Here is a 127,436-nt window from a genome sequence, read left to right on the forward strand (position 1 = left end):
TCGAAGAGAGCTCACAAATCCCAGACACAACAATGTGAGGTCATATTTTACACTAAAACCACAAAATGAGTTCGGATTTCAGAGTCATATACTAAGGGTGATCCCTCAGAACCTAGTAAATTCTCTCATTCTGAAAAAGAAGAACACAAAAACAAAAACTATACAGGATACTGGTGAGGCTGCACATGGAGTACTGTGTTTAGTTCTGGTCTCCATACTTGAGGAAGGATATACTGGCTTTGGAGGCAGTGCGGAGGAGGTTCACCAGGTTGATTCCAGGGATGAAGGGGTTAACCTATGAGGAGCAATTGAGTCACCTGGGACTATGCTCTCGGGAGTTCAGAAGAATGAGAGGGGATCTTGTAGAAACATACAAAATTTTGAAAGGGATAGATAAGATAGAAGTAGGAAAGTTGTTTCCATTGGTAGGTGAGACTAGAACTAGGGGACATAGCCTCGAGATTCAGGGGAGAAGATTTAGGATGGAGATGAGGAGGAACTGTTTTTCCCAGAGAGTGGTGAATCTGTGGAATTCCCTGCCCAGGAAAGCAGTTGAGGCTTCTTCACTAAATGTATTTAAGAAACCGTTAGATAGTTTTTTACATAGTAAGGGAATTAAGGGTTATGGGAAAAGGCAGGTAGATGGAGTTGAGTTTACGAACAGATCAGCCATGATTGAATGGCGGAGCAGGCTCCATGGGCCGGATGGCCTACTCCTGCTCCTATTTCTTACATTCTTATGTTCTTATTAATGGGTGCACAACTCAGAGCAAATAAGTACTACTAATAATAATCATAACATTATTAATATCAATTACCACTATGAATATTGGCATTCATATTGATACCCTGTTCTGGTTTAGCTCCCTGTCTCACCTGGCCTCGTACCTGGTAAGATAGGGACATGCGATCGTAGCATGCAATATCAGCTCCAGCAGGCTTGTTGGATGAGATCAATAGCAAGATCCACTGGCCAGGAATGGGTTCTAGAACACGTCATGTACAGCAAAGGGCATGACAAGGCACAGAAGGTCACTCACTGTAACCAAGGAAGGCTCCGGTTGTGTTGACTACTCATACCACTGAACTCAGACTTCTGAGGTCGACAGAGTAGAACAACTTCCCCATTTTAAAAACACTCCTACAGAGGTTTCACTATTATTGTCAGATATGATGGACATTATAAATAGAGGCATAGAGTACTCTGGAGCTCCTCCCCCTGAGGACCAGGCACTCTGTCTGGCCACAGCTGATGTGAGGACCCCCCTAGCCAGGGTCAAGCCATGTAAAGCTGCAGGGCCTGATAACATACCTGGTTGTGTGCTGAGATACTGTGCAGCCCCAGTTAAAAGAGGTTCTAACAGACATCTTCAACGTCTCTCTGGAACAGTCACTGTAGGCTTAAAGGGAGCTATCATTATGCTGGTGCCCAAGAGTGTGATGGTAACCTGCCTTAACTACTTCTATGCAATGGCACTGACTAATAATGAAGCGCTTTGAGCAGCTAGTTATGGACCACATCAAATCCCATCTTCCTGCTATGTTGGACCCTTTCCAGTTTGCTTATTTTTCCAATGGTTCCATTGACGACACCATAGCCTCTGCCCTCTACTCCAACCCACCTGGAAAATGGTGCCTTATATGTCAGGATACTGCTTTACGATTTCAGCTCGGCATTTAATACGAACATCCCTCAGAGTCTGGCGGGGAAACTGTCCTCACTGGATCTCAACATCTCTCTCTGTAACTGGATCTTGGACTTCTTGACAGAAAGACCACAGTCAGTCCAAGTTAGCCTGACTACTGAACTCCCTGCCACCCCCAGGTCTCATCATGTTTAAAGTGGCAGTACAGTTTTTAACTTGCGTCTCAAATGCAACTTATGCTAAATGTCAATCTTCTGAAATATATTTTATTATTAATTTAATTGTGGTAATATTACTTTAAGTGTTGTATGTGAGTTACATAAAGGTGTATGAAGGTATCAGGGAGGGGTAGCACTTCACATCATGCTCCCTTGGGAGTAGCTCACCCAGCCCTGATCCCCAGCTCTCACCTGTGGCTGCAAGCAGCTGTTCGCTAGCAACAGCAACCACACTGTTTCAATGAGCGGGCTAACCCAGGTGCAAGTAACAGATGGGTTTTAAACACTCGATGAGTTTGGGTTGCCTCCCCAAGTAGTAGACTGGTCTTGGCAGATGGCATGGAGGTAACCACTAGTTTGGCTCAACAGGTGGGAAGGTGCCTTGGAGTGCTTACAGCATGACAGGGCACTGAACGCATCATGGTCATCCACTGCATCTGACCTCATCTCCAGCTACCTTCATTCTGTCTTGCCACTGGATACAGATGGACTCAGACGAGTGAATGAGTTTAACGCCACACAGCTCATCCTCACTTTAAAATAAGTCTTTGTGCAAGTCACCCTTGTCATCCATCCTTTCTAACCTAAGTCCTGTGGTGACAGGCTAGCGATGAAGCAACAGGTGCAGGTACATTGGCAGCCGTAGCCACAAACCTGCACACAGCATGACAGTGTCAATGCTGACAGACCTCAGAGGTGAGATAGAGAGAGAATTATCCTGATATAACATCGATATCACAGCTCTGACTGAGACCAAACATGCAGCAGAGGGCAAACTTTGTGAAAGGGGTACGGATACACATTCTTTTGGAGTGGAAGAGGAAATCAAGGCCGATAAGAGGCCGGGGTTGAGGTTGAGTGAAGACAGAGATTTCTGGCAAACTTGCTCCAAGTCAGGACCAGCTCCTGACTCCCCCTGTCACATGGTAGGAAGCATGTCTTCATCATCAACACTTACACCTCAACCACGACCAACCCAGATAATATCAAGGACAAGTTCCATGGAAGAACTGCACTCAGTTATTGCCATTGTTCCCAAGGCAGACAAGCTGATCATCCTTGGGCTCTGTCAAGACCTTCTGGCATGTGGTCATACAGCATTGGCGGCTTCAACAGCAATGGTCATCTACTACTCCAGACACTGTCTTCCACCTTCCCACTCATAACAGAACTTCATGGATGCATCCCCGCTTCAAGCATTGGCATCTAATTGACTACGTCATCTTCAGGAAGAGAGATGGACAGGATGCAAGAGCAAGAAAATCTATGTGTGGTGCTGAATGCTGGATAGACCACCGTCTCATCGTTTCTAAACTGAACACCCACATCCAGCCCAAGAGGTGCTTTCCTCAGTGACCCTAAGTCCACCACAAAGACGGATGCCTTCAATAACATACGAAGGACCGTACAACACAAACCGCACAAGATGCAGGATTCCTGGCTGAGCAATAAAGCTGATGAGATCCAGGCATTGCAGATAGGTATGATTTAAAGAACTTCTATGCTGCACTAAAAGAAGTCTATGGCCCACATCATCAGGATCCTTAGTGGCCCATTCCTTAGAGCTGATGGGAACATGCTGAACATAGACAAAGAGCAAACTCTTCATTGGTGGGCCAAGCATTTTAACAGTGTTCTGAATTGTCCCAGAACATCGTCACTGACTGAAGCAAACACCAGGATCGCCAAAGCAAGTGTAGCCTTCAGCAGACTTTATGCCAACATCTGGAACAGAAGAAGCATAAGTCTACAGATGAAGCTGAAGGTGTACAGGGCCGGGGTTTACTCCTGTGAAACATGGACAGGGTACCAACAGCATGAACCATTTCCACACAGTCTGCCTCAGACAGCTCCTCAACATTAGGTGGCAAGACAGAATCCTAGATACTGAGCTACTTACCAAGGCAGGCCTGCCCAGTACCTACACCATTCTGATGCAGTCCCAACTATGTAGGCACTAAAATCCTTTGGCATCAACCCAGAAATTTCTCCCAATTTGGTTTCAAATAGCTTACTCTGTATCCTGAGATTATAACCCTGGGTTATAGACCCCCCCCCCCCCAATCATCAAATACACCCTCTCTGTAGCTAGCCTGTCCCATCCTGGTAAAATTGTTTTGATTTCCATAAGATATCCCCTTCTAAACCACTGAATATAGACTTCAAAGGACTGAGGTACCTTTTTGCCTATTATATGATGGCATTTCAGGTCACAGTCCTACTGCAAGGACTGTATGCCATGGTGAAAACAAGTAAGTCCATCTGCACTAATCCACAAACCCGATTTTGTCCCTCATGTGATTCAAACTGCTTGGCCAACAATACAAAATTGGAGCCCAGGGATTCAGTCACTGAAGCATCTGAGTTTGCAAGTGCCTGTCATTTTCATTCACCATTCAACCTCCTACTTTGGCTTCCCTGTCTCAAGACTCAGCATCGCTTTACCGATTTGAGTTAACTCATTCTTTCTACCTATATCAGAACCAGCTATTTCAGATATCATCATTTGATTCGGATTTTCTTGTTCTTTGGATTAAATGGCATGTTGTACAGCCCTACCATTAGCAATAAATTATACAGGAAAAACTTCAGCTGATTTTAACATACATCAACTTTATCTGGTCTTACTTTACCAGAGTATTCCCTTTGTTCCACCCCTCTACCACCAGCCCGACACCTTCTCTCATCACCTCAACTAAATTATTTTCTCCTCCTCATTATGAGAGGTCCCAAGCCTGAACTGTTCACTGTTTCTCTACAGGTGCTGCCTGACTTACTAAGGGCTTCCAGTATTTTATCTTGGGTGGCCTACAAGTTATTTTTCTTTGCAGACATTCTTGAGTCATATTAAGAGCCATCTTTGGCCTCCCTACAGTTGATAATGAAACCAGTGCTTAATTATTTACAATAACTCACCCATCGGCCAAGTGCCTGCTGATGTATTCACCCCAATGGTCTGTGACTCAAACAAAAAGAACTCATACCAAGAATGAAAACAAACACAGGAGACAGATCCAATCTTACTGACAGGATTTGAAAATGAGTTTTCTGAAAAGCAAAAGGGCTGTTGAGTGGTGTTGGCTGTTTATACAGTTATCTTGCCTGATGAGACAATCCCTTTAAACAACTTCAGTAATACCCTTTCAACATTCCATTCCCAATGTTTTAACTTTACTGTCATATTTTTCCTTAATTGCCCTGTTGACTGGTACTGACAAATGCTGTCGAGTAAATCTTTGAGAACTTTCTACCCCGGAGGTGTGTGGGATCTCAGTTATTGTATTAATTCAAAACACAGATTGGCAGATTTTAGGACAGCACGGATTCTTTGAGGAAGTAACAAGCAGGATAGATAAAGCAGAGCCAGTGGATGTTTACTTTTATTTTCAGAAGACCTTTGAAAGGTGCCTCGCACGGAAGAACTACAAAGATACGACAGGGAAATGGCTCTGAGGATGGATGGAGACTCAGATCTCCACAGTGATGAGGGTTCAAATCTCATTACTGCCATGCTATGTATACCTGTTAGACCCTAAGACCATAAGAGCAGAATTAGGCCACTCAGTCTATTGAGTCTGCTCTGCCATTCCATCATGGACCCTCCTGACGAAGGGTCTTGGCCCGAAATGTTGGCTGCTCGTTTCAACGGATGCTGCCCGACCAGCTGAGTTCATCCTACCACCTCTCTGTGACCTTTGACACCCTGACTAACCAACATCTATCAACCTCTGATTTAAATATGCTGAATGACTTTGCCTCCACAGCTCTCCATGGCAAAGAATTCCGCAGATTCATCACCCTCTGACTAAAGAAATTTCTCCTCATCTCTGTTCTAAATGGACATCCCTCGGTTCTGAAGCTGTGCCCTCTGATCCTAGGCTTGCCCATGATAGGAAACATCCTCTCCACATCCACTCTGTCAGCCTTTCAATACTTGATAGGTTTCAATGAGATCCCCCATTCCTCTAAACGCCCGCAAGTACAAGCCCAGAGCCATCAAATGTTCCTTATGAGTTAACCCCTTCATTCCTGGAATAATTCTCATGAATCTTCTCTGGACCCCCTCCATCTTTTCTTGGATAAGGGGCCCAACAATGCCCACAATACTCCATGTGGTCAGACCAATGCCTTATAAAGACTCAGCATGACATCCTTGCTGTTATATTCAAGTCCTCTCGAAATGAATATTAACATTGCATTTGGCTTCCTTGCCACTGGCTCAATCTGCAAGTTATCCCTTAGGGAATCCTGCACAAGGACTCCCAGGTCCTTTTGCACCTCTGGTTTTTGAATCTTCTCCCCATTCAGAAAATAATCTATAGCTTTGTGCCTTCTACCAAAGTGCATGACTATACAGTTCCTTACACTACATATATTGCATCTGCCAGTTTTTTGCCCATTCTTATAACCTGTCTAAGTCCTTCTGCACTCTGCCTGCTACCTTAACACTACCAGCCCCTCCATCTATCTTTGTATTATCTACAAACTTGGCCTACAAAGCCATCAACTCCATCATCCACATCATTGACATATGTGAAAAGAAGCAGTCCCCATACTGAGCCCAGCGAACACCACTTGACACTGGCAGACAACCAGAGTAGCACCTCCCACCCACCTTTATTCCAACTTCGTCTCCTGCTGATCAGCCAATCTCCTCACCATGCTGGTAACTTTCCTGTGGCCTCTTATCTAGATAAGCAGCCTCGTGCGAGGCACCTTTCAAAGGTCTTCTGAAAATAAAAGTAAACATCCACTGGCTCTGCTTTATCTATCCTGCTTGTTATTTCCTCAAAGAAATGCAACAGATTTGTTAGGCAAGAGTTTCCTTTAAGAAAACCATGCTGACTTTGGCCTATTTTATCATGTGCCTCAAAGTGCCCTAAAACTTCATCCTTAATATTGTACTCCATCATCTTCCCAACCACTGAAATCAGACTAACTGGCCTATAATTTCCTTTCTTCCACCTCCCTCCCTTCTTAAAGAGTGAGTGGTATTTGCAATTTTTCAGTCCTCTGGAACCATTCCAGAATCTTTTTGGTTCTTGAAAGATCATTGCTAATGCCTCTACAACCTCTTCAGCTACCTCTTTCAGAACCCTGGGGAAGTCAAAATCAGCATAAAATCAAAAGGGAGGACATATAATATAGCAAAAATTAGTGGGAGGTTATAGGCAAGAGGAAATGTGCAGATGCTGGAAGTCCAAGCATCACACACAAAATGCTGGAGGAACTCTACTGGCCAGGCAGCATCTATGGAAAAGAGTGAACAGTTGATGTTTTGGGCTGAGACCCTCCAGCAGGACTGGAGAAAAAAAGATGAGGAGTAGATATAAAAGGTGGGGGAGAGAGAACCACAAGGTTATAGGTATAACTGGGAGGGGGAGGGATGAAGTAAAGAGCTGAGAAGTTGATTGGTGAAGGAGATATGGGGCAGGAGAAGGGGGAGTCCGATAAGAGAGAACAGAAGACCATAGAAGAAAAAAGCTGGGGAGAGGACCACTAGAGGAAGGTGATGGACAGGTAAGGAAATAAAGTGAGAGAGGGAAAAGGGGATGAGGAATGGTGAAAGCGGGGGGCATACTCTGCCAGGGTAGCCTCCAACCTGATGGCATGAACATTGATTTCTTGAGCTTCCAGTAATGCCCCCTTCACCATTTCCCATCCCCATATTACTGCAGTAAAAGAAGAAATTACATGGTTAGGTCAGTAATAATATCTCATTCTGGCTCAAATTTTGTTGTCTCCTTTCATTTTCCCAATGTTGTCTATAAAGAGCTTGTACATTCTCCCCATTATCGTGTCGGTGTCCTCTCAGTGCTCCAACTTCTTCCCACAATCCAAAGGTGTACCGGTTGGTAGGTTAGTGGGTCATTGTAAATTGTTCCGTGATTAGGCTCGGGTAAAATCGGAGGTTGCTGGGTGGCATGGCTTGAAGGCCACAAGGGCCTATTCCACCTTGCAGCTCAGCACGTACATATTTACATATAGAAATTAATCAATAGAGAAGATAGATAAAACTTAAGTGTGTCTCTTTGGTTATATGTCTTAATAGAACCTTCTTTGGTCCAGTGTTAAATTTTGTGTAATGAATCCCCTTGGCTAGATTTTATTCTCCTAGAAGTTGCAATGTGCTGGGTAAATATTGATTTATTTACCTTAAGCCATGATAAGTGAATGACACCCTATCATGGTACTAACATATCAATTAGCAAATGCTTTTGCACTAAAGAACATTTGTAGCATGACCAATTCACTTAAACACCTGCTTCCCCACAGCCATTTAGATACTTGTCCAAACAATTGCTAAAGTACTGGGACATTATTTTCAATTGGGCTTTAATTCAATAACTGTCAGTCTTTCCACACAGATAATCTATTCTCAGTAATATCATTACAGGATTGAATGAGAATAAAGGCGAGAAGTTAGCAAACTGGGATGAACATCGAGAAATGGCAAATGCAGTTTAATGAAGGTAATACTTTATAATGGAAGACAGGTAGTGAGGAGGAGGAGGAAATCAGGCTGTGGAGAGGAAGTGATTAAACGGGAGTGTAATGAGGGAGGAGGTGAAAAAATAACATGGGTAGGCGGTAAGAGTAAAATGTCAGAAAATAAGGTAAGATCAAAGTACATTTATTATCAAAGTAGCTAGAGTACTGTGCAAAAGTCTTAAGCACATAAATATAGCTAGGATGCCTAAGACTTCTGCACAGTACTGTATTTGTCAACGTGGAGTGGAGAGCGAGTTTGTGAATCTGCCGGAGCAAAGGATATTGGGAATGGCAAGGGTGGTGCGCCACAGGAAGGGCTTGGGACAAGTGGCAGAGAAGGAGTGCTGGGGCAGAGGTTGCATAGGTGCAGACACACCCGCCCGGAGGCACCAGGCAAGGTCATTTGAGGGCATACAGGAAGGAGCGAGATATGCCAACTAGTGGAGTGGTGTTGCAGCAACAGCCTGGCACTCAATGTCAGTAAGACGAAAGAGCTGATTGTGGACTTCAGGAAGGGTAAGATGAAGGAACACATACCAATCCTCATAGAGGGATCAGAAGTGGAGAGAGTGAGCAGCTTCATGTTCATGGGTGTTAAGATCTCTGAGGATCTAACCTGGTCCCAACACACTGATGTAGTTATAAAGAAGGCAAGACTGTGGCTATACTTCATTAGGAGTTTGAAGGGATTTGGTACATCAACAAATACACTCAAAAACTTCTATAGATGTGCCATGGAGAGCATTCTGACAGGCCGCATCACTGTCTGGTATGGTGGCGGGGGGAGCTACTGCACAGGACTAAGAGAAGCTGCAGTGGGCTGTAAATTTTGTCACTTCCATCTTGGGTACTAGTCTACAAAGTATCCAGGACATCTTCAAGGAACAGTGTCTCAGAAAGGCAGCTCCCATTATTAAGGACCTCCAGCACCCAGGACATACCCTTTTCTCATTGTTAACATCAGATAGGAGGTACAGAAGCCTGAAGGCACACACTCAGCAATTCAGGTTCTTCCCCTCTGCCATCCGATTCCTAAATGGACATTGAACCCGTGAACACTACCTCACTTTTTTAATATATTATTTTTTTTGCATGATTTTTAATCTATCCAATATACGTATACTGTAATTGATTCACTTGTTTGTTTATTTATTTATTTTTACTTCTATATTATGAAATTGCATTTAACTGCTGTTGCTAAACTACCAAATTTCACAACACATGCCGGTGATAATAAACCTAATTCTGATTCCAAACAATTGGTTATTGATTATTACAGAATGTCTCTCTGGTACTTCCTGCTTCCTCCACTCTCCCTGCCTGCTTGCTTTCTACTTTCAGTCCACAATAGAGACACGTATTAGTATCAGGCATTTCATCACTTGCAAAAAAATTATTTTTTCTGGTGGCAGTACAGTGTAATATATAAAATTACTACAGTACTGTGCAAAAGTCTTAGGCCCGGTAGGTAGGTAGGTGTGTGTGTGCTTTTACACAATACTGTAGATGAGTGGGTTGGTAATTTTGCAGATGGTATGAATGTTGGTGATGTAGATCGTGTCGAAGACTGAGAAAGAGTCTTTTGCATAGTAGGATATATGTCACCATATACTACCTTGAGATTCATTTTCTTGCAGGTATTCACTGGAAAATTAAGAAAAACAATAGAATTTATGAAAAACTATACAAAGACTGACAAACATCCAATGTACAAAAAAAAGACAAATTGTAAAAAAAGATAAATGGAGAAGAAATATAGGAGGTAGTAAAATAGAAGAACCAAGTCAGATAGCAAATAAAGGTCATGACCTTGATCACAAGAAACACTTGGTCAACTAGGGAAATGGACTGGAAATGATGAAGGGAGAGAGGTGAGGAAAAACGCCAGAAAATCAAAGTAAGTTTGTTGTGGGTGGAAGAAGCTGCAAATGAGGACAAAAGGGGTCGAAAGGAGAGAATAAGTATGAAGAAAATATTTTTCTCAACATAAATAGGGGGCATTTTATCCAGCATCACTGACCCATTAGTAAGAGGCCACTGCTTCAGGTAAGGGGTAGCAAAATGCTAGACTTTTAACTGGGGAAAAAAGAATAAAAAGTTTCTTTTTAACAAAAATTGTTGAGTATGCAGAGCTAGAGATTCCACAATACATTCCATATATTCTACATGACTGTTGAAAGTTTCAGTACTTAAGATACATTATCCAGAACAAACAGATTTATAATGGATCAATGTTTATGGAAAATAATGAAAGAGTGAACAAAACTTTCATTGAGGTAGGAAAAACATGTAAAATTCCATTTATGTTGCATAATTTATTCATATTTATAACCATATAACCATATAACAATCACAGCACGGAAACAGGCCATCTTGGCCCTCCTAGTCTGTGCCGAACCCTTAATCTCACCTAGTCCACCTACCCGCACTCAGCCCATAACCCTCCACTCCTTTCCTGTCCATATACCTATCCAATTTTACCTTAAATGACACAACTGAACTGGCCTCTACTACTTCTACAGGAAGCTCATTCCACACAGCTATCACTCTTTGAGTAAAGAAATACCCCCTCGTGTTTCCCTTAAACTTCTGCCCCCTAACTCTCAAATCATGTCCTCTAGTTTGAATCTCCCCTACTCTCAATGGAAACAGCCTGTTCACGTCAACTCTATCTATCCCTCTCAAAATTTTAAATACCTCGATCAAATCCCCCCTCAACCTTCTACGCTCCAATGAATAGATACCTAACTTGTTCAACCTTTCTCTGTAACTTAATTGCTGAAACCCAGGTAACATCCTAGTAAATCGTCTCTGCACTCTCTCTAATTTATTGATATCTTTCCTATAATTCGGTGACCAGAACTGCACACAATATTCCAAATTTGGCCTTACCAATGCCTTGTACAACTTTAGCATTACATCCCAACTTCTGTACTCAATGCTTTGATTTATAAAGGCCAGCGTTCCAAAAGCCCTCTTCACCACCCTATCTACATGAGACTCCACTTTCAGGGAACTATGCACAGTTATTCCTAGATCTCTCTATTCCTCTGCATTCCTCAATGCCCTACCATTTACTCTGTATGTTCTATTTGGAATATTCCTGCCAAAATGTAGAACCTCACACATTAAACTCCATCTGCCAACGTTCAGCCCATTCTTCTAACCGGCATAAATCTCCCTGCAAGCTTTGAAAATCCACCTCATTATCCACAACACCTCCTACCTTAGTATCATCGGCATACTTACTAATCCAATTTACCACCCCATCATCCAGATCATTTATGTAAATTACAAACAACATTGGGCCCAAAACAGATCCCTGAGGCACCCCGCTAGTCACCGGCCTCCATCCCGATAAACAATTATCCACCACTACTCTCTGGCATCTCCCATCTAGCCACTGTTGAATCCATTTTATTACTCCAGCATTAATACCTAACGACTGAACCTTCTTAACTAACCTTCCATGTGGAACTTTGTCAAAGGCTTTGCTGAAGTCCATATAGACTACATCCACTGCCTTACCCTCGTCAACATTCCTCGTAACTTCTTCAAAAAATTTAATAAGGTTTGTCAAACATGACCTTCCACGCACAAATCCATGCTGGCTACTCCTAATCAGATCCCGTCTATCCAGATAATTATAAATACTATCTCTAAGAATACTTTCCATTAATTTACCCACCACTGATGTCAAACTGACAGGTCTATAATTGCTAGGCTTCCTTCTAGAACCCTTTTTAAACAATGGAACCACATGAGCAATACGCCAATCCTCCGGCACAATCCCCATTTCTAATGACATATTAAAGATCTCCGTCAGAGCTCCTGCTATTTCTACAGAAACTTCCCTCAAGGTCCTGGGGAATATCCTGTCAGGACCCGGAGATTTATCCACTTTTAAATTTCTTAAAAGCGCCAGTACCTCCACCTCTTTAATTGTCATAGGTTCCATAACTTCCTTACTTGTTTCCCATACCTTAGACAATTCAATATCCTTCTCCTTAGTGAATACCGAAGAGAAGAAATCATTCAAAATCTCTCCCATCTCCTTCGGTTCCACACATAGCTGACCACTCTGATTCTCTAAGGGGCCAATTTTATCCCTCACTATCCTCTTGCTTTTAATATAACTTTTAATAATATTTAATGTAATGTACCTCCTAGGCTTTGTGGTAGAATATAAGTGTATGAATAGGCTTGCTTAAGTTTTTCTTTGTGTCAGGAAGTTTCATCTGGTAGTAGTCTAACCTCTGAAACCAAAGGGCCTATATTCATACAACACACACAAAATGCTGGTGGAACACAGCAGGCCCGGCAGCATCTATAAGGAGAAGTACTGTCGACGTTTCAGGCCAAGACCCTTCAACAGGACTCATATTCATGCCTTCCTAGGAACATGTATAATCCAAGAAGAATTTTCAAGAGAATGCTCTGTTGTTGGGTAGAATTATTTTTCATCTGAGGCATTAAATCAAGTACCTACTTATATTAATGAAACATGTTACAGTCATAAAGCACGGAAACAGGCCATTTGGCCCAATGGGTACACACTGACCTTCAAGCTCCAGTTTACACTATTTCAACACTAATCCCACTTATTCTCCCAGCAGCCCCATCAGCTACACACTGTTGACAATTTATAGTAACCCATTTAACCCTACAACACACATGTCTATAAGGAAACCAGAGCAGCCAGAGGAAATCAAGGAGAATGTTGCATTGGTCAGGATTGAAGCAGGGTCATTGGAGTTATGAGGCTGCGGCTGTAGACCATTTATCAAGTCAGTTTCAAACAATAGATCAATTTATCGCTCAATTAATTTACTGTTTGTGGAATCTGCTTGTGCAAGTTAGTTACCATATGCAACTATAACTACACACCAAGGAACTGACGGTGCAGATATGATATAATGCATTATAAATATGAAACATTAAGTTTTTCATGAATAGTTGCACTGCTGTTAAAATGTATTTCTTGAACACCAAACAAGATCAATTTTATATTAATCATTGAGGATAGCTTCAGCCCTGACCTTGCCTGCCAGTGAGTGATACATATTCAACCATGCAATAAAACTCGAAGTTTCTTCCATAAAGTTAATCTGTCTCACCCAGTCACTAAAACCCTAAGTTTTAAGCTCAGTGTAAATTAACAATAGAGTAACAGTTAATCTCTTTGACAGAGAATATTTCACAACCCAAATCTGAAGAAAGATCCTATGCATACACCAAGAGTGATTTCTGATTCCCTGCGAGCTCCTATTTTCTAATGAGGTGCAGAAATCATTTTATTATGGTTAATCTTTATACTTTTGTGCAGATGCAGGACAGTCAGTGGAAATTTTGCTATGCAATAAACAAGTATTTGTTGGATTGGCATGTAGCATTGTTCGTTTTCTTGTAGTTTAACTTTCCTATGCTTGCTTGTATTTTTATAATCATCTATATACATGCATTAATTGTTCAGTAAATTTTCCAGTAATTACGGTATACATGCTTTGTATTTTTCTCAAAGCTTCTTAGTTTTCAGTCGTAGGTGTCAGGCCACTTGAATCTTGCTATTCTATAGGTTAAGTGTTACAATTGGAATATTGTTATCACCAATCTGAGTGGGAGATGACCAGGACCGCTCTGTCCTTAGTCATGTTTTTTTTTTGTTCTCTTGGCTGCTCCTTCTTACTGGTTTTTCGCTCTTAATAAACTGATCGTAAGCAACAACATTTATGTCACATTCTTGTCTTGCAAAGAACACTTGGATCCCTAATGTATCAGGATCCGAGCCACTGAACAAAGACTGAGAAATTGAATGTGCTGTGTGTGATAAGATGTGACAAACAGTATTGTTCAGGAACTCATACTGGGGCCTCAGCTTTTCACCTTATGTTCTGGTAATAGGTTGAAAAGTAGCGTATTTTATATAGGTGAAGTTAAGGTTAAAGCCACCATAGGTCATGTAGCTGAGCAAAGAATATTCTGGGACATAGATTAAGTGGGTGGGTAGATGGAGCTAAATTTTAAGGAGGCTGTGGTCATCTATCTTAAGTTCTAAAACCAGATGAAATATTGTCTTAACTGTGAGAATTTAGGAACTGTGGAGAGATATATGGATTTATGTACATATACCACCAAAAGCTATTACATGAATGCAAAACTTATCAGAATGTTTAATAGAATCTAGGCAGTTGAAAGATCGACAAAGTGACACTTTGTTATTTACAGTGTTTGATTTGATTCTACCTCACATTTTAACTTAGATAGAGAATCAGAGAAAAATTATATCTCCTTAAAAGGGCTTTAGCAGCATAATACTGGCTGTCCATCTCCTACCTGCATATGGGCAGAGACTAAACAGCAAGGCACCTGACGTAAGGACAGTAAAGAGGTGGCCACAGGATTGCTTTAAGTCAGTGGACTGGGCCATATTCACGAACTCATCAGATGATCTGAATGAACATGACATGGTCATCACAGACTTTATAAAGGTGCGCATGGATGAGTGCATCTCCACAGAATCTCTCAAACCAGAAGCCCTGGATAAACTTAGAGATTCACAATCTGCTGAAAGCTAACTCAGTGGTGGAAATCTGGACAATTCCAAGAGGTCCAGGTGCGACCTCCAGTAGGCAATCTCACGTACAAAGCGGCAATTCCAGACTCACCTTGAATCATAGACTGATGCTCAACAACTGTGGCAGAGCTTAAATGCCATCACCTCTTACAAAACAAAACCAAGCAACATAACTAGCAACAGGGGTTTGCTCCCAATGAGTTTTCACCTTTTACCGATAGAACATAGCGGCACCTTCGTGAACTCACACAGCCCCCGATGACCCAGTGATTTTAGTCTCTGAGGCCAATGTAAGAGCATCCTTCAGGAGGGCGAATCCACAAAAGGCACTGGCCCAGCCATGGTTCCTGGCCAAGTACTGACGATCTGTGCTAATCAACTGGCTGGAGTGTTAATGGACGTCTTCAACCTCTTACTTTGGCAGTTTGAGGTACCCACATGCTTCAAACTGGCTTTAATCACACACATGCTTAAGAAGAACATGGTAATGTTCCTACAGTAGGTGATGAACTGCTTTGAGAGGTTGGTCATGAAGGAGCTATCTAGATCTGCTTCCATTTGCCTCTGTCACAACAGGTCAACAACAGATGCCATTTCCTTGGCTCTTCATTCAGCCCTAGAACACCTGGACAATGAGGAATCATGCATCTTCATTGACAACAGCTCAGCATTCAACACTGTTGTCCCCGTGAAACATCACTGAGCTTCAGGACCTGGGCCATGGTATCTCCCTGTGCAAGTGAATCCTCGGTTTCCTCTCTGCCAGACCTCAGTTAGTGTGGATTGGCAACAGCATCCCCTCCACACTCACTATCAGTGTTCACAGGGCTGTGTGCTTAGCCCTCGGCTCTATATACTTATGCTTATGACAGTATGCTGAAGTACAGTTCCAATGCCATATTTAAGTTTTCTGATGAGATCACTGATTTTGGTTGAATCAAAGGTGGTGGCAAATTGGCTACAGGAGGGAGATTGAAAATCTAGTTGTGAGAACAACAATCTCCCACTCAAAGTCAGCAAAACCAAAGAACTGATTGTTGACTACAGGAAGAAGTAGCTGGAGGTCCACGAGCCAGTCCTCATTATGAGATCAGAGGTGGAGAGGGCCAGTAGCTTTATATTCCTTGGTGTTATCAGATCAGAGGATTTGTCCTGGGTCCGGCACATTAGTGCCACCACAAAGAAGACGCGACAGCACCTCTACTTTCTTGGAAGTTTGTGCAGATTCAGCATGTCACTAAAAATTTTGACGAACTCCTCTCCATGCAAAATGGAGAGGATCCTCACAGGTTGCCTCCCAGCCTGGTATGGAAGCTCTACTGCCAGGAAACGGAAAAGACTACAAGAAGTGGTGAATTAATATTCTTTATAAAGAATGAATAGACTTTATAAAGGTGCACGTGGATGAGTGCATCCCCATAGAAACTTTCAGTATTCCCCAACCAGAAGCCCTGGACAAACTAAGAGATTCACAATCTGCTGAGAGCTAAATCAGTGGTGGTAATCTGGAAAAGTATAAGAAGTCTAAGCGTGACCTTCAGTTGGCAATCTCACGTAAAAAGCAATTGTAAATTGTCCACCACAGGCAACACCCTCCCCACCACAAAGTGCATTTACATGGTGCGCTGCCACAAGAAAGCAGCCTCCATTATCAAAGACCTCTGTCATCCGGGCCATGCTCTCTTCTTCTACCATCGGGCAGAAGGTACAGAAGCCTTAGGTCCCACACCACCAGGTTCAGGAACAGTTATTACCCTACAACCATCAGGCTCATAAACTAATATGGGTAACTTCATTCACAACTACTGTGGACATGCAGACTCACTTTCAAGGACTCTTTTACAACCCATGTTCTCAGTATTATTTTATTTGCAGTTTGCCTTCTTTTGCAGATTGGTTGGTTGTCAGTTTTTGTTTATGTATATTTTTAAATAAAATTTTACTGTATTTCTTTTTTTCTGAATATGCCTTCAAGAAAATAAATTCTGGGATGTGTTTGGAATATTATCTAAAGCTATAGATGTGGATGTTCAACCTAATTCACTTACAGCAATTTTTGCTATTATTCCAGAGGAAGCAAGCAAAGTGTCTGCTTCCACTCAACATATGATAGCCTTTTCAACTTTATTGGCTAGGAGAGCTATTTTGCTACACTGGAAAGAATGTAACTCACCTACTGTTCTTTATTGGCTCTCCTCCATTATGTCATGTCTAAGCTTGGAGAAAATTAGAAGCCGGATATTTGATACATCCTTTAATTTTGAACAAGTCTGGCGACCCTTTATTCAATATTTTCACATGATATAATTTATTTTTTTTATTTATTTTTCTTTACTCTTTTTGGAAAATCCTTATGCATGAAAGTTCGGAAATGACTAGAAGGATGCTTTTTTTTCCCTCTCTTTTTTAAATTTTATCCTCAATTTGCGCAATCTTTCTTTGTCTTTCTTTTTTCTTTCTCTTTTCTTTCATCTTAGTGGGGTTTTTTTCCTTTATCAAATAAAATTTCTGATCTTTTTTTTATGATTGCTATGAGGAGTTGTAGTTTTTTTTACCATTGTATATATAACAGAGTAATATTTTACCTATCTGATTTTGACATTATATATTTTCTGTTTTTTATTGCTGTTTATGTCTTTTATGTTATCTATTTGCTAAACTCCTCCTCTGATTTGTATATTCTTTATTTGAAAATCAATAAAAAGATTGAAAAATGAAATGAAGAAAATAAATTCCAAGATAGTGTATAGTACTCTGATAGTAAATGTACTTTAAACTTTCTTTTAACTATGAACTTTGAATACTGTTGATTTACAGGTTAAATTGTGAGTACTAGAATTGTATTTTTTTAATTTTCAGATGTTAATAGAGAAACTAATCAAGGTAAAGGATATCAGAAACTCTACTTAGAAGTGATCATGCCTACTGTCACATAAACTGATCTGAAAAATCTCCTGATGCCTTCTGCTTTTTTTGTTGCCCGTTTCCCCTAGAAGCTTATTTTATATTTTGCCACGTATTTCTCAAACTCTTTTTTTTCATACTTATAATTGCCAATCCCTTTATATCATACCATGACTATAAAATTCCCACAATTACTTCCAGTGCTGTATAGTTTCCTTGGAACCTAAAGAGCAAACGCTGGATGCAGGTTTATGGCTCATCTTAGAAAGTCTCTCTCATTACTGTTCTTCCAGAACTACTCACCTCTGCTGACATGCTTTATTTCTTTGGCTCTCTCATTTGATCCCTATTGGTTTTGCAGATTGCGTTGGCTGGACCTGTTAAACACTGAATTTCCTATAAGACCTAAGTCTGGTTCAGTTTCTCCTTTAACATTATTCCAGGAATAACTCTGTATGTGTGTCACCTACTTTTCCTTCTTGTATAGAACATGGCACTTGCCTGCATTAAATTTCACTTCTAATTCTTCTGCCTGATTATATATTGTGTGTCCAGTTTAACCTGTAAATTCCAGTCTCCTTTAACAGATTGCACTGCCTCACCCAAAAGAAATTAATCCCAATTTCAGTACCAAGTGTCCTTGAGTTCTATTTGCATTCCCTGTAAATGCCAATTTGTTTTGATCTCTCTAAATTTAAAGGATAGTTTATTACCTGCGTCTTGGTTGCTGGATATCAAATTTAAACTCCAATTCAAATCAGAATGCTTAAGATCCATCTTAAGAAAGGAAAGTGCTTTTACAGTATGCCATTAGCCTTAGAGGAACATTGACAATGATCTCCAAGACAAAACGGATGCATATTAACACACTATGCCATTAGATACATAGGATCTTTCTGCTGCATAGAAGATGAATGCCCGAGAAGAGACTGAAACAGTGCATCCAGAATTACCTGCTCAAACAGTGTGTCATCAGACAACAAAACCCACAGCAGAATCAGCATGATTGATGACACACCACTTAACAAGTGAATACTTCCTCGGGATGAGCTGAGATGACAGCTCTGATGCAATTTCAAGATAATGTTTTGTTACAGATATGGATAATGTTGCCCAGTCAGTTCTGGGATACTTATATGGTGCACTGACTTATTGTTGGCTATTTTCAGGTAATTAATACTGAAGAAATGGATCACCTCAATTTTGTGATCTAGAGTAAGTAGGAATCCATCTAGTTAAAACATTTGGCACTGGCCATCATTATCACATTGCCCACTATGAACTCCTTTTCCTTAAAAATCTAAAGTTGCTGCCAATCCTGCTGGAAAGATAATGATCTCAGTCTTGCACCATCATGAATAAAGTTCATTCAAAGATAATATTTCACTATTACTTTCAAAATAATATCTTGAAGGAGTTCCGTTCATACTGCTTGGTCAAAGTAAAACATTGTTTTCACCCTTGAAAACCAACTGAGTTGTTACTGGGGGGGTGGGGAGGGGATGTAGGACAACATGATCTCCGCTTCTATCCCAGGACAGGCAAAGACATCAATTCTCAGAGTGTTGAAGTATTACAATCGGAGAGCATCACTTTTAAATGGACAACAAAATCAGAAGGATAGGGAGTATTGCAATTTCATAGCTGAAGGCAAAGAGACAACTGCTTGTAACTACAGTAGTTATTCAGTGGCCCCCGCTGGAAATGTATATGTGAAGGAATCTGGAATCTGTAAGGATCAACTGTAACATCTCCCAAAGTTGAATAAACAAACATAAGTTTACTATGTAACTGCACAACTTAAAAATACTGATGTAGATAGTTACCATAGAAACTCACCCAGTGAAAATCAGTGCCTTCAGAAGAGAGGTGGAGTGAGGGAAACAGGCAAAGGGTTGGTGAGATGATAGAGACAAATGAAAACAACAGCCTTGTTGAACTTTTTTAATCAAATTGATTTTCAGGAAGAGAACATCACTAGCAGAGCCAGTATTTAATGCCTATTCCCATCTCCACGCACTGAAGTGGTGGTTTGTCACCAAATAATTTCCCTGTGGGACACATAATGTAAGTTCTCCCACATTACTGCTTAACTCCTATGTTAAGATTGATGACACATTCTCAAATCAGGGTGGTGTGAGGCTTGAACGAAATTCCAGAGAGGATGATGTTCCTATGTACCAGTTATCCTAGTTTTTCAGTATTGTGTAGGCCACAGATTTGGGAAGTGGTAGTGGAGAAACTTGGAGTAATTTTTGATGGTGAATGCTGCAGCCAAGATATGCCTATTATGGGGGGAGTGAACGCTTAAGACATTGGATAAGTTACTGTTTAAGTGGAATTACTTTGCCTTGATGACGGAACTTCAGGAGTGTTGAAGAAGCTGCATTCAATTGAACAAGTAGAAAATAACTGGTACAGTGTTAACTTTAGCAACGCAAATAGTGGAGGGGATTTGCACATAATTGCACCATCACTATAGACCTATTCTTGCAGCCACAGTATTGTTTGGTTAGTTCAATTAAGTTTCAGGTCAGCTGTGATCCCCAGATTTGGTGATAATAATAACAATAGACTGTCAAAAACATCACTGGACTGTCACCTGTTAGTGGTGGCTAATGTGTGGCACACAGTGTCCATGTCTAAACATTGCCTTGTGTCCTGATCTTACTGTGGGCAGACACAGACTGCTTCATTATCTCAACAATTGAAAAAGAAACTTGTACAATTATCATTAACTATTCCTATGTTCACCATCCAATAGGATGGAGTCTTCTGTTAACAGTGCATTCATGGTACATAGGATGGGAATGATTAAGTCAAGCAAGCTAGTCCCATGCTAGTTCATTCACCATATATTCTATATCCAGTCTTATATCTAGGTCCCTCAGGATTCAGTCATGGTGCTTCACAGTCACTCAATGGTGAATGTTAACATTCACCACCCAACTTACACTCATTGGCCACTTTATTAGGTACACTTGTATACCTGTTTGTTAATGCAAGTACCTAATCAGCTAATCATGCAGTGGCAACTCAATGCATAAAAGCATGCAGACAAGGTCAAGAGGTTCAGTTCTTGTTCACGCCAAAAATCAGATTGAGGAAGAGATGTGATGTAAGTGACTTTGACTGTGGAACGATTGTTGTGCCAGATAGGGTGATCTGAGTACTTTAGAAACTGCTGATCTCCTGGGATTTTCATGCACAACCGTCTCTAGAGTTCACAGAGAATGGTGTGAAAACAAAATAAAAATCCAATCTGTGGCAGCTCTTTGGCCAAAAATGCCTTGTTAATGAGAAAGGTCGGAGGAGAATGGCCAAACTAGTTCAAGCTGACAGGAAAGCAACAGTAACTTAAATAACCTCACATTACAATAGTGGTGCACAGAAGAGCATCGCTGAATATCAAATCTTGATAATCCAGCCTCCATCCAAAATCATGGCCAATGTCTGGTGGCCCATTGAGTTTCAATACACTTTCCATTGTGGTTGGATACAACCAAATTACTTTCTCAAGCAGTTAAAAATCAACTACATTGCTATTGTTCAGGAGTTACAGACAGAACAGCCATTATAGTGAGTCTTCATAAGAGGTTAATGAAATAAGGGAAGTTGGCATATTTCCAGATAAATCATCAATTCCACACCACTTGGCCTTCAACTTTTGCATTTATGTCCCCTGAATCTAGGAAAGACCCAACCAAGGCAAGGATAATAGATTCCTTTCTTTAAAGAATGTAAAGGGGGTGTCTTGTGTATTTATGGGATCTCATTTATGGGATCCGCCATGGATTAACATCTGTTTGCCATTCTTGTGAAAATCTGTCTGAGAGTACTAATGTGGCCTTCAAGGGTCGATCTGCTGTCTGCAAGTAACCTCAACTCTTAAAAACTTTAAACTTTTTTGTGAAAATCCAAATAAGAATAAAGGAAAACTTCACAGTTTGATGAGCGTGAGGTCCACCAAATCAAATACCACCTTCACCACCCCCAACTCTTGGAAGATGTCTTCTAGAATCTATCTTAAAAGCTTCATAAACAGGGGTAGATTAACCAATGAAACCCTGTCTTTTCCCCGTGAGAGAACTCCGCTCAGACGCAAACAACCCTGCTCAAAGTCTCTGCTCAAGAGGAGTTCTTCCTTGAAGGAGGTCTTTATTTGAATGGAGACACAGTGTCCCATATGTGAGCTCCACTGAAGAATTATCACCAAAATCTTGGTGTTCTTTCTTTGCACTCTATTCTTTGCTCGGTGAATACCTAGCATCACTAAATCTACCCTTAAGCATCGTTGCTGGAATTTTACCCAAAGGTACATTCATCACATAAATATTTTGCATTACATCTACTAGTTCTGTTGAAAAATGACCAACAGCACAATTGCGGCTTTCAAAGCCAGCTTGTCTATTTTAGACCATAAAGCACAAGAGTACAATGTTAGTAGCTGCAGGGCACCTGTCACACTATAATGTTAGGGTGCCACATAAGAGACCTATTGATGAAGATTGACCAGCAATGCCTCATGTTCTTTATCAACATTTATCCTTCAAATGACATCTACAGCAGATTCTAAGACCATCATCTGATTTATGGGAACTTGTGTTCAAGTTCAAAGTTGTAAAGCAATATAACATATTCTGGGGGCTTCTGATAGCTCAAAATCTTTCCTTACTTGCAAAATTCTTGTCATAGAACTATTGGATAGTAGGTCATATACAAAATGCTGGAGGAACTCAGCAGGGCAGGTAGAATCTATGGAAAACAGTTGACGTTTCAGGCTGAGACCCTTCATCAGGACTGGAAAGGAAGGGTAAAGAAGACAGAATAAGAAGGTGGGGGAGGGAAAGGAATATTAGCCCGCCCCCACCCACCTGACTTCACCTTTCACCCTCTACCTTGCCCTCCCCCCAACACCTTCTTATTTTGCTTTCTTCCCCAGTCCTGAAAAAGGGACTCACCCTGAAACTTCAACTGTTTACTTCTCTCCGTGAGTTCTCCACCAGTTTATACGAGTTACTCTGGATTTCTAGCGTCTGCAGAACCTCTCGTGTTTACTTCTGGGTAGGTAATGGTTAACAACAGCTGGAATTCCTGCTATACAGTTAGTTAATATTTAAACACGCCATTTGCGCCCAAACGGTAACGCATTGCCAGAAAAGTGACAGAAATTTTAAGGTAACTGTCCAATAAAATTAATGATTGCAATAATAGTTTTCAGACAAAGAACGCTGGGACTGATTTCAATTGATATTATTCAATTTGACATTTTATGAAACATGTGTTAGGCATTGGTTTTATGAAAAACCTGTTGAGACTGTGAGATTTCAGCAACTATTGATTAATAGACAGGGTGTGGTCTTAACGCATATTAAGACCAAGAGACTAGATGTACATCTGCAAGTTTAAGTGGAGAAGCTACACCCTGGTACCCAAGGGGAGGGGGGAGGGGGAGGTAAGGGGAATAAAGCAATAGATATTTTTTAAAAAGAAAGCGGAGTAAGAGATGGCAATGGGCACAAGAAACAAGAGACAATCAGACATTCAAATTTGTGGAAGTGATGGGAGGTAGAAATAGAATCAGAGGGAAAAAACGAAGGACAATCAGAAATAAGAAAATAATTCATGAGGTGGTTGAGGCAGAAGAAAACGATAGAAAAGGTGATAGTGGATGGTACAGACTGGGAGCCACGGCCAGTAGCAAGCGTGAGCTGTACCTGGGAAGGTGAGCCGGAGCCTGGTCTGCGATGGTCTCCACGCGATCGCCGCCCGGTCCCCGAGCAGGCAGACAGAGAGAATCTGCAGGACGAGCCTGCGGAGACTGAAGGTGAACCGACGTCCACTGGGATCCGGAGATAAACGGGGAACACAACTGATCCGCGACATTGTCACTTTGTTTCCAGTCTTTCCGAAGTCTGTGTCAGTAAATCGCAAGAGCGGTCCTTTCAAACCTGGCGGCCCCGGTGAAAACCTCAGGGCGAAGGGCTTGACAGGGGAAGAGAAGAGAAAGCAGCTGCAAATTTTTTTTTAAACACTCAGATTTCAGTTTGACTGACCTTTTCCAGCCCAAGGGATGGATGAACCACAGAAATTTCAACTCTTTTCCTCCCAATTAACCTCTCTGGATAAAAGGGTCAGAAGCTCACAGTTGGAGGCTGTCACCGGCTTCACCGCCTTTTGCCGGGCACACACCACATCAGCGCCGTTCTCTCCCTGTAACGTTAGGTGTGAGACATCAGTACTTTGATCTCTGGCTGCTTTTTGCCCGGCGATTTGACTGCTCCCGGTTCCTTCAACGCGTGTATGTGTCCTCTATCTGTTGTGGGAGAGGCGGAGCCCGGAACACACCCTCTACTCTCCTTCAATGCGATCCCAAGACTGTCTACTGACCTTCACCGCTGATTTCCAGCTTGCGATTCCTTTTTCAGTCGCAGAGTCCTATATTGCTGAAAACTTGTAATGACTTCAGCCTCTCCCTTTGCGCTCCACATGTGTTTCATCGGCACATAAATCAGTTCAGAAAAATGTCCTGCCGGCATCAGTGAAATCCAGGATTTCGTCTGCTCGCTCTTTTGAATGACGGAGCCAGATAACCTCACACAGAGTGTTAGAGAGGGTGTCTGTGTAAGTGGTGATGCGCCCCTGATCTGGCTGCACTTGACTCACCGTTTAAGCGGCCGCGTGGGTCCAAGAGGGAGGCTTGGGAGACGCGGATACCATAGTAATTAATTGTTTCCTTCCGCGGAAGCACTTTACAGCGTTCATCGGTTTTAATGGCAATGCCACAAGAGCCTTCACGTCAGAACCTCGGAGTATCGGTTTTCTGCAAATAACAACAGGGGATGATATCAGTGTTTAAAGGGAGACGTATAAATGGGAGTGGGGGGGACGGGGACAATAGACTATCTGCAGATGCTGGAAATGGGCAGATTGGACATATTTGGCTCGCATTCACTAAGAGGAGATTTTGAGTGATTATAAGATAAAGTGTTCGAAGAATGTGCTTCTTCAGAGGAGTTCATTCGAAAGCAGGGGCATACATTTAGAACAAGCACTGGTCCATTTAGAAATTACGTCAAGAAACAGTGGAAGATGCCTTTGCAGAAAAGTATCCACAGTGAACGAATGCTTTCAAAATAGAGAATTTTAGAGATTTTAAAGGCCATAGTTACCCAGAGTTATGGCACAAAGGCAGCTGAGGGAAGTTGTGATAAAGAGAAAGACATTAAGGGCAGAGCAACACACATAAAATGCTGGAAGAACTCTGCAGGCTAGGCAGCATCTAGAAAAAGAGTACAGTCGACATTTCGGGCCGAAATCCTTTGGCAGGATTTAGCAGAATTAGGCCATTCGGTTCATCGAGTCTGCTCTGCCATCCCATCATTCCTCTCAACCCAGCTGTCCTGCCTCCTTGTTTGGCACCCTAACAGCCTCCGCTTCAAATATACCCAATGACGTGGCCTCCACAGCTCTCTGAGGCCAGTGAATTGCACAGATGCGCATGGGGGTAGCTGACAGGGCCAGCAATAGCACTTATGCCTAACTGTCCTCGAGAAGCGATGGGAAACCACCATTTAGAATCCCTGGCGCGCAGTAGATGAAGCTACATTTGCAGTGCAGTTGGATAGGAAGTTCCAAGATTTAGTAACATTTGAGAAGGTGACATGCTTCAAGGTCGAGGTGTGTGAGGTGGTGGTGAGATTGAGGAGGAGCGGAAGGGTTAGGGTGATGCAAAGGAAGGTGTTACATCTGGTGGTATTTCCTTGTACCTGTTGCTCTGTGAGAATATGTCATAAATTTGCTTCAGTATTATTTATTTACTACTGTTAGTATTGTTTGTTTTTTAATTTGCGCATTGGTTGTATATTGTCTTTCCTTGTGTGCAGTTTTGCATTGATTCTATTGTGTTTATTGTATCCACTGTGAATGCCCACAAGAAAATGATTGTCACGGTTGCATGTGCTGACGTATGTACTTTGATAATAAATTTACTTTAAACTTTGAAGTGTTTTTGAATAAGCTTTGGGGAGTTGTACAGTGATTATGGAAGATAGTTCACATTGGAACCATGTTGTGCTGGTCAGGGAAATCACACCAATAGGTAGGCTCAAGCAACACACACAAAATGCTGGAGGAACTCAGCAGAACAGGCAGCATCTATGGAAAAGAGTAAACAGTGGATGTTTCGGACCAAGACCTGAAGGGATTTCTAGCATCTGAAGATTTTCTCCTGTTTGTAATAAGTGGAAACCTTACTTTTGGATGGTGATGAGTTTTTCAAACATTATTGAGTAAGAACAGTATTGAACAGGAACTGGCCACTGGTACACACTGTTGTGCCAAACTAATTAAGCTAATAATGCCTAATTAAATATAAATTATAAAGGTCCATATCCTTTTCATTCTCTGCATATTCACGTTGTTACCGAATATCCTCAAACACCTCTATTGTATCTGTCTCTACCACTACCACTGGCAGTGCATCCAGGCATTCACCACGTTTGTCAGGAGATGAATGCAAAAAAAGATTGCCCTGCAGCCTTCACTGAACTTTCTCTCTATCACCACAACTGGATTCCCTCCAAGTATTAGGCATTTCAACCCTGGGGGAAAATAATACTGACCTCTCATACATTTCTATCAGATCTCCCCTCAGCCTCTGCTCCTCCAAACAACTGCCATTTGTCCAACTGCTCCTCATAGCACATGCCTTCTAATCCAGGCAGCGTTCCAATAAACCTCTTCTGACCCTCTCCCAGAGAAACAACTGCAATTTGTCCAACTGCTCCTCAAAGCACATGCCTTCTAATCCAGGCAACGTTCCAATAAACCTCTTCTGACCCTCTCCAAAGTTTTGACATATTCCACATAATAAGAGCAATCAGAATTGAATGTGATATTTCACGTAAAGGTGTGTGACTAGCAAGAGTTTTGTGAAGCTGCAGTATAATGTCCTGATTCTTGAACTTAATGCCTCATCTAGTAAAGGCAAACTTGTCTTTTTTGCCACCCAGTCAGCTTGTACAGCCATTGTTATGGATATCCTTGTTCAGACGAAAGAGGGCATTCCACCATACTCCTGATGCAGAGAATCTGTGATGTGTCAGGAGATGAGTCAATTACCTCACCATTTCCACTTCCTAGACTGCTCCTGTAGCTGCAGCATTTATGTGGCTGGTTTAGTTAAATCTGTGTTCTGCTTAAGTTTCTGCATATTGATGGTTAGGGATTTGGCAAAGACAGTGCTGTTAACCACCAAGACAAGTTCTAATATCCTGCGTTTTTGTATAATTCAACTCTTATTTGCAGCATCAGCTAAAACCTGTTTTCCAGATCTTGCTGCATGCAAGCTCAGAATAATTATAGTTTGAAGGGACTCTACAACTCATGTATTACTTATTTACTTTTATTTTATTACTTACACAATTAGTCTTCTTTTGCACTTTGTTATTTATCAATCTTTGTTATATTTAATTTTCTATAAATTCTATTATCATTTTTTCATTTGCCTGGAAATGAATCTCAAGGTAGTGATGAGTTTAATTTGAACTTTGACCCTTGAGCTTCAGTTGGAATTGAAATGAAGCAGCCAAAGGCGTTTAGGCTTGGTGCAGGAGTCTGAGGAACTTCAAAGGATACGTCTTTGGGTTGAGATGAATATTTCCAACACCTGCAATCATCTAGCTTTCTGCTGGGTATAACTCCAGCCAACGGAGAGATACTCTGTGATTTTGAATGTTACCTGAGCTTCCTAATACTGCACTCGGTGTGATGCTATATCTTCATGCCAAGTGGATGATCTGACTAAATAGTGGAACATTCTCAGCTCAATATCTTTTCCAGAGACTGTGCAATTTTTAAATTACTTTACACAAAATCTAATTAAAAATCAGTAAAATTATCCCATAAAGTAATCCCAACCTGGTGCAAAGGTGGATGTGGTGAAAACTGCTTTTGTGAGGTTGAGGTTTTGGCATGTGAAAAGGGTTTGCTGCTTCATCTTATACCTCATGTTACAAATAGTAGGATAGATCTTGATTTTGTGCAATAGTTAAACGGCACAGACCACTTTTTCAATGCTTCCTTTTTAGTTTTACTTCCCTTCAATAAAAAAAAAACAAGATAATAGTGTAAAGATCACTCTTTCAATACTACTAATCAAGATGAAAATCAGGCTAGTAGTTTAATTGATCACATGGGTGCAATTGGGTGGCGTGGGCTCATTGGGCTGGAATGGCCTGTTACTGTGCTGTATATAAATGAATTCAAAGTTCACGAATTCAAAGCAAATTTTTAGTATTAATGTACATATACTGTACTGTGCAAAAGTTTTAGGCACACACGTACATAGAGAGAGGGAGAGAGAGAGGGAGAGAGAGAGCACTAGGATGCCTAAGACTTTTGCCAGTACACTGTACACTGTATTTGTCAATGTGGAGTGGAGAGTGTGTTCGTAAATCTGACAGGAACAAAAGATCTTGGGAATGGTGAGGGCGGAATGCCACGGGTGGGGTGTGGGATAGGTGGCAGAGGAGTGTCAGGGACTGGGGGTTGCACAGGTGCAGACACACCCAGTCCTGAGACACCAGACAAGGCCATCTGATTCCAAACAATTGACTTAGTGATCATTACAGAATGTCTCTCTGGTGTTTCCCACTCCCTCCCATCTTCCTTCCCCTTTACCCAACCATAATTCCCCTCTCCCTGCCCCCTTCCCACTCTCAGTCCACAACAGTGACCCCAGAACAGAATCAGTTTATCATCACTCACGTATGTCATGAAATTTGTATTTTTTTTTGTGACAGCAGTACAGTGCAATGCACAAAATTAGTGCAGTTCTGTGCAAAAATCTTAGGCACCCTAGCTATGTATACTTGCCTAAGACCTTTGCACGGTACTGTACAGTATGTCACCATATACAACACTGAGATTCATCTTCTTGCAGGCAATCACAGTAAATACAAGAAACACAATAGAATCAATGAAGGATCACACCCAACAGGATGGACAATAACCAATGTGCAAAAAAAAAGAAACTGTGCAAATACAAAAAGAAAGAGGAAGAAAAAAGAAACAATAATAATAAGCAATAAAAACTGAGAATATGAGATGAAGAGCCCTTTGAAAGTGAGTCCAGTTCTGTGGGAATAGTTTAGTGATGGGCGAGTGTAGTTATCCCCATTTGTTCAAGAGCCTGATGGTTGAGGGGTAATAACTGTTCCTGAACCGGGTGGTGTGGGTCCTGATGTTTCTGGACCTTCTTCCTGATGGCAGCAGCAAGATGAAAGCATGACCTAGAATATGGTGGGGGTCAAGAGGTAGAGGGATCGATGGATAAATAGTGTAGAAAGATAAAAATCAACTTGCCCTTGTCAACAGGTGGGTGTAGAATATGGGAATTGTGTTGGGATTTGGTTGAACATATTCTGGATACCGCGTTTTCTTTGTGTGGAAATTATTTTCACTGCTGTTGAACCTGGATGGTCTGTACAAACAGTAGTGGATGGTTATGGTCCTAAATCACAGTACAATGCATGAAAAAGTCTTTGGTTCAGTTGCTGTGCCGCTCACATAGTATGTGTGTGTGTGTGTTGCTCTACCTGCAAACCTTTAAAAGCTCTTTTTTTTTTTGCAATTTTGACTCTTTTGCAACTCTTGCACCTGCCAAAAGGCTGAGAGTTTGAATCCCATTTTGCAAGCAGGTTTCAGGCTCTTGTGCAGTGTTGGGGGTATTTGCCATATCCAAGGCAAAGGATAGGCAGTGCTTTGCCTTGGAAGTCCAGCTTCCACCACAGAGTGAATGTAAAGATTGTTCAAATAAAGTGAGGACTCCGTTGCATTGGTCAGCATTGGGCCTTCAATGGACACCAGCTCGCCTAGTCATTATTTCACTGCTATTCGTCTATTCTTGGTTTGTGCAGATTTATCTACATGATTCAATATGAAAAAAAACTCAACCAGGATGTGAGTATAAACCCTACTCCTGGCACTTTAGCATCTAGGATAACGTTCCAAAGAAATCCAGAGTGAATACTGCATTTTTGAAGGTGTTATTTATTAAATGGAATGTCAAGTTCAAAACTGAACTATTTGCTCTGTCTGGTAGCATAGGCCCCAAATTGGCTATATTGGAAAAGTATCAGAGGAATTGTGTATTTGTTAACATTATTTACAGGAACTAATAAAGTGGCTAAAGAGTGAATGTTCATGGTTTTCTGCCCATCCACTTCAAGGTTTGACCTTTTGTTCGTTCAGATATTCTTCAACACACTGCTGTTGTAACGCAAGATTATTTGAATCAACTGTCAGCTTGAATCAGCATGGCCATTCCTCTCAAAACATTCAAAATGCTGGAGGAACTCAGCAGACCAGGCAGTATCTATGGAAAAGAGTAAGCAGTTGACTATTTGGGCAGAGATGCAGTCCTGATGAAGGGTCATGGCCCAAAGATCAACTGTTTACTCTTTTCCAGGCCTGGCCTGCTGGGTTCCTCCAGCATTTTGTGTGTGTGGCTTTGGATTTCCAGCATCTGCAGATTGGCCATTCCTCTCAGACCTCTCTCATTGACAAGCCGTTTTGCCCACAGAATTGGTGTTCACTGGATGTTTTTGCTTTGTTTTTTTGAGTCATTCTCCATAAACTCTAGAGACTGTTGTGCTTGAAAATCCCAGGAGATCAGCGGTTTCTGATATACTCAAATGACCCCATCTGGCACCAACAATCATTCCACAGTCAAAGTAATTTAAAACACATTTCTTCCCCATTCTGATGTTTGGTTTGAACACCTGAACTTCTTGACCATGTCTGTATGCTTTGAGTTGCTGACACATGATAGCTGATTAGATATTTGCATTAATGAGAAGATGTACTGGTGTACCGAATAAAGTGGTCACTAAGTGTATATTGTGCGTGAATTTAGATGCCTTATTTGCTGCAATGATCGAGGCTGTATTCAAAAATATTTCATTGCTTGTAAAAGTGCTTCAAATATAAGGTCTAACAAATGTTACTTCCTTCTTTCATGCAATGTTGGTATCTCTGGTAAATTCATTAATATTAAACTCAACCAGTTGCTGTGACCTTTCAGTACAAAGACCAGACCATTCTAAGGATAGAAAATTTCCTTCTCTAAATGACATTAGTGAACTAGGTGGGCTCCCAACAACAATCCATTGACGTTACTATCTGCATCTCCAGTATGAGATTTTTACTTCAGATTTATTAATTCATTGTATTTAAATTCTTCAGCTTCCCCAGTCGGATTCATCAGGATCATCGGGGTCTCTCTTCCCACCATCACGTACATTTACACGACACGCTGCATCCGCAAAGGAAACAGCATTATGAAGGACCCCATGCACCCCTCATACAATCTCTTCTCCCTCCTGCCATCTGGGAAAAGGCTCCGAAGCATTCGGGCTCCCATGACCAGACAATGTAACAGGTTTCTTCCCCCAAGCTATCAGACTCCTCAATACCCGAAGCCTGGACTGACACCTTACTGTCCTATTGTCCTGTTTATTATTTATTGTAATGCCTTCCCTGTTTTTGTGCACTTTATGCAGTCCTGTATAGGTCTGTAGTCTAGTATAGGTCTGTAGTCTATGTTTTTTTTTACATAGTTCAGTCTAGTTCTTAAAAACTGTGTCATGTAACACCATGGTCCTGAAAAACGTTGTCTCATTTTTACTGTGTACTGTACCAGCAGTTATGGTCGACATGACAATAAAAGTGATTTGACTTGACTTGACTTGATTTGAATTTATTCGACTGGATTGTTAGTCCAGGCCTCTGAATCAATAGCCTGGATGTTAATGTTTACATTACCACTCTTTACATGACAACCCTTTTGAAGTATTTAATTAATTATGAAGCACTTTTGAGACATCCTTAGGTCATAAAGAGACATAAATTCATATTCCTTCTCACTGCTTTCATCTACAAAATTGTAGTACTGCCGCGCATGTCATTATCTGCAAAGTAAAGACAATCAAAGCGCAGTCAGGAGCTAATGTATTGCAATAAAAGTAAGTTTAATTGCAAATACATTGCTTCAGATTATTTTCTCTGCAAACATTCTGGATCTCTGATGATATCAATTGCTATTAATGACTATTCAAATGTTGTCACTCAGAGGGCCATTGATCAATGCAGTAACTATGCTCAGATTGTACTGGATATATTGCCAAACTAAAATAATATACATATCGCAATGTGCATCGGATTTCATAATGGAAACTCTCTGAGGACCTGATCCCTTTGCAAAAAATGAGAATGGGGTTGAAGGGATTGAAGAGTAGTTTATTACAACACATGGAAAAGCTGATAAATCTTTATGAATCAATACAGGAGGAAATGCCATCTGGTGCTTTGGACTGTTAATGCAAGGATCTTGCTTAAATTTCAAGTTTGATGGAAACCAACTCCAAACTCCTTGCCCCGTTTGTGAAGCAAAGGGTGACATTATCGCTCTACCTATGAATCTGTACCATTTCAAGCAGGGTAAGAATCTAGAGGCAATGTCAAATTTGACGCCCAGAAATACCTGTTAGTCTTGTTTTAACAGGAAATTTATCGAAATGTAGTGCCCCACAAAGAACAAAGCTTCACTGCCATCTACAGGTCAGAATCAGACATTTAACTTCAGGAATGGCTTTGAGGGACAAATACTGCAAATACTTTCCACTAATCTTAGGCATTGTGGGATAACTTTGGTTGTGAAAATCATATGATATAAATTTGTTTCATCCTCCATATGTTTTTTTCATTTTATAGTTTTGATGTCCATTCCCCAATGCCTTCTTGCAGATTAATCAAAATAATTTGCCCAATAGTATACAAACAAAATTATTGTTCATTATGATCATTTACTGTGTATGTTTTCTATTATTATTTTCCTCTAAAAAGGGACACTAATGTCAGCTTATGGAGTCTCTTTATATGCACTGACTTTTGATGAAAGTTCATGGAATCAGAATCAGACTCAGGTTTATTATCACCGGCATGTGACGTGAAATTTGTTAACTTAGCAGCAGCAGTTCAATGCAATGCATAATCTAGCAGAGAGAGAGAAAATAATAATAATAAATAAAATAAAACATAATAATAAATAAACAAATAAATCAATTACATATATTGAATAGATTTTTTAAAAGGTACAAAAACAGAAATACTGTATACTATAGAAAAGTGAGGTAGTGAAATGTTAACATTTTCTGTTTAAATACACGCAGCTTGCCCAACATCATTCTCTATTTTATTTCAGATTTTTCAGCATCTGGAGAACTTTTCTCTTGGATGTAACTGCATACACTGGTAAAATTAATTCTGTCCCGCCTATTTCTATTTGTTTCACACTAACCTGAGCTTGTCTGAGCTTGTGGGTACAGCAAAGCATCAATAAAGACACAGACTTGCAGTGCCCCAAAGATGACTTGTTTACCTGTTAATTTGACATACCACAGGCTCTCTCTTTCACAGCGAGAGGGGAGACATAACAAACAGCTCGCTGATTTATGGTGTTAGAAGTCTGTCGCGTCGCTTTCTCCGAGCTCTATGCCCAGAAAGCTCAGGTCTTTGGACACACAGCCAGCAGCTAACTAGCTGCCCCCGATGTTCTGTGTTCTCCCGTGACGCCTCAGTCAGGGACACCTGCCTTGAATCAGCCCATCTCCAGAGTCACGAAAATCCAGGACCCTGAAGGCGCACTCGTCTTCCAGGCCACGCCCTTGGGGTATCTAAAAGCGGCTGGTAGTGAGGCCCTGAGAGCAGGTTCCATTCCTGCAAAGAAATGAAGTCAGAGTGTAATTCCAGGTCAGGCTCTTCAAAAGAACCTTGAAAAGGGAAAAAAAAATGAGATATCAGAATCAGGTTTATTATCACCGGCATGTGATGTGAAATTTGTTAACTTAGCAGCAGCAGTTCAATGATAGAAATAGAGCTGTCAAATCAGACATACCTGAAATGAGATATAGGAGCAGAATTAGGCCATTTGGCCCATCCAATTTTCCTCTCAGCCCCAATTTACTTCACTCTCACCATATCCCTTCATGCCTGACCAATCAAGAATCTATCAATCTCAGAATCAGGTTTATTATCATGGGCATGTGTCATGACATTTGTTAACTTAGCAGCAGCAATTCAATGCAATACATAATATAAAAGAAGAAAAAGAAATAATAAATAAATTAATTAATTACAGTGCTGTATTTGAATAGATTAAAAAATCATGCAAAAATGGGAATAATACATATTAAAAAATTGAGGTAGTGTTCATGGGTACAAAGTCCATTTAGGAATCAGATTGTAGAGGGGAAGAAGCTGTTCCTGAATCGCTGAATGTGTACCTCCTATCTGAGAAAAGAATGTGCGCTGGTTGCTGGAGGTCCTTTAATAATGGACGCTGCCTTTCTGAGACACTGCTCCTTGAAGATGTCCTGGGTACTATGTAGGCTAGTACCCAAGATGGAGCAAATGAAATTTATGACCCTCTGCAGCATCTTTTGGTTCTGTGCAGTAGCCCCTCCACCCACAGTGATGCAGCCTATTAGAATGTTCTCCAAGGTACACCTATAGAAGTTTTTGAGTGTTTTTGTTTACATACCAAATCTCTTCAAACTCCAAATGAAGTACAGTTGTTGCCTTGCCTTCTGAATAGCTGTATCGATATGCTGGGACCAGGTTAGGTCCTCAGAGATCTTGACATCCAGGAACTTGAAACTGCTCACTCTCTCCACTTCTGATTCCTCTGCCTTAAATATACATAAATACTTGGCCTCCACAGCTGCCTGTAGTAAAGAATTCCACAGATTCACCACTCTCCTTAAAGAAATTTCTCCTTATCTCCATTCTAAGAGGATGCTCCTCTTTTCTGAGGCCATGTCCTCTGGTCTTAGATTCTCCTACCACAGGAAACGTCCTCTCCACATCCGCTCTATCAAGGCCTTTCACCGTTGAAAAGGTTTCAATGAAGTCACCCCTCATTCTTCTGAATTCTAGTGAATACAGGCCTAAAGCCATCAGACACCCTTCAATCCAAGCCATCAGACATGCCATTCAATCCTGAAATAATAATGAACTAAAATCCACCAGTATGAACATTCTGAATTTTCCTGTTTCCAGGTCCCAAAGCATTCTCCACATATGGGATTACTTAGTACCCAGGACTTTCTTCTTTGGCAACATTAGAAACAGAGGTAATTCTTGTTATTGCAGCAGACCAGCATTTGCTCAATGCAGTGCCAAAGTAGAAGGCTGATTATATGATGAAGGGTGTGGAATGGGATTTGACCACAAGCTGGAAACAATGGAAAGATGATTTATGAAAATGTGACCAGGACCGGAGCATCTGATGCTATGCACAGCTCAAACATTATCTGTAAATTCACCAATGAAAGAACTGTTATTGGCAGAGTCACAGATGGTTATAAGGAATCTTACAGCAGTGAGACAGATCATCTGGTTGAGTGGTGTTAAAGAAACAAATAATAAATTTATTTTTGAACTTTGGAGTCTCCATACCAGGCTGAGAGGCAGCCATTCAGAATGCTCTCCATCATCCATCTAAATCTTCCCAAACTCTGATCGAAGTGGAGCTGCTGGCATGCCTTTCTCATGATTGTATCAATGTATTGGGCCCAATATTGATACTCTGAGATGTTAACGCCCAGAAATTTGAAGCTGCTCAGTTTTTCCACCACTGACCCCTCAATGAGGACTGGAGTGTGTTAATCTGACATCCCCTTCCAGAAATCCACAGTCATTCCTTGTTCTTGCTAATGTTGAGTGCATAGTTGTTCAAAGTAAATTTATATACAAAGTACATATGTGTCACCACTTACAACCCTTGGATTTATTTTCTTGTGGGCACTCACAGAAAATGCAAGAAACACAATAGAATTAATAAATGAGCACAACAAACAGCACGGACGACCAATGTGCAAAAGGCAACAAACTGCAAAAGACAAAAAGAAAGAAAGTAATAAAATAATAATAATAAATGAATATGCAATAAATATTGAGAACGTGAGATAAGGAGCCCTTGAAGGTGAGTCCATTGGTTGTGGGAAATATTCAGTGTTGGGGCGAGTTAAGTTGAGTAAAGTTGTCCCGTTTGGTTCCAGAGCCTGATGGTTGAGGGGAAATAATTGTCCGTGAACCTGGTAGCATAGATTCTGATGGCAACAGAGAGAGGAGGGTCCTTGATGATGGATGCTGCTTTCCCACAACAGTGCTCCCTGTAGATGTTCTCAGTGGTGGAGAGGGTTCCACCAGAGGATGCAGTCAGTTATAGACTGAGCAAGCTCCATCACAGGCCTACCCACCACTGAGGGCATCCTCACAAAGGCAACACCCATCATAAAGGACCCACATCACCCAGGACATGCCCTCTTGTTATTGTGATCAGGCAGAAGGCACAGGAGCCTAGAGATCCATACTCAATGATTCAGGAACAACTTCTCCCTCTCCATCATCTGAACAGTCAATGAACCCATTAACTTACTCATTTTACTTTTTAAGTACTATTTCTTGTTGTAATTTATAGATTTTTATGCCTTTGCACCATACCACGGCCTCAAGACAGCAAACTTAACATTGGTATAAGGTAGTAGTGATTCTGATTCTTATTTACAGGGAGAAGTTGAGCAAGTTAGATCTTCTTTCCTTGGAACGGAGGAGACCTTATAGAGGTGTATAAAGTCAATGGGATGTAGATAGGGTGAATGCACACATTCTTTTTTCCTCAGAGAAAGAGAATCAAAAATTAGAGGGCAGAGAATGAAGGTGAGGGGGGAAAGACTTGAAGGGAAGCTGAGAGGCAAATTCTTCATGCAGACAGTGTTGAGTATACGAAACAAGCTGCTGGATGAGGTGGTCGAAGCAGGTACAATTACAGTGTTTCAGAGACATTTTGATAGGTATATGGATAGGAAAGGAAGGACTAGGAACCAAAGACAGGACTAGCTTGGATTAGCACCTTGTGCAGCATTGACAAGTTTGCCCTAAGAGTCTGTAGTATTACTCCATGATTCACTAGCAATATTCAGGAGGAGCCACCACAGCCATGGACCTCGTTGTCCCAATGCTACACAAGCCCCATTGCTGGAGAACTAGGTCCTATGTTTTGAAAGCTACAAACTGTACAAATCAACCCATTTGTGGTGTATTGTAAGGAACCCGGGTGATGGAGAAGCAAGAACTCTATAGGACATACCTGGCCATGATGAAGCCTGTAAAATTATCTCTGGCTCTCTTTCCACTGATGTAACTGAATATCTTTTGTTGTTATGCTTAGAGTTTAATTTCATCAGATTTTAATTTTGAAAATGTCAAGTTTCAACACATTTTTTCTTACTATGCCTTTCCATTTCTTTTCCTCCACATTATTAGCTACGTAATCTTTCTTCCCCTCTTTTTATTTTTCTTCCTATACCTACTGTGTGGGCCCAGCCTGGACATTTGGCAACTGCCTGAGGGGCTGCTTAGGTCAAAAGCTGGTGAGCCTGTCTTCATGAACACACTAAATAAAACAGCAAGTGTAATCAACGTCAAAATAACAAACACTCTACCCGCCGTTTGTTTATGTTTGTTTTTATTCCCTTTGATTTGTATGTGTTATTCGTGAGGTTGTAAACCTTCATCTTTCAGCAAATTCAGTTTGGGCTGGTTTGCTTTAAATGCCAGAGCTGATTTTAGTCCCGGTCTGTCTTGGTTGCTGTGACACTAATTCATCAAACTTTTCAGATATGGAGAAGCAGGATTATTTTGAACATGCAAACTCTCCCCTTGTACAAAAAAAAAAGCCCTCCCAACCTTCATTTGGTTGCCACCCCCACCCCACTCAGATCGCAGATACATTCCTTCACTCACTGCTCGATTTTCCACTCACATTTGTGACCAGTGATGCTTTCAGCACAAAATTCGAAGCAAGTTTACCCAATGATGGATAGGCATGGGTAAATGTCCCGCTGCTGCACAATTTCACCTGTACATTACTCACCAAACGCAATTGTCCATAAAACACAGCACCAATTAAAGTTTTAAAATATTTTTGTTATATACTGGACATGAAAGTACACAAGAAACTCCAGACACTGGAATCTGCAGCAAAAAAAATCCTGCTGGAGAAACTCGGCTAGTCATTTCTGATGCAGTATCTCAACTCAAAGCGTTGACCGCCCTTTGCGCCTGCAAATGCTGTTTCGCCCGCTGAATTCATCCAACAACCTGTTTATTTTACTGTGAATGTAGGAGGTATGATGAGCAATTTGCAGATGAAAGAAAAACGGGTGGTGCAGTGGATGGTGAGCAGGATTGTCTTCAGCTGCGGGACAATATTGCTGAGTTAGTAAGATTGATAGAGAAGACAGAGGGAGTTTAATTCTGTAAAATGGATTTTAAGGTCACTAATACAGCTAAGATAGACAAAATTAATGCCAGAACCCCAGGGAATTTTCAAGGTCAGTGACAACCCAAGGATCCCTTGAATAGGTGGAAACGATAGTTAAGCAGTTAAATAGAATAGCTATTTTCATTAACCCGGGAGGGGCGTGATGGTACATTATAAAGCACTTTTTTAAGACTTTGATGCACCATCAATAACTCTCGGAGACGTGTGGCAAGATATAGGCTTTTATTGGCTGGAAGAAAGAACAAGCAGCAAGTGACCACCACACCGCATCCTGGAGACTGAGAGGCCGGGCTCAGGCCTCAATCGCCTTTATACTGGGGTCTGTGGGAGGAGCCACAGGAGCAGTCAGCAGAGAGGGGCGTGTCCAGACAGGTATATGTAGTTCACCACAGACTTTGGCTGGAGAACTATGTATGGTCCTAGAAGGTAATTTTGCATGAGGAGGCACAGAGCAGAGTTACCGGGATATTGCCTGGGATGCAGTGTAAATGAGGAGAGGGGGATAGGCTGGGTTTTTTTACCTTGGAAACTGAGGAGACCCAGTAAAGACTACAAAATTATGAGCGGCGCAGATATAGTGGAACTTTTCGCCCAACTTCGTGTCATTTACCAGAGGGCATAAATTGAAAGCAGGGGACCAGTGATTTGAAGTGGATTTGAGGTAAAGGGTGTTTGGGATACAGAACGGAGGCAGAGATTTACAAAATATTGAGATTGAGTAAAAAATATAAACAAACTGTTGGGAGCATGGCGGGGTGGGGGGAGGAGAGGGCAGCCAGAGGTGAAGAGAAGGGCTGGTGCAGGGGCACTGAGACTGAGCACTTGCACCGTAATGGAATTTAAAGTTTGAGATTCTGCAGTTGCTGAAAATCCGGAGTAACACGCACAGAAAATGCCGGAGGAACTCGGCAGGTGAGGCCGCATCTATGGAGAGGAATGAACAGTCGACATTTAGGGCCAGGAAAGCTTGGAAGTTGTATTAGTACAGTCAAGTACGTATTTATTATCATCATTTAAGAAAACTCTGCCAGCGCAGTCTGACCGTATCCTTGGGTTTCCCTCTCCAACAGAGCGGTCACCCACTATCACGAGTGAGGCGGGGTTCCGGAAAGTCCCGCCCCTCCACGCTCATCGCTCTCTCTCATTCGTTGACTGCGAGCGTTACTCCGCCCCTTCCTCCCGCGCTCGCTGGTGTTTTGAGTTGCCATAGGAACAGCGTTAGCCGGTGTGTCATGGCGGCTGAGATGGTGGGCTCTGTCAAAGAGGTGCTGCTGCCGGTGGAAGTCGCCGGCTACGCCGAGAGCTTGCAGGAGTTCCCGCTGAGAGATATCGGATGCCCGCGGTGAGCGAGAAGTTGGGGTTAACCGGGACGGCGGAGATTAGGGGGAGGAGTACCAAGAGAGGAGGGGATTGGGGAGGGTAGCGAATGGGTGTGTGGATGCAGGAACGAAAGCCCATGATGGGTGGAGAGACATGGACCCCAGGGTGGGTGGAGGGTGAGAAGGAGATTGTAGGAGAGAGGTGGTGGAGGAGTTGACCCAGGGAGGGGGCAGAATAGTTGATCCTGGGACAGGAAGAATGAGAGAGGTAGAGAATTCTTGGGGTGGGAAGAAGTGGATGGAGGCGTTGGCCCTGGGGAGGGAGTGAACCTTGAGTGCACCCTGGGGAAGGAAAGAGTGACTAGAAGAGTTGTTGCTTTAGAGGATGAGATGAGCTCAGAGAAGACAATTAAGGAAGGAAAAGGTGAGGAGACCAGGGATTTGGGGGGAGATAGAGAAGGGATGAAGAAGAATGAAATAAGAGCTCTCATGATTGCCCTGCCAAGGAGTCTCAGTTGATGGGGGAATACGTGGGGGCCTGTGAGATGACCTCAAGGAGGAATCAGAGATAAGCAAATGTGAGATGACAGGGTGCTCGAATAGGAAGAATCTTGATGAACACTGGGAAGATCACAAGTGAGTGAAAACCATCGATGTTCAATGGCAAGACTCTGTGGGAGAGTGAAGGTTTTCAGTTGAGATGATGGTAGAGTGAGTAGCATCATTGATGAGATATATGTGGCACTAGTTGTAGTGCAGGGACCTTGACAAAATGAAAGACAGAGGCTGAGGTGAAGGATGAAAATTCCTGGATTTGTCCCCACGTCAAGGACACCCTGGACTGTGTGATCTGATATGTGCTAGGAGGACACCAGGAGGTGTGCAAAGTTAACTTCGGTTTGTTTCACTGCCTTGTAAGCATTCTTTCTGTGGTAACTTCCACTTTACAAAAGACCGCACGACAACTTTATAGGCAAAAGAATATCTATATGTGGGACAACAAATGATATTTACAATACAGAGGCTTCCAGGTACCCCATGAGGCAAGGGTGATGGAACTATATGCGATGCATACCAGGAGTAAAAAGAGCGGAAGTAAAAACCCTGCCGACCCCGGAACCTACCTCTTGTTACCAACAGCTTCCCAATTAGTATTAACTTACTTTTAAAAATACTCACATTACAACACTTCTCCCCCTTAAAAATCCAACATTCCCCAAATATAGAAGAACTGGGAAATAAAAACAGTGGTATCATTAGCAACAGGTTACCAGTACAAAAACACCTAAAAAAAAAAACAGCAAATTTAACATATCTAACAATAAAAAAACTATCCAATCAAAGCTTCAGTCTGTCAGGAGGTTTGTGAGGCACTGTGATCTACGCACTACCCCCGGTGACCCAGCAGACACCGCTGGTGAGGATGTTTTGGGTGGATCTGGTGTTGGGGACATGAGAGGGATCTCTGTGTCTGCGTGAGAATGTCCATCCTCTTCAGGGGACTCTGCCCCCTCTGCCAGTGTCTCTCCCTCTGGCAAAGTCACTAGTGGATATGCTTCCCCAGTAGTCTGTCTCACCATTGGAAACTCCACGGAACTGTCTCCCTCTGAGCCAGAATCATGACGCAGGCGCACATGGTCCTAATGTCTGCAGAAAACATGCCCATCATTCAGCTTAACAGCATAGGAGACTGGACCACTCTGCTCAAGAATAACACCAGGTAGCCATTGCTGACTGTTTCTCACATAGAGATTGTCATCCGGTTTTAACTGTCTCTCTCGCACATGTTGATCATGTCCCACCTTCTGCTTTTCCTGCTTTCTCTCCACTTTTGCCTTCATGTCTGGGCGCAGCAGGTCCAATCTTGACTTAGGCCTACGCCCCATCAGCATCTCTGCTGAAGAGCGTGCAGTCATAGTCTGTGGTGTGAGGCGGTACTTAAACAGGAAACATGAAAGCTGGGTACCTAGAGAGTTCCCTGTCATCCGCTTCAGGCCTTCCTTCACTGTCTGAACAGCCCGCTCAGCCAAACGATTTGAGGCTGGGTGGAAAGGGGCCGTCCGAATGTGACGAATGCCATTCTGCCGTATGAACTCACTGAACAGCTCACTGCTGAACATCGGGCCATTATCAGTGACCAGAGTGTCAACCCGTGGACTACAAATACTTGCCTGAGTTTGTCTAAGGTTGAGGGGGCTGTGATGTTGCTTATGATGAGAGCTTTGATCCATTTGGAATGTGTCTCTACCATTACAAGAAACATCTGCCCCATTAAGGGGCCAGCAAAGTCCAAATGTAGCCTAGACCAGGGGTAAACTGGCCACTCCCATGGGTGCAAAGGAGCTGGTGGTGGCATGTTCTGATTGGTCTGACATTGCGTGCATGATTTTACTTTGTCCTCCAGATCCTGATCCATTCTTGGCCACCAGATGTAGGATCTTGCAAGGCTTTTCATTCGAGCCATCCCTGGATGAGTCTTATGAATTTCCTCCATGATCTGTGAATGGCCAGGGGGAGGCACGATGACCCTCGCCCCCCAGAAAATGCAGCCATCCTGCAGACTCAGTTCGGTCTTGCGTTTGGCATAAGGCCTCAGTTCCTCTCCTTCCACGATTCTGGGTCAACCTTGTAAAAGAAAAGTCTTGACTTGAGACAGGACTGGCTCCCTCTCTGTCCATTCCTTGATCTGGGTCACCTTTACAGGTGTCTCTGACAGCCTCTCCAATGAAAACACTGTCTCTGGAGGCACATATGTAGTAACAGGCGTCTCAGGTAACGGTAGTCGACTCAGCACATTGGCGTTTGCATTATCCCCACCTGCTCTGTACACTATAGTATACTGTTAGGCTGACAATGTGAGAGCCCAACGCTGTATCCTGGCTGAGGCTAGCGGTGGGATGCATCTGGTCTCACTAAAAAGGCTCACAGTGGTTTATGGTCCGTTTAAATTGTGAATGCACATCCATAGAGGTACTGATGAAAGCTTATGACCGCAAAAACAATGGCCAGACCTTCTTTGTCTTGCTGTGAATATCCCTTCTCAGCAGCCGTTAGGGTATATGAAGCAAAACCAGCAGGCTTCTCTGAACGGTCCTCCATTACATGTGAGAGAACTGCCCCAACTCCACAGGGCGAAGCCTGGGATGAAAGGGTGATCTCCTTGTCTGGGTCATAGTGAACAAGCAGCTTCGCTGAGTGGAGGAGTTCTTTCACTTCCTTGAAAGCTTCCTCCTGCTCTTCACCCCACTGCCACTTAGAGTCATTGTGAAGCAGCTTATACAGTGGGGCTAAAACTTTTGAGAGGTCAGGAAGAAACTTTCCATTATAATTCACCATGCCCAAAAATGATCTGGGTTCAGTGACGCTCTTGGGGCTTGGGGCCTCCTTGATAGTGCCCACTTTGTCCTCCACTGGGCAAAGCCCCTCAGCTGTGATCTTTTGTCCCAAGTAGGTCACACTCGGAGTCAGGAACACACATTTTCTGCATTTCAATCGCAGCCCTGCATCTGAGAGCCTCTTCAGCACCTGTTCTAAGTTAGCCAGATGCTCCCCCTCCGTAGCTTCCGTGATCAAAATATCATCAAGGTGGACTGCTACATGCGGAATCCCCTGCAGCAAAGAGTCCATTGTCCTTTGGAAAATGGTGGGGCTAGATGCCACTCCAAACACCAGGCGATTGTATCTGAATAATCCCTTGTGCGTATTGATGGTGACGTACTCCTTTGAATCCTTGTTGAGCAGCAGCTGTTGGTAGGCGTGGCTCATGTCCAGCTTTGTGAACAGCTTACCCCCTGACAGGGTCGCAAACAGGTCATCCACTCGTGGCAATGGGTACTCCTCCAGCTTAGAGACCTGATTCACCGTAAGCTTGTAGTCCCCACATATCCTCACCATTTCATCTGCCTTCGAAACTGGAATAATGGGAGCCGCCCACCTTGAAAACTGGACAGGCTCAATGATGCCCAGCCCCTGTAAACGCTCCAGCTCCTCCTCGACTTTTTCTTTCATGGCATAGGACACTGACCTGGGCTTAAAAAAATGTGGTGTGTCCTCTGGGTCAACATGGAGTTTCACAGTCACGCCCTTCAGTGTGCCCAGCTCATCCCTGAAAATGTCATTATACTGCTGTCCTCCGTCGTGTGTGCATACTTAATTTCATGCCAGTTGAGCCGAATTTTGCGAAGCAAATCGCAGCCCAAAAGACTGGGCCCACTGCCCTTAGCTATCACCAGCCTGGCTTCAGCCTTCAACCCCTGGCTGAAATATCCACATATAACACCCCTAAATGAGGTATGTGCTGCCCTGTATAGGTCCTGAGTTTGATCTTAGATGGTCTGATGGGAGGCAGATTGGACCCCCATGTCCTCCTGTAGGTCTCCTCATTAATGACTGATGCAGTAGCCCCTGAATCAATCTCGAACTTAATGTCCTTTCCCCTGACAGTAACTGTGGCATAATATGGTTCAGGTGGTTCCTCATCCGTTTCCTCCCCAAACATGTTGTAGGCACACGCTGCCTCGTCATCTGCTTCTCCTAGGTGGTGTGTGGTTGCCTGAGTCTGCTGAGCTTTCCCCTGCCCAGGCTTAACCTTACCCTTTAAACTCCTGCAACTTTTAGCTAAATGTCCCTTCTTGCTACAAGCATGGCAGGCAGTATCTTTGAATTTGCAAACATTTGCATAGTGCATCCCTCCACACCGAAAACATTCCACCCGCTTTGCCTGTTTACCAGTCTCCCTCCTGACTTGGACTGCCGTCGACTGCGACCACCCATGTCCTTTCTGGATATCCTTGGCATTATTAGCAGCCATCTTCATGCCTTGGGCAATCTCTAGGGCTTTCTTGAAAGTCAACGGTGGGGTCTCCCCCAACAGGCAGCGTAGTGTGGCATCATTATTAATGCTGCATACTAATCTATCACGGAGCATGTCATCCAACACGGCTCCGAAATCGCAATGCTCCGACAGCTGCCGAAGCTCGGCCACAAAATCAGCCACAGTCTGACCTGGCTTCCGGACATGGTTGTGAAACTTGAACCGTTGGACTATCACTGAAAGTTTTGGATTATGGTGGTTCCTCACGAGCTTGACCAGTTCGTCATACGGAATTTCTCCCCGTTTCCAAGGCGTGGCTAAGTTCCTTATCAACTTGTAAGTCTTTGCCCCAGACACACTCAGGAGAATAGAGCACTTCTTAGCTTCCTTAGTAATGCCATTAGCACAGAAAAAGTGTCCCAACCTTTCCTCATACTCCGGCCACTCCTCGGTTCGCTCCACGAACTGACCGATAGACCCGAACATAGCCATCTGAACACAAGGCTCCTTGTCCGCTCACAGCTCCTGCTCGAAATGGGCTGACCTGTCCACAAAACCAGTTCACCTCATCGCCAAAAATATGTGGTAACTTCCACTTTACAAAAGACCACTCGACAATTTTATAGCCAAAAGAACTTCTTTATCTGGGACAGCAAATGATATTTACAATACAGAGGCTTCCAGGTACCTCATGCGGCGTGGGTGGTGGAACTATATACGATGCATACTGGGAGTAAAAATACCGGAAGTAAAAACTCCGCCGACCCCGGAACCCACCTCTTGTTACCAACAGCTTCCCAATTAGTATTAACTTACTTTTAATATTACTCACATTACAACACTTTCTTTCTCACAGCTTTGATACATTTATTGGGATTGTAGTGGAATTGCTGTACAATCTGTTTCACTCTAATTAGTTTTAACGCTTCATAATTAGATTCATCGAACACTACAGCAGAGAAAGAAGCCCTTCAGCCCATCAAACGATTATTCTGCATAGTCGCATCAATCCACACCAGGACCATAGCTCTCCGTAACCCTCCCATCCACATACTTATTCAAATTTCTTTTAAATGTTAAAACCAACCCCAGGTCCACCACTTCTGCTGGTATACACATCATACATGCTTCACTGAGTTTTCTCTTATCTGATCTGTTCAGGTGAAATAGTTTCCACTTTGCACCTACTTTATTCCTGCATGCCTGCCTAATTATTTTCTACTGCTTGCCCTCTATATTCCTCCTCACTCTGGGAATTAGACCTGTCAGTACTTCAGAAATGGAGTAGGGTCTAGTATAGGTTAATGGTTTTGATTTTGCATTCTGATCTTTTCATCTTGGCATATAGTTAAGTGTTCAGCATTTTTAATAACAGTAGCTACTTATGATATTACACCTTATAAATCTGTAATATTCTCAAATGATCTTGGTCTGATGCAAATTTCATGAACTTATACCAAGTGCTCTCAACATGTCATTGTGACTCACACATTGTCATCTGGTCAGTTTTCTTTGCCTCTGTTGGTTTCGCAGGTGGTTCAGACAACACGAGTATATTGAGAAGCTGAATATGCAAGCCATCATCAATGCCACTGCTGAGCAAGAAGAACTTGTCAAGGAAAACATTTACTCTCTTGGCAAGGTGCGCATGTCTTCTAAAGTGCTAAGGTTTTAGATATAGACCATTTGTTTCATTTGTTTCACCAATGATTTTAACGCTTCATAATTAGATTCATAGAACACTACAGCCAAGAAAGAAGCCCTGCAGCCCATCAAACTATTATTCTACCTATTCGCATCAATCCACACCAGGACCATAGCTCTCCGTAACCTTCCCATCCACATACTTATTCAAATTTCTTTTAAATGTTAAAACCAACCCCACGTCCACCACTTCCGCTGGTATACACATTATACACACTTCACTGAATTTTCTCTTATCTGACCTATTCAAGTGAAGTAGTTTCCACTTTGCACCTTCCATTGCTACTTTATTCCCGCATGCTTGTCTAATTTTTTTCTACTGCAACAGAAGTGTACTTGAAACATTAACCTGCCCCTTTTTGTTGTAGATTATAATGCATGATGTTCTGTCTTTTCAGCATTTTAGATACAAAAGATCAGTCTTCTTTTCTCCTTAATACTGCTGATGCACTTTCCACCATGATTTCTTCTTGGTGGAAATCAGGCAGGAGGTAAGGAGTCTTTGATCCCACACCACCAGGTTATTACCCTACAACCATCAGGCTCCTGAACCAGCATGGATAACTTCACTCAGCACAGCACTGATCCGATGGCTTTCCTTTTGGTCGCTACCAAGAGGGAGTCTGTGAGCAGCCTAGCACTGTGTGGCTCACTGTGCAGGCAGGTAGACCTCTCTGCCTTGTTCAGTGTCCCTCTCTTTCAATGAATATCAGTGATATTGAAGGACGATATTGTGGTTCTGCATTTATGGATTGGACAATTGCTTTATGAACTGTCGGCTTTTTCAGACTTCAGTTTTTATTTTATGTGTTTTTATTGCCTGTTCCTTTTCTGTTTTGTTGTGCGAGGGGAGGATTTTTGGGGGTTGATGTTCTGTTGTGTTCTGTTAGCTTTTTGTGTGGGGGAGGGGTTGCTTTTTGGGGGTTTGATTTTCCTGTTCCATTTTGTGTGTGTGGGGGGGTGTTGGGGGTTGATGATCAGGATGTCTTTTTTTTGTGTGGGAAGGAGTTGGGTTTGACGTTTCTCTCTAGATGGCTTTCATGGTCTTTCTTTGTTTCATGGCTATCTGGAGAAGACAAATTTCAGAGTTGTATATAGATACATGCTTTGACAACAAATGAGCCTTTGTCCATTTGAACCTTTGATTGCACAACCTGCACACTCACTTTCAATGGCTCTACAATGCATTTTCTCAGTATTATTTTTTTATTTGCACATTTAGGCTTATTTTGCATATTGGTTGTTTGTTAGTCTTTACTTGTGTATAGTATTTCATAAATTCAAATTATTGCAAGCATTTACAGGAAAATAATCTTAATAAGTATTTGTTACTATATACTACCTTTTGATAGTAAAAGTACCTTGCCTTTGACTTTGAGCTACCTATCCAGTTAAACAGCAGGGATAATTTGGATTCTTTATTCCTATTAGGGAAAGTTCCTTGTGCATTTTGCTTTTGAAACCATAAAGTTGCTGCATCGTATCTAACTACACTTCCTTTTTGGAGAAGTTATTCAAATGTTGTTTCTCACCATTTGTAAGTAAAATTGGTATGTAAAAGCCCATGGCCTATTAAACCACAAGAAACAAAACCAAGCCAAGTAGGATATTTCAGAGGTTGAGAAGATAGGATAAATCAGGAAATACTTTGTGACTCAAAACCTAAGAACATCTTCTTCTTCTTCAGTTGTCCAACAGAATCTGATGACAACATCCACTCCTTTAACAGTGAGATCCTTGATGACTATACAGTCCTATCCTGGACCCACAAGTTCTATTGCAGGTGGGACATGTATATGTGGTAGGGTGGTTCTTCTACCGGTTGTTCTTTCCATCTCCAGAATATGAACCCCATCCCTACACAGCCGTCGCCAAGTGTTACAGTCAGCAGCAGCATCCTCTAGGTTCTCAGGTCTGATCTTGCACTTCCTTAAAGCATTCTTCATCTGATCCTTATTGCACTTCTTTGGCCCTCCAGCTGAGCGTTGACCATGGTGTAGCTGGCCGTATAACACTCTGCGGGGTAGCCAACATGGGGGCATCCTTATCACATGTCCCAGCCACTGCAGCTGATGCTGGGTGATCATGGCCTCAATATTTCTGCAGTTGGTCTTTTTCAGTGTCAAGCACCCACTCACGTCAAGTAATTCCCCAGGATGCGCTGAAGGCAGCTTATGTGGAAGCGCTCCAAGGACTTGATGTGACGGCTGTAAGTTACCCAAGTTTCACAGCTATAAAGGAGGGTGGCGACACAGACCACTTGGTATACGGTGACCTTTGTGGAGGGACGAAGGCTCCTGTTCTGAAAGACTCTACACTGAAGTCTCCCAAAAGCAGCTGATGCCTGTTTAATGTGGCTCTGGATGTCGTTGTCAATGCCGCTATCCTCAGAGAGAATGCTCCCCAGATAATTGAAAGATGGTGCTATTAACAGTTTTTTATCACCAACAGTGAAGGCATGTAGGGTGGGTATAGTGCTACTGTAAAACACTTCTGTCTTGGTGGTATTGACAGTCAGCCCCATCCTGCTGTACACTGTCACAGCCACAGCAAGATCCTCTGGATTATGGGCCACAAGAGCACAGTCATCTGCATACTGCAGCTCCAGGACCCATATAGTGGGGTCTGCATCAGAGTACTGATTAAGCAGGGTGTTAAAATGGTCAGCCCACCTCAGCAGAAAGATATTCTGATTCTTCAGAAGTGTTTGACCATCTGCTGTTTTCAGGGGAGTAATGCATCAATTTATTGGGCCATAAGTTGTTTTGACAGCATTGTAAAAATTATGCATGTCGTTATTATTGGCAAAGGACTGGATTTCATGTGCCTTTTCAGTCCACCACTCATTTTGTATGGCCCATATTGCCTTTTGCATTTTCCTCTGAGCTGCCTGCCAATGCTGCCTGTTGCTGATGGATGAAGGGTTGTCTAAAGTTGCCCGGTGTACTTTGTGCATGTCCTTAAGCAAGTTGTGGATGGTATCTGAGTTATCATCAAACCAGTCTTGATGCTTTCTGCTCTATGACCGATGGATTGAGCTGCTGCTTCATAGAGTGCAGAGCTGGTATAGGTCCACTGTTGTTCCATGGTATTTTCTGAACTCAGACAAGTTTTTAGTTCCCTTAGTTTCTCAGCTAGGATGCATCGAAACTCACTTTTTGCTTCTGTGTTTCTCAGGCATTTGCAGTTTAGCCACTTTTTATTGGGTTTTTGCAGCCGCAAGGGTGGACACACTTTCATGTGGAACTTGGCCACAATCATACGGTGGTCAGTCCAGCACTCTGCACCTCTCACGGCACGGGTGATAAGAACGTCCTTGATGTCACTACGTCTCACAATGATGAAGTCAATCATGTGCCAATGTTTAGAGCGAGGGTGCATCCACGAGGTCTTATATTTTGCCTTCTGCTGGAAGATGGTGTTGGTTATGGTAAGGTTATGCTCAGAGCAAAGAGTAAGTAGCCTCACGCCATTTGCATTGACCTTGCCAATACCATGTCAACCTAGCACTCTACTCCAAATCCTGTTGTTCTGTCCCACCCTAGCGTTGAAGTCCCCGGGAAAATGGATCTTATCATTCTTAGGGATCTGGCAAAGAGCTTCACCCAATGTATGATAACAGCATTCCTTGGCCTCATTCTCAGATGGCAAGTTGGTGTATAGGCACTGAAAAGCATGGCATAACGTTTCTTTGCCAGGGGATACGGAGGGTCATTAATCTTTCACTAATGCCAACAGGTGTTTCTATGAGACTTGATGGCCAATCCTACTCTGTGGAGATGTTGTCCACTTGGGGGGGGGAAGCATTTCAAGAAGGTGTAACCCATCCCTTCCTCTGTTAAACAGCCTTCATCCAGGAGCCTGGTCTCACTCAGGGCAGCAATGTCGATGTTGTAGCGCCTCAGCTCAGCAGCTGTTCTCCGGTGAGGTCTGTCAGAGATGCCATACGAGTCCAGGAGAGTCCTTACATTCCATGTTGCCAGTTTTAAGTTGTATTGTTTCTTATTTTGACTACAGTAGTGGAATAGCCCAATAGGTGTGGTAACCTATCCAGGTGAGTGACAGAATAGGCAATTTTTAGGCCACCTTTTCCAGGCCCTTCCCCAATTGGGGTGAGCAGTGTGGTGCCTAAATAGGGCAGCTCAGTCGCACAGGGGTCTGCCAGAAACAGCTGCCCCTCAGTTGCAGCTGCTGGTGACCAAATACCCTGTGCCGCTGCCATGCAGGGTTCTGACTGGAAGCTCCTAGTCCATTCATACCTGCTACCATTGCTAGACACCCCATCGCCGTCAGACTTCAACCATATGTAAGGTCCAGGTATTATTCACCATAGTCAGAGGTGGAGACCTGCGCAAGGAAGATATTTCAGTGGTGGGAAAGTTGTGAAGTAGATTAGTCCCAATAAAACTTGTGAGCAATCTGAAGAACTTTTTAGAAAAAAAATGGATTTTGCAGTTTCTCAAAGTACTTAATTTCTTACAAAAGGAATGTTAAATTTGATTGTCTATCTATTTTTTAAAAAACCTTCTAAACAGTTAAGTGTTACCTCTTGATTTTCTAATCAGCATGGAAAGACAGCGTGCCAGTTGCTTAGACATGTTAAGTTATGTATGGTTGAAATGGAGAGATGGAAAAGTTCTTGCTCAAGAAGTCTTGTCAGGTAGCACAACTACTTTGTTAACTTCCAATAAGTGCATAATTTGCTGGTAGGGTACTTCTGAAAATTTGTCAGTTGACAGAGGCTGGCTGTCTGGAAGACAAGCTTTTCTTTGTGCAATTTGTTCTTTTCAGGGGAGGTCAAATGAAGCAGTACTTAACCAGAACATTGAAGCTTGGTCTAGCATAAGTTAAAAGCCATTTCTCTCCACACTACTCCCCACCCCACTCACTGCAAGGTACCTTTATCCCTATTACCCACTGTTACTGCTAATGCCTCAGGGGCTTTGATTGTCCTCCAGAAACAGATAAGTCTTATAACCCCTATTCCTCATCCTCATGAATCCTGGCTTGTCTGCTTAATCTTACTTCTGCACCATCAGTCAATTTTCAATACAACCAACCTGCTCAATTGATCGTTATCCTTTTACTCCGAGCCTCTTACAAATCTCTCTTAAAATAACATCTGCAAATCCTCTCCTTTTACTGACCCTCCCCAATCCTAACACTAACTAGACTATCTTTTTTTTTAAACCATCCCCACCCGATGTGGTCTAGAGTTCAATTGATTCCAACAATAACTTCACTACTCCTGAGTCTCTGCTAGTTGCTAGAAATTTTCAACCAGACACACGGACAGGACTATAATTTACCATTCTCATGGTCATTTTGATTATTTACATGCCTTTTTTAGATCATTCTTTCCTTCCTTGCAGCATTTTACAAATCTTCAGCTCCATTCTTTCCTTCCCCTCTCCCAGTTCCTACTTAAAAACCCGTTACCACTCTAACTTTTTCCAAATTTATTGAAAAGTCATCGACTTGATACATTCGTTTTTTCTCTATTAAGTGCAAATAAAGCTGTTAGATATTTTCAGATGTTTGATATTTTGCATTTCAACTAAATGTTGAAAATATTACAATGAATGACAGACGTAGATATTACGGATGTTAGAAATCTGAAATAAAAATAGAAAACTGTAAAGGATTAATAATTCCTACTAATTACTGGTGTGTGGTTTTATATATAAGTTCCACAAATACTTCAGAATTCTACATATTCTGCCCCTTTCCAGAATTCTGCTGAACCCATGATCTGTGTGAATCCTTGCTGCCAACTAGTATGTCAGTTGCCTCAGCTGTTAAAATTACTTAAACTATCATCTGCAGTGAAATATTTGTAAATCCAAGCCAGGCAGTAACTAATCAGTATTAGCGAACAGATCAGCCTTGTTTTTGCTGGTCACAGATGAAGATTCCTGATATCTAATTTGTTATTATTTGAATTTGAATTGCTGCCTGTTACATACGCTATATTACTGCATTAAATGTCCCTGCGGGACTTTATCACTGTCATTTAAAACTTGATTACATTTCAGGTCCCCACATTGATTCATGAACTCATTGCTGTGGAAGTTTGGAAGCAGAAGGTGTTTCCTGTGTTGTGTCAGCTCCAGGATTTCAATCCAAAGAGCACATTTCCCATATATATTGTGGTGAGTAAGATGATCTGTTAGACATTTTCTGGACATAATCAGTGGAAGGAATCTTCCCTGCATCACTTTAAATTGGTGGCTTTAACAGCCAACGTTTGGACTCTCAAAAGGCTTTAAATCAGACACTTGAAAACAGTTGGAGAAAAAAATAGTGTTTTTTTTTAATGTTAAGTTTATTTTGAACACAGGAAACTGCTGTTAGTTCATGACAAATATAATTAAACTACTGATGAAATATAAAAAAAGCACAAGCTTTGCCTAAACTTTTAAGTAAAGATCAAGTGAGCACGTGCGCCAATTTTGGCTCGCTTGATAACACAGCTATTTAGCTAAGCAAGTTACAGAATGCTCTAACTAAACTCTGGTCCAGCACTGTGCCCACACAACTGGCTGGCAGATCCGTCAGCTCCCTGTTAACATATTATGACCATTATAGCTGTGCTGTATGACAATGTTGGGGCATGTGTTCCACAATGCAAAGTGATAGTCCTTTAGATTCGAAGGAGACAAGCTGTTGTGTGGTTCATCTGTGAGCACGGAGGTGGCTCTGCAGTCCCAGTCTGGAAGCGCAGAGTCTAGCACAATGGGGGCACTTTTCTCCCACCTAGGTAGCCTCCTACCTGCCAGCATGAACATTTAACTCACAGACCTCCATTGATACCCCTGCCCCCCCCCTTACCCCCATCCCTATCTATTATTTTAGTCTGGTTCTCTTTCTCTCTCTTCCCCCCTCACTATAATCTCCCCCCAGCCCTACCTTTCTTTCTCTTTTATTTCCCATAATTCTCCACCTTCCCCAGCCCATTTCCCTTCTGCCTATCACTTCCCAGCTCTCCTCTTCATCCCTCCCCCCACTTCTTATCCCCCCTTGACCATCCCATGTTACTTCACTCCTGATGAAGGGTTTCAGCCCGAAACGTCATCACTACCTCCTCCCATAAATGCTGTCTGGCTTGCTGAGTTCTGCCAGCATTTTGTGTTTTTATTTATTTCCAGCATCTGCAGATTCACTCGTGTTGCACTGGAAGTCTGTTGTAATAATTGTAGCTGCTGTTCTGTGATGCTGCTCACGGTTTTCCATCAGTTTTTGGCAGCACCTGTCTTCAAAACTGGTGTAGGCTTCATAGCACAGGGCTTGCCAGCGGATTCTGTCAGCAGCCGCAGCTTCTAGTTCCCTTGGCTGGATGTCACAGTAGCATAGAGTTTCCTTCATAGTGTCTTTGTAGCGCTTGCGTGGACGAACTTGAGGTCTCTTTCTGGTCTCCAGTTCACCATAGAGCAGCTGGCGAGGCATACGGTGGTCGTCCATTCTGATGACGGGTCCCACACTGCATTTGGGACTCAATGCTGGTGGACTCAGCGCGAACCAAGATCTCCAGGTTGGAGACACGGTCTTGCCAACAAATGCTAAAGATGGAGCGGAGGGTGCACATGTGAAATTTCTCCAGTTGTTTAATGTGTCGTTGGTACAGAACCCAGGTCTCACATCCATATAGAAGAGAAGGGATAACCACAGCTCTGTAGACTTTCAGCTTTGTGGAGATGCGGACATTGTGTTGATTGAGCACTCTGGTACGCAGCCTCCCCAGAGCCTGGCTAGCCTTGCTGATCCTGGATTCAATTTCTTTGTCCAAAGACCCAAATATTTGAAGCTGTTTACATGGGGGCATCACGTGATGACGTAGGGTCGAGACGTTGGGAATCCAGCTCCCTCGTAAAAAGTAATGAAATAGGGTTTAAATGAAGAAGAGTTAACAAATATCTACTAGAAACTATTTATAAGTAACTCAGGATTATATTTTGATATGGCTCCTAAACCGAAACAGAAGAAAGCTACTACTTTGAAGACTGCACAAATCAGCGGGGAAAAAGCCCTAACTGTCCCAGTGAAGCCTCGGACTCAAGTTGGATCTCCTCCCGGCGAAGTGCATGGCACTTCTGATGATGCGGGACAGGAAGTTGCAGCAATGTTGGTGGTCTCTAAGAAGAAACGGCAAGAACAACACATGTGCGAAAGTATGCATGAACAGATATTAACAAAACTACAAATCCCAGCTACGGCTCGAAGTGGAACCGGAAGTGAATCGGAAGTGGAATCAGACTCTTTGGGAAATTCAGAGAAAGAAGAAGAGGAAAAGAAGGAAGAGATTAAAGGAGACATAAAAGATATCCTGATATATATTATGAATGAATTAAAAGCTATAAGAAGGATGCAGAATAAACTCGATAATGTGGTGGAAAAACAAATGAAGGTGGATAATAAAGTTAAAGAGATGGAAGTAAAAGTGGAAGAAAACACTGAAAGAATAGATAAGATAGAAGATAATAATCTTGCCTGGACAATAGAAATAAAACGGATGTTGGAAAAAATAGATGCGCTTGAAAATTCTAGTAGATGAAATAATATCAAAATTGTTGGTCTTATGAAAGGTACAGAGGGAGAAAATCCAATAAAATTTTTTCAAGAATGGATTCCGAAAATGTTGGAAATGAAAGAAGGAAGCCAAGTAATTGAAATTGAAAAAGCACACAGAGCTTTAAGACCAAGACCTCAACAAGATCAAAATCCAAGATCAATTTTGATAAAATGTTTAAGGTACCAAGATAAAGAAATGATCTTGAAAGCAGCTATTCAAGGTGCTAAAAAGAGAAATGGGCCATTGATAATAGGAGGGAAAAGAGTTTTTTTTTATCCAGACATAAGTTACGATCTTCTGAAGAGGCGGAAGGACTTTAATCCAGTGAAAAAATCCTTATGGGAAAAGGGCTATAAATTCTTATTGAGCTGTCCAGCAAAATTGATAATTTTCCTGGATAACGAAGAAAGAAGATTTTTCGTTGACTACCGGAAAGCGGAGAAATTTGTACAAGAACTACCATGAAGAGAAGTAAAGAATTATAGAAAGGAAATGGACTAATGATGAAGACTGAAACAAGGTTGGACTTGACGGACATTTATATTAAAAAAAATAGTTGAGGAGTATTAATTGGGAGTAGAGACATTAATTATTTTCTTTTTTTCTTCTTCACTAATATATTTTCTTTTTTTTGCGGGGGAGCTGGAAGAGCTCCTGATCGATGGCTGCGAGTTTCAAGTGTACAATCATGGCGATTGCCATGACCCGTAAAATGGGGGGGGGGGGTAATGTTGTGTTCTTTTTATTCGCAACATTAGTGGGGGGTACTTTGTTTTTTTTCTTATACATTAGTTATCTTTCTTTTATTTTTCTTTTTTTTTTTGCCTGGATGGTTGGGGAGAAACTCATATAATGGACCTGTGAAAAGAAAAAGAGTTTTAACATATATTAAGAAAATGAAAGGGGATATAGCTTTTTTACAAGAAACACATTTAACAGAAACAGAACATAAGAAATTAAAGAGGGATTGGGTTGGAAATGTCATTGCAGCTTCATTTAATTCAAAATCGAGAGGAGCTGCAATTTTGGTTAATAAATCTTTACCAATTAAAATACAAAATGTAATAATTGATTCTGGGGGGAGATATGTGATTATACATTGTCAAATTTTTTCAGAATTATGGATTTTTATGAACATTTATGCACCAAATGAAAATGATGCAAAATTCATACAAGAAGTTTTTTTGAACTTGGCTGATGCACATGATAAAGTATTAATAGGTGGAGATTTTAATTTTTGTTTAGATCCAGTTTTGGATAGGTCAACTAAAATTGCTATAAAATCAAAAGTAATAAAACTAACTTTATCATTAATGAAAGATTTAAACCTGATTGATATATGGAGGAGAATTAATCCAAGAGAAAGAGATTATTCATTTTATTCAAATAGACATAAAACTTACTCAAGGATTGATTTTTTTTATTATCAAAAATATTCAAGATAGAGTGAAAAGTGTGGAATATAAAGCAAGAATACTGTCAGATCATTCCCCCTTGATAATGACAATGATAATGATGGATAAGGAGGAATCGATTTATAGATGGAGATTTAATTCAATTTTATTAAAATGTCAAGATTTTTGTGATTTTATGAAAAAACAGATTCAATTTTTTTTGGATACAAATTTACATTCAGTTGAGGAAAAAATTGTATTATGGGAGGCGATGAAAGCATATATAAGGGGTCAGATTATAAGTTATACATCTAAAATTAAGAAGGAATACATGGCAGAAATAGATCAATTGGAAAAAGATATCAAAAAGTTAGAAAAAGAATCTCAAAGATATATGACAGAAGAAAAGACAACTTGTTAATAAAAAAACTACAATATAATACACTCCAGACATATCGTACAGAAAAAGTAATTATGAGAACTAAACAGAAATATTACAAATTAGGTGAAAGATCACATAAAATTCTTGCTTGGCAGTTGAAAACAGAACAGGCTTCTAAAACAATAAATGCAATTAGAACAAGTGTAAATAAGGTTACTTATAAACCTTTAGAAATTAATGAAACTTTAAAAAAATTTTATACTGAACTATATCAATCAGAATCACAAAATAATAACCCTTACAAAATTAAATTTGGAAGAACAGAAAGGATTAGATATGCCCTTTACATTAAAAGAGGTTGAAGAAGTGTAAGGATCACTTCAGAGTAATAAATCCCCAGGAGAAGATGGTTTTCCTCCTGAATTTTATAAAAAAATTAAAAATTTAATTCCTCCTTTTATGGAATTAATATACCAAGTGGAAAGAATGCATAAACTCCCAGAATCTTTTTTAACAGCGATCATAACTGTACTGCCAAAAAAAATAGAGATCCTTTAAAACCAACATCATATAGGCCTATTTCTTTGTTGAATACAGATTATAAAATAATAGCAAAAATTTTATCTGATAGAATATCTAAATATTTACCAAAATTAATACATATGGATCAAACAGGTTTTATTAAAAACAGACAATCAATGGATAATATAACTGGGTTACTTAGTATAATTCATTTGGCACAAAAAAGAGAGGAAATGAGTGTGGCAGTTGCTTTGGATGCAGAAAAAGCATTTGATAGATTGGAATGGGATTTTTTATTTAAGGTATTGGAAAAATATGAGTTAGGAAAATCTTTTATACAATGGATTAAAACCTTAAATTCTAATCCTCAAGCTAAAGTAGTTACAAATGGTCAGATTTCAACACCATTTTGCTTAACGAGGTCAACTAGACAAGGCTGCCCATTATCATCTGCTTTATTTGTATTGGCAATAGAACCATTAGCTGAATTAATTAGAACAGATTCAGACATTGGGGGCTTTAGAGTTAATCAAGAAGAATATAAGATTAATTTATTTGCTGATGATGTTTTGATTTATTTAACAAACCCATTGCAATCTTTGCAAAGATTATCTTTTAGATTGGAAAAATATGGGAAAGTATCAGGGTATAAAGTAAATTGGGATAAAGTGAAATTTTACCCCTTACTAAAGGAAATTATAATCAATATCAATTAGTAACTCAATTTCGATGGTCAATAAATGGGATAAAATATTTAGGTATTAAAGTTGATAATGATGTAAAAAATTTATATAAACAAAATTATTTGCCATTATTAAAAAAATAAAAGAGGATCTTGATAAATGGATGATGTTACCAATAACATTAATAGGTAGAGTTAATGCTGTAAAAATGAATATATTTCCTAGATTGCAGTATTTATTTCAAACTTTACCAATACAATTACCTCACAAGTTTTTTCAAGAACTGAATAAGTATGTAAGGAAATTTCTTTGGAAAGGAAAGATGTCAAGAATATCATTGGAAAAATTGACATGTAAATTTGATTTAGGAGGGTTACAACTTCCAAATTTTAAGAATTATTATAAAGCAAATCAACTTAGATTTATAGCGTCTTTTTTTGATGAAGAAAAACCGGCATGGATTAGAATAGAATTAGATAAGATAGGAGAAAACATACCAGAAGATTTTATATATAAATGGGAATCCAAATGGACAAGGGAAAAAAAAGAATCTCCTATATTAAGACATTTGATTGATTTATGGAATAAGGTAAATATGGACGATGAGATAAGGAAATCTTTATTAGCAAAAAGTACTTTAATTCAAAATAGGCTTATTCCTTTTACAATGGATAATAAACTTTTACATAATTGGTTCCAAAAGGGAATTAAATATATAGGTGATTGTTTTGAAGGAGGTATATTGATGTCGTTTGATCAATTAAAAAATAAATATAAAATATCAAATAACACTCTTTTCTGTTATTTTCAATTAAAGGCTTATTTACTAGAAAAGCTGGGTCAGACAATGTTGATGCCAAAATCTAGTGAAATAGAAATATTAATTCAAAAAGGAAAAATTTTAAAATTTATATCTTGTATGTATAATTTGATTCAAAAACAGAAAATTAAATCAGGAATTCATAAATCAAGACAAAAATGGGAATCTGATTTGAATGTTAAAATTGATAGAAAAAACTGGTCAAGATTATGTTCTGATAGTATGAGAAATACAATAAATGTTCAACTTAGATTAATACAATATAATTTTTACATCAATTATATATAACACCACAGAAAATAAATAGATTAAATTCAAATATGTCTGACCAATGTTTTTGATGTAATCAAGAAATTGGTACTTTTTTACATTCTACTTTGTCTTGTTTTAAAATTCAACCATTTTGGATAAATCTAAGACTTTTATTGGAACAAATTACTGGAATACATCTCCCACATAGTCCAGTATTATTTTTATTAGGAGACATTGAAGGGACAATACTGAAACTTAAATTGAATAAGTATCAGAAAAAATTTATAAAAATTGCATTGGCAGGAGCCAAAAAAGTTATCGCAGTTACTTGGAAATCTGATTTATATTTAACTATGGATCGTTGGAATAATGAAATACATAGTTGTATTCCACTTGAAAAAATTACATACAATCTAAGAAATGAATATGATATATTTTTGAAAATTTGGCTCCCATACTTACAAAAGATAGGATTAAATACATAGGTCCTTTGAAGATAAAATTATAAAGTAACTGGGGAAAGTAAAAATAAATATTTAATTTATTTTGAACTCCATGGAGCATGTGTGGATCCTCCGATATCCAGGCAATCTTTCTCTCTTATTTTTTCTTTCTTTAGATAAGGGTTAAGGGGAGGGGGGAGGGTCAATATTATTTTTCTCATTTTTTTTTATCATTATTTATTCTTTGTAATTTTCTAAAATTTAATAAACAAATATATATATTTTTAAAAAGTTGTTTACATTTGTCAGGTGGGTGTCGTCAACAGTGATTTTTGGTTCTATGGGGTTGGTGTTTGGCATAGGCTGGTGAAGTACTTCAGTCATGTTCAGGCTGATAGTCAGGCCAAAGGATGTAGCAGCATCTGAGAATTTATTCAGCATCAACTGTAGATCACTGTCTTTGTGCACCAGGAGCACACAGTCATCAGCAAAAAAGGTTTCTTGAATGACTGTATGGAGGCACTTTGTTGGTGTGTTCAAGCGGCGAAGGTCAACGAGAGAGCCATCCGATCGGTACCTGATGTACACTCCCTCCTTCAGACCTTGGACAGTACGTGACAACATGCAAGTGAAGAACAGGTTAAACAGGACTAGTACACAACCCTGCTTCACCCCATTGCAAATGGCAAATGCAGCTATAGTATCACCACTGCAAAGGACCTGTCCTGTCATTCCATCGTGGAGCAGCTGAATCATCTTTACAAATTTCCTCGGGCATTTGTAAAGTCTCAGGATGATCCAGAGAGCCTCCCTGTTTGCAGTGTCAAATTCCTTTGTCAGGACAATGAAGACAGAGTAAAGAGGCTTGTTCTGCTCGATGCACTTCTCCTGGACTTGCCTCATGGCATATATCATGTCTGCTGTACTCCATTCTGGCCGAAAGCCACACTGCGCCTCTGGGAGGTTCCTTTTCGAGACAGTGTTAAGTCTGTTCAGGAGAATGTGGGCAAAAATTTTGCCTGTGATGGACAGCAGTGGACCCCTGTAGTTTCCTCAGTCTGATTTGCTTCCCTTGTTTTTGTAGAGAGCCACGATGAGGGCATCGCGGAAGTCGTCAGGTATCTCCTCTGTGATCCAGGTGTCTTCCAGGATGTCTTGGAACACCTGTAAGGCATTTGGGCCTAATGTTTGTAGCTTTCGGCAGGAATGCCATCCTGTGCTGTTGCTTTATTTCAGTTCATCTGCGAGATCACTTTTGATCTCATCAGTAGAGGGCGGCAGGTCTGGGTCATCCAGGACTGGCTGCTGAGGGATTTGCTGTAAGACACCAAGATCAACTGCGGACGGCCTATTGAGTAGGTTTGAAAAGTGTTCAGCCCAGTGGTTTTTCAGTCCTTCCTGGTCTTTGATCAGGCTCAACCTGTCAGATGACGGCAAGGGGGAGCATCCTGATTTAGAAGAACCATAAACTGACTTTATGGAGCTGAAGAACTCTCTGGTGGCATGCATATCTGCATAGCGTTCCACCTGCTCAGCCTTTCTCTGCCACCACTCGTCCTGCATTTCTCACAGTTCTGCCTGTACTTTGAACTGCAGGTGTTTAGATTTGTCTTTCTTTGAGACAGATGATGAGTCATTCTGCCAGTCTGTATAGGCATTGTTCTTGGCCTGAAGGGCTGCTGAAATGGTCTCGTGGTTTTCATCAAACCAGTCTTGATGCACTCGGGTTTTCAGTCGGAGTACAGTTGTTGCAGTGTGCGTGATGACATCTATGATCTGCGTCCACGTTCCAGAACAGGTTCCCACAAGCGATGAGTTGCCAGATAGTTTTTCATTAAGTACATCTTGAAAACATCGGACTTAAAAAAAAAAATTTTTAGTTAAATTTTCAGATAGGTTACATAGAGTAGAATAGAATAATATCAACCCTCCCCCCTCCCCTTAACCCCTCCCCCCTAACATATCCCTATGTATATGAAAAAAGAGGAAAAAAAAGACTGCCTGGATATCGAAAGATCCCCACATGGAATTCAAAATAGCTTTAATATATATATTTATTTCTTTCCCCAGTTGAGCAATAACTTTATCTTTGGAACACCTATATATTTAATCCTATCTTTTGTAAATAAGGGCGCCAAATTTTCAGAAGTATGTCATAATTATTTCTTAAATTATAAGTAATTTTTTCAAGTGGAATGCAGCTGAAAATTTCATTCTTCCAACGATCTATACTTAAGTATGAATCCAATTTCCAAGTAACTGCAATAGTCTTTTTGGCTACTACCAATGCAATTTTTATGAATTCTTTCTGATATTTGTTCAATTTACGTTTCGGTTTTATCCCTTCAATATCACCTAGTAAAAATAATATTGAGTTATGAGGAAGTTGTGTTCCAATAATTTGTTCCAGTAAAACTCTTAAATTTGTCCAAAAAGGTTGAATTTTAAAACAAGACCAAGTAGAGTGTAAAAAAGTACCAATTTCTTGATTATATCGAAAACATTGATCAGATAAATTTGGGTTTAATCTATTCATTTTTTGTGGTGTAATATATAATTGATGTAAAAAATTGTATTGTACTAATCTAAGTCGGACATTTAATGTAGTTGTCATACTGTCAAGACAGTCTTGACCAACTTGTTTCATCAATTTTAATATTCAAATCAATTTCCCATTTTTGTCTTGACTTATGAATTCCTTGTTTAATTGTCTGTTTTTGAATCAAATTATACATACAAGAAGTAATTTTTTAAATTTTTCCTTTTTGAATTAAAGTTTCTATTTCATTAGGTTTCGGCATTAACATTGTTTGACCCCAGTTTATCTCTTAAATAAGCCCTTAATTGGAAATAACAGAAAAGAGTGTTACTTGATATTTTATATTTATTCTTTAATTGCACAAATGACATTAATATACCTCCTTCAAAACAGTCTCCTATATATCTAATCCCTTTTTGAAACTAGCTATATAAGAGTTGGTTATCCATTGTAAAAGAAATAAGTCTATTCTGAATTAAAGTTCTCTTTGCCAATAAAGATTTCTTTATCTTTATCATCAACATTTGTCTTATTCCATAGATCAATCAAATGTTTTAATATAAGGGATTCTTTCATTTCCCGCATCCATTTAGATTCCCATTTATATATAAAATCTTCTGGTATATTTTCTCCTATTTTATCTAATTCTATTCTAATCCACGCCGGTTTATCTTCATCAAAAAAAGATGCAATAAATCTAAGCTGATTTGCTTTATAATAATTCTTAAAGTTTGGTAATTGTAACCCTCCTAGGTCAAATTTCCATGTCAATTTTTCCAATGATATTCTTGATATCTTACCTTTCCAAAGGAACTTCCTCACACATTTATTTAACTCTTGAAAAAACTTCTGTGGTAGTTGTATTGGTAGTGTTTGGAATAAAAACTGTAATATATTCATTTTTACAGCATTGACTCTACCTATGGCAAATAATTTAATTTATATAAATTCTTTTTATCATTATCAACTCCTATACCTAAATACTTTGTACCATTTATCGGCCGTCTAAATTGAGTTACTAATCGACATTGACTATAATCTCCTTTAGTAAGGGGTAAAATTTCACTTCAGAGTAATAAATCTCCAGGAGAAGATGGTTTTCCACCTGAATTTTATAAAAAGTTTAAAGATTTATTAATTCCTCCTTTTTATGGAGTTAATACATCAAGCGGAAAGAACACATAAACTTCCAGAATCTTTTTCGACAGCGATTTTAATAGTATTGCCAAAAAAAGATAGAGATCTTTTAAAGCCAACATCATATAGACCTATTTCTTTGTTGAACACGGACTATAAAATAATAAGAAAGATTTTATCTAATAGATTATCTAAATACTTACCAAAATTAATACATATGGGTCAAACAGGATTTATTAAAAACAGACAATCTGCAGATAATGTAACTCGGTTACTTAGCATAATTCATCTGGCACAAAAGAGAGAGGAAATGAGCGTGGCAGTTGCTTTGGATGCAGAAAAAGCATTTGATAGATTGGAATGGGATTTTTTATTTAAGGTATTGGAAAAATATGGATTAGGAGTATCTTTTATAAATTGGATTAAAACCTTAAATACTAATCCCAAAGCTAAAGTAGTAACAAATGGCCAAATTTCAACATCATTTCAATTAACAAGGTCAACTAGACAAGGTTGTCCATTATCACCTGCTTTATTTGTATTGGCGATAGAACCATTAGCTGAATTAATTAGAACTGACTCAGATATTATGGGTTTCAGAGTTATTAAGATTAACCTATTTGCTGATGATGTTCTGATTTATCTAACAAACCCATTGTATTCGTTGCGTAAATTATCTTCTAGATTGGAAGAATATGGGAAAATATCAGGGTATAAAATAAATTGGGATGAAAACATTGGACTTGACCTGGGTCTTGCCGTCTGCCAATGTTGAATGCCACACTGACTGTCTTTGGCTGCTTACAATGCAGAGGGGACCGACTGAACCAGCCTGTGATCAGTCCAACACTCAGCACCTCACATGGTCTGGGTAATGGTGACGTCTTGAAGGTCACACTGGCGTACTATGACATAGTTAAGTAGGTGCCAGTGTTTGGACCTGGGATGCATCCAGGTTGTTTTGTACTTGTTTGCAAGTCTGAACATCGTGTTAGTGATGCACAGGTTGTGCTTGGCACACTTGCTCAGAAGCAGCAAGCTGTTACTGTTTAGTTTTCCCACCCCATGTCTCCCAAGGACTCCGTCCCAGTTGTCACTGTCTGTCCCCCACCCTAGCGTTCAGGTCGCCCAAGATGGTGAGTTTGTCACTGGCAGGGGTTATCCGAATAGTCTGGTCCAGGTCCTCGTAGAAACTCTCCTTGTCTTTGTCTGGACTCACGAGGGTTGGAGCATAAACACTGATGATGGTGATATACCGAGACAGGCTGAGAGGAAAGTGGAACTTCATGATACATTCATTTATTCCAGTGGGTAGAGGAGGGATGTTCTTCAGCAGAGCAGTTTTGATTGCAAAACCTACTCCATGGATCCTGGTCAAAAGAATGTAGGTCCACTCACTGCTTCCTCATCTGCAAGCCTGGTCTCACTGAGTGCAGCGATGTCCATGCGATAATGGCGAAGTTCAGCTGCTATGAGTGCTATTCGTCTTTCAGGCCTTGCCACCTTGTCTCTATCCAGCAAGGTGCAGGTGTTCCAGGCTCCAAAGATGAGTTTTCTTTGATTTGTTTTTCTTGATGCATGTCGACCGCTAAGGGGATGATCTGCCAGCCGCGGTTAGCTAGCCAGATGTTGTTGTGAGGCAGGCAATGTTTAGGGTACCTTTTCTAACCTCCTCCCTCATGCGAGGGTGCGCAGTGCTGTCCTAAAAAGGGCTGCCCAGTCGCCTTGGATACTGCTGGACGACTGCTGCCCCGGGTACAGAGACAAACGACCACTGGTCCAAAGGTGGCCTACGTGCAGGTCTGTGACTACAACTGCCAGTGGTCATCTCCACCTGTTGCCTCGCGACTCCCCCATCACCGCAGGGTTTGACGAGTTGAGCTTGGACTGAGATGAATCGCACCACAGAAACCTGTGCGTGATGGAGTTTTAAGTGGAACGGCCGTTGCACAGGGGCAATCCCACTCTCTTGGCAGAAGAGACCTTGATCCAGTGGCACAGACAATCACTACGGCTGGATACCTCTCCTGCTGCAGTGGATGACCAGGATATCTAAGTGTCTTGTCGTGCTCTTAGCGCTCCACAAATGCCTGCTGGCCTGACTTCTTGACCGTTGGACCATTAATCGGTCTCCTCCATTCTATCTGCCAGGACCAGACTTCACAAGCTGGGATAGACAAATCCCCTGCCTCAGCGAGGGTCGAAGACCTGTCGGCTACCCTCACCTGGTTTGGCCCGTCTGCCGAGATGGTTGCTGGGGTGTGGCTGCTGCACGCGTTACAGCTACTTGGAGCCACTGGGTGAGAGCTGAGCGCCCAGTGGGGACCAAAGGTGGACGAGCTGCCCTGAAAAGGGCAGGGCAGGCCCCCCCACCAGAGGTGCTACCCCTCCCTAGGCACCCCATACACCCCCACATTGCATACCTGCTGCATAAAATGTACCTTTGAGTTGAATAATACAAGGTCTAGCACACTCTGAACTTTTTTTTCAAAAATACACAAATGCAAGTTTGGTTTTCTGCACTGTGATGTAAATATCATGTAGTCGGTTGGGTTTATCTGTTGCATTTAGTGATTTTGTCTTACACCTTCCTGATGCACCTTTGAAATAGTACAGAAATAACCCCATCTGTCCATGCTGACCAAGATATCCATTTAAGCTAGTCCCATTAGAGCCATGCCCCTCTAACTCTTTCACATCCATGTATCAGTACAATTACCTCAATGTTCTGACTGATGAAGTTCAGTGTATCAAAAGTCTCTGAGGGGCCCTACTCTCACTTGAGTTACTCTTTTTTCCTTAATAGATTTATAAGATCTCTCTTTATTCTTCTTGATCTTCGCTGCCAAAGCTAAGATGCCCTCTTTTTACCCTCCTGGTTTTGTGTTTTTGTATGCTCATGTATCTCCTATACTCTTCCAGGTATTTACTTGATCCCAGATGCCTCTACCTGACCCATGCCTCTTTTTCCTGACCAGAGCAAGACCATCTCTTGTCATCCAGGGTTCCCTGTCCCGACAGCTTTCACTCTGACAGAAACATATAGACCTCAAACTCTCAAGTCTCTCACTTTTAAAAATCTCGTGCTTGCTGGATCTTTTTTTTTGCCCGCTAACAATCTACCCAAATTAACTTTTGCAAGTTCCTGTCTAATACCATCAAAATTGTCTCAAAATGGAACTTTATTTTGTGCACCAGTTCTGTCCTCTTCCATTTTAAATTTAATTGAACCACTAAGTCACAAAGTGTTTTTCCACTGGCATCTCAGTCAATTGCCATGCTCTATTTCCCAAAAGTAGGTCAATTTTTGCTCTGTTCCAAGCGGAGCCAAGATGTCCCAGCATATATTGCCTGAGCAAATTTTCCAGAACATACTTAACACATGCCAGCCCAGTCTATTTTCAGAAAGTTAAAATCCCCTTCCACAACAACTATTATTCTTGCAACTCTCTGCAATCTCCCTACATACTTATTCCTCTAATTGGTGTTGACTCTTTGGAGACTTATAGTACAAACCCAACAAGGTGATAATCCACTTCTTAATCGTCATCTACACCCATAAAGCCTCATTAGATGATCCCCCAGTAATTTTAACTTAGACGTCTGCTTTGATGGCCTCTTTAATCAAAATTACAACTTCCCCTTCTCTCTTTCCTCCACTTCAATCCCACCCATAGCAGCTGTACCCAGGAACAATAAGCTGATAGTCTTGTCCCTGTAATGGTTATAATATTCCACTCTGATATATCTATCCATTCCTGATACAATAGAGTGATTTACTTATTTAAAATATATTGATTTTTTACATTAATTTGAATCAAACTGGATTTTCGCAGCCAATAAAAGGCAATATTGCACCCGGGCATTGTGGACCTTTATAGTCCAGCACATAAAGTTCCTTGTGTATTTACTGCCATGTGTAAACTTTTTAAACATGACATTTAAAGACAAAGATGTGATATATGTAGTGTTCTTTATCTTCAGAATATTCACATTAGCTTTGATTTGGATAGTTTTAGTTCACTGTTTTCTCTCTCATGCATAGATCCATCATGAAGCAACTATTGTTAACCTCCTAGAAACTATCTTTTACCACAAGGTAGGTGTGTTCTGCTTGCCTGTTAAGTGAACTGAACTAACTATTCCTAAAGCAGACATATAGAACAATTCTTTGAGGTTCAATTGCTATCTTATCATTCACTATGATGCCACTATTTTTTGCCAAGCAAATATAAAAATTAGATTTTGGTTTTCCAAAACCTCATAATGCATGATGCTACTGCCAGCAACTGAAATTCAGTGTAATAGTCCCCCTGAGTTTAGGGACTATTACACAGAATTTCAGTTGCTTGAATTTCACTGACACATCCACAACACAAATCATGCTACCTAATCTCCCATCCCCCACCCATGTATTCTGTCATAAATCTGCATGGAACCTAATGAGGGGAATAGCTTTTGTTCTGAGGAACCCACATCACATTAGACCTGGCATAGGAATAGTAGCTGATTTACTTGAATACTGATAAGAAAGGTAAGAGTAAATAGTTTTTCTGATTAATTGCATTGATTTTACATTTATAGTTTGAGATATTATTAAAAGATGTCAATTTCATTTTTTTAAATCCACGAATGTTCATAGAACGTAGAAATCTACAACACATTACAGGCCCTTCGGCCCACAATGTTGTGCCGACCATGTTACCTACTCTAGACAGTGCCTAGAATTACCCTACCACATACCCTCTATTGTTCTAAGCACAGTGTACCAATCTGAGTCTCTTAAAAGACCCTATTTTATTCACCTCTTCCACTGTTGTCGGCAGTGCATTCCACACACCCACCACTCTCTATGTGGAAAAACTTACCCCTGACGTCCCCTCTGTACCTACTTCCAAGCACCTTAAAACTCTGTCCCCTCATATTAGCCATTTTAGCCCTGGAAAAAAGCCCACACAATTAATACACACAATCATTTTGTACGCCTCTATCAGGTCACCTCTCATCCTCTGTCACTCCAAGGAAAAAAGGCCAAGTTCACTCAACCTATTCTCATAAGGCACACTCTCCAATCCAGACAACATCCTTGTACATCTCCTCTGCAGTCTATCTATAGTATCCACATCCTTCCTGTAGTGAGGTGACCAGAACTGAACACAGTACTCCAAATGAGGTCTGACCAAGGTCTTGTATAGCTGTAACATTACTCATGGCTCTTGAACTGAATCTCATGGTTGATGGATGCCAAGATACCATGATATTAAAAACCACTGGAAAAACATTGATAGCTTTGATAGATGGTACAATTGGGTATAGAGCTTTGACTTCTGTTAAAGGCTTTCAGGAACGTTTTATAAATGAAACTAGTTGTGATCCACCCATATTGATACATAATTTGAGGCCCTATTGCTGCTCAATCTCCTACCACTTCATTTCAACCATCACCATACCCAAGATTGCTCTGAAACCGCTGTTCATTATGGGGAATGCAAATGGTGAGATTTACTTTGAGAGCAGCAAATTTCTAAAATAGTTGGGCATTATTTCACTTGGTGTTTTTTGCCATTCTACATTTTCTTGGTTTAATTAATATTAAGTGAAATTAGTCTAAAACTTTCTGTTTATACCTTTTTAACAGTGGGGTACTTGTTGTTCACATGAAGTTCCCTTATCAAAATTTTGAAGCAAGTGTGAGTTTGGAATAGAAACTAGCATCACCAGTGATATCAAAGTTTCTAAACTAATTATGAGTTGACAAACTTAAAAGAAATCTAGGGATTAAGTATCCTGAAATGGTGGTTCGCAGCAATGTAACAGATGTATTATTCATCAGTTAAGGATTCTTTTGGGTTTGATGAAATTGTGAACTTTTCAACCATCTATCAAATAATTTCTCTTCGTGGTTCCTGTGCAGGATGTGTGCGAGTCTGCAGAGGAAGCAGTGCTGGACCTTGTCGATTACTGTCATCGAAAAATGACCCTACTAGCTGCACAGAGCGAAAAGCAGGAACATGGTCAAAGTCCATCAGCAGCCCTAGCAGTAAGTTGTATATTTAAACTCTTGTTAATGAGGGTTGCTATGTGATTAGATCATGTTCTTATTTCTTTCTGAGGTCAGTTTTGGATTTTGAGCTTTGACATTTGACATTGGGCACTGACATACAGTCCTAAGAAATGAGCATATATATGCCAATTTAAAAAAATCTGTAATGATGGTTGTTCTGATTAGAAACATGACCACTTGTTGACAAACTTATTATTAAACTATGTATATAATTGCCACATCAGAGACGTGAATATACGCAAGGGGCTTATTCAGTTTCACTCCTGGAACACATAAATTAATCTGACGCTTTAGTTTATTATAGGCATTATTTCACTGGAGATGCCATTGCTTAGGCTGAAACATTAAGCTAAAATGTCATCTGTCCTCTGAAATTTGATAAACGTAAAAATCCCATGTCTTGAGAAGGGCACTTTTTATTTGTCGACCAACATGCCCAGATAATAGATTTTGATTATTGGGTATTGCTATGCACAAATGGTTAGCTACAATATTTTGCACTGTAGCAGAGAACACACTCCCAAATGTTCTTTGGCAGATTTCAAACGCTCTTAATCATCAGAAATTATAAAAAAAGAATGTCATATGAGTTTCTTCTTGTCTTCTGAATCTTTGAAAAAGGTGTTCTTGCCTCTGCAGAGGTATAAACGTGACAATTGTTGTGTCCTTTTAATCAATTTTATAATTCTTAATTAAATGAATGAATACTCAGAATTGCTTGAATTCCAGTGTAAGTTCCAGCTTGCTGTATTTACATGCCGATAGCGAACAATGGTCCTTTTCAGTTTCTCACTTCAGATTGCACTGTTATAAATTTAGCAAATTAAGACACAAGAAAGGAAAAAATAAGCCATCCAATTTCCTCTCATTCTGAACATGAATCTTTATTTATGAAGATAAAAGAATCTCTTCACTGAATCTCTTCAAAGCATACTTCCTTCTTCTTCTAATTAAAATCTGGAATCTTTCTACTCCTGTTTCCATGTGCATATATTAGCCAAATCCTGATTTTAGAAACTAGAATGCTAGATTATTCAAGTTATAGATAACGTTAAAACCAGTTTTATTTTGGAAGTTGGCTCTTTGCACTCATTTGATTTTGAATGCACCATTTAAATATGTATAAGAGGGTAGTCCAGAACATCCTCCATGCAATACAACAAAGGAATTTGATCTCCAAATCTGGTCCTTCATGAAATTCTGAATGTTTCTTTTGACAAGCATATTTATAGAAGCTGTAGGATGTGTGTCGTGCCATCCCATTTTCATGTTCCTTACACAAAATTCATTTGTGAGTCCAACTTCTAAAAGGAGAAAAGTTGAGTCAGATGCTGCATTTATTAAAAGGGAGCTTCCCTCCTTAGGTGCAACTAGGGAGTCCTGTCATAGCTCTTCTGGCAGATCTGCCATAAGAATTTTTAGCAGGTGTCTGCTCTGCCACAGCTGTACACTGTTCTTGATACAGATGTTACTCAGTTACTCTGCCTGCCTGTGATATTCAGTTCCTTGATTCCCACAACTGTACAGCACATTCCACCTACCCTCTACCCCAATCCTTAACTAATCAGGTCCAATCCTTCCAATTCTCTGTCTGCTTGTCAGGACTGTCTCAAAGAGCTCATTAGTATGAACCAATTATCTCAGTGGTATAAGAAACAATGGGCATTATCAATACAGCAGGATCAATATGATCTAGTAGCCCTCTGAATGGATGGTTAGTGGAGTCCAATGAGAATCCGAATCAAAATCAGGTTTATTATCACCAGTATGTATCATGAAATTTGTTAACTTAGCAGCAGCAGTACCATGCAATATATGATGATACTGAAAAATTTTTGAAAAGTAAATCAATTACAGTAAGTGTATGTATATCATAGATTTAAAATAGTGCAAAAACACAAATAATATATATATTTTTAAAAAGTGAGGTACTGTTCGTGGGTTCAATGCCCATTTAGGAATCATATAGCAGAGGGGAAGAAGCTGTTCCTGAATTGCTGAGTGTGTGCCTTCAGGCTTCTGTACCTCCCTCCTGATGGCAACAAAAAGAAGGGTGACCGGGGTCCTTAATAATGCATGTCACCGATCTGAAGCATCACTCCTTGAAGATGACTTGGATACTACAAAGGCTAGTACCCAAGATCGAGATGACTGATTTTACAACTTTCTGTAGTCAATTTCAGTCCTGTACAGTACCCTCCCCATACCAGACAAAACCAATAAGAACTGGTGTAAATAATGAAAAGTAATGATTACTAATCACATGTCACACAAGGTAACATTATAGCACAGGTTTGTTACCAATTATTACCAATTATTTTAATTAGCTAATGAAATTAGACCAAGAAAAACAGAATTTTTAAAGATTTTTGGCTCTTACAATATACCTTGCTATTCATAAAATATATATGCAGGATAGTCTTTTTGAAATTAAGATGACCTGTGAGCAAAGATATACCCAGATTCGGTGTGATTTTCTGTTCAAAGAAAGGCTGCAGTATGGGTTGAAATTTTATCTCTGTGTGTTTTGTTTTATAAAGGAGTTGAAAAAGCAAAGTCAAGAATTGGAATTTGATATCTCGGTGAAGGCTGTTGCCATTCTTCGCTATATAACTGATCACATTGACAGGTGAGTAACATGATCGTTGCTTCATGTAACATGGATGGTTAATGAAGGATCATATTTTGCATGATAAATGTTAGCACGCTGATTGAGAAATTTTATAGCTTTTCTCACAACAAGAGGTATCTATTTTGTGCTTATTGAGATGTGGTATGTGGATACTTCAGAGGAATGCATTCCTCATTTTATCCCAAGCCCATGAAAATCCCAAAGTCAAATAATATGCTCCTTCCAGTATTTCCGAATGGCTCTCTAGTACCATTATCAGTGTAATTTCTACAGTAATGTGACAACTTTATCATAGCTTCTTTGAATGAGGTTATTACTTTGACATCTAGTTGTGTAAAAAGTGAACTATATTTTGCTGTACTTTTTACATGATTTTTTTTTGTTTTGTTGCATTGCCTTGTGATCCATAATGCTATTACTCTGCACTTAGTTATGTTTGTGCATCCACTTAGTTGTGAGCAACATTTTACAAGGACTATTGCACTCTGTATGTTTGATATATATACAGCCTTATTAACTACCAAGATCTTGGGCTCCTTAAATTAGATTTATATATTTTCCTGATTTACAGCACAGTCGATTACTATGAAACCCACTAATGATTGGATTTTCAGCTGCTTTGGCCATAAGCTTTGGTATTTCCTCTCAGAAACTCTCTACCTCTCTCTTCTCCATTAAAGCTTATCCTAGCTCTTCAAATATCTTTTAATAACGCTGCTTGCATTGCAATGCTCCATATACATATTAAACTGTTCTAATCATCCCTGCTTCTGTATTAGCAATTATATTAGTTTTATTTTGGATAGTTAGCATATAATTTTCAATCATAGATGTTTTGAATTCAACTCCTAGAAGTTTTTCCATGATGTGGGAGAAAAAAGAAATCTTTAAATTGCTTTAAACTTTAAACTGTTTAGTTATGTAGAAAAAATTACTTTTGGAACTTTTATCTGATGGATCACTATCCCTGAAGTTGATACACTTATTCCAGATGTTACTTGATACGTAAATGCCTTATTGCAAACCTTAAGACGCATTTGTGGTTTGTTTATTTGTGGTTTCTCCCTAATTTTATAGCTAGTTCAAAACATTAAAAAAAGTTACCTTGCATTGAGTTTCTGTCTTTAATTGCCTCAAAATATTTTGGAAGTAAATTGCTTTTGAAGTTTAGTCAAATATCTGGAAAATGTCAGATAGTTTTCATGAAGCAAAGTCCCACAAACAATTAAAATGCCTTTGTTATTATTTTTAAGTATTGGTTACGGGATAAAATTGCTGTAAAATTGACCCTAGAAAGTTTGTCTGCTGAAGACATCCATGATTTCTGTCAGCAAGCTAGGGAGAAGAAAGATGTCACATCTACGGTGTTGGCTTGAGTGGAATCCCAAGGCTTCACTGGTCATAACTGCCGTGCCTTGGGCAAGAAGTTGAACCAAAAGCTCTCTAAACTTCAGTGGATGAAAAGTATTTTGCAGCAGTATTATTGTGGTAGTGTGCTGCCCAACAATATTAAGCAGTCTCTCAGGGTCTTTGTTGATGTGTAGTTTCCCATTGATTCTGTTGTACTCCTTTGTACTACTGTGAATGCCTGCAGAAAAATTAATCTCAGAGTGGTATATGGTGACATATATGTCTTTGAACTTTGAAAAATGACCTGCTTTCTCGCCAGCTTTCAAGATTGTGGAGAGATTGATGAGGTCAATGTGGGGCCATTGACTTGAGGTTCTCAAAGCCATCCTGAAAGCTCCTTCTCTACTTTCATGTTTATGGAGCAGGAACTCCCAAAGTAATTCAGAATTCTTTTTTTTCAAGGAAGCAAATCTTTGAACTTTATTCCTCTGTTCACTTGGTAATCTTTTGATGTCTACTTCGGGAGTTTGGTGTTAGCCATGTTGAGAAACTGGACTGCTCAACAGAGCCACCTCAATGCAAATATAACCAACAGTGATCTCCAAACAACTCAACTCAGACATTTATCTCAATATTCCAGCTAAGATCTTGTTAAAAATTAGATCCTGGGATGTACCTATGTTAAAACAATGAATATGCTTTAAAATTTATTATGAAGAGTTTTAGAAAGCACCCCATATGTGAAAGGGCTGCACTACTGAAGCTCACTGGAGCATATCTTCCATTGCTCCAAAGTCACTGGCTGTCAATTACAACACTGTGCTGTTTGTTATACTTGTCCTCTTGGAGCTCAGTTCCCAATGCTTTAGTGAAGTAGAGTTCAGCAGAAAGACTCAACTTCTGGAATGAAAGGGTTAATGTATGAGGAGTGTGTGATGGCTATGGGCCTGTACTCGTTCGAAGCTTTTGAATATTGAAAGGCTTAAATAGGGTGAACATGGACAGCATATTTATAATACTGAGGGAATCTTGGACCAGAAGGCTCAGCCTCAAAATAAAAAGATGTCTAATTAGAACAGGGATGAGGAGGAATATCTTTAGCAGAAGGTGATGAATCTGTGGAATTAATTACCACAGATGGCTATTGGATATATTAAAAGTGGAGGTTGATATGTTCTTGGTTAGTAAGGTGTAAAAGGTTATGGGAAGAGGACAGGGGAATGGGGTAGAGTTGGATAATAAATCAGCCATAATCGAACAGCAGAGCAGACTCGATGGATCAAATGACCTAATTCTACTCTGATGTCTTATGATCTTTTAGAATTGTGGAAGTCTTGGATAGCCTTTGAAGCCCTGTCTGCAGATTAACTAACTATTGAAGTTTAATGTCATCAAGACCAGTTAGCAACATCTAGGACCTATAAAATATTGAGGGAAAATTGAAACTTAAATATTCACAACACTAAAAAGATACAGTTAAAAGCTTTAAAATAACCTAAATATTATAATTGTTTTTCTCCAGCAGCTAATTTATTTGATTTGTTTGTCTTCCCCATTCTAAAACTGGTGCAGGAGCAGAGTATAGGCATCCCAAGTTAGCCTGCAGAAGCTCATACTGTCCTGTGACGAAGCAAGATGCTGCCAAGAGCTTATTCAGCAGCTATGCTGCAGCCTGGAACTTCCACAGGCATACCCAGTTAAATGCTGGTGTCAGGGTGGAAGATCTTCCCCATTATCTCATTGTTACTTCAGTGCTGTTTATGACAACCTGCTGTGCAAAAACTGTCCGATTTATTTCCCATACTGGCTATATTTCAAAATGTTTTATAAGGCACTTTAAAATATCCTTGGGGGATTAAAGGTGCTCTACAGTTGAAAGTCATTATATGAACAATTTCTTCTTATTGGAATACCCTAGCCAAATTGTGACAATTCTACAGTGTAATTGTCAGATATATATGGTCAACATTTGGTTTTCATTGGAGATGTTATTTTAATTAATTTGATTGTACATTCTTTCATGTTAATTGAAGCCTGCCAATCAGTGTACGTACCCGACTACTGAACACTCACAATTTGCCTTGTGTGCTGGTTCACCTGGTGGAGCATTGCCCCTGGAGACGATACAGTTCAAAAGGTATGTGGCTTGATGTTTGTTGCCACAATCGTGGCTTATTATGACTATCTAAATGTGCGTGAGGTTTTTTGCTTCCCTTCCTTAATAAAAAATTACTACATTTAAGAGACATTTAGACAGATACTTAAATGCACAACTCCACGTATGCAAGAGATATGGACAAGCAGCCGTTCTCAACCTTTTTGCCCTGGAGGAGTCCTTGAAATGATTTTCAAGTCTCAGGGAACCCTTGCATAAAAATTATTATACCTAGAGCTCATGGTACATTCGCATGATCAGTAAGTTGTAGATATAATAATCCAAAAATAATTGTCAATGCCCTTTTGAGTAGAGAATGAATTTTTAGCCAACCTTTCTTGGAAAAAACAATTAGTTAAGTTTAGCTTACCTTTCTTGCAATTAATCGTTTTTTCCCTTTCACAAATTATAAAACTCATAAGGCAAATGAGTTTTCAATAAGACTTGAGACTTTCTGATATCCTTCTTCACTCTTAAGCCTAAGCAGCAGTGGAAACATTCCAGGATTTTCTTTTGCAACATGATTTTTCCGAAGATACAGTTTCTTTTTAAATCCAAGAATCTTGTCACTTGAAGTCAAACATTTTCTCCAGGTCTTGCAGAGACTTGTTCAACTGGTTCATATGATGAAAAATGCCTGCTAGGTAGACTAGTTTCTGCAGCCTTTCTTCACCTTAAAGCACTGAGAAAAATCTGGCCTACTGTTTTCTTGAAAATACCCCTGCAATTCACCTTTCAGCTCAAATACCTGTTGCAAACTCTTCCTCTGTTAAACCACTAGATTTCTGTAAGTAGCAGGAGATTGGTGTGCTCTTTGTCCAGGTTTTCACACAATATTTTTAAACATTCTTGAGGATCTGGTCTTTGTTTAATAATCATTTTTGTAGCATCATCCAGAACTTTTTTCATTTCATCTTCAAGTGTTTTTGACATAAACACTTCTCTGTGAAGAAAGCAGTGTGTTGTGATAATGTCAGGATTTTCTGTTTACAAGAGAAACAAAACCTCTCGTGGAGCCAGCCATTGATGGTGCACCATCAGTACAAATGCCAACTCAGTTCCTTCAAGACCGACCTTTTGTTTCCAGATCTGAAGACAAAACATTAAATATACTTAGGCCTTTGCTTGTTTTGAGCAGCTCTTTACAACAGAAAAAGTTTTCTTGAATTTCACCATCACTTACAAATCTTACAAATACTACAACGTGACATTTATTGTGAAATATGTTGACATATCAACCTGGATAGAGAATCTGTCGTTTTCAGTTTATCACACAAAACCTCTTCAGCATCATGTGACATGTCATCAATATGTCAACTTATTGTACTATTTAAGAGTGAAACCTTTTCAATTTCTCGTACCGCATCTTGTCCTAATACAGGGTTAATAAAATATAATAAAGAATGGTATAAATAACTAAACAAGAAAAATGCATAACATACAAAAACTTAACAATACAATTCACTTTTAACCTACACAATCCACCTTTTGCAACATATACAACAATAGTAAAGCAACAGGCCAGCAGCTGAGTCGCAGCACGTAAAAATGCCTTCTTTAGAATGAATATTTCCCTCCAATTTTCTACTACACCAGTAGAGTTTGTTTACTACCATAAATCATTTGGTGGTGCGTAAGGGGAAGTTGTGGGAGGTTATTTGGGAGGGAGAGGCTGATGTTACAGCCCTTGGGCAAGTCCATTCAATGCTCAAAAAATGCACTTCAGGCACCTTTCGTACAATACAGCACTCACCAATTATCAACGGCCTCCCCTATCTCGCAGCAAAAACTGACAATGGACTCAACCAGATAAACGTGGTCCTACAATGCATTGCCATACTGGACTGAGAGACCTCATATGAAGATTGCTAATGTGGATGCTCAGTCACTGCCCACCATTGCAAGCGCTAGTATTGCGTATTTTACATAGTTCAAAAAACAATTTTTTTTTTAATCACGTTCTCTCGCAGAACCCCTAATGACCTCTCATTGAACTCTAAGGTTCCGCGAAACCCCGGTTGAGAAACCTTGCTCTAAAGCCTTGAAGTGCTGCTCTTCAATGTGCTTCCCTTCCTTTTGTCCTGACTTACCCACTTATGCTCTTGTACTTTCTTTGCATGTACTTTTGCACATGAGTGTAGCCTTCCTCTTATATTCTCAGAGCTGTAGTAAATATTAAATTTTAACTGCACCAGGTAAGTAAAATGACACCAAATGTGCCACAGACACAGAGCAATTTCAAACGTAATCTTTAGTTTTTTTGTTATTGAGAACAAGTACAAAAAAAATTTTACCTTGCATTTGAGTCTCAAATATTTTCAGAGCTCTGAGGAAGTGGTGGCTGAGTGAGACAAGCTGAATTGTTCTTGATTGTGTCAGAATAAACTCAATAGTCCAAATGAGCTCCTTTAATACACTAACATTTCTGTAATTCTCAATTACATTGAGTATTAGGCCTTACCTGCTGACTTTGGCTATGATAGCCACATCCTATAACTGAATAAAAATATTGCTGCAATAATTAATACACAATTGTAAACTAGAATGGAAGGGGTGGTGATGGGAAACAGTGCAACACTCAGCACGTGGAGGAATTGAGGAATGGTATATGGTATGACCAGTACTTTTGAAAGAAAAGACAGGTTAATGAATGTGGGCAGATTGATGGGCTGAAGTGTATGTATTTCAATGCAAGGAAACTTTGGATAAGACAGATAAACTTAGAGCTTGGATCAGTGCATCAAGTTACGAGGCAAAATGAGTTGAGCTTCAGCAGAGTTGCAATTACTCTGATAGGATTACACTATGTGGCAGATTATAGAAAAATGTTAAAACAACATTCCAGTACTGGGTGACTTTTAACTTTCCCAATATTGACTGGGACCTTTTTAGTGCAAGAGGCTCAGATAGGGCAAAATTTCTTGGGTGCATCCAAGAGGTATCTTGAAACAGTTCATGGACGGTCCAACTAAAGGGCCCATACCGATTTAGTTGTAGGAAATCTGCCTGGCCAGGTGTTTGTCCTTTCAGTGAGAGAGTTTTTCACAGAACAGTGTTCACAGTGCCATAAGATTTAAGATAGTTATTGAATAGGGATAAGTTTAGACCTTGCTGGAAAGTACTACATTAGTGAAGGATAAACTACAAACACTTAGATGGGAGCTGGGGAGTTAACTGAGAATTACTGTTATTGGGAAGTCGACCTCTAACGTGCGAGTCACTTAAAGACCAGCTGATCAGAGTTCAGGAATGGCATGTCCTAATAAGGATCAAGGACAAGGATGGCAAGGTAAGAGAATCTTAGATGATAAGAGAAAGGTTGTGAATTCAGTCAAATGACAGGTACATGGTCAGAAGAGGTTTAAAGGGATATGATCCAAATGTGGGTTTAGATGCAAATCTTCTTCAGCATGGACCCGTTAGGCAAAGAGCCTGCTTCCTTTGTGTGGGGCATGTCATGTCTTACAAATCTGATTGATTTTTTTGAGGAAGTGACAAAGGTGATTGATGGAGATAGGGTAGGAGATGTTGCCTAGATAGAATTTGACCAGCAGATACCAGGGTCCCTTATGATAGGCTGATCCAGAAGATTAAGGTGCATAGGATCTGTGATGATTTGGGAGTTTGTAATCAGAATTGGCTTGCCTATAGAAGACAGCGAGAGGGTAGTGGTGGAAGCAGGTTATTCTGGCTGGAGATCCATGAAGTGTGGTGTTCTGCAGGTATCAGGGATGTAAACTCTGCTGTTTAGATGTAGTGCATAAACTCAACATGATAAAGTTTAAAATTTATGTGGGAGATTTTACGTCACATAGTATATAAAAAAGGACATAATTTACAAAGAAGAAAGTAATATTACGTACGAAGGACTTCCTTGCTGTTCACAACTCAAACAATCATTATGTTATCTACAAACATACTAACCCACCCTCCACATGTCCATCCAAGTCATTTATGTATATTTCAGAAAACACATATAACAAGGTAGAAAGCTTCCTTGATCACCCAATAACGTGAGATTTTATGGGATCTGGTTTCTGTGTTCAGGATTCGCTGCCGTATGCACCACACTGCTACCTCTGGCTGTCCTTACCTGCATGTGGAGCAGATTACAGTTAAGGATTGTCATGGAGGAATTTGGCATGTTATACTTGTATTTGGTATGATTCTCTGGATCATCTTTCTCACTTCGGACAATAGTGTCTAGATGTTTGTGAGGACAACTTTTACATTGGTCACAAACAAAATGGTTGAAGAAAAATAGTTGTCCTTGAACCAAGTGGTGTGTGGCCCAGACGGTGGGGATAATTGATTTTACCTTCCTGAGGCAGCACCTCCTAGAGATACTGCCAAACATGAGGAGGGATGTACCCATAAGAACCAAGGGTCTAACAGCAAAGGCAACTCCCTAAGCATGATTCTTTTCTCCAAGAAAGTCCTCACTGATGTTCTATTTCAACTGGCATGCTTCATAGAGAGCTGGATCTCAGCCTTTGGCTGAGGTTTTCCAGAATTAAGAGGAGGAAGGGGCAGAAAGCAGAAGTTTCAGTGGTGGTGGAACAAAAGTGGTGGTGGTGGGAACAAAAGTGGAAGACTTTTGGAAATTTAAAGTTACAATTCAGGAGTTGTCATGTGGCCTAATGCAGTGGCTCAGCTGCCAGCACCTAGGTTCAACCCTGTTCTCTAAATCTGACCCTCTCGAGTTTGTATGTTTTCCATGACCACGTGGGTTTCCTCTAGGCATTCAATTTCTTCTCCCATCCAAATAGTAAACTGGTTTAGCCACTACTAATTGCCTCTAGTGTGTATGTGAATTATTGAGTCCAAGGAGGAAGGGGAAAGGGGCAGATGATGGGGAAACAGAGAATCCCTATGTCAGCTAAATCTGGAGCAATTTAGCTTTGTTCATTGCCCCATCTAAATACTTCCAAAATATGATGAGCATTTCTGGCCCACTAACCTACGAGTAACAAATCCTTAGTACTCTTATGAGAAGGGGTTTTCCCCCAATAATTTTATTCTGATAGTTTTTTTAAAGTTAATTGATTGTTAATTAATTTAGTTAATCTAAGTTCCTAATAATTTTCTACACATTCATAAAGTTATTCCTCACTCCTGTGTACTTTCCTTGTAATCATAATTCTCCAACCACTAAGCCTTCAGGTAATTGCCATCTGTACTGCTACTTCTTGTCGTATGATGGAAAAAACTATAAGCTCTCTAACATTGGGCCCTATTTAATACCACTGCAAATGGTCATTACATTTGGGTTCTTCCACTTGGATGTAATGTTTCTTTCAATTGCACCCTGCAAGCTTTTTATATCAGTCTGTCATCTCTGATCTTGTCAACAGTTCTGCTAAAATGTGTATAGTAAATACAGTATATTCCCTATTATTTTGTCAAAAATTGCATTCGTGATTTGGATATGGCTTTCCCATAATGTGTCCTCTTGACTATCTTTGATTACTTTCTGTGCTTTCTAAGTGATTTATCCAGACTTTTTCCTCTATCAATTTGCCTACCATGGTGATCGTCCAACTGACCCATAATACTTAGTCTTTCACTTTTAAACAGCCTGAGCAATGAACCAACAGCATTTTCTGGTGGACTAAAGGGATTTGGATTTAAATCATTAAAGGTGGTAATTACTATGCCAATGAAATGAAAGTTATTCAGAAATACTGATGAATTATTGGCCTCAAGAGTCTGGAATTGATAAAGGGAAATGATCCATTAGTTGGACAGAGCTTTTAAGGGGCTATATGGTGCTTAATCATATATTTATTTCCTTAGGTTTAAAATATAAAAGACTGATCTAGCTTTTGTGAAACTACATTGACTGTTATTAATCTTTTTATTGTCCCATGAGCAATCGATATCATTAATCTAATTCAGTACAAATCCCCTAGATGTATTTTACTATGGAGTCATCAGGTTATGTATTATTAATGTTGATTCAATTAATGAAACACAGATTAAATCTCTACATTTTGTGCCCTGTTCTGTTTTTCAAATTTTATAATAGTGGCAGTTCTGCAACTGAACAGAAATGAATGTTTTTAAAACAGTAATATCAGTGGTATTAATAAATATGAAGTTTTCTATTTATTTACATAAGCCAAACTGGCTCTTTAAAAGCTAAGTTTAAAAAAATAAATTGTTTTACTTATAAGAGAATTTGCACTGTTATCATTGAAGAAGATTATTAGGGACAGGATTTACTTGCATTTGGAAAAGCATGGGCATATCAGAGATGAAAGGCTTTGTGTAGAGCAGGCCCTGTCTCATTATTTTCATTGAGTTTTTTGAGGAGATGAAAATGATTAATGAGGGTAGGGTAGTGGATGTTATCTTCATGGACTTTGGTAAAGCACTTATTATTAAGCCGGTCCAGAAGATTAAGTTAATAAGATCCATGGTGAGTTGGTACGTTAGCTTGATCAGAGAAGACAAATGGTTGAGGGTTATTTTTGTGACTGGAAGTCTGTGATCAGTGGTGTTTTGGGAACTCTGTTGCTTGGAGTATATATAAAACATTTGGATAAAAACGTAGGTGGTCAAATTAGTAAGTTTGTAGACGGCAAGAAAATTGGTGGAGTTGTAGATAGTGAGGAAGGTTGTCAAAGGATTCAGTAGAATATACTATAGATAAGTTGGAAACTGGGGCGGAGAAATGGCAAGTATGAAGTGATGTATTTTGGGAGGTCAAATGTCAGAAGAAAGTATATCATATATGGCGGGACCTTTTATTTCCATGGGCAAAAATGGCAAATACTAAATAGTTTTGATTTAATCTGAGGGGAAAGGTTTTAAAGAGGTAAGTTTTTGTTTTAAAGAGAGTGGGAGGTACCTGGATCATGCTACCTGGGGAGGAAGTAGAAATAGATATGATAGCAACATTTAAGATAAATTTAGACAGGCACATGAATAGGCAAGGAATTGAGGAATGTAGGCCACATGCAAATAGATGGATTAAACTACATTAGCATCATGGTTGGCACTGACATGATTGGCTGCAGATTATGTTCCTATGCTGTACTCATCAATGTTCCAAAGAACCGAATTCTTTATTTGACTCGCTTGCTAATTCTGGTTAATGAACTCAAAGCTGTTATAAATTATACTGGTTCACAAGCGATCTATGAAAGGTAATTTGAACTGTATTATTTTCTTTATCTGTCTTGCAACTCTCTTAGTTCATTCCCAGGACAAGAATTAATTAATGTTATGTCCAATGTATTTCTCTGATAATTCACAATATAGTTAATTTCATACTCTTGGATCTTTACCTTGCCCTTCTTTGGATTTATTTGTGTGGCAATAGGTGAATTGCAGAAATATGCTGATGGGAAGTGGTACACAGTACCCATGGAAGATCAGCTGAAAATAACCAAGCTGGATGGACAGGTCTGGATTGCATTGTTCAACCTATTGCTGAGGCCGGAATGCCAGCAGAGTTATGATTTCAACAACTTCAATAAAACACAGTTGCTTAAGGTATAGTTTATCAGAAGGTTCTGTCTGCCAATTTCAGTTTATCAGTTTATAAAGAAGTTTTGTGTGAAAGTTTCCACAAACTTTTACTAAGCTAATTGTTTTTCCCCTCTGTGAATTCTTTACTTGGTTTATTCCCTTTTTATGACAGCCATATTGGATGTTCTACCAACAATTATCCTGTCAATGACTGAGCTACATTGGTCATTGCAACTTTCAACTCAAAAAACAACTGCTTCAATCAGTCTGAGCTAGGAAAAAGAAAGTATGCCTTAGTTTATAACCTGCAAGGCTTACCAGTAAACCATGTTTGAAGCATACAAGTGCAATGTAATCTTTGGAATTATAAACTTTGAAGTAGACAGTGAATGCTGTTTGATCAAAATCATTCCCAGTGCAAAAGAATCACAGGGACATGGTTCCAGAGGGAACCAGGAAACTGGAAATTTTCTCTTGCCAGGAATCTATGGTTTCTGATGAGAAAATTAATGAAAGACGGTATCAAAATGTACACAAAGGCAATAAGGAAATGAGCATTTTCATCATCATGCGTGTTGCCATCTGTTGCACACCTTACAGAAATATTTCCAAACTACAGTACAAACTGCAATAATCTAACATGCATGGAACTTCAGTGGTGCCAGACTGGCAGATTTTCTGGACAGTTGGATGTTATTAATAATATACAAACACACCTTTAACTGACATTTTTTTAGATGTTACACAGTGTCAGAATAAATTTTCCAGTGAATCCAGTAAGTTTAAAGAGTGTGGGAACTAGAAACCCAGTGAGTTTAAAGGAAGTGTAGCACACTTCACCTGGTGAGCCAGATGCTATATCATTCGAAGTTTCAAATAGTTGGATAACAGATTATTGAAGTTTTACATTTTAACATATTGCACTCTATTTCAAGTTAATGTGCAACTTGATTTTTTTCCACATCAGGGTCATAATCAGGGGCAAGGCAGCCATGCAGCTCACAACACTGTTAAGTGGGAACTGGTAAACTTCAAACTGAATCACTACCAAGTCAATACTGTTTAGTTTTGATCTCCAGAAATAGCAGACATCTGGCTATCTTAGTGACTGTCTGTATTGCCCCAACAGCAAGAGGGAGTAGCAAAGCAGCCTCTACTGTCCAGTTGGATTGTCCTAGTGATCTTATTTCAATGGACGGTGATGAGCTTTGTTTTCAGTTGGGGAATAGAGGTTATACTGAGATTGCACTGGATTTCATTTTGAGGTCCTATTCTGGGGTGCCACCACTCAAAATTACTGCCTTTAAAATCAGCTTAGAAACTAAGAGGTCTAACAGTGTGATAATTTCTGGAATACATCCTATGGCACAAAGAAATTGGATAAATATGACCTGATCAGAGAAAGTATATGTTTGGGTAGGCAAATGATAAATAGAATTTAACATGGGTGGTTTTAACAATTTCCAATCAATAGAACGTCCTAAAGAAGGGTCTCAGCCTGAAACGTTGACTGCTTATACATTTCCATAGATGCAGTCTGACCTGCTGAGTCCTCCAGCATTTTGTGTATGGTTGCTTTGGATTTCCAGGATCTGCACGCTTTCTCATATTTATAATTTGAATGTTCTTATAACAGATCACCTAAAGCTAGTTGATAAATGTTTAAAAATTAGCAGGAAGATGAGGGATTTGCTGTCTGAAAATGCCATTGCATTCTAAATGATCCTGTGGACTGGCATTTATACAGTGGAACACACACCACTTTAGTTATTATCCTGCTGAATCTGGTCACTGGTTGGATAGCATTATACATGTATGCCAGTGAGGAAGTTCCACCAAGCCTCCTTCTATTGAGGCCAGGTTCTGAAATCTGCCATATGCCAATACTGTATAGTCTGGGCCCACAGTTGGATTGTGGTGTAGAGTGGTATTGTATTGGCTGCTTATTGGACTAAGAAGTTCTCTTAAGGTAAAGATAGTTCTAGAACATAAAACATAGAAAACCTACAGCACAATACAAGCCCTTGGGCCCACAAAGCTGTGCCGAACATGTCCTTATCTGAGAAATTACCTAGGGTTACCCATAGCCCTCTATTTTTCTGAGCTCCATATACCTGTCCAGGAGTCTCTTAAAAGACCCTATCGTATCCACCTCCACCACCGTCACTGGCAGCCCTTTCCACGCACTCACCACTTTCTGCATAAAAAAACTTATCCCTGATATCTCCTCTGTACCTCCTATCAAGCACCTTAAACCTGTGGCCTCATATGCTAGCCATTAACAGCCCTGGGAAAAAGCCTCTGACTATCCACATGATCAATGCCTCTCATCATCTTATACACCTCTTAACAGGTCACCTCTCATCCTCCGTCACTCCAAGGAGAAAAGGCCGAGTTCACTCACCCTATTCTTATAAGGCATGCTCCCCAATCCTGGCAACATCCTTGTAAATCTCCTGTGCACCCTTTCTGTGGTTTCCACATCCTTTGTATAGTGAGGTGACCAGAACTGAGCACAGTACTCCAAGTAGGGTCTGACCAGGTCCTATCTGGCTACAACATTACCTCTCGGCTCCTAAACTCAATCCCATGGTTGATGAAGGACAATGCACCATATGCTCTCTTAACTACGGAGTCAACCTGCGCAGCAGCCTTGAGTGTCCTATGGACTCGGACCCCAAGATCCCTCTGATCCTCCACACTGCCAAGAATCTTACCATTAATACTATATTCTGTCATCATATTTGACCTACTAAAATGAACCACCTCACACTAATCTGGGTTGAACTCCATCTGTCACTTCTCAGCCCATTTTTGCAACCTATTGATGTCCCACTGTAACCTCTGACAGCCTTCCACACTATCCACATCACCTCCAACCTTTGTGTCATCAGCAAACTTACTAACCCATCCCTGCACTTCCTCATACAGGTTATTTATAAAAATCTCAAAGAGTAGGGGTCCCAGAACAGATCCCTGAGGCACACCACTGGTCACTGACCTCCATGCAGAACATGAACAGTCTATAACCACACTTTGCCTTCTGTGGGCAAGCCAGTTCTGGATCCACAAAGCAATTTCCCCTTGGATCCCATGCCTCCTTACTTTCTCAATAAGCCTTGCATGGGGTAACTTGTCAAATGCCTTGTTGGAATCCATATACACTACATCTACTGCTCTACCATCATCAGTGTGTTTAGTCACATCCTCAAAAAACCTAATCAGGCTTGTAAGGCATGACCTGCCTTTCACAAAGCCATGCTGACTATTCCTAATCATATTATGCCTCTCCAAATCTTCATAAATCCTGCCTCTCAGGATCTTCTCCATCAGCTTACCAACCACTGAAGTAAGACTCACTGGTCTATAATTTCCTGGGCTATCCCTACTCCCTTTCTTGAATAACGGAACAACATCGGCAACTCGCCAATCCTTCGGAATCTCTCCCATCCCCATTGATGATGCAAAGATCACTGCCAGAGGGTCAGCAATCTCCTCCCTTGCCTCCCACAGTAGCCTGGGGTACATTTCATCCGGTCCCGGTGACAAATCCAATTTGATGCTTTTCAAAATCATTCTCTTTCTTAATATCTACAAGCTCAAGCTTTTCAGTCCATTGTAAGTCATCCCTACAATCACCAAGATCCTTTTCCGTAGTGGATACTGAAGTAAAGTACTCATTAAGAACCTCTGCAATCTCCTCTAGTTCCATACACACTTTTCCACTGTCACACTTGATTGGTCCTATTCTTTCACATCTTATCTTCTTGCTCTTAACATACTTGTAGAATGCCTTGGGGTTTTCCTTAATCCTGCCCACCAAGGCCTTCTCATGGCCCCTTCTGGCTCTTCTATTTTCTTTCTTGAGCTCTTTCCCGCTAACCTTATAATCTTCTAGCTCTCTATCATTACCTAGCTTTTTGAACCTTTCGTAAGCTCGTCTTTTCTTCTTGACTAGATTTTACAACAGCCTTTGTACACCACAGTTCCTGTACCCTACCATCCTTTCCCTGTCTCACTGGAACATACCTATGCAGAACTCCACGTAAGTATCCCTTGAACATTTGCCACATTTCTTCTGTACGTTTCCCTGAGAACATTTGTTTCCAATTTATGCTTCCAAGTTCCTGCCTGATTGCCTCATATTTTCCCTTACTCCAATTAAACACTTTCCTAACTTGTCTGTTCCTATCCCTTTCCAATGCTATGGTAAAGGAGATAGAGTTGTGATTACTATCTCCAAAATGCTCTCCCACTGAGAGATATGACACCTGACTAGGTTCATTTCTCAATACCAGATCAAGTACAGCCTCTCCTCTTGCAGGCTCTTCTACATATTGTGTCAAAAAACTTTCACCTAACAAACTCCACCCCATCTAAACCCCTCACTCTAGGAACATGTCAGTCAATATTTAGGAAATTAAAATCTCTCGCCTCAACAACCCTGTTATTATTACACCTTTTGAGAATCTGTCTCCCTATCTGCTCTTCTCCCTGTTTCTATTGGGTGGTCTATAAAAAAAACACCCAGTAGAGTTATTGACCCCTTCCTTTTCCTAACTTCCACCCACAGAGACTCTGTAGACAATCCCTCCTTGTCTTCCTCCTTTTCTACAGCCATGACACTATCTCTGATCAACAGTGCCACACCTTTTCTGCCTCCCTCCCTGTCCTTTCTGAAACATCTAAAGCCTGGCACTTGAAGTAACCATAACTGTCCCTGAGCCATCTCTGTAATGGCCACAACATCATAGCTCCAAGTACTGATCCATGCTCTGAACTCATCTGCTTTGTTCATAATATACATTGCATTAAAATACACATCTCAAAACATCGGTCTGAGCACGTCCCTTCTCTATCACCTGCCTATCCTCCCTCTCGCACTGTCTCCCAGCTTTCTCTATTTGTGAGCCAACCGCCTCTTCCTCCGTCTCTTCAGTTTGGTTCCCACACCCACAACAATTCTAGTTTAAACTCTCCCCAGTAAACCTCCCCGCCAGGATATTGGTCCCCCTGGGATTCAAGTGCAAGCCGCATTGCTGCTTGTGGCTGGGTGGGAAGGGATTAGAAATACAGTGGATTCTGGTTAACTGGGCTGTTGGTTAATCTGGGCAGCCTCTTATTTGAGACAACTCTTAAAGAACAAAAACTAATTGAGAGGATATCCTGAGTTCCCTTCATTTACTAGGGATGTTACACTGCTTAATTGGGACAGGAGACTTGCTGAATAGTTTCAAACTAGCGCCAGTCATGTCCACTTGCTGTGGATGTTGAACACTACATCGTGGTTAGAGTGAACAGTTTTAAATAGTGTCAGTTGCATGTGTTTGTGTTCAAAAAGCAGTGATTTTTGTCACTGATGGTTGGTGAGAAGAAAGGAGTAAGACAATTCAGAACTGTTTGCTTACTGTAGTTTCAAGCATTCAGTGTTGCAGATGGCAGAGACAGCCAGGAGTGAAATCGAAACCATTTCACTACTTCAAGAAGTTGGGAACTTTGAAGAATTTGAAGGTATCAATAGTCATCTTAAATAGAAGATTTGAATGAAGATTTGAAGGATGCAATAGTCGAAAGCATTGAATGAAGGCAGACCGTTATCTGTACTAGGTGTCTGTGCTTATTTTTATTCATTTACATTCAATCAAAAGAACATGGGATCCTTCATTTTGCAGCATATGGAGTAGGTCGCATATCTAGTGCTCTCTCTCTTTCAATATATTTTATATCCCATTAACAGATCCCTTTTAGCTTTGATGACTTACTATTTCTACTGAAGGATTTATTATTTTTACTGAAGGATTTACGACTTAATTACAATGGCCGAAAAAAGTCATTCTGGTATCGAATTGAGAAGCAGCAAGACTTTCCATGAAATAGAACAAACGGAACAAACCAAGATAACGGAGGAACCTGTTACACTAGCGGGAATATTTTCTTCAATACAAGACATGAAGTCGGAATTCCGATCGCTTAATATTAAAATTGATAAGCTGACCAGTTCAAACGGGAAGCTTGAAAAAGCTATTTCTACGATTCAAGACTTGCTGAAAAACTTGGACTCTCAACTTCAGACACTTCAGCAGACTACAACCCGAATCGAGAGTGAGCATGATTTATTCAAGCAAACTATTAAAGATCAAGGAATGAAGATATCTTCGATGGAAAAGAAAACCAATGAAATTACTTCGGAACTATCTAAAACGAAGAAAAGAATGGTTGATTTAGATAGTAGAGAGCGTCGGAGGAATCTGCGTAATCTGGGACTGCCTGAAAATACTGAAGCTGGTGATCTGTTAAAATTCTTTTCAGATATGCTGTACTCACTTTTCAATGAGATCCTCGAAACTAGCCCCTTAATCTACAGAGCTCACAGAATTCCATTCTCTCGCCGTTCAGCCGAATTACGTCCTCGAGCAGTTGTACTTTCTTTGCATTATTACACGACTAAAGAAGCTATTCTTCGAGAAGCCAGAAAGAAACAGAAATTACTCTTTAATTCAACACAGATTCGTATAGTTGAAGATTATCCTCCTGAAATCTCTGCAGAAAGAAAGAAATATCGAGAAGTTATGAGTGAAATGTATAAATTAGATTTAAATCCCTCCCTTCGCTTTCCAGCAAAGCCGATCATTTTTCCTGAAAGATCTCAACCATTGAGAATCTACTCTCCTCAGGAGGGATGGGAGTATATTAAAATCTTTAAAGTTAAGCCAACTGAATAAAATATTAAAATTACATCGATTATTCAGTAGCCAATTTTGAAGTATCTGCTGTATGAGTTGTTTATGGAGCTTTTCAGTTAAGTACATGTTATACCTTTTCATTCTCTGGTATGGGACGTGGTCGATTTAATTTATTTTACCTTATTAATAATTAGTACATATATAACTGTTTTGTAGGGAACCTTTATAGTATTGTACTTTAGTGGTCTGTGTAGGACCTGGTGTGTATTAATCTTTTTATTTCTTTTATTAGTTTCAATACTTATTGAAACTCTGTTATATACATATACTCATTTACTTTTCTTTTTCGAGAGAAAGAATATTGTTTGTAACATTATTTGCTCGGATTTATTCCTTCTTTTGAATATGTGTTTAAGCTACTTTAGCTGATGGCCGTTGTTGATTATGTTTTTATTAATGTTAGACACAACATTATAGTCATTGAATTCTGTTTGTGCCTTTTATTATGGCTATTTTCTCTGGGATTTTTGCTTTTTGTATATATGGAGCTGCAAGATGGAGAACAGGGTCAAAGGTTATTAGTTAGCATGGAACCAGCCTCTCATTTCCTTCATTTCTATCTATTGGGTGGGGGGAGGGGTCTATTAGCGTGGGTTCTTTTCTTGATTGGGCAGTTCTTTTGATGGATTTCTCTTTCGTAAATGCGTCACTCCTTCTGGTTGTACCTGCGCCTTTTGGTTTAATCTGTACTTGCGTAATATTTCTTTTATATAATATTAAACTCAATTTTAAACATGGATGTTAATAAAATTAATATAATATCTTGGAATTGGAACGGTGTTAATCATCCCATTAAGATTTTTAAGAAATTAAAAACAATTAATGCTGATATTATTTTTGCGCAAGAAAATCATATACGAAAACAGGATGAGGACAGGTTTTTTCGCTTTTGGAAAGAGCCTTTATTTCACTCGCTGTCGGATAGTAAAATAAGAGGCGTTTCTATATTTCTTAGTCCCAAAATCCCTTTTGTACACCTTAATACTACTACTGATACTGATATTTAATTGTTACTGGTTTATTATGTGAGCAAAAGGTAGCTCTGGTGTGTGTATACACACCTAATGTAGACAATTATTAATTTTTTAAGAAACTTTTTTCAGAGTTACCGAATCTCAATGAATATAAGCTGATCATGGATGGTGACTTTAATTGTTGCTTAAATCCGGTGATTGACAGGTCATCAACCAATCTGTCCCTTCCTAATAAAGCGGCAGCTTGTATTAACTCTTTTTTATTAGAATATGGCCTTGTCGATATTTGGAGATATAAACACCCTAATGATAAAGATTTCTCTCTTTTTTTCACATGCCCATCACAAATATTCTCAAATTAATTACTTTTTTTTAGATACACGACTGTTAAATTCCGTTGTTGAATGTGCGTATGACATCATTGCGCTTTCAGATCACGCGCCTTTAAAGTTAAGCTTCCGAATAGATTTTTGAAAATTTCACAGTGGAGATTGAACCCCGTTTTTTTACAGGATCCAGCTTTCGTTAATTTTATTAAGGAGCAAATTTCTATATTTTTTGAATTTAATACAACTGAAGTAATGTCAAATCTGGTTATATGGGACACCTTGAAATCTTTTATTAGGGGACAGATAATCTCATATTCAGCAGCCTTGAGAAAGAAAACTAAAGCGGAATTGTCAGTGCTTATTAATAAAATTAAACAGATAGATAAAGTGTATTCAGTTAAATCTACTGAAGACCTATATAAAGAAAGGGTCAAACTTCAATCACAGTATGATTTGCTTCTGACCTTTCCCATTGAACAGTAAATTTTGAAATCTAAAAGTTTATTTTATATACATGGGGAAAAATCTGCCAAACTTTTAGCGGGTCAGTTAAAGGCTGGTATGGTCAGAAGACAGATATTAAAAATTCGCCGACCAGATAAAACAGAAACTTTAGATCCTTATGAAATTAATAAGATATTTATGGACTTTTATTCTAATCTTTATAAATCTGAATTCTCTGATAGTAAGATTTTTGCAAAGGTTAAATATACCTCAAATTTTGATTCAAGATGCTGATATGTTAGATGCACCTATTAAACAAGAGGAGATAGCCAAGGCTATATTCTCTATGCAATTAGGTAAAGCTCCGGGACCTGATGGTTATACGGTAGAATTCTATAAGACCGTTCATGAAATGCTTATGCTGCATCTTCATCAACCGATTCTACTTCCTCTGAGAACCTTCCTAAAACTTTTTATGAAGCACTAATTTCATTGATTCCAAAAAAAGGAAAAGACTCACTGGAATGTGTATCTTATAGACCTATTTCTTTACTGAGTGTAAATTATAAAATCCTCTCTAAGATTCTAGCAAATAGGTTTGAGAATATCTTGCCTAATGTTATCTCAAATGATCAAACAGGATTTATTAAAAATAGGTACTCACATTTTAATATTCAAAGATGATTAAATATCATTTATTCCCCCTCAGCCAAAGAATCTGAATGTATTGTATCTTTGGATGCAGAGAAAGCCTTGATAGAGTGGAGTGGCTTTATCTATTTCAGGTTTTGAAGAGGTTCAATTTTGGTCCAGGATTTATTTCCTGGATTAAACTGATTTATCATGCCCTGGCAGCTGCGGTTCTAACTAATAATAAAAAGTCTCCTTACTTTAGATTATATAGAGGTACCTGTCAGGGCTGTCCCCTTAGCCCTTTGTTATTTAATTTGGCTTTAGAACCACTTGCTATTGCTCTTAGGGATTCTAATTCTGTGCAGGGTATTAGGAGAGGGGATAAATTACATAAAGTTTCATTACATGCGGATGATTTATTAGTTTACATTTCAAGTCCTAAGAAATTTATTCCTTCTATGTTATCTATATTTATGGAATTTGGTACTTTTTCTGGATATAAACTTAATTTACATAAAAGTGAATTATTTCCTATTAATAATTATCCTGATTATTATGATCAAATACCTTTTAATATTGCCAAAAACCATTTTACTTGCCTTGGTATCAAAATTACAAAAAATTTTAAAGACCTATATAGGTATAATTTCTTCCCTTTAGTTGAATATACTCAACAGGCACTTTCCAAATGGTCACCTATGTCGATGTCATTGATAGGTCGAATAAATGCTATAAAAATGGTTATTCTACTGAAATTTTTATATATATTTCAAGCAGTTCCCTCTTTTGTTCCAAAAATATATTTTGATAAAATAGACTCTCTGATTTTGTCTTATGTTTGGAATAATAAAAGCTCTAGAGTGAATAAACTTATTGCAAAAATCAAAAAAAAGATGGAGGACTGGCTTTACCAAACTTTAGATTTTATTATTGGGCAATTAATATTCGCTATATTACTTTTTGGATTTATGATATAGACGACCAAGATCGCCCTTCATGGTTACAACTGGAGGAAAATTCAGTAGTGCGGTTTTCGTTAGCTTCTTTATTAGGAGCTCCCCTTCCATTTTCACTCTCCAGAATAGGTAAACAAGCTCTTAACATACTTTAAAAATTTGGTTTCAATTTCGTAGATTTTTTGAATTAAATGATTTTTTACTTTCTAGTAATATTTATTCTAATTACTTTTTTAAACCAACTTTGGAAACTTTCTAACATGGAAAATTAAGGGAATAAAAACTTCTTGAGATTTGTTTTTAAAAGACTGTTTAATGTCTTTTTCACAGTTAATAGATAAATATGATATCTCTAATACACATTTTTTCAGGTATTTATGGGTTAGGAATTTTTTACATGATTTTTTACCAAATTATCCCTTGGCTTGCTCTTTAAATTTGGCTTATGTTATTTTTCAGTTCAAACCTTTTCAAAAACGATTAATAGTTATCATTTATAAACCGTTAATGAATGCTCGCACGTCGCCTAATGATAGGGTTCAACGCACCTGGGAAGTAGAACTTCAACATTCACTCTCAGATAACCAATGGAGTAACAATTATTATTTAGTCAATAATTCATCTATCTGCACACTCCATATTTTAATTCAGTTTAAGATAGTACACAGGTCCCATATGTCCAAAGATAAATTGGCGCATTTTTTTCCTAATATAAGCCCTATTTGTGATAGATGTAACGCAGAAGTGGCTACTCTAACCCATATGTTTTGGTTAGAGTTTAAATAATTTTTGGAGGGATGTGTTTAGAATATTATCTAAAGTTATAGATGTGGATGTTCATCCTAATCCACTTACAGCAACTTTTCGGATCTTTCCAGAGGAAGCAAGCAAAGTGTTTGCTTCCGCCCAACATGTGATAGCTTTTTTGACTTTACTGGCTAGGAGAGCTATTTTGTTACACTGGAAAGAATCTAACTCACCTACTTTTTTCTGTTGGCTCTCCTCCACTATGTCATGTCTAAGTTTGGAGAAAATTAGAAGCCGGACATTTGATACATCCTTTGATTTAAAATGGGTCTGGCGACCCTTTATTCAATATTTTCACATGATTTAATTTACCTTTATTTATTTATTTTTCTTTATTCTCTTTGGAGAATATCCTTATCCATGAAGGTTCAGAGATGACTGAAAGGATGTGTTTTTCTCTCTCTCTCTTTTAAAGTTTATCCTCAATTGGACTGCCTAATCTTTCTTTTTCTTTTTTCTTTTTTTTTCTTTCTCTTTTTTTGTTTCACTAGTTAGTGGGTTTTTCTTTCTCTATCAATAAAATTTCCAATCTTTTTTTATGATTGCTATGAAGAGTTGTAGTTTCTTTCTGACCATTGTATATATAACAGCATAATATTTTACCTATTTGATTCTGATATTATATACTTTCTGTTTTTACTATTGCTGTTTTCATGGCTTTTATATTATCTACTTGTTAAACTCCTCTTTCGATTTGTATATTCTTTATTTGAAAATCAATAAAAAAAGATTGAAAAATTAAAAATGAAAAGAACAAGGCAGAGTACACTGGATAACTATTAGGAACTAATCCACAGTTTAATAGTACTGTAATAGTATTGGTAGTATTCTAATTTGTTCTGTAGTTAATTTAAATGCATGTTATTCTTTCATACTTTTTAAACTATTTTTATTACTTTTTTAACCATGTCATTGCATGCCCAAACCGCATTTCAGAAAATCTGATCGCTTTGTTGTCCTCCTCTTACCTGCGTACAGGCAAAGCTCCAGAAATGAGGACAATGGAGAGATAGTCATGGGAGGCTGTGGAGTGGTTACAGGATTGTTTCAAGTTGTAGACCGGGCCATGCTAAAGGATTCATCAGTAGATCTGAATAAATAGAACAAGGTTACAATGCAAATTATAAAAACAATTGTAGATGAGTGTGTTCCCACAAGTCGTTCAGGGTCTTCTAAACCAGAAGCCCGGGATGAACCATTAGATCTGCCATTTACTGAGGGCCATATCAAAGGCATTCAGGTCCGGCAACCACGTAAGATACAGGGGGTCCAGGTACGATCTCCGGAAGGCCATCTTATGGACAGTGGCAATCCTTGACTAAACCTGAAACAATGAAGGATGCTCAACAGCTGTGGCAGGGCTTGAATGCTATCATCTCTTACAAACTGAAATAATGTGACATAGGTGACTACAGAGCTTTGCTCCCAGATGAGCTCATTGCCTTTTGTGCTTCTTTTAACCATCAAAACATAGAGGAGCCTTCATAAACTCCCACAGCCCCCTATGATTCTTTGATTTCAGTCTCTGAGGTGAACCTCACTTCAGAAGCATTGCTGTTTGTGGCTTGGAGAGAACAGGTCAAAGAACTCTCCTTCAGGAGAGTGAACCCATGAAAAGCATCCAGCCCAGATGGGGTAACTGCTTGAGTACTAAAGACCTGTGCAGATCAACTGTGTTTATTGATGACTAGTGCCCATTAGCATTTACATCCACTGTGATAAATTGTTTTGAGAGGTTGATAATGAAACATATAAACATTTGTTGAGAAGCGACTTGGATCCTCTCTAGTTTGCCTACTGGCACAGCAGATCCACAGCAGATGCCATCTCATTGGCTCTTTCCTCAAACCTGAAACGTCTGGATTGCAAAGATGTGTACATCAGGATGCTCATTATCAGCTACAGCTCGGCATTCAATACTATCAAAATTAATCAATAAGCTTCAAAATCTTGGCGTCAATTCCTCCTTGAGCAACTGGGTCCTCCAATTCCCTCACTTTCTTCACTCGCAGACCTCTGTCAGTTTGGACTGGCAATAACATCTCCTCCACAATCTCCAAGCACAGGTGCACAACGAAGCTGTGTGCTCAGCCCCCTGCTCTACGTGTTTTACACTTATGACTGTATGGCTGAGCACAACTCCAATGCCATATTTAAATTTGCTGACAACTCCTTTGTTGTTAGGCAAATCAAAGATGACAAATCAGCATATAGGAGGGAAATTGAAAATCTGGCTGAGTGGTGCCATAGCAACAACCTCTCATTCAATGCCAGCAAAACCGAAGAGCTGATTATGGACTTCAGGAGGAGAAAACCAGGGGTCGATGAGCCAGTCCTCATCAGGGAATCAAAGGTGAGAGGATCAGCAACTTTAAGTTCCTCGGTGTTATCATTTTAGAGGCTCTGCCCTGGGCCCAGCACATGAGTGCGATTACAAAGAAAGCATGGCAGCACCTCTACTTCCTTAGAAGTTTGCGAAGATACAGCATACATCTAGTACTTAAACAGACTTCTCTTTATGTTTGCTGGAGAGTTTATTGGCTGATTGCATCACAGCCCGATATGGAAACACCAATGCCTTTGAAAAGAAAATGGAAAAATTGGGAAATTAAAATAGTGCATACGGCTTAGACCATCATGGTAAGGCCTTCACCTCCATTGAGAACAGCTACAGCAAGTGCTGTCACAGGCAAGCAGCATCCATCATCAGTGACCCCACCACCCAGGCCATGCCCTCATCTCACTGCTGCCATTGGGAAAAGGCTATAGGAACCTCAGGACTCACACTCAACCGTCAGGCTCTGGAACCAGTAGGGATAATTCAATTCACTTGTCCCATCACTGAACTGTTTCCACAACCTATGGATTCACTTTCAAGGATTCTTCATCTCATGTTCTTAATATTCATTGCTTATTTATTTGTTTGTTTGCTTGTTTATTTATTTGTTTGTTTGTTTATTTATTTATTACTATTATTTCTCTTTTCTATTTGCATAGTTTGTTTTCTTTTGCACATTAGTTGTTTGTCTGCCCTGTTGGGTGTGTTTTTTCATTGAGTCGATTATAGTTCTTGGATTTACTGAGTATGCCCACAAGAAAACAAATCTCAGAGGTGTATACGTTGACATACTTTGATAATAAATACTTTGAACTATTTCCATGAAACTTTGGCTAATTGAGGCAGCTGCTTGATTCGGCAAAATGTAGTAGTCCTGATGAGTCCCAATTAAGTGGAATCCAATGTATTACTGCCCATGATTGGGAAGGAAAATATCAGAAGCATTGCCGTTTGTGGCTTGGAGAGAACAGGTCAAAGAAGCAATTGCTCATTAGGGGTTATGGAATTAAAGGTGCTGCTGCTTATAATTGTAAGGAAAAGGATTAGGACCAGTATGAGATTATCTGAGATTTAGCAGGCACTTGAGACAAGGTAGAGGAGTGGGGAAGATTGGGAAATTAAATGTTTATGTCATGTCAATCCCTTACCTTTTGGTTGCAGTGACCACTAATTGCCAGCAGATGGAGGTACTTTTATACGTTGTCAACTGTGTTCTTGCATTATAATAGTATTGCTTTCAAGGGAGTGTGCATGAATTTAAATTTGACTGCTTTTGGAGAGACTTGCTTTTGCATTCATTGTACACATATTCTTGAAGTGATAAGCAATTATTTAGAGACTTATGCCCCAGAAGTTGCAAATCAAATTTTAGTGTAAGTTTGCATTGTAGAATGTGTATTCTGATGTGTTTAAGTGACTACTTTTCAATATAACATGATAGTGATTGCGTTCTTCTGCAGTCATACTCAGTTGTTTAATAAATATAATTTTAGAGTTATAATTATTGCAAATCTTCAGCTTTCTGATGAATTGATTCCCTTGCAATGCATCCTGCAAGGCAGAGTGGACAAACAGTAACACACAGCTTTTTCAGGTAAATAGTGAGATTTGAGTAGAAAGCACCACTGTGGCCACCTTCAGGCAGGTGAATATTTACTTACTTTGTCTCTTTCTTACTTTGTCCTGCTTTTATGTGCCACATGTGGATCGATCAGGGACAAAGAATCAGAAGTTATTGTCTATGACTAGGTCACTTCTAGTTAGTTAGCAAACATTTCTTAGCGATATACATTAGACACAGGGCATTGAAGAGCTAATACTAAGGCCACTGACCTTCAGGCATCAGTACCTAATCCTGAGTAAATGACGTGGTCTGCACTTGACGTGGTCAGTCAGAGTCCAGTAGTGTTAACAGTAACAACTTCTGCTAACTTGACAGCAGCAATAATTCCAGCAGCTTTGAGGGATTGAGGAGGATTTTGATTGTGTGCTCCTTCACCTATAGGATGAGAGAGGATTAGAGGGATATGAGTGCAGTGCAGGCAAATGGCTTTAGCTTGGTGAGCACGATGGTCAGCATGGGTGCGCTGAGCCGAAGGGCCTGTTTCTCTGCTGGATTACTCTGTGACTCTAATTTACTCTGTAGGAACTAGAAGTTTGCATTTCCTGGCAGTTTCCTGACAGATATATGGAGGAATTTAAGGTGGGGGGTTATATGGGAGGTAGGGTTTGAGAGTCAGCTCAACATTGTGGGCCAAAGGGCCTGTACTGTGCTGTACTGTTCTATGTTCTCATTTCAGAAGGAAACTCTGTCTAACTTGTTGTGTACTGTTTACTTGCTGTCGTCAGCATAACTTCTGTGAGACATAATGACAAATGTTTGAACTTACCATTGTTCGCTTAATATTTATTACCTTTTGCATTACATTGTAGACTTCTCTTTTTTGAGTTTTTAAGCTTGGTACGGGTGTTTACAGCTCATATAAATGTATGGTAAGAACACAACAAACGGAGACGGGGAAAACCATTTGCCTGCTCTCCATGTAATAGGATAATGGTGGATCTTTGAAGTTAGCACCACTTTCTTAAACTAACCCAATATCCTTTGTGTTCTTTAATATGTAAACATCAATGGGCCTTCATTAATGGTATGGTTAAATGACTTTCAAGGATAGATGATGTCTTATAATGAAAAAAACAATGTTACTGTGTATTGGCATGAGTGCTTTGCTTCGTCACTTGGTCCTATACAGTATCAAATTTTATAATTGTGGTTTGGTTCAAGTCACTCTGTGACTCCTGGATCTACAGAGACATGAAGCAAAGTTGTTGCTTATCTTGCAGAAGTTCAGGAAGTGGGGATGTATTATTGAGGATTCTACAAGTGACACCACCAAAATAAAAACATTATTTGTTATTTATCTCAAGTTTTTCTCTGGTTATGTCCAAAACCTGCCTGCAGAATTTTCAGCTGCACGGTCATTTACACAATCTTCTATGACTGGATGGGTTCTTTTTTATGCTCCTGTTTCATCTCACATCCCAAAGACATGCTGGTGGACAAACTAAATAGCCACTGTAAAATGGTCTGAATGTGTAGGTGAATATTAGCATCTAGGGGGAGGGGTACATAGAACTTAGAACATAGAACAATACAGCATAGGAAGAGGCCCACAATGATGTGCCGAATTAGCTAAGAAGTAAAAATTTTTAAAAAACAAAACTAATCCCTCCTACCTACATAATGTCTATATCCTTCCATCTTCCTCATATTCATTTGCCTATCTAAACATCTTTTAAAAGCCTTTGAAGTATTTGTCTCTATCACCATACCAGGAAGCACATTGTAGGCATCCACCACTCTCTGAGTAAAAAAACTTGCCCCACACATTCCCTTTGAACCTACACTCTCTCACCTTCTGCTATTAGACATTTCTATCCTGGGAAAAAGATACCCTTGTCTTCTCTTTTATTGCCTATCATAATCTTATAAACCTCTATCAGATCTCCCCTTGGCCTCCACTACTCCAGAGAAAATAGCCAAGTTTATCCAGCCTCTCACGATAGCACATACCCTCTAAACCAGGAAGCAGCCTGGTAAACCTCTTTTGCACCCTCTTCAAAGCCTCAACTTCCTTCCTATAGTGGGGTGATCAGAACTGTAAGCAATTCTCCAGATGTGGCCTAACCTGAGTTCTACAAACTTACAACATTACCTCTTGACTTTTGAACTCAGTGCCTCGACTAATAAAAGCAATTATCCATAAGTTTTCTTAACCACCCTATTGACCTGTACAGCCACTTTCAAGGAGCTATGAACTTGAACCCCAAGATCTATCTGCTCAGCAGCACTGTTGAGGTTCTTGCCCTTAACAGTGTACTGTCTCCTTGCATTTGCCCTACCAAGGGTCAACTCCTTAGATTTATCTGGGTTAAATTTTATCTGCCATTTCTCTGCCCATATCTGCAACTGATCTATATCACACTGTATTCTTTGCCTGGCTTCTACACTATCCAGAACTCCATCAATTGTGGTATCATCTCCAAACTTACCAACCCACCAATCTACATTTTCATCCAGGTCATCACAAACAGCAGAGGTCCCAGCACAGGTCCCTGCAGAGCACCATTAATTACAGATCTCTAGCTCAAATAAGTCCCTTCAGCCACTACTCTCTGTCTTCTATGCGCAAGCCTGTTCTGAATCCAAGCAGCCAATTTGCTGCAAACCCCATGTATTCTAATATTCTGGATTAGCCTCCCATGAGGGACTTTGTCAAAACCCCTTACTAAAGTCCATGTAGACAACATCCACAGCTCTACCTTCACCCATCCCTGCCATCACCTTGTCAATGAAGTTGGTTGGGCATGATTTGCTCCACCCAAAGCTGTGCTGGTTCTTCCTAACCAGGCCATGGATTTCCAAATGCTCATATATCCTATCCTTAAGAATTTTCTCCAGCAATTTCCCAACAACTGATGTGAGACTCATGTCTATAGATTCCAAGATTTTCCCTTGTTCCCTTCTTAAAAGGTTTAACATTAGCAGGGAGGCTATTGATGGGAATATAGGGAAAAGAAGTGGGATTAATGTAAATATATGTATGTTTGATGGCCAAGTGGGTCTCGGGGCCTGCATCCTTATAGTATTACTCTATGAGTATAACTATATGACTGTTCTGTGAAAATTTCTTGTCTTGGAGGTAGAACAGTTTGGGCATTGTAAGAATATGAATTTAATCGTCTAATTATTTTTGTGAAAAGTTTGTGGCCCATATTTAGTTATTTTTTAGGTTGTAGGGATGGTCTGGGGACAGAGAGTGGAGTCGGGGTCTGGTAAGGATTTAGGGACAGACCAAAGTCTGTTGTTGTTATTGCTTGTGTTCTTCTATTAACATGTGATAAATAAATTAATCTGAATTTTATTGTATATTATAAATAAAATATTTAATTAAAATTAAAAATAAGAACTTTAAGATTTTTTTCAGCTGTCTTCTTTTTGTTCCTTCTACAGGAACTTAAGTATCATAAGTTTTCCATTCAGGTGGAAAATTGCATATGGTGAATCATCACAACCAGTAGTTTATATATAATTTATATCATCCTTAGTGTTCGTTGAGACTAAATCAAAATACTTAATTTTGAGAGCACATCCTTAATATTATACAGTTTCAGTAGTATTAAATGGCTCAAGTTATTTTAGTTTAATTCCAGGACTTGTATTAAGTATTCTGCAACAATATTTTCTGTTCATCAGCTTCAAGGCTACCTGACTGAAGTTCTCATTGACCAGCTACCCAATCTGGTGGAACTACAACGCTTTCTAGGCCATCTTGCCATGGTTGATCCTCCTCTACCAAAGAAAAATCTCATCCTAGAACAGGTTTGGCGTTAGGCTATAATTATGGATAAATTCACAATCACCACCATAAAATGTGTTAGAAATGCAACAGCTTTTGAATAGACTAAATCCATAAATGACACCTATGGCATCAATCTTATGGAGATAAAACTGTTGTATCCAAGTTTAAAACTGAGTTTTCTAATCAGTCTAAATTTTGTAATATAAGATCTCTTTATCTATACTGACTTGGTTAAAATAGCTTTTCTATTGAATTTAAAACACTAACTTGCAACATTTTCTCCCATTCATTAGTAATGGGATCCAGGAAAATGCTTCTATTACATAACCTATGCAGATATGTTATAGTCTACTCATGCCATGTGGATTTCATGTGCTCTATTCACATGACACCCAACATTAGAACAGGTAACACCCACCCTAAGGATTCCCAGTGTTAGTTATAGTCCCATATAATGTATATATAATTTGTTCAATTATGTACTATTGGTGTGGTAGTTTCAAACTGGAGGCCAAAATTGACTGATACCATGTGATCATGGTCTTAAGTCTTAGCCTTCCTAGAGAAAAAAAATAGATTCTTATACTAGGAGAATGTTCATAATGTGTTTATCATTTTATGTTTTATTTACAGGTATTTGCATTCATTTTCTGCTGTTTCTGAGCTTTCTAGACCAGATATAATTATAAATCTCTAAGCATGTTTGTAATAAAAAAATTGTTCATCTTATTATTTGAGGACCTTGTTACCTAGAATCATATCAAGTCCGATTCCTGTTATCTGTCATTTAGTTGAACTGTGTCCTTTATGTCCTTTTGTAATTTTTTTACTGAATTGTTTCCATTGTGCTTGAATTGATTGAGACATAATCTTTTTCCTCTTGATTTCCCCGCTAACATTAAAAGTAGAATTTGGAACTCAACAAAGCACAAGTTCTTAAATAAGGTTCAAAAACTTAGTTTTAGCTATAACTATTTTGGTTATAGAACATCTTTAGAATTTCAAGCTTAAGGAATTCTTAGGATAGGGATCTCTCTGTCTCTGAGGTATTTTCATCCATTCTGCTTTACCAAGGATGATGATCAGAATGATCTTATAACCAACAATGGATCAGGAATAATTCAAGTAACTTGCTCACACCTGCAGATGCTGGAAATCTGAGCAACACACACAAAATGCCGGAGGAACTCAGCAGGCCAAGCAGTATCAATGGAAAAGTGTACAGTTGACATTTCAGGCTAAAACCTAGGTTGGAACAAGATCTCCCAGTGGCCACCCATTTTAATCCCACTTCCAATTCCCATTCTGATACATCCATCCATGACTTTCTCCACTGTCATGATGAGGCCACACTTGGGTCGGAGGAACAACACCTTGTATTCCGTTTGGATAGCCTTCAACCTGATGGCACAAACATCAATTTCTCAAACTTCTGGTAATGCCCTCCCCATATCACCATTTCCCATCCCCTTTTCCCTTGCTCACCTTATCTTCTTGCCCGCCCATCACCTCCTTCTGGTGCTCCTCCCCCCCCCCTTTTCTTCCTCTGTCTCTTTCACCAATCAACTTTCCAGCTCTTTACTTCATCCTTCCCCCTCCAGGTTTCCCCTATCACCTTGTGTTTCTCTCTCCCTGACCCTCCCCTCACCTTTTAAATCTACTCCCTAGCTTTTATTTTCTCCAGTCCTGCTGAAAGGTTTTGGCCCGAAACATCTGCTGTACTCTTTTCCTAGATGCTCCATGGCCTGCTGAGTTCCTCCAACATTTTGTGTGTGTTGCTCTGCGCATTATATTTCTATTTGATCAATGGCACTATATGAAATACCAAAGATATGCCATGGTTTGCAGCACCATAATTTTGTGGAAAAAAATTCATTTTAGATTATGGGGAAATTGGCAGAAAAAGAAGCAAAGAGATTACTGCTGAGACATACAGTCGTCCCTCCTTATCCGTGGATTCCACATGCGTGGTTTCAACCAACTGTGGATCAGGAAAACTCGGAAGTTCTCTCTCCTGCACTCGTTGTTTGAGCATGTACAGACTATTTTTTCTTGTCATTATTCCATAAACAATACAGTATAACAACTATTTTCATAGCATTTACATTGTATTGGGTATTATAAGTAATCTAGAGATGATTTTACTACACACTTGATCTTAGCCAAAAGGCCGAGAAGCGATATGATTTTGAAGTACAAGCAGTCCCCGGGTTATGAATGAGTACCGTTCCTGAGTCCGTCTTTAAGTCGGATTTGAAGTCGGAACCGGTACATCCGGTATTAGTTAGCATCAGTTAGTCAAACATTTGTCTTAGTATATTGTATATATTTTACCTTTCTATGCATATAGAACATTTAAGAAACATATGTATTTCAATAATTAAACCAGTGTGTTGCTTAGCAATAATTGTAGCTTTCATCCAGGCAGGACCTTACACATGCTCCATTAAAATTGTTCCAATCGTTGACCAACTGTAGCCTAACGGTTTTCCAATGACCGAAGGCATTTCACCTCTTTCTGATCGCTTTATTACTTCCACTTTATTTTCAATTGTGATCGTCATTATTTTCATGAACATAAACACTGCAGATTCAGAGCTGCGCAGCCGGGTCATAATGTCCACCGCACTGAGTAGTATAAACAAGGTCCAGGGTTCTGCTGGGTCCTAAAGACCACGGGTTAAATAAGGGACTTGAGCATCTGCATTTTTTGGTATCCGCGGGGGGTCCCGGAACAATCCCCTGCGGATAAGGAGGGGCCAACTGTGGTTATATCATTTTAAACATTCTCACTGATTAACAGCTTGATATTAAAGAGTTTGTGGAAAGGAAGACAATCATTTTTGGTTAACCTTTACTTCATTTAATGACAATGCTACTTTGGATTAACACTAAAGTGTACAAATAAGGTACTATTTCCAGTGAGGAGTTAAGAGGCCTCCTCAACTAAAGTTGTCAAGATCCTTGGAGTACCGTTTTGTGAAGCATCCATATAAACTGTGTAATATTTATTTAGCTGAATTTTAAAATGAATAGAATGCATATTGCTTGTCAGAGTGAGTTGAATGATCTATCAATTGGTGCTGTAAGATATATATGGATTACTGCTGTGGATCAATATTTGTGCTATTTAATTCGATAGGATGCCTGGGTTTTACATTTGTCTCTTTCTCCTTTCTGCTGCTAGATCCCTGATATTAGGGATAGAATCATCAGAGAGAACTCGAACAAATGGAAAGCTATTGCCAAGCACCTAGTGAAGACTGCATTTAACCCATCTGAGCAGGACTTGCTTGAACAGGCACGTAGGTATGATTGACAGCTTATTGTCTCACTTCCAGACTTGTAGCAGGGTATGGTTATATACACATAAAGACTGGAATTACCCAAATCTATAATTAACTTGGGGATGTTCTTGATAAGAACTAAACAATGAACTGCAAGTGTTTAATTATGGAAACAAATGGAATACAGACAAGTATATTTTCAACTCAGTACCATATTATGAAAAAACGTTGGCTTAGAATACAAAAAAAGTGCTGGAAGAACTTAGCCAATGAATCAGCATCCATGGGAAGAGAAACCAGTTAACAATGGACAGACCTTCTTTGGCTTCTCTTTCCACACGTGGCTGCTTGACTGGCCGAGTTCTTACGGAGTTTCTGATTGTGTTCTAGATTCCAGCAGCCATAATTTTATTTGTTTTCCATTTTTGATTTAAAATACATCTGCTACATAACAATGCTGGTTTACTCAACCCATTCGTTCACATCTCTAGAGGTGATACAACTACATACAGAGAGATAATTTATTCTTTTGATTGAAGTTTGACATATGATCTTCAAACATATTTTCATTTAAGTCAGTATGTATTAACCGGGGGAAAAGTGCCAGCACTGGAACATGTATTTTAGACACCCACACCTTCAAGAAACAAGCTTATCTAGTTCAGTTGAAGCAATATAAGATTCAATTTCATGTTGGATAGTTTGTTTGATCAGGTGGGAAAGTGAACTTGAGATCATTGATTACATTAGGGAAGGTCTCTGGGAGTGATTACAACAGGTTTGAGAACCTGTATGTCTACCCTTGTTAGTCCCAGTTTGAGCATAATGTTGACAGACTGAAGCACCTTCTACTGGGCCCACCAGTGCTTACTTCAGGGTGTTTCAAGGGAAAATCCTACTAAAAAGCTTGAGCCTTGACTAACTACTCTGGTGTCACTTGTGCAAACAGTACAACATTAGAGACAGAATGGAGTTTAGGTTCATACCCACTATTGCTGGTCAGGGACTACAAAACTCTGTTGCCAGGATCTTAATAACCACCATCTGCATCCTGATGCTATTGTGAACCAAAAGTTATTGCTGATGATCGTTTTATTATGTGTTGCAAGACTAAAGAAGAAGAGGGAATAAAAAGCATAGCAGAGGGAACAAAGAAAAGAGAAAGAGTAAAAATAATATGGTCTTCTTATACTAGACTACTGATAACAGAATTTCCACTGATAACAATTAAACAATAGGGTAGCCAGATGCAAGTAATATGACATTCACCACTAAATCCCAAGAATTTTCCAGAAAAATACAGAGGCAACTGTAACCAATGGAAAGCTCACTGAACAATTGGATGTATATAGGTGATTATATAAAAAAATAGAATCAAGCATAAGAAAGTAAATTTACAAGAAATATAACAATTCTGCACATCAGTGTGAAAACATTTTAATCCCTTTAATTCAGGGTACACTGACACATTGGCCCAAAAAAATGAAATTAAAATAAAATAACTATTTTACATCCTAGGAAAATTCCTTTTTGTAGATTGCAATTCTTTCATGTACTAATATTCACAGATAACAGCCAATGATTCGGAGATTGCAATCAGTTAATAAGTGGTATGCCCTTTCCATATGATCCCAACAGAATGTGATATTTCTGATCAATGCAAAATCACACAAAATTGGAGCCAGAGAAGTCAGAGGGAGTGCAACTTTAAAACGCATTGCCACATTTGTCAGTGTTACTATCAAGGTGTTCAACTGTGGTTTTGAAAGTGACACAGAATCACAAATTGATACATAATGAATATCAGCAGCACTGCCTCTTTTGATGCACAGATTGGCTGAGACTTACAATCTTGATGTGATGGAGAATCTAATTCCAGACCATCCAAAATGTGGATTTTGTGGAGCAGAAGCAGCAAAGCGGTGCTCACGCTGCCAGGTTGAACGGTACTGTTCAAGGTAAGAGAGTCAAATTGAGGTATCTCTGCAAGAATAGAATTCTTTGCTTACAGAGCCAATCCTTATAAGGAAATCAACAATTCAAAGCTTGATGCTGCTTCCTGCTAAAAGTTGTACCTCCTCTGCAGTTTTATCCATGGTTTATTGTAAAAAAATACATTCTGCTTACTTAATGCAATATTAAAATTATGTTGACATCTGCCATAGTTTACTTTTTCAATTGTAAACTTGAAGGTAAAAAGAGGCATATGTATGTACGTATATTGAGGGACGTTGTTGATTTGAGCATGTGTATTTCAGAAGGGAGTGTGTGTGTGTGTGTGTGTGCACATGCGAGGGCTAAAACTGTAATATGTTGTTCAATGTTGTATATAGAATGCAATTTTTTTTCTTTGAATCAGTGTATCATCAGTTACAACAAAACTATGACTTCATTGAGCATTCAAAAGTTGACTGCACTGATGCATGCCTTTATTTCATAGTTTTCAGTTCATACCGGATTTAGGTCATCCCTAATATTAGGTACCATAAGAGGGAAGTTCAAGATAAAAACAGGAAGCTTGTGTCAGGTGCTTAATAGAAAATTGAGAGAGTAGATATAGGAAGGAAATTAAAGAAAAATTATGAAGGTAATGCGTATGAAAAAAAATCTGAGTATTAAACTATGAAAGATCTTACCGATACCTTTAATGTAAAGAACAAAAGGACAACTAAAAAAGGACTTTTTGGAGATCAAAAAATTAAGCTAAATGTTGAGGAGCAAATGGGTAGAATTCAGAATGAGTACACTACGTTCTCTGTAAAAGAAGAACAAAATACTTGTGTATTTTTCAGGAGGACGAGTGTCAAATATAGATTGGGATAAACAGTAAAAGGGGAAGCATTAAGTCCTGGCATTTTGAAAGTGGATAAGTAAACAGACCTGAATGAAACATAAACCCAGCTGTTTCAAAGAAGCAAGGAGGAAATTGCAGGGCTCATTGTTTAACTTACAATTATTTATAGCTACCAAAGTGATGTTAGGTGATTGGGGGGGTGGGAGCTACTAATATACCACTGTATAAAAAGGAAGGAATAAAATGAATAACCACAGGTTTGCTGGTATAAAAGAATGCAAGTTATTGGCATCTATTTTTTTATATTCTTGTGTTACTGTGAATGTCTACAAGAAAATTAATCTCGGGGTGGTATATGGAGACATATATGTACTTCAATAATGGATTTATCTTGAACTTTTGAACATTTAAAAGCATAAACATTTCCTTAGAAAGACACCTATTTATCAGGTACAGCCAGAACTTTTAAATTAATTGATGTTATTTTTAAGGGGGTAAGATGCAGTGTTGATGACAGCAGTTAAACTGTTGGTGTTTACCTGAAATTTGGTAACATCAGGAACTTGCTGGAAGGCAGAAATCCTCAAAAAAAATTAACGATATTATTACAATCATAGAAATGTGGTTAAGGAAAGGCAGGACTTCCCTACCAGGTTATCCAGATGCTGAAAGGAAATTTCTCATAGGCAATGCTGTATTTTTGGGGAATTTGTGTGATTCCTTTATGATGCTTGGCCCCTGGCAGTTGTTACTTTGCTTTCTACCCAAGCTCAGCTATAGCTCTATTAGTGGACACTGAGAATGCTGATTCAAAATGGTCACTGCCATTTCACCTCCTCAATATAATATAGTAAAGATCAGCTACTGCAATTTTATAAAAGCAATGAATTATTTAGATTTAGTTTTATTTATCAATTGTACATCTAAATATACAGTAAAATATGTTGTTTACATTAACAACCGACATAACCAATGATGTACAGGGGGCTGTCCACAAGTATCGCCACACATTCCAGTGCCATCTTAGTTTGCCCATAATGCTTGCAGAGCAACAAAGAACATAACAAAACAAAACAGAACATAACAAGCAACAGCAAAACAAGTCCCATTCCTCCTACCCATGCGCATACACAGTGCTTTAATCCAGGTCAACGTGTCACCAGCCTACAAGCCTAAAATACAACTTAAAACAACAGCTAAGTCTGAGCCGTGACCACAACAGAGACCTCAGCTCAGCACAATCTTGACCAGATGTTTAAATGCACAGTTACACTCAAATTTATTCTCTCATTCAGCATATTAATTCTCATTTGATCATTCTAATGGAAATCATGTAGCTTTGCCTTGTGGAGAGCTGATCTAATAGTTTTCCCGGCCTTGTAGCCTGGCTGAGCCAGCTAGAGTGTACAATAGACAATAGACAATAGGTGCAGAAGTAGACCATTCGGCCCCTCGAGTCTGCACCGCCATTCTGAGATCATGGCTGATCATTCACTGTCAATACCCAGTCCCTGCCTTGTCTCCATATCCCTTGATTCCCCTATCCATCAGATATCTATCCAGCTCCTTCTTGAAAGCATCCAGAGAATTGGCCTCCACCGTCTTCCGAGGCAGTGCATTCCACACCTCCACAACTCTCTGGGAGAAGAAGCTCTTCCTCAACTCTGTTTTAAATAACTGACCTCTTATTCTCAATCCATGCCCTCTGGTACTGGACTCTCCCAACATCTGGAACATATTTCCTGCCTCAATCCTATCAAATCCTTTAATTATCTTAAACGTTTCAATCAGATCCCCTCTCAATCTCCTCAATTCCAGAGTGTACAAGCCCAATCTCTCCAATCTCTCTGCGTAAGACAGCCCTGCCATCCCAGGAATCAACCTAGTGAATCTACGCTGCACTTCCTCAATTGCCAGAATGTCCTTCCTTAAACCTGGAGACCAAAACTGTACACAATATTCCAGGTGTGGTCTCACCAGGGCCCTGTACGAATGCAAAAGAACATCCTTGCTCTTGTATTCAATTCCCCTTGTAACAAAGGCCAACATTCCATTTGCCCTCTTCACTGCCTGTTGCACTTGCTCATTCACCTTCATTGACTGGTGAACTAGGACTCCTAGGTCTCTTTGCATTTCTCCCTTACCTAACTCGACACCGTTCAGACAATACTCTGCCCTCTTGTTCCTGCTTCCAAAGTGGATAACTTCACATTTATTCACATTGAATGACATCTGCCAAGTATCTGCCCACTCACTCAGCCTATCCAAGTCTCCCTGTATTCTCCTAACGTCCTCTTCGCATGTCACACTGCCACCCAGTTTAGTATCGTCAGCAAACTTGCTGATATAGTTTTCAATGCCCTCATCTAAATCATTGACATAAATCGTAAAGAGCTGTGGTCCCAATACAGAGCCCTGTGGTACCCCACAAGTCACCTCCAGCCAGTCTGAGAAACACCCATTCACTGCTACCCTTTGCTTTCTATCTGCCAACCAGTTTTCTATCCATGTTGAAACCCTGCCCCCAATGCCATGAGCTCTGATTTTACTCACCAATCTCCTATGTGGCACCTTATCGAATGCCTTCTGAAAATCTAGGTACACAACATCTACTGGCTTACCCTCGTCTAACATCCTTGTTACACCCTCAAAAAAAACTCCAACAGATTAGTCAAGCATGATTTGCCCTTGGTAAATCCATGCTGGCTCGGCCTAATCCTATTTCTGCCATCTAGATGTGCCACTATTTCGTCCTTAATAATGGACTCAAGCATCTTCCCCACGACTGACGTTAGGCTAACAGGGCGGTAGTTCTCCGTTTTCTCCTTCCCTCCCTTCTTGAAAAGTGGGACAACATTTGCCACTCTCCAATCTTCAGGAACTGATCCTGAATCTAAGGAACATTGGAAAATGATTACCAATGCATCCGCAATTTCCTGAGCCACCTCTTTTAGAACCCTCGGATGCAGACCATCTGGACCCGGGGATTTATTAGCCTTCAGTCCTACCAGTCTACTCATCACAGTTTCTTTCCTAATGTCAATCTGTCTCAATTCCTCTGATATCTTATGACCCTGGCCCATCCATACATCTGGGAGATTGCTTGTGTCCTCCCTGGTGAAGACAGATCTAAAGTATGCATTAAATTCTGTTGCCATTTCCCTGTTTCCCATAACAATTTCTCCCAATTCATTCTTCAAGGGGCCAACATTGTTCTTAACTATCTTCTTTCTCTTCACATAGCTAAAAAAGCTTTTGCTATCCCCTTTTATATTCCTGGCTAGACTGAGCTCATTCCTGATTTTTTCTCTCCGTATTGCTTTTTTAGTTAAGATCTGCTGTTCCTTAAAACTTTCCCAATCATCTGTATTCCCACTCATCTTAGCCCTGTCATACTTCTTTTTCTTTAATGCTATACAATCTCTGACTTCCTTTGTCAACCACTGTGGCCCCTTCCCCCTCTTTGAATCCTTCCTTCTCATTGGAATGAACTGCATTTGCATCTTTTGTATTATGCCCAAGAATATCTGCCACTGCTGATCCACTGTCTTTCCTGCCAGGGCATCCGCCCATTTAACTTTGGCCAGCTCTTCCCTCATGGCTCCGTAGTCTCCTTTATTTAATTGCAACACTGACACCTCTGATCTGCCCTTATCCCTCTCAAATTGTAGATAAAAACTTATCATGTTATGATCACTACTTCCTAATGGCTCCTTTACTTCAAGATCACTTATCAATTCCTGTGCATTACACATCACCAAGTCCAAAATAGCCTTGTTCCTGGTTGGCTCAAGCACAAGCTGTTCCAAAAATACATCCCTTAGACACTCCACAAACTCCCTATCCTGGGGTCCAGCACCTACCTGATTCTCCCAGTCCACCTGCATGTTGAAATCTCCCATAACGACTGCATTACCTTTAGCACATGCCAATGTTAACTCCCTAATCAACTTGTACCTAATATCCATGCTACTGTTTGGGGGCCTGTACACAACACCCATTAGGGTCTTTTTACCCTTACTGTTCCTCAGCTCAATCCACACAGACTCTACTTCCCCTGTTCCCAAGTCACCTCTTGCTAAGGACTGAATCTCATTCCTCACCGACAGGGCCACCCCACCCCCTCTTCCCATATTTCTGTCTCTACGATAGCACGTATACCCTGGTACACTCAATTCCCAGGCCTGATCCCCTTGCAGCCATGTCTCCATTATCCCAACAATATCGTAGTTCCCCATTTTCATCTGAGCTTCAAGCTCATCTGTCTTATTTCTGACACTATGCGCATTCAAGAATAGAATTCTTAGCCCATTCCTCCTCTCTTTGCTTAAAACACTGTCTACTGTACCTAACTCAGCTCCTTGAACTTCCATCGGGCAAATTGCACCCTGAATTTTGATGACCTTCTCAAGATCACCCAAACCTTGTACACATTTAACCCCATGCACCTTCTGACCAACCCTCTGGATCTGGATCCCTGCCCCCTGCACATCTAGTTTAAACTTCCCCGAGCAGCACTGGCAAATACTCCTGCAAGAATGTTAGTACCCCTCCGGTTCAGATGTAGACCATCCCTTCGAAACAGATCCCAATGTCCCTGGAACAAAGACCAATTATCCAAAAACCTAAACCCTTCCTTCCTGCACCATGCTCTCAGCCTCGTATTAATGTGCATAATCATTCTATTCTTCGCCTCACTTGCACGTGGCACAGGTAGCAATCCCGAGATTGTCACCCTGGAGGTCCTGCCTTTCAGCTTCACTCCTAACTCCCTGAACTCTCTAAGCAGGACCCCCTCACTCACCTTACCTACATCATTGGTCCCTACATGGACCACTACATCTGGGTTCATGCCCTCACTCTCAAGAATAGCCTGCACCCGATCTGAGATGTCCCGGACCCTGGCACCAGGGAGGCAACATACCATCCGAGACTCCCGATCTGCCCCACAAAATCTCCTATCTGCCCCCCTAACTATAGAGTCCCCTAAAACTATCGCTCTCTTCTCTTCCCTCCTCCCCTTTCTAGTTGAGGGTTCAACCTCTGTGCCAGAGGCAGGACCACTACAACTCATTCCTGGTAGGTCATCCCCATCAACAGTATCCAGTACGGTATACTTATTGTTAATGGGAATGGCCGCAGGGGTGCTCTGCTCTCTCTGCCTGCTCCCCCTGCCTCTCTGGACCGTCACCCATCTGCCTACTTCTTGGTTTTTTGGTGTGACTACCTCCTGATAACTCCTATCTATCTCTGCCTCCACCTCCCGAATGATCCGTAGTTCATCCAGCTCCTGCTCCAACTCCCTAACTCGGTCTGATAGGAGCTGCAGCTGGACGCACCTTTTGCAGGTGTGGTCATCAGGGACAACTGTGTTGACCCTGACCTCCCACATACTGCATACGGAGCACCTGGTACAGAAAGATGGCACTGATGTGAAAGATCATATTGAATGCCTAAGCAAGCATGAACAACGATCCCTGCTTCTACTCTTTGAATCCTTATGCACCTCTCAACAAGCTTCTGTTCTGTGAGTTGTTAATGTTGGTATGTTACACCATCAAATACAACTTTGCAGTGTACTTCCTGTCTTCATTACAAATGTCATCATCTTCAGTGGCATGGAGAAGTTAGAGGGTCCCCTCAGTTCTGCAAAGATAAGAGAACAGAATATTAAAGAGAAAATGTTGATGAGAGAGATGTGTATGTGGCGAGATCTGAAAGGACAGATTGGTAGTCCAACACTCACTATCAATTCTGATCTATGACTGGTCTATGACTCTGGAGAATTCAGAACAAAGAAATATAAGACATACTCCTCTGGCTATGAAAGATGCTGGGAATGGATCATTTCCTCAGTCACTCTCCTGTTTGCTCAGACAAGTGATGATTTCTTACTACTGCATCTTCAGGATATAAAGAAGAGTGAGTAGGAAATGTCTCCTAAGGTGTGCATGTTGCAGCAGTGAAGTATTTCTGTAGTGCAGCTGTGGCTTTTTTTTTGACAATTTAGCTTTGGTTAAAGGGTAAGATCTAGGGCTTTGCCGACTCACTCCCGATCTTAGAACTTTGGCTAGTTTCTCCACATTGGGACTTCATGTCAACAAACTTCCAAGGCATTTGAGGTCAAACTCAGTAAATCTGGATAACTGCACACTGTCCGGTTGAGGAAATAGATCAAGCAGGGAAAGGAAAGTTGGAAACAAATTCTGACAGTGCTGTGTTTTAATGGTGAACCAGCGTGGTTAACTTCACTCATCTCAACTCTGAACAGATTTCCCAACTCTTCAAATCATGTTCTCAGTATCAAATAGATTTTTTAAATTTGCATAATTTTTGTCAGTGTTTATTTATGGAGAGTTTTTCATAAATTCTTTACTTTTCTGTAAATGTCTGTAAGAAAAATTATCTCAAAGTAGTATATGGTAACATAAATACTTTGATAATAAATTTACTGTGACTTTAAGATCTGGTTCCACACTTGAACAGTAATCATTTGTTGATGCATGGCAATAGGTGCAATGAAACACCCCACAAAGTAAATCCACAAATATTACAAGAGAGAGCACAATAAAAACTCTGCTTCAGTGACATCAATAGAAACCACCTGGAATCTTCTAGTGGCACTTCTTCAGTGTTTTTGAATAGATGTGTTTCTAGGTCCATGATTTGCTGTAAGGTAGGGTGTGTGTGTGTGTGTGTGTGTGTGTGTGTGTGTGTGTGTGTGTGTGTGTGTGTGTGTGTGTGTGTGTGTGTGTGTGTGTGTGTGTGTGTGTGTGTGTGTGTGTGTGTGTGTGTGTGTGTGTGTGTGTGTGTTATGTCAGGTTTTGAGGCTGATGACTATGTGCTTTTAGGGATGTCGTATAAGGATGATGAGCGTGTTTTTATTTAATGAATAATGAAGAGTTCTGTGCTCAGAATTCTTGCTAGTAATCACATTTGACCTCATATCCAAATCCAGCCATGTGAGACACAAGAGAGAATCCTAAATCTATGTCAACAAATTTCAAGATCAGTTGGTCAAAATACTAATTAGTTATGATACTGTATAACTTTATCTATTTGACTCTTTTTCAGAGAGTGTCAGGTGAAACACTGGCCGAAACACAAGAAAGCCTGTGATCTGATGGCTGATGCTGGAAAAATATGACTATGCTGGGGAAGGCGTTCAGTGGAAACCATACAATGAAGGTTTATTTTCTGGGAATTAGAAACTGAATAGAATCGTGAAGTCTCATTTATGGGGTTGCACAACTATGGGGAAATCTTACTGCCTCTGAAGCATCACACATGGGCTAAGCAAGCCATTTGTTCAAAAATGTTTAGCAGGTAGCAATTAGTTTTGAACAACCAATTTATGAGGCAGAATTACAATCTCTCGATTTGATGTGGATTGGGGAGAGTGTGTTTAATGGATAAATTGAATTTATTTCTTTTGCAAGTTTATTCCAACTTAAATAAAAGTAATACTCTGAAAAGTATTTACTTAGTTTTTAAGCCAGTTGCTTTGGGTTTTTTTTTATCATAATGTGTGCCTGATTAATTGCTTTTTTAAAATCAATTAACTGCTTCTCGTCTGCCAGCTTGTACTCCTTCCCCTCCCCCACCACCTTTTACTGGCCTCTGCCCCCTTCATTTCCAGTCCAGACCTGCTGAAGGATCTCAACCCAAAACATTGACTATTTGTTCCTCTCCATTGATGCTGTCTGGCCTGCTGGGTTCCTCCAGCAGTTTTTGTGTGTTCCCAAGGTCCAGTTTGATCAGTTACATGGGAGCAAGGAAACCATGGTTAAATTATCTGCTCTTGATTGCTCTGGAGCATCAGGAAGATGGGGCCTTGAGCATCAGGATGAAGTACATATTTGAAAAGATCCACCCAATTTAACTGCTTTCTTTTGCTGGCATTTCAAAGGACCTCAGAAAATGAAAGACTGTTTAATACTCAGTACTTTCTCAGCATGCAAACATCACTCATTACCAGTGGGTAAATGCCTTGAAAGCAAACAGGTAATGCACAAACAATTATTGCTTTAAGACTCCAGAACTGAGTATTATTTTAAATGTCAAAAAACTTTCAGAACTTTCCAGGGGTCATAATTTTACTCATGAAGCAACTTGTATTACTGCTGTGCCTTGAATCAGTAATGGAAGGGGACCTACATTTCTTCAGTCGTTATCAGCAGATGTGTTTGAGGGGAATTACAGGTAGCATCACTAATACTGTTAGGTCAGTTACTGTCTACAGTTAGAAACCTAGAAACATAGAAAAACTACAGCACAATACAGGCCCTTCAGCCCACAATGCTGTGCCAAACATGTACTTATTTTAGGAATTACCTAGGGTTACTCATAGCCCTCTATTTTTCTATGCTCCATGTACCTATCCAGGAGTCTCTTAAAAGACCCTATCATATCAGTTAAATTAAAAGAAAGTTAAACAGATTTGATTGAAAACAAAATCAACAATAATTGATTCTGAAGACTTGTTCGATTTATCCATTTGTGTTTTTTACAGCATCCATCGTATTCCAAATACAACATGGTCAGAAAGAGCAGGTATCAACATCCTTTGCTTAGTTTCTGCCAGTGACAGAAGATTAGAGATCGAAGCCATAAATTTACTAGCTTGCAATTTATAGTATTTGCTTTAAAAATAATCGACATTAGTACCCTGTTAGGGAGTAGCAGTCATAATATGGTAGACAGGTGAGCGGCTAACAATATGGCCAGGGACAGTAACACTGTAAATGTTATGCATGAATGAAAGTGTGGCCATTAGCTAAAACTGAATTTATACCTCGTGAGAGCAGAGAAATATCTATGGGATTACTACTAAGCCATAATCACTGTGATGGACCCTACTCAGAATCAGAATCAGGTTTAATATCACTTGCATATGATGTGAAATTTGTTGGTTTGCAGCAGCAGTACATAGCAATACATAGTAATAAAATATTACATTACAATAAGAAATATCTGTAAGAAATTTAAATTAAATCAGTTGTGCAAAAAGAGAGCAGAGAAAGAAAAAAGTAATAAGGTAGAGTACATGGGTTCATTGTCCGATCAGAAATCTGATAGCGGAGGGGAGAAAGTTGTTCCTAAAGTTTTGAGTGTGCATCTTTAGACTCCTGTACCTTCTCCTTGATGGTAGCAATGCAAAGAGTAATGGGGGTCCTTAATGATGGATGCCACCTTTTTGAAGCATCGACTTTTGAAGACGTCCTCAATGCTGGGGAGGGTGGTGGCCATGATGAAGCTAGCTGAGCATGTAACTTCCTGCAGCTTTTTCTGATCCTGGGCAGTGGCTGCTCCACGCCAGAAAGTGATGCAACAAGTTAGAATGCTCTCCACTGTACATCTATAGAAATCTGCTTGTGGTGAACTACGTGTGCCTGTCTGGACACGCCCTATGCTGACTGCTTCTGTGGCTCCTTCCACAGACCCCTGTATAAAGGCGATCGAGGCCTGGGGCCGGCCTCTCAGTCTCCAGGATGTAGTATGGTGGTCACTCACTGCTGGTTCCTTCTTCCAGTCAATAAAAGCCGATATCTCGCCTTTACGTCTCAGAGTGAGTTATTGATGGTGCATCACTGCTAGAATCTTTGGCTAGAATCTTTGTGGAGAACCAGTGAGATTGTATCCTCTGTAGACCTATTGTGGCAATTGGCAAATTGTAGCGGGAGCAGGGTCTTTGCTTAGGCAGGAGTTAATTCTGGTCATGACCAACCTCTCAAAGCACATCATACATAGATGTGAGTACAATGGGGCGATTGTTGTTGAGGCAGCTCACCCTGCTCTTCTTAGGCACTGTCCTGATTGTCACCCTTTTAGAGCAGATGGGAACCTCTGACTGCAGCAGTGAAAGATTGAAGAAGTCCTTGAACACTCCCACCAGTTGGTTGGCACAGTTTTTCAGTGCCCAACCAGGTACATCATCAGGACCTGACCCTCATTCCTTTATTTAGATGCTCCTGGGCTTGATCAATCATACACATGGTTCCCTTTTAGAGTAAGGCTGAAACAGCTTTCTCACCTAGTCTAGTAAGAAAAACTGTCCTAAACACTTTGTAGTAAGTATTAACACAGCCAAAGGATATTGAAAATCAGATCAACTAAGTGAAAGAAAGCCAAAATTAAATGCAATTACATCATCTCTGTGCTTTGATACCATCACAGATTAAAATGCTCATTAGTTGTGTTTCCCAGTTGGCGCTGAGAATTTCTGGCTGATCAGTATTTAAGATTGTAGAGCAGACCTTGCTGCAGATTGTCTTTTCCATCTTAGCAGAGAACGTCTGCTGTTAAGAGGCCCCAAGAAGGGGCAAAAACAAAACCAAAAATCACATTTTCCTGTCTCTTGAAGCTGGAGAACAGAGAATGGAAGAACTACATTTTTGCACTCGGCCCAAATTCACCAACATCTTTTGAAGTAGAACACTTGCAAACAATTTTTTTTACAAGAGCAATTAATTAAACCATTCAGGAGAAACTCCATTTCATAGTCTCTACATTACATAATTGTAATCCTTACTTATTTTTGGATCTTGCCTAAAATTATGACCTCAGTTTAAATGCTTCTATAATGAGTAGTTTAACATGTAAGTACAGCATTACTCCCCTTTCAAAAATCTGAAAGCATCTGAAAGTCTTTTGGTGAGAGAGGGTGCGGTATTGGTAGTAATGGGTGGGAGTGAGCAAAAAGGAGAAGAAATGAAAATGCAAAGATGCAGCGATGGGAACAGACAAATACCGTTATGAAATTGGTACTACAATCCTAAAGACAGAATGCTTGTTAAAATCTAGAAAAGCACTTCATTGATGCTGTGTCAAAGTATGATTTATTCTGTAGCAGTTCCCTCTTTTGTTAATGTCTTGATGCTGAAGAAAAACATTATATGGGAAAGTGTTTATTTTCAGATAACCAGAAAGAGTATTTTTAACAACAGTTTCAAGTAGGAGTTGGAACAGAGCTCCTCAAATGAGATATTTGTAGAGACAACTGAGGAGACTAGTCAGGGTCATAGTTAATTTCTGGGGCTTTGTTAAAATTCAGTAATGTCAATTAGATAATGTGAGGCAATGAAACTATAATTAAATTATATCACTAAACATGTGCAAGAAATTATTCTTTCTGTTTGCCCTTTATTCCATGGATGCAGGGAGCCTTATCATCTCTAACAGCAACTTGGTCAATGTGCATTTTGTGTACTTCTGTCATCAGACTCCAACCTCACAGATAAAATCAGTGAGCTTAGAAAGGGTGTTCAACTGTGGGGAATATCCTTGCCCAATGCTCCTTATTCACTCAAAGTTACTGGAATCTAGAGCTTCTACAGGATCATCAAGCTATTTGTTACCATACGTCTGGTGTTGAGATTTTTCCCCATCTCCATACTATGAAAGTTATACTTGCTGTGCCACAGCTTCAACCAATCTATGCCATCTCCCATTGGAGCAATCCAAATTGTCCCATTTACAATTATATGTTCCCAAACACCTTCCAATTCCCTTTTGATTCATTCTGTTTGTGGCACTCATGCATCATGCAGAAACCTAGAGTGATTAGTTTTGAGATACATCAAAGGTATTGCATTTTATACACTAGGTCACCATGAGTCCTGATACATTCAATTCTATCACCTTGCTTCATTGGGACCATTGATAGCAACCAAATGTTGGATATTTCCGTCATCAGACTCTAACTATCTCAAAAAAGCAAAGAAACAGGGATGGGAAAAGCCTTGGAAACACTATGGGAAGTAACAGTTCTTTATTTGCAAATTCTATTTTTTTTAAAAAAGACTTGTTGGATGCCAAAATATTTTCTGATTTAAATGTTCAATGTCCAATAGCCATAACAGAGATATTTAGCTTTCTCAGGAACACCAGTGCCAGTTTCCATTAGACAATTAATAAGGTTAGGACAGATTTTGTTTTAGATTTATGGAATTGTCCTTTATTTGAATGTTACTCCTAAGTTACTGCCAGTAAATTGACCAAGGCAAGATCCCACAATGTGGGAATAGGAGCCTTTATTGAAAGCTAGTGAATGTCAGCACCCAGTGCTTTTAAAATAAACTTATTGAGTCTGCTGGTTTGCCACATTGATGCACCATCAATATCTCGCCTTTACGTCTCAGAGTGAGTTATCGGCTTTTATTGACTGGAAGAAGGAACAAGCAGTGGTTGACCACCATACTACATCCTGGAGACTGAGAGGCCAGGCTTAGGCCTCAATCGCCTTTATACAGGGGTCTGTGGGAAGAGCCACAGGAGCAGTCAGCAGGGGGCGTGTCCAGACAGGTATATGTAGTTCACCACACACAAAGACATAAAACTTTAATACATATACTGTGCATTACCTTCATAATGTTATAAATGTAACTTTTAGTCTGGAAATCTGCTCACTTGGCAAAATTCTTGTGCACGCAGTCCTGAACGAGCAAATACCCAGCAACTCTTATTTGTTTTCAACCTAAGACATGCTTCAGTTGTTGAAACCTTTTCATTAAATCGGTTTGGAAAAAATATGAATCACTCAGATTATTGATTCCAAGAACTCTGCTTTAATTTCAGAGTAGTTCTAATCAGCTAATGCACATAATACCTATCCATAGGAATGAGGGGCCATTTGAATCAGAATCCAGTTTAATATCACTGGCAGAGGGGAAGAGGCTGTTCCTAAAATATTGAGTGTCTGTCTTCAGGGTCCTGTACCTCCTTGATTGTAGCAATGGAAAGAGGGCATATCCTAGCTGATAAAGGTCCTTAATGAGGCATTACCTTTTGAAGGTGCCTTTGATGCTGGGGAGGCTAGTGCCCATGATGGAGCTGGTTAAGATAACAACTTTCTGCATCTTTTTCTATTCCTATTCAGTGGCCCTTCCATAGCAGGCTGTGAAACAACCAGTTAGAATGCTCTCCGTGGAACACTTATAGAAATCTGCGAGAGTCTTTAATGACTTAACAAGTTTCCTCAAACTCCTATTGAAATATGGCCACTATTATGTTTCTTTGTAATTGTGTCAATATGTTGGACCAAGGATAGATCTTCAGAGATGTTGGCATCCAATAAGGGCCCCATCGCTCCCTCAATGAGGACTGGTGTGTGTTCCATTGACTCCCCCTTTCTGAAGTCCACAGTCATTCCCTTGGTCTTTCTGAGGCTGGTGCAAGGTTGTTGTTGTGACACCGTTCAACCTGCTGATCTATCTCCTATCTGTACGTGTTTGATTGTTATTGTGTCTTGTAGTTTGGGAGCAGAGTGACTTCACTTTGCAGCCAAAGGGGGAAAAAACAGCTATCAGAGAGAAATAGTTTTAAATTGCAGCTTCCCAGATGGAGGGGGGGATGAATGGTGTCAGTGTGTACCTGTCGGTAAAGGCAGCAGACATCGACATTCAGCCTGTACGTTGTTAATAACCAGACAGCAACACAAATCAAACACAACTTTAATCGGCTTTCATGTTTGACAAAAAAGGAGTTGGATTCTACATCCTGATATGTATATATTTGCATTGTTGTTTCAGGTAAAAAGAACAGACATTACAAAAGTTACAACACCAAAGTACTGTTCTGGCTATGAAACTTCTCAATGTCTGAAGGATATTAAAAATCATACAATCCACAAAAGATAATTTTGCACTACTGTTTAACATACTGTAAATAGTGTTTTGACTCAGCCTCTTATCTGTGTTTCTGCCTGCAACAAGAGTGTCTTCCAAGTTTCGGATGCGAGCCCATGTGAAAATTGACTGTCAGGCCAAATAAAACAACAACTAATAATTAAAGTGTGCCATTGATATTGTAAAATGTTCCAAGTTATTTCACAGGACTGTTACCATAGACAATCGGAAACTGACCCCAAACAAGGAGGAACTGGATTTGATAACCTAAAGCTTGGTCAGGAAGATGGACTTTAGAGAGCGGCTTACTTGGGGATATAGTGGTGGGAAGGTGGCGAGGTAAGGAAGAAATTGCAAAGTTTAGAATCCAAATCACATGAACACAGGGCTGCCAAATTTGAGGTGAAGAAAATCAGAATTACAGGAGAGACTAGAGTTCAAGGAGCATTTTAAACATGATCTGGGGCCAGTTTAATCTTCACACACCAATTTATCAACTAGAATCACGTAATAGGATATTTGGCCCATATTGAAGACTGCCGCTCTGGGATCAGGATTCAGTCATTGAAATCTGAGGATGCCAGCACACTAACTTCTTTCCATCATTAGATGAAGACTGGTCCCAAAGGAAACTGTTGAGATTGTGGAATAACTATGTTGGACCCAACAAGGTGCATTTTGTTGCAGTAGGGTTGGATTTTAGAATTAGCATAGTATTGTTACAATTTCCCATGGTGTGGCTGAGGCTATTGGGCAGTTATTTATTCCATCTACTCAAGAAAGGATATACCAGAATTAGAGGTAATCCAAGAGACTCATGAAGCTAATTCCTGGTGTGAGAGGATTATTGTATTGTGAGAGGCTAAAAAATTTAGATGTCTACTCTTCGGGATTTAGAAAAATGAGATCTACAAGATCCGGAGGAGACATGACAGAATAGATATGGAAATGATTCTGTTACTGGAAAATATTAAATGTGGGGACAGAGATATAAGGTGGTCATTCAAAATGTTAGAATTTCTACTCTCAGAAGGTAGTGAATCTAGAGATAGAGGGTTGTAGAGGCTATGTCACAAGTGGTGTTGAAAAAGGAAGACTAGAAAATGTTGAATGACTAGGGAATTGAAGGCTATGGGGAACTGGGACAGAAGAGAAGATGAGTCCAAGAGTAGATCAACCATGGCCATATTGAATAGTGGAGCAGTTTAGAGGGCAAGGGGCCTATTCCTGCTCTCATTTTCTTGCATGTTTCTTTTTAACATCTTAAATAGAATCACACAGCACAGAAAGAGACCATTTGATTCAAGTGAGAGCTGCCACACTGGGACCTGAACTCAGTGGCTGAAACCTTGGGACACTAGTCCAGTTTTCTGTCTCCGGCAGCAGACTGATAAGCACTAGTCAAAAAAATATACTGTCACTAGTCATTATAATTAGGATGAACTGAACATAGACCCCTGACTTGAACTAACTGACAGAGGCAAAGCAAACCACTGCAATTTTCCTGGAATACCATACTATTCTCATCAAGGGAGGTTCTTGCAGATTCTTCATTGATTCCCAGGCTGTAAAGCTGAAAGTAATGGATCCACAAGAAGGCAGACACCTTGAAGAATCTATCCTCCCCCTGTCCTTTCAATCCACCATTTCAGATGCACAGGAAGATGGGAACAACCAGCCAGTGGTGACAAGAACATAACCTCTCCAAGGGCTTTTCAACAATTGAAAAGAGATTTACCAGCTCTGTAAATGCTAAATAGTTAAATTTCCAACTTGCAGTTACTATATATCATTTGAACCAGTGGTGTCAGATAATTAATACTGTATGTATTTGGCAAGCTGCAGAAAATATTTACAAGATTAAAGGAGACGCTTCAGTAACTGGAATTCACAGGGGGAGATTATTCTGTTTAATTGACAAAATCTACAACTACTGCAATATATTAAATTCTTTGAAAAATATTGTTAATCCGATTCGAGCATGTCCTTCAGTGGCAAAATAAAATTGTAATTTAATCCTCGTACATTTTCAGAAAAACGTTGTTGGATCAGGAAAGACTTTGCAGAGTTTAATATTCTGTTAATCCAGTTCAGATAGGTTTCTATTGAAGGCTGGTTTCAATCAGAGAAATTACTGAACAATGACAGCTGCGACATTCATTCCAAGATCCAGTCATTAATAAACTACATTTCATTTGCGTTATGCAGTAGTTCGTGATCTCTGCCACTCAGTTCCACTGGATCACATTTTAAACTAGAAGCAAGAATTTGTAACAGCTATGAGGAGAAAAACTAAAGTTAAAAGTATATTTACTTTTAAAATACATATGTCACTGTATATTTACCCTGAGATTAATTTTCTTGTATGCATTCACAACAGATAAAATAAATACAATGGAATCAATGGAAAACAATAACAAACAATGAATGCAGAAGACAAACAATGCAAATACAAAAAAAAACAAAGTAAATAAATATCACTGAGACCTTTAAAGTGATTCCATAGGTTGTGGAATCAGCTCGGTGTTTCGGTGTTGATGTGAGTGAAGTTATCCATGCTGGTTCAAAAGTCTAATGGTTAAAGGGTAATAAGCGTTCCTGAACCTGGTGGTGTGTGACCCAAGGCCTCTGTACCCCCTTCCTGATGGCAGCAGTGAGACAGCATGGCCTGGATGGTGGGGCCAAACAGATTTTCAATCTTCCTCCTCTGTGCCCATTCATCACCATCTTTGATTCAGCCAAAAAATATATATAAAATGAGCATGTTGAATATAGGCAAAATGTATATTAGAGTCCCTAAAGAGAATTGCTGGGTTAATACTTTGGCTGGGGGCAAACTATATTTTACAGAGTTTCCTCATTTTTATTTCTCCTGCAGTGAATAACTCATCCAGCTAAGTGCTTGTACAGGAAATATGGAGTGGGTTAAAGTAAGGTTGGGGGGGGGGGGCTATTCTGCCAAGAGGAGGGTTTCCATTTTGTGGGAAATGGCACTTCTCCTGAAGAAGTGGAAGCAATTCCATCAGAAGAAGGAGTTAATATATTGGGAAAGCAAATCACCAGCCTGCTGTGACATCCCTTTGCACACTGTAACCCATAATCAGGACAGGAACTGTCTAAATGTGTAGAGTAAGCAAAATGACCTTGCATGAAATCAGTCTGTTAGCAGTGCACCACAAAAACATATTGGTCTGCTATTGGTGTCGCATTAGAAAATGAAGGCTTGTTTAAAGAAAGAAAGAGAATGAAGAAGAGCCACCGGGCTCGGAAAGATACAGTAGAGAAGGTGGTACTACATTAGAAAAGAAAATAGATTGCTTGTGGACAAATTTCATTACAGAAAGAAAATCAATTAACTGATTTTAAATGAGAAAAAAGATTATTAGTTTGAACAAACCAAAGAAAATGGAACAGCCTTAAATATAATAAAACAATTATTATAAATTCAGAATTTGAAATAGGCTTAATATCACTATCATATATCATGAAATTTGTTTTGCAGTAACAGTACATTGTAATACAAATTCACAAAAACTATAAATTACAATAGTTATATAACAAGAATATTAAATTAATTTAAATAGTGCAAAAGGAAAGGGAAAAATATTGAGGTAATATCGGTGGGTTAATAGTCCATTGAGAAATTTGATGTCAGAAGGGTAGAAGCTGTTCCTGAAACACTGAGTGTGTGCCCTCATGCTCCTATACCTCCTCCTTGATAGTAGCAAAGAGAAGAGGGCATGTCATAGAAACATAGAAAATAGGTGCAGGAGTAGGCCGTTTGGCCCTTCAAGCCTGCACCGCCTTTCAGTATGATCATGGCTGATCATCCATCTCAGAACCCTGTACCTGCTAAATATAGCCAATGAACTGGCCTCAACTGTTTCCTGTGGCAGAGAATGCCACAGATTCACCACCCTCTGTGTGAAGAAGTTTTTCCTCATCTCAGTCCTAAAAGGGCTTCCCCTTTATCCTTAAACTGTGATCCTTCGTTCTGGATTTCCCCAACATCAGGAACAATCTTCCTGCATCTAGCCCATCCAATCCCTTTAGAATTTTATACATTTCAATAAGATCCCCCCTCAATCTTATAAATTCCAGCGAGTTCCAGAAATTCCAGAATTTCGTCATATGAAAGTCCTGCCGTCCCAGGAATCAATCTAGTGAACCTTCTTTGTACTCCCTCTATGGCAAGAATGTCTTTCCTCAGATTAGGGGACCAAAACAGCACACAATACTCCAGGTGTGGTCTCACCAAGGCCTTGTACAACTGCAGTAGTAACTCCCATGTCTGGGAGTTGGAGGTCCTTAATAATGGATTTTGCCTTTTAAATGTGTCCTCATTGCTAGGGAGGGTAGTGCCCATGATGGAGTTAATAGAACTTAAAATGTTCTGCAGCTTTTTCCATTTCTATGCAGTAGATCTTCCATAACAGATAGTGATGCTCCTAGCACCACCTCAGGCTGCACATTCCAGATGCCCACCACTCTCTGTGTAAAAAAACTTGTCTCTCACATCTCCTTTAAAATTACCCTCTCTCGCCTTAAATGCATGCCCTCTGGTATTAGACATTTCAACCCTGGGTAAAAGATACTGCCTATCTACTCGGTGCCTCTCATAATCTTATAAACCTCCATCAGATCTCCACACAATCCCCATCGCTCCAGAGAAAACAACACAAGTTTGACAATCTCTTGTTATATCACATGCCATCTAATCCGGGTAACAACCTGGTAAACCTCTTCTGCATCCTTTGTCTGTATGTCCTCAAAATTCCAGCTAATTTCTACAGATGTACCATAAGAAGCATTCTGACTGGTTGGGTCACTGTCTGGTATGAAGACACCAATGCGCTAGATCAGAAAAAGCTGCAGAGGGTGGTAAACTCAGCCAACTCTATCACAGACAATAGTTTCCCCAGCTTTGAGAATGTCTTCAAAAGGCGATGCCTCAAAAATATGTGGCATCTGTCATTAACAACCCCACCACCTAGGTCATGCCCTCTTCTCATTACTACTATCAGAGAAAAGATACAGGAGCTGAAGAAACAGCTTGTTCCCCTCCACCATTCGATTTCTGAATGGACCATGAACCCATGAATACCACCTCACTATTTTGCCTTTTGGTCTTCCACGATATTTGTGACAGCTTCCCAGTTTGAGGAGTATTTAAGCAGTTGCCTTTCTGTTCACCCCAGCTCTTGAAATTCCTTCAGCTTCACAACTCCCAATGGACTCTGCCTGTTGTTCATCCTCACAGCATTTCTTGATGAAATGGCTCTTAGATCACATGTTCCTTAATCTGCACTGCACACCCCTGACCTTTTACAATAAGCAGTGGAACTTGCATTTACACCATACCTTTACTGGAGTATAGCTTCACCCTAATGCAGAGTTTCTGTGATCTGGACTTTGGTTACAAGTCTAATTGACTCTTTTGGCTTAGGGTGAAACCCAATGTTACAGCTATACAAAACCTTGGTCAGAACCCGCTTGGTGTACTGTGTTCATTTCTGATCACCTCACTACAGGAAGGATGTGGATACTATAAAGAGAGTGCAGAGGATGTTGCCTGGATTAGAGAGCGTGACTTATGACAATAGGCTGAATGAACTCGGCCTTTTCTCCTGGAGCGATGAAGGATGACCTGGAAGAGGTGTATAAGATGATGAGAGGCCTTGATTGTGCTGATTGCCAGAGGCTTTTTCCCAGGGCTGAAATGGCTAACACAAGGGGGCAATGTTTTAAGTTGCTTGGAAGTAGGTACAGAGGGGATGTCAGGGGTAAGTTTTTCGCACAGAGATGGGTGGGTGAGTGGAATGCACTGCCTGCAACAGTGGTGGAGGCGGATACAATGGGTTTTTTAAGAAACTCAGATAGGTACATGGAGCTTAGAAAAATAGAGGGCCATGCGGTAGAGTAATTCTAGGCAATTTCTAAAGCAGGTTACTTTGTTGGCACAACACTGTGAGCCGAAAGGCCTGTAATGTGCAGTGGATTGCTATGTTATACTTTATTAAAGGTGCAGTGTAAATGCAGGTCCCCTTTGATACTAAAATTTGTGTAACCGAACACCTTCCCTCATCAAACACTTGCAGCTATTGAAAGCAGGTCCGCAGGAAATGAAAGCTGTAACCTGCTGCTGTGCTGAAGCAGAGATGCACACGCCCACACACACAGAACCACAGGTGAGGTGTGTGCATTAGGATGTAGATGAGCTTTCCAGGTAAGGGACGTGCATTGGCCAAAGGATGGGCACACTTAATGAGAACACAGGCCCCGGGTTAGATGCGCACACACACAGGTCAGGTGGGACACTAAGTACAGTGACCCCCCCCCCCCCCAGACCGATGTCCACACCTACCAAACTCCCGGCAACCTGCAAAATCCTAATGTCGGTAACCCAGGGTTCATGTCCCGTGTATGCAGCAACAAGTGATTTCCATAAATTCCCATACTCTGGGGCCAACGCAGAGATGTTGCGGGTGTGTGGTTGGATTTAGTAAACAATGCGCTGTGCTCGGTCTAACCGGTGACCTGCGCCTGGCTCAGCGCTGAGCAGCCGGTAAGATATCGGCGCTGCTGGCTCCGGGACAGTACAAACATTATTACTGACTCACATCCTCCCACGTTCGCCCAACACTT

At 40.0% G+C, this 127,436-nt stretch overlaps 2 protein-coding genes across 7 annotated transcripts in view; one reads left to right on the plus strand and one right to left on the minus strand.

The window, feature by feature from the left end:
• sema3h (sema domain, immunoglobulin domain (Ig), short basic domain, secreted, (semaphorin) 3H) overlaps positions 1-24,486 on the minus strand; it is a 211,066-nt gene extending 186,580 nt beyond the window's left edge. Inside the window, exons 1-2 of one of the 4 annotated variants that reach the window (XM_059944398.1) lie at positions 24,225-24,484; positions 23,552-23,819 (exon numbers count right to left, since the gene is read on the minus strand). In XM_059944398.1, coding sequence (XP_059800381.1) covers positions 23,552-23,720 — 169 coding nt within the window. In that variant the 5' untranslated portion in view covers positions 23,721-23,819; positions 24,225-24,484. Of the gene's footprint in view, positions 1-23,551 lie in introns of all 4 variants that reach the window. The other 3 variants (XM_059944396.1, XM_059944399.1, XM_059944395.1) reach the window with 3 other exon arrangements.
• A 14,954-nt stretch (positions 24,487-39,440) lies between these two features.
• On the plus strand, positions 39,441-120,935 carry zmynd10 (zinc finger, MYND-type containing 10). 3 transcript variants are annotated; one of them, XM_059944401.1, is made up of 13 exons: positions 39,441-39,586; positions 45,910-46,018; positions 52,116-52,232; positions 66,867-66,920; positions 68,736-68,861; positions 71,426-71,514; positions 74,901-75,004; positions 82,350-82,522; positions 100,980-101,105; positions 104,273-104,394; positions 106,205-106,330; positions 114,241-114,354; positions 120,696-120,935. In XM_059944401.1, exons 1-12 carry the CDS (start codon positions 39,477-39,479, stop codon positions 114,311-114,313), a joined length of 1,329 nt encoding a protein of 442 aa, XP_059800384.1. In that variant the 5' UTR covers positions 39,441-39,476; the 3' UTR covers positions 114,314-114,354; positions 120,696-120,935. The 3 variants fall into 3 exon arrangements, with proteins under 3 accessions (XP_059800384.1, XP_059800383.1, XP_059800385.1); XM_059944400.1 differs by lacking the exon at positions 120,696-120,935 and having other exon boundaries at positions 114,241-114,660; XM_059944402.1 differs by lacking the exons at positions 45,910-46,018; positions 120,696-120,935 and having other exon boundaries at positions 39,454-39,586; positions 114,241-114,660.
• Positions 120,936-127,436: the final 6,501 nt, after the last annotated feature.

The sequence above is a fragment of the Hypanus sabinus genome, chromosome 19, assembly GCF_030144855.1.
Source record: "Hypanus sabinus isolate sHypSab1 chromosome 19, sHypSab1.hap1, whole genome shotgun sequence".
Taxonomy (NCBI): domain Eukaryota; kingdom Metazoa; phylum Chordata; class Chondrichthyes; order Myliobatiformes; family Dasyatidae; genus Hypanus; species Hypanus sabinus.

Excerpts from the sequence above, each read along its gene's own strand:
- zmynd10 (XM_059944401.1), top strand. The coding sequence starts at position 39,477 with ATGGCGGCTGAGATGGTGGGCTCTGTCAAAGAGGTGCTGCTGCCGGTG. Across the intron at positions 46,019-52,115 it reads ACATTTACTCTCTTGGCAAG|GTCCCCACATTGATTCATGA; the intron begins GTGCGCATGTCT and ends ATTACATTTCAG. Across the intron at positions 101,106-104,272 it reads AAAATCTCATCCTAGAACAG|ATCCCTGATATTAGGGATAG; the intron begins GTTTGGCGTTAG and ends TTCTGCTGCTAG.